Source organism: Vanellus vanellus (genome assembly GCF_965231255.1).
Source record: "Vanellus vanellus genome assembly, chromosome: 1".
NCBI classification, from domain to species: Eukaryota; Metazoa; Chordata; class Aves; order Charadriiformes; family Charadriidae; genus Vanellus; species Vanellus vanellus.
In genome coordinates this window covers 100,364,033-100,508,211 of record NC_138905.1, presented here as the reverse complement: position 1 = coordinate 100,508,211, position 144,179 = coordinate 100,364,033, and the positions used below count along the sequence as shown (strand labels likewise).

Genomic DNA, 144,179 nt, shown 5'->3' with positions numbered 1-144,179 from the left:
AATGCTGTAAGGGCAAGCAGCAGAAATCCTTGGGTCTTTAGGAGACGAAATAAATGAGGGTAATCAGCGGCGTATGCAGAATACGGCATGTTCAATTAATATAAATAGGATAGCAGTCAACTGCAGCGCTCTGCCGGGGCGCAGATGAGCGCTGGTGGGCAGCAGATGTCTTATTATATTGTACAAACACAAGCAGTATGGCAGCCTAAACCACCGAAAACACTCGGGTTTGAGGGACACACAAGAAACAGAACTTGGGGGGGGGGGGTGGGTTAAGAAACCCACGAATTGCCCCAGGAGGAAATTCTGCCGAGCCGAGCGGAGGCGTTGGGAGAACCCAGCACAGACCTGGGGAGGAGATGGAGAAAGGGGAGGAGGCAGCTGCCTGTCACGTTAGAGGAGAGACAGTCGTGGCAGCTCTAACCTTGGCAGCTCGAACACTTGCCACCTGCACACACAGATATTTTGTGGGGGTGGATTATCTGATCCATCCTCCTCCTCCATCTTTTCATCACGTCAATTTAATTGTTACGGTAACGATAGTAAATTGATTTTGCAATTTCAGCTTTCAGACCCTTCTGAAGCGAGAACAACCAACCTTGTCTTTCACTTCAATCTTCTTCTCAATAAGATCAAGGCTGCTGTCCCTCAAATTTCTCTTCTTTTGGAAGAGAGAATAATGATGAGATACCTCTTCAGCATTTGCCTCTGATCTAATCTGTGGCAGAGCATGATTTTTTTTTTTTTTTTTGTCCCCACTAGGCAAGCCCCCTTTTTTAATATTATACTTTGGGACTAAAAGCCTTAGAGATTATACTATTTCTTAGCTCAAAAGTCAAAAAATACATGTGCTTTTTCAAGTTACTGGCTTTTTATGCCATTCCCAATATATTTTTTTGCAATCCCTGAACAGGAATTGTCAATAATTTTTTTATTGTTCTTCAAGTACAAAGCTCAGAGGTTCACATCCCTGCGCAGTCAACACTGAAGTCTACTGTACAAAACCCACCAAATATAAGCAAATTATATGAAAGCTTAGTGAGCTATCACTCACATCCACAGACATCCTGCCTACTTTTCATATTCTGCAAAACAGCAATAAGTTGCATTCTGCAACTATTTATAAAATTACAGTGTCATGATCAAGTCTGCCCTGATCTCGGCTTTCATCATTTAGCATCACTAGATGATGCTCTGGTGACTTAAGCAGTGTACAATACACATGTTTTCAGTCAAAGACTGAGTTTATCTTTTACCAATTCATTAATTTTTGTCTCATTTGATACACACAGGGTTTGGCTGTTTGTTGGGGTTTTGTTTGTTTTTTTTTTTTATTATTATTTGAATTCCAAGATCTCACTTCCCTCCTTATTCTTCCCCAAAAGAAAACAGCTTTCACACTAAAGAAACCCAGGGAAAGAGACAGATGTTAAAGGTCAAAAAGTCTTTTTTTTTTATGAAACTGAAGGTAAACTAGCATTTTTCTTTTGTGCTGCATCGCACGTCTCCTGTCCGAAGACAGCAAATTACACAGGAGCTATCTGTGCAGTATGGCTGCAAAGAAAAAAAATAAAATAGCCAAACATAGAAGATGGTATATCAGGAATGGTTTAGAAGTGAGTCACATAGAGGAGCAAGGAGTTGGAAATAAATATGTATATTAAGTCATGCAAAATTCCTGATGAGCAGCTGAACATTCATACCCATGAGCTGTTAAAATACATTCCAAGTTCCTGAAGTTGGCCTAGACATTTTTCTCTTAGCTCTATTTGTTGGTCCCAGAAATCTATCTATATCGAATCCAAAAAAAAATTTACTGGTACGAAATCAAAAAGCCCTAATCCTGCAAGAAATTTTTGGAAAAGGCTTGAGGCTGTCACCCAAACAATGCTTTAAAGCACCGAGTAGAGGCCAACACATAGACCCTGCTACTGCTAAATAAGTGCATGAAATCCACAGCAAAGAGTTCAGCTGAAAGAATGAATCTAAGTAATCCACTAAATGCTTCACAAGCAGCAATTGCTGGCGTGCTGGCTCTCTCTCTTCCTGATGCTATTTTATTTATTCTGCACCAGTCAAATGGTGCAGAAAACATCAACTGTGCTAAAAGACAGTAACTTTCTCACTGTCCTGTGTGGAGGAAATAGAAGGAGTTATAAGGCAGACTATGCAGATCGCCTGAATTAAGTGAAAGCGCGTGTCTGAGCTGACCAAGGCTGTTGGCAGTGCAGACAGACAAAAGATCAACTCCTTGGATTGCTTACAGACACTGCAGAAGCAGCCTGACTTAGGTTTAAATTATCTTTTCATAGAAAAATGCATTCCAGGGATATTTCCTGGTGAAATATTGGAGAAAAAGAAACAGCTGACTCCAATATCCATGCACTTCTTTTGGTCCTGAAATCAGTAGATTGGCACTAAAACCAAAGGAATTCTTCTCCTTTCTTCCCACAGTGGCTTATGGCAAGGAGAAGCTTGAAGGAAGAATCCACACATCCAAGAGGAAAGTCAGTAATTTTTTAAAAGCTAGAGAAGAATCTGTGAGGATAGGAGGAAAGCCTTACCACTTCTGTGCAATTAAATCCTGGTCCCAATTAAGATAGCAGTGAAACTCTCAAGAAGTCTACAAATTTGTCCCTTCTGCTTTTTCTTGTACTCCCTTCCCCCATTTTTAATTAATTGAGTATGAAAACGGCTAAAAGGAAAAATGTGAAGTATTTCTGTAAAACAAGACCAAAACCCCCCCAAACCACAAACCCACACACATTTTAAATGACGCTTCCCCAAAATGTAAAGCAATGGTTAAAAATGTGCACACTTTCGGTGGACAAACTCTGGTGACTTTTCCATTTTAGAAATTAATCAGGATGAGCATTTCTATTAATAAGTGTATTTTTTGAGATGGAAACGAGGACAATTTTCTAGAAGACTGAAGAACGAACATAAGCCAAAAAGTGTTGTTCCCAGAGACACAGTACCCAAACCACCTCCGAAGTCAAATCTTACAGACTTTGCTATTACCTCAGTATTTCACTTTCACATGAAATAGCGGGAGAAGGGGTAGAAGGACAGTCAGAGGGAATCAGGTGCACATTTTTTCAGCACGTAGCTGACATCTTCCTTTGTAAACACATTATCTTAAAACACCTCAGTTAAGTCCCCACTAGGAGAAGCTTGAAGGAGCTGCTTAAGGTCAGAAGTCAGCCAGACTTCAGCTCCAGGAACCAATACAAGCGACGTGCAAGACCTCAGCACGTCCTTCCCTGGGACCCACAGCAACGCTCTGCTTGGCACCAGCATCCTCAAGCAGGGAGACCAGCCAGAGCTTTGGAGGGAACAGCTAGGAAGAAAGGAGAGGAGATGCAGTAAGCAAAGAGAATTAAACCTTACCAATGGGAACAGAGTGTGTCTTGCTTAAATCTGATCTTAAATCAGTCTGTTTACTGTAACAACGAATGCAATCTGAACTCTCACTTTTTGGTTTTTAAGTTGCTCCTCTAAGAAAAGCAAGATCATCTCCCTTCCTTAAAATAATCTTAGTAAAACAGAGATACTTCAGGTTTTCAGACAAACAGAACTTGTTGAAGGACCTGGTTTCCCACATTATATGTACAAGCGTGTATAATTACCTTGGGTTAGCTTTTACTATATAGGTCATATTATGTAGGGCAAGTAACTTGTGAGCCAGATCACGGTGACACCAGAGGTACTACTAGGCAGTCTACCTGCAGCAATTCATTTTTCCAACAGCGAGCCCATCCCAAAGGTTTATCTGATAGATTGCTTAGGTTAAACTTCTGTCCTCCACCTCATGTTGATGTACATGTTTGAGCTTCAGTGTAGACAGGCTCCCCGTTTCCCTCCAGCCCTGCCCCCTCGGCTTCCTCAATGCCCTATATTGTCTTTGCTATGGTGGCAGAAGAAAATACTATCTTTCAAATACAGTAATAGTGATTTTCAATTAGTGGGCCCTCTTCTATCTCAGGCTTGGATATCAGCCATAAAATCCACCAGTGCTGACCTAGTGACCTTCAGCAGCCTTCCCATCAATACCAGATAGAACAGGGACCTTGTAATTTTTTTTCCTGGAATAAAAAGCCCAAAATACCACTACTAAGCCTTGCACCACTGTATAATAGAAGAATGGTACAGGTATACAGTGTTTGCATTTCTTATTGCCACTTCAATGGGGAAAACCCATCAGTGGCCATCAGTTTCCATTGTACTACAGACAGAGAAACCCAAGCAACTGGACTCTTACCAGTTAAGTTTCACAGCCAAAGGAAATGAAGATACTTAACTCAGCTGATGTTTATTCAACAGACTCACAGCTGAGGGTTCACCTCTGCAGTGCCTAACTAGGCAGATTAGCAAGAGACCAGTGGACGTTTTCCTGCAGATGCTCTGTATTTGCTGGGCAGGAACTGCAGCAGGGCAAGGCTTCCTGGTGTGACGGGCTATCTCAGGCTTTTGGTTTGACTCCTCACATGCCCTTCTTTGCCAGCGAACACGGAGACCCGAGAAGGCTGGGGGAAGAGCACTCCTCCCCAGCGAGGAGGCTTAGGAGACTCCAAGTGTCCTTGTTCTCGTTGTCATTCAGGAGTCCTCCGCCTGATGTTTCCAAAGAGGAATATTTCATTCTCCATCTGCCCTCCCTGGAAATTATGTCAATCATCCACCTTTTCCCCCCAAAGGAAAAACAGCTCTGCCAGTTCCCTTCAGCACTGTGAGTCTGAAAACTGTGTTATCCACAGTTCATTGCTTTGCTTTGACACATTTAGGATTTTCCCCCAGAGAAGTAAGTTTTCTTTAGGGGCAGGGGGAGAACCTCAGTCACCATGATATCCCAAACACACAGCTTTGCTTTCACAAGTCCTTGGAAACACGCAAGGGAACAGTGCTGCTAGCATCACAGGCATTTACAAGCATGAAGAAAGCCTTAATAGAAAGTTCCAGACAGTAGCAAGCGTCATTTATTTTTTTAATCTCATCTTGTTACCAGTGAAGCACTGATGAAGTTGCATGTCATTACCACCTTCCTCTACACTGACTCAGCTACTCTAGTACATCTTCAAACTCAGGTGTCCCAATTACACCCTTACAATGGAACCTGCGTAAATGGCTTTAAATCAGTGTTTGCTACAAACAGAAGACACTATTACCACTTGTATGCCATCCTTGTCCTGATTTCTACCTTACACCACTAAATTCAACTTTCCAGGCTACTAACATGATGTTAGATCAATAAAGCCACCCAGAACCTGGTGAAGACAAAAGAGCCCAAAAATTCTCATGAGCAACTTCTACTCTGATGAACATCTTACAAATTTCAGGCACAAAGAGTTATATTTCATCTATTGTAAAGATAGATGCATTTCAGCCACCGTTTCCACAGCTTGTTCTTTAAACAGAAAAGCAATAGATGAAGGCCAGCATGGTTTCTAACTATCCTGTTCACATGCAAGTTTCAACTCTGAGTTCTCTCACACCAAGAAGTGATCCTCACTCCTTTTTCTGTTTAAAAAGGAGATTGTTTTGATCTTGAGCAATACCACTCATAATTAAAGTTACAAAGAGAGTAGGGAAACTAAGGGATGGGAGTGGGAGAAAGAAAGAGAGAGCCAAGATTCTACAAAGGGACTTATCATAGATGGTACATAAGAGGCATTAAGGTTTTTCAGAAAGGTCAGCAGCTGTGTAAAAGCACTAACACAAACAGAGCCTATATTCATGGCCAAACAAAGCATGTAATCAAAAACACCTCATACTCAGCAACACCACGACAATAGCAGAAAACTCGGCAGCCAGTAGCTAACAAACCCAGAATTTTATTGTGTTCAAGAGCACCACAGCAGCCTTTACTGTCATTACTCCCAGGCAGGTATCTCTCACAGCATGTCCTCAGGTCTCTCAGAGTCAGAGTGCTTTAAACACAATATTGTGTATTTAGAATACACCAGCATTAAGACTTCAAGACCAAGTTTCATTTCTGTAATTTCTGAAAAATTTTAGAATACCTCAGCTCAGTGCCACTAGCCACTGTTCAATTCCTTTTTTATTTTTTTTTTTTTTCAGCTAGAGGGAGAATTAAAGCTACTGCAGGTGCTGATTGTCAGCCCTCTTCCCTTCAGAAAGAACCTGAACTATGACAATGAAGACCAGGTCAGCAAGGAGTAAGTTCATCGCTCCACCCACTATGGTCACCAGCTTGTTGAGCTACTCCTACAAGTTTTACTCCCATAGCTCATCACAAACAAGCTCTAACTAGACTTTATTTCTACCTCTAAAAACGACCAAATGGTCTCTCTCTAGCCATAATCACTTCCTCTGGCCATGGGACAGGGTTGTTTCAAAGTTCAGGTAATGGTTGTTCTTTACCCTGTTGTTTTAATCTGTGCTGTCAGACATCGGTATAAAACATTACAGAAATAACCCTTCCACCCCTCTTCGTGAGGGGTTCTCACCCACTTTCACCCACCTTCTCTGTGCCAGACGGGGGGCATGCCAGGGGACCCTTCTGCTGGGGGAAGAGCTCGCTCCACTCAAACAGGGCACCGTCTAAAAAATTCAAAAGAAGCCTCAAGAGAATCCCCTTCTGCTCTGGAAGAAAGAGCTTGACCTTAATTGCCGTTTAATTTTTGTACTACACTCCCATCATTCATTGCTATTGACAAGTCAGCTGCAATTAATCATAGATGATTGCATAAACCAAGACACTCCACAAAATAGTAATTAGTAGATTAGCATATACATATAACTTTGCTCTCTCAGAAACACTTTACAAACATTCACTAATCAGCGTTTCTTAAACTCCTTTCACCTGTCTCTCACCTAGCTCCCTCCTTTTTTGCCCAGCTCTTGCTTCCTTGCAGGGAAGCTCCTTCCTCTCCCAGCTGTAAAAAGTCTGTGTTCTGCCCTTTGAAACCACACCTTTCTCCCCCACTCGATCCCTCCTCTTCTCTTTTCTTCTTTTCGCCCTCAGGCATCCTTGTTCCACTTACAACACCCAGCTGCAGCCCCTAGAAGAGGCCTAAATACCCTAATGAACAGGGAGATGTAGCAAAAGAGGTATTTACAGCTTTGCGACGAGGTGAGAGACACAGAGGAAAGGAAATAAGAATGAGAGAAAATAGGGCACGTATGCCTAAAAGTGAGGACAGCAGAGATCTATGGAAAAGAAAGAATTAGGAGAAAAGAGGGAAAAATACTGTGCCCATTAACATTTGCCTTTTCTTATCAAGAAGGTTTCAGGTGTGGAGCGCTCTCTTGTTGCGAGCTGCCCGTGGAGACCCAGCACCGTGTGAGCCCGTAGCAAAGACCAGAAGCTGACGCTGACAGACATTTAAAATGCACGCAAATTCAATAGCTCAGGTTTCATTCTCTATCAATTTCCAGACACCCACAGAATTGAAATGAGATGTGGATGAAATTCACTTTTTGTTCAAAAAGGAAGAAAAGGAAATTGTAAAATAAATACTGAGGATTCAAAATAAGGCTCTTTTTTTGGTTCAGTATGACTTTTTTAGAAAATTACAAGAATAGAAATTTCAGGGAGAGAGAAGAATCCTTTAATTTGAAGGCATTACGTGCACAAAATCAGATTGTCATAACTTATTTATGAATAAATTTTAAAGTAACCATTTGAAAGTTTATACGAATCAGAAAAGCCAAGTTCTCAAAAAGCCTGTCAAGAAAGATGATAAGCTGGTACAGCAGAGGTTCCTTAAGTTTGATAACCCGATGGAAGTGATTGTACAACAAAACAAAGGGATCGATAGAGAAAGTTCAGCTGTGACACCCCACCCCCCCCCAGTATCTCCAAGGAGGTTCAGAATAAGAGGGATCACTCTTAGTTTCCCCCCTTGTTCATGCTGCAATGGTTCCACACTTCCAGGCGTGCTGTGGTCATACACAGGGTCCAGCACGGACCATATTTCTTCCCTTGATACACAACTTGGTTTTTTCAAGAAAATTTCAGGGTTCCTGTGCGGTATTGAAGACTGACCAGACACCTAAGGTGGGAATTTGCTTGTGCTCGTACAACGTGCTTTTGCTGCTCAGTGCCCGATTGTCAGGTTTGAGGTAAGGAGTCTTCCCAAAGGTGAGACTGAGTGCGGCCATTTGGTTTTTACCCTTCTTTCAGAAATTACACTACGATTTGATTTCCTAGGATCACCTGGGAATTTGACATAGGAAACCTCCCATTTTCCCAGGGACCCACAATATTAGTTGATGACATCCCCCGCCTCTGCTCTCATCCTGTGGCAAAAGGCAGCTGTAGCTGTTGGTCCTTCCTATGAGGCTTTGCATGCATTACAGCATTTTGGAAAACACCTTGGAGCTCGTGGAGAAGACATTCTGCAGACACAGACAGAACAGGGAGAAAAAAAAAAAAAAAAGAAGAAGAAGAAGAAAAAAAAAGGGGGGGGGGGGCTAATATTTGTAAAGGGAAAAAAGAAAGTTTGCAAATCCCTCGCTATCCGTTCTTTCCATGCAGCAGGGCGATGTGCTTTGAGGTTCCACTGTACTCAACTCCTCATTCAAACCCCGCTTGCTTGTTGCTTTTTTTGAAGAGCTCTCCTGGTGACACTGGAAATCCTCAGCTTACTGCGCCGTTCTCGTTCTCGTCCCCTGCCTTTCCGGGCGGCTCCTGCGACGGCACTTGCCGCAGCTGCCTGGCTCTGCTGCCATGGTGCAGACCCCATCCAGCCACCCAGAGGTCCACAGCCAGGGATCGGGGCAGCACGTCTGAGACCTTCCTGCTCACGTCTTCTGGCTGGAGAACATCTCCAAAGACGCGCAGAGTGCAGGCAGGGACTATACCACCGAGCAGCAGCTGCCTTGTCTGCACAGTGTAACGCTGATTAAAAACCAACGTGTGGATGGTCACGCTAGGAACGACTTCTGTTTTGCTGGTGATGGGAAACAAAAAAAGTATTGCAGTGAAACTGGTTCGATGAATTACACACAGTGGAGTTAATGCAGGTGTGCTTTTTTGGCCAGGGGCTTTACGTGGAGCAGGCAAGGGACTCAAGTAGTGACTCTGAGGCAGGGAAATTTGAGATCGGTGGTTCTGCCTTCAGCTGAAAACTGATTATTCGGAATTAATGTTAATAAATCTAGCTTTCTTTTCCTATTCTTCCTCCCCCTTCCCCCACCCCTTCCACAGGCTCCCTGCACGCTGCTGGCTGATTACAGTAGCCAGCATAAAACAAACCTCTCTCCTTTTCTTTGTGTCACGTATATCCAATGATACAAAACCTTTGTGTCTCTTCCATGGCTGACATGCCAGCCAGAGCCAGCAATCTTCACTTGGCAGGAATTTCCATGTGAAAGGAATATTTTGAAGAAAGCCTGTGGGCCAGAGCCAAGGTAAAAGCTCCTCGCTCCCTCCAGCAAATGCTGCTTTTCCAGTGTGAAAGCGCGAGCCGCTGCCCTCCGAACCGCTGTTCCCATGGATTTGCCCCAGGTTGGAGCCTGTCATCTTCACAGCAGGAGCGGGACGAGGGTTTTACAGTGGGATGGGGATCACCAACAGCACAAACATTGTTTCCTCATGAAGAAAAACAAACTTCCGTCCAAGGTTTTGGCCAGCAAGTTCTCTGTAACGCAAATAGTCCTCAGTCACTTTGCTCTACAGTGTATAAAGAGCCTTCAAGGGGAGGAAATGCCAGGTAGCGAAGGGTGGCTGAGCCTAGCAGGGAGAGCTATAATCACAGGCAGTGGCTGGAAGCTAAATCCAGGTGATTTAAAATGAGAAGCAAGCTACACATTTTTAACAGCTACCCTTTGAAATGAACTGCCAGGGGGTGAAGCTGGGCGTTTTTTGGTTTGCTTTGCTTAAATTTCTCAGATCAAGACTAGATGCCCTTCCTTGCGTCCGAAGTTATTGCGCTTGGAAGAAAAGCAGATCTGAGCGAGACTTGTTGAGTTGCAAATATTGCACGGGGTGAGCACTGTGAAAGAATGAAGCTTTGTGGAGCCAGGGTTTCAGCAGGAATATTAGAAATGACCGGTATTGGTACTGCTACTCTTTCAATTTGAGCCATTAGTTGGATTTGGAGTCTTGCCAACAACATCCCTCAGGAGGGAAAGCAGGTGATGGAGTCAGGAAAGTCTTCACACAGCTTGTCCCCAAACGCAGGAAGAATTGCACAAGAGCAGGCAGTGACTTTACTGGTGAGCCAAAGCCCGTCCCAGTTACCTCAGCAACAAAAATCCTCTCTTGGCTTCCACTGTGGAGCGTGCCACAAACATCACCGTCAGCTTTTCTGCCACCTCTTCAGTGCATCTGATACCTGTTGCTCAAATAATCACTCAGCTAAACCCCAGGCAACTCTCATCCCTAAGTTTGCCTCCAGGTTCTAGGGCAAAACTGCCTGGTTTTGGGCTCAGTAATTCTTATTGTTTCAGCCACCCGTTCCTTGAAGGATCGCGGTGGCTTCCTACTTTTCCGTGGAGTGAGGAAGGGAAAGAGTGAATGACACTCATCACCTCCCGCAGGCTTCACCCACTGCAGCCGAGCCACGCGCACAGGGCTGATTGACAAGCTGGGGCGATGGCAGGCAGCAGTGGGTGGACAGTTGCTAAAAAAGCCCAGCACATTTGTTGAACTATGCGGGCAGGAGCAAACGCCACTAAATGCCAACCAGCTCTCTTCTAACGTCCCCGGAGGTGAGCTGTGCACACATTGGCATCGCCGCACGGAAGATGTCCATCGTGAGGACGATCCCGTGTGACGGGATCCATCCTGGGCAGGAGGATGTCAGCACGCTGCTCTGTGTACCGTGGTTATCTCTCGGTGGCACACGTTGTCCGGGAAACTTCTTCCCTCTTACTGGGAGCCGTCCTGGCATGGGTGGGAAGCATGGGGGCTGTGGTGGGCTCGGCCGATGGTGCTCGCAGCGGGGATGGGACGAGCCACCGCCGCACACGCCTTCCAGTGCTTTCTGCCATAACTGGGTCAAGCAGCACCGCCAGAAGCGGCTTTAAAAGCAACTGCCCTTACATGGGGATTTAAAACACACGTTACCCCTTCTTGCCCTTCTTATTTACGGCAGAGAAGTCGGTTTAATCAATAAGCATAGGTGGCAGATGCTCTAAATGTCCAGCAGATGAGATTTATCTATCATTCCGTACGTTAATTGCCGTAAATACTCCTTTTTTTTCCGCAGAACCCGGTGTGTGTGGGGGGGTGATCCTCGCTGCCTGCCCGCTGCCCCACCGCGCCCCTCCGCCTCCGCCCGCACCTCGGGGCTCGGCTCTGCCCGGTTCAACCCTGCGGGGCTGCAGGGCACGGGCAGCTGGACACCCCCCCGCACCCCCCTCCGCGGCAGGCAGCGGGAAGGGAAAAGCCGGGGCACCCCCTGCCCGCCCGCTGCCGCCACCGCGGGGCAACAGCGCCGCGCCGCGCCCGCTGCCCGCACTGCGCCGGCACGGATTGGGGGGGGGGGGGGGGGGGGGGTGTACAGCTCTCTCCTCCTCCGGAAGCCTTCCTCCCCCAGCCTTTTTTTTTTGGGGGGGGGGGGGGGGGGGTTAGGGATGGCTGCGGGCACTGCCACCGGGGAGGGGAGGGGGGGGCCGAGATGGGGGAAAGCGGAGGGGAGCGCTGGCTGCTGCTCCTCAGCGCCTGGCGCTGCCCCGCTGCTTCTCGCCGGGTCCTCTTCCCGGCTCTTCCTCTGGTTCTCGCCTCTTCGCTGGCTGCGGCCGTGCCGAAGATGCGGTTTTGTCAAGGGTTCCCAGCTCTGACTGCAGCTTAACTGCTGCAGCCTCCGGTTTTACAGTAAACTCCAATAAATCGCGAACAGCAACCAGCAAGGAAGGGTGAACTTTCCTTTTTCTAACTCACTGCCGGTTGAAAATGGGTCTCCGAGTCACCCCTTGCTGCAAGGGGCATTTCTTTTCCTAACTTTAATGTTTCCATTGCAGTTTTGTAGTCCCGCTTGTTTTATGGCAAATTACAGCTGAAAGGCTGTTTTCTGGAGATGCCTTCCCATAGAGGAAATTTGGTTATTGCAAGCTTTCTGTGGGCTGTTAACTTGGCCCGTCCTCAAAGTGAACTTCTGCTGGATGGGATGACGTTGTTCTCTGCTGGTGGTTATGGACTATGGATGTTGGCTTGCTGGCCCTGAAAGAGATTATAGATTACCTTTAATACGTATAATCACTTGTATCAAGACTTTCATGCTGTCTCCTACCACTTGTGCTAAGGGACTCTTGCTTGTAGGGTTTTTTCTTACTTACACTGTAGCACAGAAGAAGCGTCCCCTACAGAAATACTGCTAGTACGTCACACACTCTGTGGTTTCTGTCTTCCTGAACTTTGCCAGACAGAAGGCTATCCCGTACAAATACACATCCCCCACTTGGGTATAACCCATTACATGTACAAAGGCAAATTTCCCCCCTGCAGCCCCTAGAAGCCCATGCCCTGTGCCTATTGCCGTCAGCATCCAGCCCAGCTGGGCATGGTACCTACTTCCACCCTCCCCCCAAGTTAGCAGATAACCAGATACTCCTCACCCTTCTACTTCTTCTGCACCTGGTTCCCTTCACCCTATCAGCCAGGGTAATCACCAGAGAGCTCCTTATCTCTGCGGCGACCTCTTGAATTGCCTTTTGTCTCCAACAGCTAATCGCCCTGCCCCTCACCTGCTGAGATCAGCTGCTTTCCTACTGGGGAAAAGGATAAAAAATGAACTCTGGGAATAATAAAGAGTTCAGAAAGCTTTCAAGTTCAAAAATAAATAAATAAAGGGAAGGAGAATTGCATGCTCCTTTTGATTAATTCCCTTTCTTCCCACCCCCAAAGACCGCGCGGTAAATAAAATGAAGTACAGTCCTGACAGACACAAACCTTGACTGTCTGTTTATAGACGGCGTGAGTGCCAATATTCCAGCGGGACTGTGCAAAACGAATCTGTCAGTGAATCAGAGCACATGTTACAGAGTGTGAAGGTACATGCTTCACATTAAAAACAAATCCTTCAGAATGTGCAGAATACCCTAAATCTACATCTGCCACACTAGTTATTTCTATTACGTTCTTAAAATTCATCCTGAATTTTATTTTCCACATCTTGGAAGTGTTAGGTCTGTAAAACAGTATTATAACTGCAGCTGTTGTGAAGTTCAGCTCTGAATAAGTATGTAGATGAATGTTGGCAGGAATTCTGATTTCTACCCCTGAATATTTTTCCAACCATCTTTTGGAAGCTGCCCAGTTTGAGAAAACCATCACTTCCACTATCACTGATACCTACCACGTTTCGGGATGATCAGAAAATGCCATTTTTTTCATGCCTGACTCTCCCCAGCTCCATTATTATCTTTTCCTACTCTCTTCCTTCCAGTCCCTCACTACCAATCCCCAGCGCTGCTGCTGCTTCTACGCCTCCATTACTTTGGCCCAAAGAGCCACATTCAGTGCCATTGACGCCACAGCCATTAGAATGGATTTCAAGGAGCAGAAAGAAGCCTGACATTGCCAGGCAAATGACTAAATTATTTTTTGATACCCTTTGTCACCACTACAACCTCCTGACAAAGGAAGCAGAGTCGAGGAGCCTTTATGCTGTACAGCAATTTACAGTGTAAATTTTGAGTCAGGTCTTTGATCATACCAGAATGCAGTCATCTGCATTATTAGGCAAATACAACACAAGAGAAATGTGTCCAATTATGAGATAGGGTTTAGTATCAGCTAATAACTCTATTGAATGATTATTTTTTTTTTTAATAATGAGTTACAGCTACGTTATTTACAGTCACTTGAACTGGATTGCAGTTTGGTGTTCAAAGTGTCATTTTTCAGGCATGTGAGATTTTTATAAAAGCTTTCCTCACAACCAAAGCCACAGACTTTCTATCATCCTAATAGGATAGTGTCGCAAGTTTGTACCTACAATCCAACAACAAATTAAAACATTCTAAATTATTTTTTTTTATCTGCACAAACAAAAATGCAGGTTGGAGCACAACAAAAGCCAAACCCTTTTGCTGTTAAGAGCTACAGAACAAACCAGTTTTGCTCCTTCTGACCCCGTTTTTACTTGGAGGTGGAGAAGGCGGCAGCATTTCTTCTCTGCTCCTACACATCAACGGAGCTGGAAGCGATCACCTTCCTCTGGTTGGACTTCGCCAATTGAAACAGAACAAAACATTTTAGCCCAGCACTCCTGTTTTAGCTCAGCACTCCTAACTCACAGCTCCTCCTACAGGGCTTTGTCTGAAAAATCTGTTTCCTCGGAAAACAGTTCAGCCCTTTCCCACCCTCTGGCTGGAGCTAACAGAACCCGCCAAAGGCATCAGCACAACTTTGTCAGGTCTGAGCTGTGTCTCTGCAGAGTGTTCAAAGTCCTGACATGAAACAAAGCCTAAATGAAGAAAAAAAAAAAAAAAGAAGAATAAGAAAAACAAAACCCAAACTTACCCATCCCTACTTGTTGCTATGGATTCCAAATCTTGGGTCACATATCAATTAGAAAGTATGAAAAAAGCCACGCAGGAGGAAGTGCTAGAAAATATTCTTTTCCCTGACTTCTCAAAATCAAGGTCCCTTAGTTCTTACTGAAGTTCTATTTATTATGTTTTTATATTATTGCATTTTCTCCTCAGGTGCGTGTCACAAGCAGACAGACCTCCCTGGCCCCCCCGCATCCTCAGAGCTCGGAGCAGAGGGGACCACTCCCTCACCCTCAGGGCCATGGTGGGTCGTGGTCCCCTCACAATTACGCTGCCAACTTTGCTTCCTTCAAGACTTTAGGATGAGCAACACCTTGACCAAGCAGCCTGCTCCCGGGCAAAGCCTCGGTTTCCTTTGTACGCCAGCATCAGCAGGATAGCACACATGCACTGCTCTGACGTGGCTGCCTTCTCCTGCTCTGGCAGCCGGGGAAGGTGGACTCCCTGCAGCAGCTGCTGACAGCATGAGGGTACTGTGTCAAAGCCTGTTTATGCTTTTGGGACAGCCTCTAGCAGTTAGTTCTCTCCTACACCCCCACCAGGGACTTGAAGGAAAGCCACCTAGTTCACGCTGAAAAGTTGCTTTCCTGCCCTCGCCTCCCTGCACCACGGCATTATCTGCACGCACAGCAATAGCGTTAGATGAATATTACAATTACAGGCATATAAACTTCTCTGTACCGCCCAGGTCACATAAAGTCAGGTTCACTCCAGCATTCAAACCGGTAACCGGTGTTTTTCAGATCCACAGACATCTTCCGCAAACCAGCTTCACCTTAGAGAGAAAGATCTTGCAGGATTTTTAGGAATGCTGTGGGAATGCTTCCTGCCCTGGGTGCCTACAGAAGACATACCTAACTCACATGCTGCTGAAGGACAAGACCAGAGGTTTTTGTTTGCTCTCAAACCCACCCAGCAAGGAAATACAGAGGTAACAGTGCTGTCAGAGGTGTATCGCCGACCCCGACAAAAAGGTCAGGCAAGGAGTTGTGTGAATAACTCTTCAGGGATAGTGTGAAATTAGAAAAAGACAGCGACTTGGTCAATGTGAAATATTATTTCGGTTGAGAAGAAGAAGGGTCACTTCTGTCTGTACATTAAATATGAGAACAAATGCATTCAGACACCACATCTGACTTAACAACCAAGACAGCAATCACCGGTGCTAATGGAAGAGACAACTCACTTCCCCTTCTGCTCACCTCAGGTTTCTGATACACCTCTGGATTTAAAATGAGAAAAAAACAAAACAAAACAAAACAAAACCAAACCCAAAAACCACTAATGAGCTTGCAATATTCAATCTGGCCCTCTTCCTCGAGGACATTAGGATATTAGGAAAAAGTTATTTACAGGAGGGGTTCTTAAGCATTGGAACAGGCTGCCCAGGGAAGTGTTGGAGTCGCCATCCCTGGAGGTATTTAAAAGATGGGTAGATGTGGTGCTTAGGGACATGGTTTAGTGGTGTTTTTGGCAGTGTTAGCTTGATGATTGGATTGGATGATCTTAGAGGTCTCTTCCAACCTAGACAATTCTATGATTCTATGACATTGCCTGGTGTGCACTCAGCAGCTGAGATATTCTACAGAGCACCGACGCTAGAGGGTAGGAGAGGGGGCAATATGCAAGTCAATAAGAAAACATATGCATCCAAAGAAAAGAATGAACGTAAGAAAATGAGAATTTGAAATTAAAACATACTAAATATCATACACTCAGGAGCACAAAGTTCATGTGATAACTTCCACCTGCAGAGATCAAACTACGCCACAAAAAAGTAGTTACAAATAGAAATCCAATCTAGCAGCCCTCCACTTTTGGCCTGCGATCTGAAGTTGTACTTTTCTGGCCCAATTTTACTTGCATTCAAAAACTGTAATGCTAGAAAAAACATCTCTCTACAGACAGTAGTACATATAGTACTCACTTTTGTACCCAGCAAGTCTACCTAACCTAGTTAGGATTTGCCAGATCAAAAACAGACAATGAAGATTTGAAGTGTGGCAGGTGACTCAAGCAACCACTGTTTCCCACAAAAAAGAATACTCCCTTTAGGTGATGGGATTTTTTTTTCAGATGAATCCAGGACAGATGCGTAAGCCATTTTCTTACTGGACTGAAGCAGTCCAGTGTGCAGCAGAGGACTCTCCATATCAATGATGCTGCACTAAGCACCCCGCGGGAGGATGTGCAGAGCCATCTTCCCTCTTGAGGAAACAGAAAATTAGCTCAGAGAAGCAGAAACTTTCTTTAAACAACCACTGGGACTGGGAAAAGGGGAACAACCTTCCAGGACTACCATTTCCCTTTTGCACACTGAAAATGTCAGGGATTTGTCAATGAGGAGTGTATTACTAGCTTGTGCGGACACTGGGAGCAGAAGGAATCTGTAAGTGAAGCAAGGAGCTCAGAATTTCAAGGTGAAAGGGTTAATCTGTCCTCCTTTAGTAGCTAAATCTTTCTCTTGTGTTGAGGAGAAAAAAAAAAAAGCAAACAACAAAATAAAAACCTTGTGAGGGAAACAACCTGGAAATGTGTCCAGTATGCAAGTTAAAGGGGTGAGTACTAGAAGATGATGGAAGTCAAAATAATTTTCTTTTAAGCCTATTCCCTAATTTTTAATGCTTTAGTTATTGTAAACAGATAGGGAAATACAAGGCCACTAATTCCCTTTGGCTTTCCACAGGGTGCATGAGGCCGAGGGAAGCACACGGTGGGATAGAACATGTGCTTTCTGATACAAAGCCCAGATTTAGGCCCAGATTCAGATACAAAGCCCAGATTTAGGGCACTCAGTGTACAAGTGAATTAGGCACACGTAGCTGTCCCAAAACACTGCCTAGGTAACTGCACCGTCTACGTGCAATTACAACACGGCGTAGTTACTAATTAAACTTCCAAAGGTATAGAATGCTTCTGCCTTCCAGGACATGAGAAATCACAGCTTATTTCTTTGTGCAGAAGGAACCAGTACATTACCAGCAAGCTGCAGGACGCCTTTGCTCAGCAACTTTCTACCTGTGGAGCCGCACATCCAAGAAACATGTTTCAGGATAACCAGACACTCTTACCTCTGCCGGGGGGGGGCTGCTGGAGGACCGGGTCGGCGGTCTTTTTCAAAGGAACCGCAGAGCTGTCTCTGGGGTCACAGGAGCACCTAAAGGAGTCATCTACAGACCAGTTTCTCCCTGTGGAGCCTTTGATTATTTGGAGCCCACAGCCAGATATTTCCTATGACGGGGTTTAAAAACCGTTATATGCATCATACTTAGCAGTGTCAGCTGGCTGCCAAAGTCTGTCAGTTATAGCTGCGAGCATCCAGCTTTCTTCAGGCTTAAATCAAAGCCCTCCGTTACGTATGTTAAAAGCATTAGGGCAAACGCGGTGTTCGCACTCCCAGTGCAAAACTGCTTGTGGTTGGTTTTCCCTGATGCAAAAACCTCTAACCATGTTTTAATTAGGATGCTTTAACAGAATATTTTTATGATCTGATTGTTTTATTGTCACCGCTCAGAATACCAGAGACACCGTTTATACGCACGGATCCTTGTTTACCAGCCAGCTGTGAATGGGTGGCACGCTGGGCTGAAGCAAGCGCTGTTTTCTCAGTCACTTTCTCCTCACTCGTGCCGCGAGCTCACGAGCCGGGCATCCTGGGCTCCGCTATAAAACCTGACAGATTCATAAGAAAATCCCAGTTTGGGCCAATAATACGGAAGACTGACTAGCACTGAAATTCAGCTCACCTGGAGAAGAATTTGCTCTTCTGTTCCTTCAAAAGCTCTTGTCCTCACTATTAACCTTTCACTGACATCAAAGTAAATTGTATATTATTCTCCTGCCCCCGGCAGAGTCCCTTCCCTTTATGTCTGGGGAAAGCAGTTGTTGTAGACAGCTGGAAAGAGACTTTTATGATTATTATAGTAGCTGCAAAGCCATCTGTCCCATGGTAGCACTCAGTTAGGTATTTATCAGTTTCTATCGCAGGGCCACCAGCACCAACACCAGTTTTAATGTAGAAATAGGTCCAGAGGCAGCCAGAGGAACCCATGGCACCCCAGCTCAGACAGTGGCAGCTGCAAGGGGCTGGCAACACCCTAGAAGACACAGGAGACCCATGGAAGGAGACACAGCTGGAGACATGCTTGGAAGGAGGTGCTCCATGCCAAGGAGGGGCACAGCTGAGGGACTCTTGCTGGGGCAGGGACAACCCTGAGGCACCGCAGCCAGCCCACACTGGGTTGGAGACATCCTTGAGGGACCGTGGCTTGCTGGCCACCCACATCAGGGCAGGGGCACCCCTGAGGGTGACACATGGCAAAACCAAGGGAAGGGGAGACCAGGAAGGTGTTTGACTGAAGTTGACCCTGGGGAAGGGAGAGGAATGGGGTTTCCCTAAGTGTTTTTTTGTTTGTTTTCTTTCTTTTCAACCCTCAAATCAGCAATTAAAACTTTGTGTTACTTGGCAGTAAATTCAGCCATGTAAAAATCCCTCAAGTCAAGACAGTTTTACCCATGACACATAATCCCAAATTTGCCCTTACCTTAGAAGGCTTCCATCTTATTTTTTCCTATTGTATACAAATCCTTTACAGCAGTGCAAATCTAACAAACACAACATACTAAACAAGAACATCAAACATCAACAAGGCAGGTGTGTAGAGTACTTCAACTTCACATTCCTTTACATTTCCCTAGTAGTCAGTGGCTAAGGTGCAACAGGTAAATTCAGTCCTTATAAACCCTCTAGCTGAGGCATAAAGGGTGCATACATTTTGCGGTCTTTGCCGAAACAGTAGTGGATGAGGATGCATACAGCACTACCTCCCCTTGCGACAGGCGAGTACAGGGAGCTCATGGTTCGGTCACTGTCAGTCTGTCCCAGATGCAATAATGCATGCCACAGACGAAACTGAAAATTGAACTGTAAATTGAGAATATGGAGATCCTTTTAGTGCCATAAGAACTATTTCTAATAGCAGTGTTTAAAGCGTTTGCATGTCATAAGCTGAAGTTTCTAATTTCAGAAAAAAAATGGCTATTCATCTGAGCATTTCAGGTGCACATCAGCTAGCAAGTAATTGAAGACAAAGTGTTTTGCTGGAATAAACCTCCATAATGAAAACACCAGAGTAAAATCCTAAAGTTCAACTCAATACATCACACTAATCTTCAGAATGGGATTTTCTCGTCACTAATCTTGTTAGAGTGAGGGCACTGTGCAAATATATCTAAACTCGTAATTACTGAAGAGATAATAAAAGGATCAATTTATTTCAATAAAAAATGCAAACTTTGAGGAGAATTCATTAATACTCAAAATCCAGCCGTGCAATAAATAATACTAATGAACTGAGAAAAAGGAATAGATGAACAAGCACTGACATGATGTCTTATGCTTATTGCTGTTAAAGAGGAACTGACAATTACTCCATTTGAAATGTAACTCCAGTAAGGGAAATGCTAGAAAGTGAGAGAAAGACTTGTTAAAAATAGGTATGTACGTATATGCACACATTTAAAAAATGTATTATGATGAAAACTAATTTAATTTAGTCCTAAGGAGGCTATAACACCATTTTCAACACCCTGAAGCTGTGTTTACATTAGCAAACAGTGCTGTGCAACAGGAGCATGAAACAGCTGTTGCTGAGACGCTGCCAGCACACAAACTATACGTATGTTGGGGGGAGTTGCTGCCAGCTAGCTCCAGGCTGGTCCCGTGGACTGACAGCCTCGCAGGGAGCAGGGTACCTCAGCTGCAGGGCTGGAGGATCTCTCTCGTTTGGTTTTGTCCGAAGGGAACTCAAGAGCGCGTGCTCCAAGGGTGCTCTGTAATGCGAATCAAAACACATTGATCGGGTGTGTGGTAGCAAACATGAAACTCGCTTCAAAGAAGGCCTCCTGACTTGCACTAAAACGCTTTCTACAGTGGAAGCACTCAGAACGCCGTAGATGGTTCACTCTAGGACAAAACCAGCTAGACACAGCATAAATCTAAGTGCAACACTCACCCACGTTACCTACATGATCCAATGACAATGAGGGGTATCTAAAATAGCGTTTTTCATACCAATGGGCTGTGATAGCTGTCAAGACAGAATGCAAAAACATGTGTTTCCATATGCTCGTGAGCTTCTGCAATTTGCTAAGAGGAAAAATCAAACGCTTGGTTTGGTGGTTTGGAATTATAACATGGCTATTCAAATAGCGCACTCGGGAGTTAGCCAGGCTGCTTCAATGAGCACTTGCAACAATTTCCTACAGGCTTCTAATGCAGACTGAGACAAATTCCACCAATACCTGTATGTTCACTGCTCCTTAATTCCACTGGCATTTAACTGAAGGGAGTTCCTGGTGCCTCAGTTGTGATACAAAGAGCACATTCATGTCACGATGGGATCTGCACTGGCCATAGAACGTGCTTCTTTGCCGGAGATTAAAGCTTTGTACATAACAAAAGAAGACCGGGTCACACCCTATTATCTTTGAGGAGTAACTTGGGAGAGAGGAAGAAGCTTGAAATGCCAACATGCAAAAGACAGTTGTCAAAAATAGGCTAATTATCTACTATTATTTTTACCACAGGACCTGCTTCCCCCACAACCCCACATTTGTTTGTGTAGTCAGAAGGATGAAGAGTACCTAGGTCTCCTCAAACAAGTCACTATACACCTGAAGACTGAAAACGCCCGTCTGAGCTGAGACACTGCCACCTGGGTAGATATGAGAGGCAAAGAAAACAAGCAGCAAAAGTCTCGAAGATACATTAAAAGCAAAGGAAATATACAAAGACTGAAAACTCTTCCCTGACACTCGGGGAAAGGGAAGAAGCATCTCTTCATTGCTTTCTACCTGCCACCTGCAAGTTTTACTCAGTTCCCCAGTTCTTACAGTGGAGGAGGTGGGGAGTTACTATTCCCTGCTGTCACCTCTCCTGGTGGAGGAGCCCCAGTCTATTCACTCATTCCTTGTCTGAAAGCTGCTCCCACCCATTATTAGGGACAGTAACTACTCTTTTTCTTCTTTTGAGGTTCTCAGACACAAGTCACCAGGCTTGTGGCAGACTTCAGCAGCTCAGGAGGGAGAAAGCTCTGAGATAAAAGATGAGCCTCTCTTTTGTTAAATCACGGTCAAGTTATTAAAAATCACCATTTCCTTTCTGTCAGTAGTCTCATGTGAGAAAATGCTGGCAAGGCACCAAAACCTCATCTAGATATGAGAAGCTTTGGCTTTTACTGGTTTTAAAAATGAGTGATTTGTGGCAGCATGTACACCATGATGTTATTCCCCTTGCCAGTATGCTCTCGGAGTGCAGAGAAGAGGCGGCTGGGCGCCAATTACAGGTCTCTTTTTCCATCCAGCAGATGCCTGCCTCTTCCAGAGCAGGGCCAAACCAGACCAAAGGGCAGAATGGAGGAACTGTCAGGCTGCGTGCCGTTCCCACTCTCCTTTCTAACTGCATAAACCTGCCCAGCAAGCTCCGCAGCTACCTATATGAAAAACAACTACAGCTGCTTTAACAGCTAATGACTGTCAGTGGCTTTCTGGATGCGTTTTACTGCAATTTTGTAACTGAAACCAGCACAGCTTGAACCATTGCCTCTCTGCACAAATAAGACTGCTGCAAAAACTTCTGCTTTGGTCTGATCCATGTCTCTAAAAAACCCCTGTAAGGGCAATTACTACTGGCAACAAGGCTAAATAAATTTCATATTTATTATTATATTATGATTGTATTTATTATTTCATTGTCAAAGCAAGACAGGGAGTTTCTTACCTGTCATTCTACTCTATGCAAAATGTAATGGGCTAGGCATGTCTACCATCTCTGCTCAAATATAATTTCCAGTATATTTAATCTGGCTGTTTCCTTGGCATTTTTAATAAGGACTGGGGAATCTGAAAAAAAAACAAAACAAAACAAAACCAAACCAAAAAAACCCCCAAAACCAGATAGAACACTGTTTGATCTCAGCATGACACAGAGGGCTACAGAATACCTCTGACTAAGGGCAATATTCCTCATTGGGCCCGAGAGGGGATTAAGATTTGCAGTTACAAGCAATATTGAGAAACAGCAACTGCGCTGCCTTTAGGATCCCAGCCACTCAAGCAAGGCATTCTGGAAAAAAAAAAAAAAAAAAACAAACAAGAAACAAAAAACAAAAAACAAACAGGGAAACAGATGCCAAAAGAAATGCATTTGTTAACAAGTCAGCTGAAATTTTATTGCCAGGAAGCTGCCTTATCACCATAACGTTTCCCCCCTCTACAACCCTAGAACAACAGGTTTCCCTGAATATCACAGCTTGACATCACTGGTGGGCTGAAATCTTCAAAACACCCTTCAGATCCTTATCAAGGGCTGATGGATTGCCTTCAAGCCTTCCTTTTGATCAAGGCAAAGGAGCCACTGGCAATGTCAGGCCATTTCACGGCCAGCAAGGAAAGGGATGAAGCAGGCACTTCCTCCCCTGTCTCCAGAGCAAGCCCCCAGCGCTTGTGTCTGCATCAGTGCAAGCCTTAAACAAGTGTACGGCTAGAGGCAAGCCACGAATCTGCCACCAGATGTCACCAAAAGGCCATTATGCCTGCTGAGACTAAACTCAGCCTCTGGATTTCTTGCAGACAGGGCAGGGATGATCAAAGCACTGTTATTACCCTTACAGTTACACAAGGTCGCTCCTTTCTACTACTAACAGCTGAAAATGAGTTTAGAAAAGAGGATTCCTTGCAATCGACTGGCATCACTCTGCATTCCAGGTTTACTTACATGGCATACAGGCTAATTAACTTTTCCAGAGAGATGCTCAACTTAACTGAAACCCAAAATCTCAGATTAAGGATTTTAATGCCGGTGGAAATGTTGTCAGTATACATAAAATTCTGCTCTTTAATGTCTTCTCTTCCTCAATTAGCGAGGCACTCCAACAACCACTGCTGTGGTCACAGCTACCACTTCCAGCTGCTTGTCCTCCAACGTTCCTGCGCATGGGCCCCCATAAATTGCCACCTTACCACCCACTTATCCATCTTTTATCAGTCTTTAGTGACGGGCAGACTAAATGAGTCTCTCTCTTTCCTGTCTCTGGCTACTGTCTATTGCTGCCAGTACTAGTGTTTGAATTGCCAAGTGCACTGTAAGCATGTCAGCGTTGTACAGAAGGGAGGAGAGCCCTATGTTTTGTGTTAGTGAATACGTCAAACTCTAAATCAGAGCCTGAGGGCTTATAATGAAACACATACGGAAAGATAGTTGTTGACACCAGCTCCTGTTAATTCCAAGCTGTGGGAGAAACATTACATTTAATTTAGGATTTCTACTTTGTTTCCTGAAAAAAGAAACTTTCAATCTGCAGTAAGTCTTCAAAAACAAAATTCTTTGAATGCTGAAGTACATTGCATGAACTTAAGGCCAAATCCTATGGTTTCTGCTCTCTTTACGGATGGCCTGTATTTCTCTTTTTACAGAACTTTATCACCTTGCAGAATTTACCCTTCTCGAACACTTAAGGGAAAAAGAACAAGCTATCAAGATAGATAAGGGATTGCAAGAACCAGCAAGCAATGCAAAAAGAAGCAGAAGTGTCTCATGAAAAAGGAATGTGGAAAATTTCGTGCCCTAATGAAAACAATTAGAACAGGAAACAAATAAAAACAGGACAATAAAGAAATTATAAAGTTAATCACCTGGAATGCCTTATTTAGCTGCTTATGTCATTCACGGTCTTGGAAGTTCATTAACGCTGAATTTCAAATACAAGCATGCATTAGAGGAAACAACTAACAAGAACGTGGCATTACTTATCCATCTTTAGACTCCACTCTAATACATACCTGTGACTCTTTAAAACCAATTTGTCAAAAGTATGTGACATTTATCCAAAGTAACTGGGAATTAGAGAAAAACCAGTATTTCAAGCAAACATTCTTCTCCTCCACTTCTTCACACATAACAGTTAAACCTGTCGAGTTCTCTCAGTTTGGTTTGAAGAGATTAAGAAATCAGTCACAAGCTAAAAAAAATATTGCAGCAGGTGACGCTTGAAGACTGATACAAGAAAATACTGCAGTTCCTAGTAACGTAATACTGGCAAAGTAGCTGTAATTGCACATTTAATGTAGTATTAGATCTTCACATTTGATAAAATACACAGAGAGGGTAAAGATAAAGTACTCTGCAATGATACAATCTTGCTGCTGCAATCATCTTTCACATTTTCTAACACTAGGATTTCTTCTGCCACCAGTTACTGCATGGCATCACTCTCTAGGATGAACTTACTCTACATCTTTAGATTTGATGCTCTCTTTAAACGATCATATAATTCATAATAGAATCATGGAATCATAGAATAGTTTGGGTCGGAAGGAAACTTGAAAATCATCTAGTTCCAACCCCCCCTGCCATGGCCAGGGACACCTCCCAGGTTGCACAAAGCCCCATCCAGCCTGGCCTTGAACACCTCCAGGGATGGGGCATTCACAAGTTCTCTGGGAAACCTGTTCCAGTGTTTCACCACCCTCAGAGTAAAGAATTTCTTCCTAATATCTAAATCTACCCTCTCTCAGTTTAAAATCATTACCCCTCGTCCTACCACTACAATCCCTAATAAAGAGTCCCTCCCCATCTTTCCCGTAGCCCCCCTTTAGGTACTGGAAGGCCGCTATAAGGTCTCCCCGGAGCCTTCTGTTCTCCAGGCTGAAAAACCCCAGCTCTCTCAGCCTGTCCTCATAGCAGAGGTGCTCCAACCCTCTGATCAGCTTCCTGGGCCTCCTTTGGACTCACTCCAACAGGTCCACATGCTTCTTACATTGGGGGCCCCAGAGCTGGATGCAGTACTCCAGGTGGGGTCTCATGAGAGTGGAGTAGAGGGGGAGGATCACCTCTCTTAACCTGCTGGTCATGCTTTGTTTGATGCAGCCCATGATACAGTTGGCTTTCTGGTAATAAATCAGTTCTCAGCTACAGGCCACAAGAAGCATTTGACTTATGCAAATTATTTCAACTGCCAAAAAAAATTAGTAAAGATATTACAAATAAAGTCAAATTTATACTATTTGAAAAGCATGAAATCCATGCTTATGAGGTGTACCACATTAAGATATTTTCCTACAGCCTGTTCTGAAGAAACACAGCACAAGCATCTGTTCAAACAACAGAGCAGAGGATGGGTTAGCACAGCTGATTCTCCTGCAGACATCTGCCTGCCCCCACCTCCTACAGCAGGCTTTACTTCTGATCTGCAAAGCCTTAGCTCAAAGACGAGTCCTTAGCAGCATTTAGTGTCTGACATACTGTTAGCTTCCAATTCCAAAATAACTACTAATTAAGAGATCTATATGCTGTTGAAGGCTCCCAGACCCCCCAGAGAATTAAGAGCCTGCACCTTCATAGAGTCCTTAGCAGGGAAACGTTGTCATTTCTATCCTGCCTAATTTCTATTGACAGGTGAAGAGGACTGTAGGTACTCTGCAGCCAGTGTGAGACACACTATTGCTTGTAAACATTTCAGGTGAGAAAACTATCATGATTGTAAACAAATTGTCTTCCCCAATCCAATGGTTTAACAGCTGAGCTAATTCTGCAGCCACCAGCAGAGTATATTACAATAAATTTGTGACCTAATAAACTGGAGCTAATCTGAGATGTGAAGTAGTGCCTGAAATAAGCTTTGGGGTTTTTAAGTTCAGGGAACTGGATGTAGGAAACAGAGTCAAACTGACAGCTTGCTTAATGGTACATGCATTATGGAATGCTTAAGAAAAAGACTCACTGAAGTGTGCAAAGGCAACGTTCATCTACCTTTGCAATTTATGAGGGGGAAAAAAATACAAGCTGGCAAGTATTTTGATGACGTCAAGTCATCAACCTTATAATTTCCTCCTCAGATTATTAAGCAAGCAGGACATACATGAAGAATATTAGACACCTTTTACAAATTACTAAATACACTGAAAAAGCATCCAAAAGAAAACACATTTCTTTCATTGCTATTACAAGCTTGATAAAATAACATGCAATTGAGCACTGCTGGATATTTAGACCACAGACACAAGTCAGAACATATCTAATGCTCTGTGTGAAGTCTTCTTGCAATTACTTTTCTTCTTCTGCGTAAGGCGAGTAAGCACAGCCAAAGCAATACAGTATAACCTGTAGTAAGTTAGCTGGCCTGCATGATCACAGAAGTTCCACTCATATATTGCTTTAAGACATTAAAACTTCCTACTTCAGAGACAAAACACCTAACTATGTCTGGTGTGGCTGATTAGAACAGAGGGTCACAATTCCACTGTTTAACATTTATATAATTCAGCAGGTTCCGCCTGCTTTGTTGCAAGTCAGCATTTTGCTTACTATCAAATTACTTTCCAGAGACAGATCTAGAAAGTATAAATTTAGCATTTCAGCTTAAGTAGTAGTGATATACCTAAGTAATTGTTAGTCAAAGCTCAAGACAAATATTTTCAGTAAATAGTGCTACAAAGGAAAACTGATGAAAATAGTTTTAAAGGAGTTTCATTTAATTTTTCTGAATCTCCTAAATGCAACAAAAATGGCCACTGTTTCCAAAGGTAAATCAACTAGGAGTTACTTCAGCACTGAATAGCAGCATCTAGAGGGAGTGATGAAATCACTTCCATAAATATTTCAAGTAAGGTGTTTTGGCTGTAGTCCATTTAAAAAGTCCTAACATTTTCATTAGAGTCAAAGTTAAATTAAAAGTACCTTCTCAAATTTACCCTGCAGTTAGTGTTTTCCTACTCTTAAAAAAAATAAATAAATCTGAATGTGACAATGATTTGAAAATTAGAATTCTGACCTCCCAGTAAGGATGCATATTATATACAATAATCAGAACACCATAAAAACACCTGCAACATCCTGTGGTGTAGTGCTGCAAGTATGACCACACAACTCTCATGTGGCACAAAATAGGCACGCTTCTGCATACATTAAGTGTCAAAGAGCAAAGGCATCACCATCTCTCTGCCTCTCCTACAACTGACTGGAAACAGGCAGGCAGCAGCTTTCAAAACCCAGTTCTGCCATTCTGCAAGACGGAGAGCCTGAAGAACCATTATAAAACTAGAATCCTTTTTTTTCCAAGCGGAGATAAAATGCATTTAGAAGGGATGAGTATGCTTTTGAAAGAGGGAATGTCTGCCTTGGAGAAAAAGAGGAAGGTGTTATCACAAGACAAAAAGTCATACCAGTTAATAACTGCACATACCAGTTAATAACTGCAAAACCACAGTTACTCAGCATTAGTTGAGTGTCAGTGCCTACCAAATATTCAGGTGGCGAGACTGTAAAGAGCAGGTACTGTACCGTTTCATGCATTTTGCAGCAGCAGCCATCATCTGCTTGTCAACTGCCAATACCAGCTGCTCCTTGGCAACTACAATTTAGAGTAACCCATAATTAGCTGCTGCTGCAGCAAAACTGCAAAATTAGCTGCTGCAAAAATCAGTTATCATTCAGCAGCTAATGAGCACAGACTAATGTATGCAGATTTTTTACAGCCTGATCAACAGTACAAGAGAAGCAACTGCAACAGGTCATCAGTAAATCATACAGCGCCTACTCCACTCTGCAACAGAACAGGGATTTACACAGAGGTCATAAGGCTGTGACAATTTAACATTTCCTTGCAAACTTTGTGTAGGAGAACTGAAGGAGTTAGAACAAGTTCATTAGCTACCAGCCTTAGTAAAAAGCTCATTTACCACAATGCTCCTTGCATTCAGTATTTTGAAGTGATCAAGAATAAGCTTTTGAAGGTAAGAATTGATCACTTGCTTAATCCCACAGAAATTCAGGTTGTCACCAAAAAAATCAAAGTCTCATCTCCGTTCCTCAAGCTGACGTGAGCACTTGTGCGGCCAGCCTTCTTACAGAGCTCATCAGCCTGAAGGGTTTCTGACAATGAGTTAGTTTTCACTGGGATCTGTCCCCACTCCCTCTTGTTCAGAGTTAGCGCAAGTATCACTGCTGACACAAGAAGGAAGCAAGGACATGTACCTGAGTGGATGAAGGGGACCTCCCGCACCACATCAGTGTAAAGCAGTAATGAAAACCATACCTTTAGTCATGTTCATATTTAACACACTAAAGTAATAGTTATGCTGCCAGTTACAAAGTACAGCTCTGCAAACAACAAAATATTTAGTTGAATCACAGACTGTTACAATGAAAGTTGAAAAGGTATCCATTTAGGCCTGGAGGTAGGCTTTTGTCCTCACCTGAACAGGAAAGCAACTCTCAACACATACAAGGAAACTGCTTCTTCTGAATTTTAAATTCAGATTGGTTTTTACTTATCATACATCAGTAGCTGAAGAAGCCACAACCCAACTGTTTAATGGGAAAGAAGATTCCAACACAGTACTTGAACTTTTCCTTGGAAAACAAATTACTGTAGAAATTTTTAAAGTGAACTCAAGATTCAGACTTCTTGATAAAAATCAGTTCTGTGCAAACCTGAATCTTGTTGTTTTTCCTTACCCACCCATAATTTCATGATTTGCCATCTTCAACAAACATATCAAAACCAAAAGAATTGTTCCCATGCCATGGGAAATGTTTCCATTTTCACAACTTGTATTGGTGAAGCTATGAACTTAAAACAAAACTCGCAAAAAATCCAAGCAAGCTGCAGAAAAAGAAGTTTCCCTCTTGTTTCACCTCTTATCACTTATAAATAATAAAAGTAAAAAACCCTCAAGTTCTACAATGGCAATAATTTCAGTTATTAAGTAGTAATTAGATTATTTATTTAATATCACTTATCATTGTAACTGCCCAGTGTTAACAAATGCGATAAAGCAGCTCAGAGTAGACAAAATTCTTATTTTGAGACAACATACAAAAATCGTAAGTTTTATATTAAAAACTCTGTTGCAAGTATATACAAAATAATTATCAAAGCATTTGGTTCACACAGCGCTGCTGTAAGCCATTAAATCAACTACTTGATCCAAGAGTCAGTGCTAGAAAAGAAAGCTTGGGCAACCATTTCAAATTTGTCTGCTTGGGGACACAGAGAGAACAACAGAGAGTTTGTCTGTATTCATCACAAGGTTGGAACCATAAGGTAAAAGGAAAGGAAGCTATCAACCCAAAGAGAAAAAGACTTCAATGATGCTAAGTTCCCTGCATTGTCCCATTAAACTACTTCTATTGTTCAGTGACAGAACCACATTTAGAACATAAGTGGCAGCAGTGTCCATTCACATTATTTTGTCTGTTCTCTCTAAAAACTCCTAAAGCACAGATGGTTTTCTTGGGACTTAGAAGTCCATTTAGACACCCACCAATCCCAATTCCAAAAAGCCAGAAACAACGACTTCCTGTTACAACTCAGGTAAGAGTTTAAACTGGTGACCTGAAGAAAAGCAACCTGCAGTTTGTGAACCCCAAGTCATCTAAGCTCATTATATACTGCTGCCAACCCATATTTAAATGTAACCATGTTTTTTAACGAAGAATAACCAAACTAACTCCATTCCTAACTACAGTACAAAAACTGAAGTAATACTATGAAATATTTGTTAGCTCTTGGAAAGGTGCCCAAAAGCATGACCTTTATTAATAGTTTAGACTCTGTATCCCACTCAGTTCATCATCCAGCAAATCCGACCCAAAAGAGAGACAACATCACGTGGCTGCAACCATTTCAATATTCAACTGTGCACGACAAGTGGTGTATGTTCTCCTCCTCACCCAGTCACTCAGTTGTGAAAGAATTGCTCAGAATTTCTGAGGTTCAAACACAGTCAGTTCTTTCCCATCAAACAACTCTTGCAGTTGGTTTGACTCGTATTTTAGGGAGGGTTTTTCAATTTGCATCCCAGGCTCCAGAGCATTCTGTCCAACTATTTTAAGGTTCACAGCTTTTATTTTCCAGGTGTTCTCCCTAACAGGACAGCTAATGAGTCCAAAAATTTGTTCAAAGATGCCCAAACAAGTGTTGTCTCTATGTACCGTGCCAGCCACTGCTACCAGTACTAACCCATGTCGAGACATGGCACATTTCAGTCCACTGGCATGCAAATTAGGGTTGAACAGAAGATATTCTTCTTTAACCAACGAAAGGAGACGAAGGCTCACCATTTCTGCACCAATGTATTCTTCCATGTTTTTTTCTAATGTGTTGTAACAGAACTTCATTTTGACATCCTCCCAAAAATGCTGTGGTCCCCATCTTTCTTCAGATTTTACTCCCAAGGGATGCTGAGAATTCAGGAGTTCAAAGAACCATTGACAGAATTCTTCTCCTAGATCACGAATGGCATCTTGTGGTGACTTTTGTCTCCCTCCATGACTCTGCAATCAAGCACATTTTTTTCTTAGAACCACTTAGCCTTAACATGCAAGATTACCACTTAGAACAACACAAAATCATGTAAATACTTATTTTAAACGTTCTAAGTCTTCTTCAAGTGTTCCAAGGCAGAGTGCATGAAGAAAAACAATAAAGTAAAACCTCTTTTTTTTTTTTTTAAGATCATGATTATCTTATCTAGAGAAACAGAGTAAGTTATTTGAATTACAGTTAGAATAGTCCTTCAGTTTTGTCTTGGTCTACAATTTATAAACAAAGAGGGAAATCCTGGCTCTACTGAAAAAGGGCAGGGAAGGATTTTTGAACAACTTGCATGAGACCATGATTCTCACACTGACAAAACTTCTGCTGAGCAAAAAGCAGCTGGGTTAGTAACTTTTCACTGGCCTTTACATTTCCAAATGTTACAGAAAAACAAGAAAGATACAGACTCAACCTGAAAAGCTAATTTCATATTAAGGCATAGCGATTTCCAAAAAAGTGCTTGTAAATAAGCAATTATGTTGACATGTTTTTCCTGTTTCATGTTGCCTTCAGTCTCTTTTAATTTGGTGAATTGTGTTGGTCTCTGCATCTTTGTAAGCTGATAAGAACCAACAGGACTTATCAGGAAGTCGCCTTTTGAATATGCATATCCTAATACCCAAAGCTGACAGAATACTTCTGATTTATCGGGTTATTTTACCTATGTCAGTGGAATACGCCAACAAAATGCACAACTAATCCAGGGAGAGCTGAAACTCAAAGAATTAATGTATTCCAGAACTTTTTCTCCATCAGATCACGTGCCTGAATTTAGCCCTGTTTGGCAGTAAGACTGCCAAAAATCATCCAAAAGATGCTTGGTGACTTTCATGAGTGATGTTTGTATTCCTCACCATATTCCTAATAGGAAAAGAGCCCAAATCAAAGAAAACTATAACTTATGTTACCTTTGCTCCTCCAAAATAGACAATAGTCTTGAGGAATCTCAGTTACTTTTCTAATTGTACAACTGATCACTTAAAACAGACTGACAAAATATGACATTGGGATAGGAGGGCTGCAGGGATTTTCACACAGCAGCACAGGCTTACTCTGGAAATAAAGGCAACTCCATTCAGCCTGTCATAAAATCCTTCCTTTAGACTGTCATAAAATCCTTTGTTCAACAGTGAATCTGATGAGAAAGTATTTTTAAGTAGTGAGACAAAGTAAACATTGCTAGCAAACAGCCAAACCTTCAAAGAATAATTTGAAAAGGCTCAGTAAAAGATTCTTATCTCGTCTAGAAGCTTTAGAGAAGAATGAGTCAGTGAAGGAAAGCATGCAACTACGGAAAATACATTTTCCACTAGTTCCTCATAGGTTATGGACAAGTCACTTGTGCCCTTTTTTTCCTTGTTTTACAGAAAATGACACGCAGCCCCCCCTAAAATACACCTAAGATGTAGAGGGATAAAAAATACTTCAAAAAATATGTAGGTTTAATGATGGGTTGCCGAGACTGACAACAGAGTGGTGGGTATAAAGTTTTGAAGCCAAATTCACAGTAAGTAGCAAAAGTATCGGTGAGGAACCAATGGTCATGTTATTAAAACTGTATCAGAAGAGGGTGACAAACTGCTCCATGTGTTGTATCACTAAATATGTACTGCAACAAAGTAAGTAGTAAAAACAGTAATATTTTTTTTTTAGACACTATTATGGGTCAAACTAAGGAAAAAAAAAATCTATTCCTTGCAGTTGAATTCTTGGTATGTCTACAACTGTGTAATAGAATAGCAAAATTTAAGGACAAACACTAAGTAAACAGGTTGCTTAGCAATTAGATATTTAAGACAGGTTTTTCAGTTGATTATAAAAACACATTTGGTTTAGAGGACGCTTCTTTCTAAAGTAAGCATCACTGTAAAAGGCAACAATTGGTCGCTCAAGTAGCAGTCCTGTGAGTCTATTTAATTTGTACATATGTAGTTTGTTTATCCTCTGCCTTCTCTTACTATAGGTAAGATTATTTTAAGTACAAAAAATCACCCAAACTTTCCAACGTAAAGATACATGACCTCCAACTGTAAGGTGACATGGTTTTTGAACAAGAACTAAATGTACACTTATTTTGTAGGGCAGTATTTGCAACTTGACAGCAAGACTTCTAGATGTAAATCAAATGTCAAGTTTGCTAACATCCAAGTCTAGTAAGTATTATATTATGTTTTAAGTAAGTATTAAGTAATAATGTATGAAAATTTTGGGGACTTCTATATAGTAATGCCATATTTGTTTCACAATAAACTGTAATTAATTTCTAATTTTGTTATGTAGAACTGTTACCTATTTCTTCAAAATGGCCACAAGAATTAAGGGAAAATAAAGGCAAAGAAAGATGTATGTGCTAAATAAACCAGTTGACTTTGTGGTTCTTTGTGAATGTGTTTGAAGTACTTTGGAGAATTACATTTTCTTACCTTCAATTATAAAACTTCACTGTGGGGTAACAACTGGGAAGCAATCTTGCAAGAGTAAAATTTTTTTTTTCCAAAATATGCACACAAAAAATTGTTTTGAAAACAATTCTCAGCTAAATCATAATTCACATCAGTTAATCCCTGACAGAAAGCTCAACGTAATACGTTATCAACAACTAGAGAGCTCTAACAGTCCAGCTGGTGGGGCTGTTGCCCATTAGGTCTCAGAAGTACAACACTTGAAAAAGCAAGGTGGCTATTTAGAACTACATGGTAAAGATCCAAGACAAACAAAACACTGGAGCCACGGGGATTTGCTAAATGGCAAAATTTTGAAGTTCAAAATAACCTGTAATTGCCAAAACACATTTAGTTACACTGTATTAAATGTTACTAATATCAACAGGGAAAAATGACACAGACCTGGCATTGCTACAAATTTTACACTTCAATGAAATAAAAATTTGCTAAATCCATTCTGCACTCTAATTGCAAGAGGTAAGAAGGAAAACAGCTTACAGACAGTGCTATTTTGACTGCACTGTCTCTACAAGTAGATCAAGGCCACTTACCAAAAGGCAGTTTTCTCTCCATTCCCTCCCTCGCCTGCAACATTTTAGACGACAGTCTGACAGATGTTTTTGCCCTATGATCCACTATCAACAGCATCTCTTTTCTCTGCTCCAGGATGTGCCCTAACAATGGTATTGCTAGTGCCTGGTGTGGCTGGAGGATGACTGGAAATCCCAGATCTATACCAAAAGTTTATCCATCACAGTAAAAAATTAAAAGGGGCTATGCAAGATTTCTATACCATTAATTCTGGTTTCAATTGTCCTTGAATCCACAGAATTATTTGTGAATACCCTCTATTTTAGCTTACAGTACAACTTCAAAAATTAAAAGCATAAAGAAGACCTCACACGGAGTTCAAATGCACTAATATACTTTGCAAGACAGAGCAGAAGACTGCTCTGCAAGTGATATGTTGGCACAGACACCTTTAAATGATGTGATTTAAAAAAAAAACAACAGACAACTAAACCAAAATCAAACAAGCCAAGAGTTAAAGAGGTTCAGTACCTTCTTAAACACAGGTGAATAGCCACATTTTGGGTGTACATTAGAACATTTACACTGGTTATCCTCCAAAACCAATGCTAAGCATCCTCAGGTCTTTCTGAAAGCAGCACTCACCTCTGCATGTGGTTTTCTTTCCCCTGACTCTGAGGGACGTGTTGCAAGCTGCCCACTCCAGTACTGCTTTACACGATCAATAAGTAGCTGTTTCTCAGAGGAAGGAGGCACTGGAATTCCTTGTGCTGCCAAATACTTAAAAATAATTTCTCGATAGACTTTTCTGCGTTTCAAAAGTTCTTCTACGCTTTGGCTGTAAACCAAAATGGCACGAATGGCTTCTGCAAGTAAAGAAATTTAAGTTAGCCGTTGCTTCACTCATAATTGAAACCCAAACCTAAGCCATTTCTTAAATTCCTGACCAGCACCTCCAAATGCAATACAAGACAAGCCCAAATGAAATGCAAAGACTTAAAAGTTTGTTTGCAAACTGAAATCTGAACTAATCATATTAGACACAGAAGATATCCAAAGACTTGGGAACATGTTCAAAAAACAGTGCTGTTTTTCCTGAAGACCTTGCTACCTTGTAATGCTTACTTCCAGTATCGACGACTGCTTGTAACTTGTTATTATTTGAGCTTGATTAAAAGGATGCAGATTTTTCTTCCAAAATTACCAATATTCTTCAAGTATCTTCTAGCTGTTCAGAAACTTCAAGTACTTCAAGAAGTATAAAGATTCTTGCACACAATGCATTTGACCTATACTTCCTGAGATGCAGCTAGCCTTAACTTCAAAATAAGTTCATTCAACAGGAAATCATTTAGGGCTTCCTGCTTTGTGTCACCATACAGCACCTTCACTTAGCAAAAGCTGAGCTTGGTTTCATTCTCCATTTGAAAAGCTCTGGGATATTTCAAAATAAGCCATGCACCTCTCTTCTTGGAAGCAAGATTACACAGAGAAAGAACCAGACAAATCTTTTATCATTCTTATGAATATGGAATGTGAATCTTAATTTCTGCATCAAATGGATAGTTCACGTGATCTCCGAACGTGTCAGAGAACACATTGTTATTTTGAAGAATAGGCAAGTTTTCAAATGTTTCCCATGAATACAAAATTGACAGAAATGCAGACAGAGAGATAACTAAGGTAATCTGATTCCTCATATGCTGAACAAGAATTCTAGTACCAGAAGTTTCTAGTTTTTCAAACAACACACAGTAGTTTGCAAAAGTGAGGTTCCATCTCGGTTCCCGATGACTGATGGAAATGGAATTAGATCTGTTTTATTTCCATGCTAATAAAATTATTACTCCCTGGTACATAAATAAACGCCATGCATTGTAGCACAATGACAGTGCACTGGAGTGTAACATTAAAAAAAATCCAGCTACAAGGCTCTGTGGCAAAATTAGGAAACACGACAAACTGAAATTCACTTTTAAAGTAGTTGTAGTAGCCAGTTCTCACCTGAACTGGGGCTGGGTACATGTTACCTATAAAAACTGTAAGTTTTAAACTAGAAGAGACTAATAGCTGATGTAAAAAAAAAAACCCAAACAAAACTCACACCTTTTAATTTAACTGACAACCACTGCAAAAAGTAGATGAAAAAAGGCAAGAAGAAAGACTAAAGGCATAAGAACTTTTTAAGAAATGTGTTTGGCAAATCTTACAGGTCTGAGTTACATCACATGAAACATATTCAAGGGTTTTGGATAAGCGTATTTCAGGGCAATATGCTGAATGGCCTCAGGTCACATACAAAATTACGTTTTACGAAACAAATCTCAACATCTACAGAGTGATGGAGAATGGTGACACCTGAAAGTGCTCCATTCTCTAAAGAAATAAGTTCAATATTTGATTTGTGTTTTACCCTTTCAAAACCTGAAAGCAAATGTCATTAACGCAAATAGCAGGAGACACTTGAGCTTTAAACACTTTTTTAAACACTAACAGGGCATAGCAGGGGCACAGCAGTGCACGAAGCACACCGGGGGAGGGGGGGAGGGGCGTCTAAAAGAGTAAAAGAAGCGCTCGAGATCCGAAAATCTGCTGCAAGCCCCTAGCAGCCGTAAGCTCCTTGGCCAAAATAAACCCCAGACTCCCCGCAGCCAAATCCCGGTGCCGTTCAGATGTAAGCGGGCCCAGCACACCGGCCTAGCTCGCCTTCCCCTCCCCGGCCCGCCCCGAAGCCAGCGGCGGCGGAGCAGGGACGCGCCCGCAGCCCTCGGCCTCGCCTCCACGTCCGGCCCGGCTGCCTCTAGGCCCGCGGCCCGCCGGGGAAGGGCAGCCCAGGGGCCGGCTATAGCATCCCGGCCGCGGAGGCCGCCGCAGGAGTTAGCGGTCCCGTCACCGGCTCCGCGCACCTTGTCGGCCCTCCGGGTGCACCAGGCGGTTGGTGACGGTGTCCGTCAGCGCCATCAGCTCCTCGGTCTCGAGAAATTCCAGGAGCTGGCGGCAGCCGGCCTGCTCCCGCTCGCTCAGCCCCAGCGACGCCATCGCCCGGCCCGGCCCGCCGGAGCGGGAAGCGCCGCCGCTTCCCCAAGCTGCAGCCCCTAGCAACGGCAGCTTCCCGTACGGCGCTCTAAGCAGTTCCCCCCCGCCTCTCCCCGTGCCGCCGCCGATCGGCGCCGGGTGGAAATAGGGGCTGACACTAAGGTTCCGCCTGGGAGCCGGCGACAAGAGAGACGAGACCGGGCCGCAAGCTTCCTCCCCGCAGCGGGAGAAACCGTCCTCAGGTGGCGGGCCCAGGCCCCGGACGGGTACGACCTCGGCCGACCGTGGAGAGCAAGAGCCAGGCAGGGGAAGGACCCGATGGCTGCAGTCCAGCCCAGCCCCTGGGCAGGGGAAAGTCACAAGAGAGTGAACTTAATTATAAACCCTTCACATAAATGATATATACATTTTAGTATCACACTTCGCTTCCATCAGATGGTGAATTTGTCATGCTAATTTTCTTCCCCTATCCCTTGAGCCAGTGCAGTATTGCTACAAAGTGCTGTGACCCCACCTGCCCCGCGGTAGCTAGCTGGTGGCTTCCACTCCTCACCCACAAGCCCAGGCGAGAACGAAAAGGAGAATGGAACATGACCCTCCCCCAGCTGTTTAACAACAGGTTTTCATCGTTGAGGCAGAGCCAAGGCATGTGGTCTCAGTATTTCCAAGCAACTCTCCAGGGCGACGGCCCCCCTGGAGAGGGAGGCCTGGCACAAGCCAGGCTCCCCATGGGACGCAGCTGTTGGGAATGGCTCAGTGCAGATGCCCTTGAGTGTTAACAGCCTTTGGAAGTCAAGCTGTGGTAAGGTCTACGGCGGTGACTTCAGCTGGACTGACCCATCTGTGGATATCGGAGATGCAGCCAGTGTGGTATGGAGGAAGTCTTCCACTCGTGAACGATGGAGCTCTTGGAGAGCTGGGGAACTAACCCCAAGCAAGTTGCATGCGTCCGCAAGACTAGGAAACCTGACAGCACAGCACCCACCTGAGAAAATGAATTTCTGTAAGCCAAAGCTGCTTGTCTTGAACCTTGGGAGTATTGAACCTCGTGCTGCCCCTCCACGCAGCAGTATTTTCTCAGTCAAGGGCAGAAAAAACTTTATGGATTAGGGAGAGAAAAGAAAAAGGAGGAAAAATATGAACAAAAAAGAAAAGAGACAACAGCAGAAGCATCAGTTAAGCTAAGGACCATAAGCTAACACAAGGGCTGGTGCTGAGAAAAACACAGGTGCAATGAGTACTTGACCTCACTGAGGTGGAAAAAGCAGGCACTTTTATCAAACCCATGCTTTAATATGGGTAGCATAAGGAGGCCGCCTTTCGGTGCTAAAGCTGCCTGTGGTTTCAAAACCAGGAAGACCTAGATTCTGTACGGATACACAGACCATCGCTTGAAGACAGGAGTTAAAACTACTGGTGATGCTTTTGTGCCAAGAGGTGACAAAACAACTGAACACTTCTTTATGGTAGGCCCTGTTCAGACCTGTGGTAATGAATGCCTGCCCTCAAGATCTCATAAACCTAAGACAGATCACCTACATGAACACAGAACACACCCCTACCCATCGCGTTACATATACATTTGTTTTAGGTGATTGTTTCCTCTTTGAGGAAGAAAATCCTGTCCATGAAGTTCTCCCTGGTTCATCAGAAGGAAAACCAACACACACACAGAGCTAGAGTAATAGCTATTCTCTTGAGCTATAGCAATGAACGCAAAATAAACCAGAAACAGCTGAACCAATATTGCTCATGAATTTTAAGTCTAACTTTCAGATAAAAATTCAGTCCTGTAGCATCTGGAAAGATTCAATACAATAATGCTTACTGTCTGCTGTGCCAAATTTCCCCTCACGTGTATATTGATTTAATATTCTTTACACAGTTAAGAATGTAACAGCTTCTATTGACAAGATCAGCCTCACATATAATATACATGTCATTGCCATACAGCTATTACACATTCTGTAAGACCAGTTACTTGTGCGCTCTTCATGTAAAAGACACACCTCCCACCATAATATGCAGTGCAGAATTCTGCATATCCATATTAGAGTTTACAAAGCAAAATTGGTTCATGAAAAATGGGACAACCTCCGTGCCACCAAGGTAATTTTGCTGCTGAAATATTGAATTTCTTAAAATTAATCCTACAAGCTTAAAGTTATAAAATGCATCCAAGAAATATAAATGACCTTTCACTTCATTTCGCTTACATTTAAATAAACCTATTTAGATTTGCAGCCTTCAGGGGAATAATAGCTAACTGAATATTCTAGAATTCAGAGGAAAAAAATCAAGATGCCTTTTTAAAAATTAGATTATTTTGACACGTTTGATGTGTTTTCAGTGATTTTTTTTTTTTTTGGCACTTTCCCATTAATCCTGAGAAGAAAAGTGCATTGTCATGACAGAGATTGGAAAGCCTCTTTCATGTTCAGAACTGATTTTTTTTCCCCTCTCCTTTCTTATTTTAAATGAAGGTCAGCACTTTTAGTGGATTTACTCCTATACCTTGTAAGTGCTTCCCCTCTGGAGGTAGGGGGGGGGGAAAGGGGAAAGCCTCTGAAATTGATTTTATTGTCTTTGCCATCACTCAGAATTCACTATAGACTTTTCATTCAAACTTTCAAAATTGACTTTGATCATTGACAAGGAACGTAAACTGGCATTTTTAGAGGGGAAGAAACAGGAAAATTATTAGCCTATATAAACAAAAGGTGAATAGAACACTTTAACATTAAACTGCAGTTGTAACTCAAGAAGTCACTACAAGTGAACCTCTCCCCCGATTACACCCCCCCTGCCCTATTCAGAATTTTATTTACAGCAAATTATATCCCTAAAAAGTCAACTGTCCTCTTGTTTCTATGAGCCCAGTGCAGAAGTCAGGCACTGAGACAGAAAATACTGGATTTAATGATACTGATACACAGGAATATAGCTTCAGACAGCGCTAGATGCTTTAGGTCACATAGGCACTGCTCTGACACCAACAAAACAGCACAAAATTTAGCCAAGGTTATTTGAATGGCAGGAACTGAACTTAACCAAAATACCAGTTACAGACTTTTTTCTCCTTCCTTTGAAAGCTCAGCTAAATAAATGAGAAATTGCTGACTACAACAGCAAACAGATAAATTTTACAGTAATCTGTAGAAGTAGCTGTTTTATATGTGGGGCCAGTCTTAAACTATAATAATTTAAAGATATTTACACACATACTTAAATGACACTGGCCATTGCATTAACTCATTTTACCACTGCTATCCTACACTAAATTTTCCAACAAGTTAACTTATGTAGTGTAGATTATGCTAGTTACCATATAAAGTCTAGTCAGTTTAACTGTACCTCTCATTCAATTTCATTTCATAACCTTGAACTGGTATTTTATACCTTCTACCTGCCATCATTGACAGTTACTTTTTTTCTTACATAATTCTAAGAATCAGAAAAAAATTGTTCCCAATATGACCCTTTCAGCACACAAAATTCAAGTACTTAAAAGTCACCTGTATACTAAACAACCTCAGATTGGCATTTGCCTTAAACTTATATAGAATATTTCAAGCACACTTGGGCACCTCTTTGCTCTATCCAGTCGCTTCTAATTGTTAGGTGCTTCATTCATCCAGGCACCCCAACCTCCCCTTCGGCTCAAGGCTCAATATTTAGTCCTCACAACCCAGATGTTTACCAGCCACAATAAGCTGCTGTGAAGTGGGCCACTGATGAGAAAACTTGCAATGCTGCATTCGGTTACCCACTTTGGGTACTGTTCCACTGAAAAATTGTTACTTCTGCCTGTAATGTTAGCATGTCAAAGGAACTGAACCAATACCCAGGGCATAAAAGTCTACATTTGGTATGTTAATATATTTAGCAATGAATTTATCAAATGGCTTATATATACATTGCCATTTTAATAAATACTTTGCCTGCAAAATAGGTACTATGCCATAGGACCAGAGATTTGAGAACCCTTACACTTATGTCCAAACTTTGTAATTTTCTTAGGCAAGGACCTTGTCAAAATTATACAAAGTAGAAAATGAAGATAAACTTTAAGTGAAAAGTTACACAAAAAAATCACCATTAAAAGTTTTGCAAAGATAGTATAAATCCGTGATCAAAGAACATTAAGAATTTACAGGACTGTGAATAATAAATCTAAATGATCCGGAATTTTCAGATGACAGCATCGAACTTTTTGAAGCAAAAGACAAAAGGAATTACACTGTTTTTATCACTGGACTCCAGCAATAAATCAAGGGGGACTAAACAAAGCAATGGAAAGAAGTGTATCAGACTAGAGGTTACTATCTCTATTAGCAGCACAATCAGAAACAAACATAAGCTCATACAGTGCAACAATGGAGGCTCAGCTCTGTGTGTTAGTGCCAACCAATGTTCCTTGGAGGTTCAGGCCAGCATTCGATACTCAAAATGCAGGGCCGCTGCAGAGCTTCAACAATTTTATGCTGGAGAAAGACAAACAAGTAGAAGCAGAGGGATCTTACAGCTGCTGCACCCAGACCTGTTTGTGGTGCCAAGTTTGGCTTCCCAGCCTGACGCAATAGCTTCAGAGGGGTCAACAGCCACCATATTTTCAAGTCATTCTCCTCCAGGGGTAAACACCATACGAGCCACTAATGAACATGGGTCCATAGGGTGGTGTTTTTTTTTTTTTTAAACACCACATACAACTTCCTCTTGCAAGCTTTCATAGTCCTTCCAACCACTACCACATCCAGCTCTGCACTGCCAGCCTTAGGCCATTCTCCATCTGCATGCTAAAAACCACTACACGAGCCCTGCGTTACCAGGTCAGAGACCTCACAGGCATGTCCTGCCCTGAGATCTGGGTTGATCACTGAGCAGATCCCCCTTTCCGCATGGGTTCTGATTGTTTCCCTTTATGGGGGAGTATATCATCTAAAAAATACATGATGCTTGTAAATTACATAGGCATATGTGCTAATTACAAAGCCTGGTTCCCAGTGCACCTGGCTGACTATTTAAATAAATGATCTTAAAGCTGCCAGTGTTTTGAAGATGGTTAGCGCTAGTCAAACCTGAGGATGGACTGCTGGGTGTCTAAGCTTCAAACGCTGATGGAAGCTTTTTCTGCAGTAGGCGTGTTCTTCGCGTGACTCACACCGGTGACCAGAAAAGCTATTCGTCTCCCTCACACACAGACATGCTTCTCTCTTCAGCAGTTATCTATTTGTAAAGAATCTGTAATAATACTAAGACTTTTTGAATACTTATTTAACTAAAAGGTCCCAAATTTACCACAGCAGGTAAGTTAATTAACTAAAAGGAAGGAAAGGGAGGGAAGGGGCTGTGTGTGTGGGGTGTGTGGAGACAGCAGTTCTGTGTTAATGACCCTGGTATAATCCTGGGTATTCTTGGATATAATTGAACAGATTTAGTCCATTCAAATCCAAATATCCACACACCTGGAACATCAAGACCTAGCAGCTGTGCAACAATCATACACCAAACATAACATGGTAACTATAAACATTACAGCAGTATTTTCAGAGTGGTTCCCCAAAAGACAAGATCAATTTCTACCAACAACAAAGACAATGTTTTATTGAACAAATCTATGTACAGTACAAAAAAGTTTTTAAAATGAAACACTACTGTTGATTTATTGCAGTTTGATGGCTCAGTTTTAATTTGTACTCTTATATAAAATGCAAAGTAAAATAATTTAACATTCAACAAGGAAGCACAAATTTCCTTTCTTGCTGAACCTGTAACAGCTTTTACAAATTAACAGAGTCCCAAAATGCATACACTGCATTTAATCAGAAAGGTGTTATACAGTACCAAATAAATTAAGAAAATAGTAACACTACCACCCCCCTTTGTCTTTTGTCCATACCACTGGTGTTAAACAATGAAAGAAATGAGTACAGCTGAACCTTCAATGTGATATCAAAATCACAAAATTTTATGTTATAAATTATCCAAACTATACAATTTATATAGTTTTAATGAATATGGCTAAATAACCAAAGTACCAGTGACCTTTCCCCACAGATATGACCACTTTCAACCTACTTTCAGTATTTTATTGGTTTGTTTTTTTTTTTTTTTTTGTGAAAGGTGCCTACCAAGCGGCAACTCTTTGAAAATTAGAACTTACATGACCTTTGCAGCGAACTGTGATCGGGTTAGACAGTCTAAAAGGAAAGTCTAAATCCAAGTTATAGCCACCTGAAGGAATGTTACTAGAATATGATCATCAGCAATGAAATGCACAAACTTTGATCCAACAAAGCTCCTCAGCTCATGTATAACTTCAGGCAGCTAGAAGGTATTTGCATGCTTGCATTACACATGTACTTCAGTATTTATTGAATCAAACTGATACATCTTGAAGAAGTATTTCCAATTATATCATACAATGCTTAATGCCTGGGGAAAAAAAAACCACAACACTTTCAGTTCTAGATTTGGAATCTTTTTCAGCCCTAGAAGTTGCAGGCTTAGTATAGGGTAATACTCAATATAGTAAAGAATGTTTAAAAAGCATGTAGAATTATTCCCCATACATTACAAGTATCTTTTTGCTCCTAATTAAAGTTGCTTGATACTGCAACTATCTGAGAATACCAACAGGTATCAGACAGTAGTTTAAAGAAAATGCAATGTCTTTTGAAGTAAAAATCATTATTAAAACAAAAATGTTACCACCCACTTGCTACTTCAAGTCAATTTAGCATATTTCTGACAGGTGTTGGGTGATGCTAATGTTCACCTACGTAAGAATTCAGTTTTCCAGTTCTCCAAAGTGTATATACTGAACACACGGTATAAACAAATGGTGGTGTCCAAGAAAACCATCTTTGAACAAAAATTATTTTAATGCAGGTACAAAAAATTATGGTCACAGTTTATGCATGTACATAGATGCATTTATCTACACACTTAAACCAAAGAAAATACAAGTCTCAATCATGTTTTCAAAGCACCTTCAAACACATGGAGCTCCAGGAAAAGGCAAAAAAGCACCAAAGATTAAAGGTACATTTAAAAGACTTTACACAAACATTTTTGTCATATCTACTGACTGAGTTTTCAGATTTTTAAAACTGTAATACTTTTAAATAAACCTTTTTTTTCCCCCAAATATATTTCAGCAAATTTAACTAGATTAACAATGTTAAGCAAAGAAAGGGGAGCCTGGGAACATTCAAGATGATATCTGGGTCCTTAAAAATTAGTTGGTAACTTGAAAGCAAAAAATGTGAAAGTGCATTTGGCTGGTAAGGTCCCCATTAAATTTACGTTTAAAAACTTCTAATGTATTTATATATGTAAATATATATAGTGTGTGTATACATGTATATATAATGAATGATGCATTTAAATCATTTTTTGCAACAGCAAAAAAAATTCTTTGGTGCCTCAAATGTCATACAAAGCTCTGAAAGTGGGCCACTTATCTGTAATAATGTAATGCACACATACCTGTGATCATAATTTTATAACCTTTTACGTTAATCCAACTCAAAGTTAAGGCAAAAAATTTCTAGACTTCAAAAGAGTATGATTTTGAATTTGTGTCGTTTTTACCTCCTGGGAGGTGAAAAGGAAGCAGAATTAATGCAAATAACTGTTTAATTTCACAGAGGATTATTAGCAGAGGCATTACTGAACTATTAAATTTAAGTTCCAGAACTACGTAACAGCCTATTTTACAATAAAACCCTTAGGTTTGCAAGTGTAAGCCATTGCTACAATGAACAGATTTAATGTACCTCTTGATTTTTTTACTCATTAGTCTTTACATATCTGTTGATTTAACCAAGTTGATAATCTTATTATTCCATACACGCATTGTGATGAACTATTCAGCAAGCGAACTAGCTGAGCAGGAACAGTGGTCCTACATTTCTGTGATGACTCCATCTGTATACACTGATTTTCACCCCTATACCTTCAGTGCCTGCAATCACATTAAAATTTTCAGCTACCCACGGAGAACCGGATCCCAAATAAAAGATTTTTAGGTGGCAAGACAGTGTAAGATAAATTAACATAGTAATTAGACAATGTACATGTTTGCCACACTTCTGTTTGGGGTGGAAAGATCAAAAACCACAACAGCATCTTTTTGGTTTCCAAGCGTCCTGTATTTTAATGTTACATATAGAGCTGAATGACTCAAATTTCCTGTCTTCACATTCTGATTGTTTCTATGAACAGTGAATTTTGGATAAAGTGCTTAATATTTAAGTCTAACTCCTTCACTAACTTCTGGGAAAGGCTATCTTTTCAAGAGATGCTACAAGATAGGGTTGTAATGTGTCCTAAGGTTGAGTCAATTGATGTTTTCTCCCTTTCTCTAGACAGTAAATAAGTAGTTACAGTACTGAGTTGTGACCTACCACCATTAAGCAACATCACATATGTAAATCAGGCTCTTTCTGATCTCCCCCCCCCCCCAACTTGACATGCGCTCTTTTTTTGTCTGCCCCTTTTTTTTTTTAACTTTTTTTTTTAAACTGGAAGCCATCTCAAGTTTTTTAGTCATACCAATAGCCGAAGGACCTCTGTATTGCCAGAAAATTAGTTTAACCCTGCCCTGTAACGCAAGCTTAACCCCCTTCACATTCTGCATTTATTTCAATCTGCTTCTGTTAATATCCACACAATCTGTGCATGTACTGCTTGTATTAGTCTTCCCGCACGTACAACAGATGTTTCACAGGACACTCTTAAAGTACACATTTTACCATAACCTAGAAAAGGGCTTCTCTTGCACACCTCTGATTTCCACTGTGCATAACTTTCACACTTAGTATCACATCAACTCACTTTTCCTTGCATGCTCTGTACTTCAAGTTTTTGGCTATTCGAGCATTCCATCCACCTTAGATTTCTTTCTACATTCCTCTTTTTGGATTCTGAGTATAAGTTTATTAAATGAGCTCGCTCTGTGCTTTTGAGCAGATAATGGAATCACATATGCAAACTTTGAAAAACAAATGCATGTTCCTCTATGCATTTCTTATCCATATTATAATAACGTAACACCTTCCTGAATGATTCCTTCCCAGCTGTGTGGATGGATAGCCTTTAACCACACATTTTCCAATGAAAGCAGCTTTCAGAATCGGCTGGTTTTGTTTCCATAATGCAATTAACACCTCTGCTTTCTCCACCTGCTCAACTGTGCGCCTTATTTCCCTTAAACCTTCATGCTAGAAAGACTGTGCTGCTAAGCTTCAGTCACACATTTGGAATGAACGTGGCTTTTCGGATAACTGGTACTTCGGGGATTTTGTAGCAACCTTTCTGGACTCAAGACCTGCAGAGCTCCTATTATTCCTCTGTGAGTTTTGTCTAGAAAATGTGCTTTGTCTTTATCAAGGTCATGTTTTTCTTTAGTAATTTGAGACTGCTTTATGATTAAGGCCAACTGGGGAACAAACTGATGCTTCTTCATGTAGTGTTCTTACACCACTCCTCATTTGATACATTTTCCCACAACATTGAATCAGGCACCTGTAAAAGAAAATGCACTGGGATCAAATTGAAGACTAACCAACATAAACCATTCTTTAATCTGGTTACTGCTCATGTTTTTCAACATGTTTAATTTCAAACATGCAAGGAAAGACAGATTGAATTACCCCCTTCTGTTCTATAGGAAGTTTTTTCTATTAGAGTTGCCTATCAATTCTGACAACCTTTCTTATTCTAAACGGCATGTCCAATTTAGCACAGTATTGTGATTTAATTGTCTAAGTTCTAGCACACAACAATTGCTTAGAAGTTGTGTCTGTCTTATCTATTCCATCAGATTATGTTTGCGAAGACCATATTCTGATTAATATTTACCTCTAAACAAATGAACTCAGAAGGACTTTAAGACTTACTTTCATCATCTGAATCGAATCCAAAGAGCGTCTGACACTTCTTTTGTGCAAGGTGAGCCTCAAGTGCTTCTGAATTACAGTAGATGGTCAAGCAGTTGCCACATCTAAATCTTTCTGTTGATTTGCTACAAAGTTTATCTTGTTCAGAATGAGCATCTACTTCATCAGTCAAAAGTTTTCTACGTTTTGGCATGCTAATGTATCGTTCATCAAGATAACTTGGAGGCAGTGGTCTAACATATGGTTTTGTTAAAATGACACCATATGAAGTATTCTCTGTTGTCTGATTTGGTTTAGAAGGTAATTGCGAGGCAGCAGCATTATTTTGTGGTATATCATGACAATTCTGTAAAACTGGTAACACTGACCCATTTTCTGTCCTTGTTTCATCTGCCACTCTGTCCAAAGGTATTTCTGATGACTTTGATGATGTCTGATCTAGGTCACTGTGCCCATTGACTAGTTGGTCACTAACAACATTACAGTTTTCAGAATTTGGCTGTACCACAGGTGTCTTTTGGTCTATCAAACTTAACACTGTAGCGTTACCCTCAGATGAGCTTTCATTTCCATTGTGAATTACATTATTTGCTTTCTTCTCAACACTTTGAATATATGTCTTTGGTTCTGTAGAATCCTTCCTTGACTTCCAAGTTGGAATTGGTAAATCTACAGTTTCTTTTTCATTAATAGATTCATCATCATCTTGGTAACTACAAAGTTCTGAAGGATCATCTGAAGAATCTTTTTCACTTGCATCTTCTGAACATTCTAGTGTTTTATTTAAATAATGCTGAGCCTCATGTTCATACAGCAAAGGGAGCTCCTCAAACAGCTCACAGCACTCTGCAAAATTGCATCGAGCTTTAAAAACACTATGACTTTTTGTATGTTCTGCAAGCTCAGTTGACAGCTTAAATCTCTGATTACAATTAAAGTGTAAACAAAAGTAAACATTTGGATACACATGTCTCTTCAGGTGGTCTATAAAATGTTGGGAATCAGCAAATTTTCTCTGGCAGAACCGACATTTTCCTTTATTCCATTTCATTATATGCTGCTGCACCTTCAAATCAGTTGGATGAGCTTTTCTTGCATGTTTATTGAGGAATCTTATCTTTTTAAACACTCTAGCACAACCATTAGCAGGGCACTTAAAGCTTCCTTCCTCATCCATCGCATCAATGTCTTTTTGAGGGCAAAAGGCTCCATTCACTTTATGCAGAATAGGTGACTCTTTACTGGAGCTCTCATCATCTTCAGGCAAACTTTCTGTACTTAAAGCATCAGGAACATTGTTAAAACAGCTGTCACTACTATTTTCAGTAGCATCATCCTGGTCACTTAGATGGTTTTCCACTGCATCAAATACCTGTTCTGCGTTGTCCTCCTCCACTTGGACCACCTGGTCAGCACTGGGAACTATTGCAGTCTCTGGTTCATTATCTTTGGAACCATCAGAATTCCCGTTTTCAAGAGACGGAGAAACATCAGAACATTCTAGTTCATTAAGAGCAGGAGCTCGCTGACCAGCCTCAAGAACTGCAGCAAGATGTTGCCTTTCTATCTTCCTGACATGATTCTTTAAGTGCTTCAGCATAAGTCCTCTTTGCCTGAACTTTCTGGTGCAAAGTACACAGGAAAAACTGCCCTTTTTTTGGTGAGCTTGTGCATGTTTCACGATGTGACCACCAAGAAATTCCTTGTTGCATATCACACAGCGGTGCCTTGGTTCAGTTTGATCTAACATTTTAGATGCCTCAAGAGCTTCATGGTTCTTTTTGGCATTACCTTTGGACTGGGATTCAGATAGGTCTTCAGGGTCAAGCTCTCCATTGCTTACATCTGTTAAACAGACACGTTCCTCACTCAGAGCCCTATACTCCGCTATCTTCTCTGTATTTGCAGTAGAGTTTTCCAGTGTACTTTCACTTAAGCCAACGAAAGCTTTATCCCCCAATAACGCTAAACAGTTCTGCTTGATCATCAAGAAATTCCAAAACTCAGGATCAAAAAACAAACCTTTTTTCAAAATTGGAAGCAATTCAAAACGGACACGGTTTTGAACAGAACTAGTGCACTCATTGTATTCTTCATCTGCACATTTATATAAATGTTCAACAGTGTAGTAAGATTCCAAGGTGCGCTCAAGGAAAAAGATTGAAAGAGCACAAATTCTGAGGATCTCTAAGTCATTTGGCAGAAAATGAGCAATTGCTTTATAAATAAGACTTTTCATGTTGGGATCTTCACGGAGGTCCAACTGTAGAGCACATCCACATATCTCCACACATATCTGAAGACCATCTTCACCAACCTGCAGAAAGGAAAGTACAACATACATAATTATAGAGTATACATAATGGTATTTTCCTTACAGGCTTACAGAAGTCTACAGCTTGAAAGTAAAATAAAAAAACAACAGACCCTCAGAAAAAAAACCAAAACCAAAACCCAACAACAAACCCACAACTAGTATAAACAACGGCCAAACATCAATATGCCATGTATTTTTATTAATCTACTTGCACAATAGTTAGGAGTTCAGAAAGCACCCTGCTAGTAAGCTTTGTCTAAAGGCACGTAGATTTTAAAATAATGCTCAAACAAGACTATAAAAGACAGATACAAAAATGCTCAAAAATAACATCTAGTTTGCACTGACAACTATACAGCTACTGTCAACAAAGCTTCAGATACTTTTGCCATGTGCAGTCCTATAGTAAAAGACCATTAAATATTTGGGGATATAAAACAAGACTGGAGCAAATCATACCTGATCTAGCAGTATCTTGTGTCTGCATCTTCATTACCTAGGCTGCTTCATATTATAATTGCATAGTTTCTCTATTTTATCCCTGATTTAATTCATTTAACTTGCATTGCATAAGAATACAAACCATAAAACATTGCCTTCAATTTTGAACAACGACCACCAGGGAAACCATAATAACCCATGGCCAAGTATTCCAAAAGGCTTGACTTTCACAATTGACAAACTATCCTTCCAACAAGCAGAATTCCTATTCCACACTTCATGCTGGGAGCCCTGCCATGAATATGTAATTCTGAGGGATGATCAGGAACATACAGCCCGACTTGTAGCAGATGAGCGTAAAAAAGATTTCAGGAAGTTTAAAAATAATTAATACCTACGTATATTTAAGTGTGTGTTAACAAATACATACAATGCTCCATATGTAGTGGGATATTAAAAAATAAGATCATTCAGATGCAAATACAAATAAAACTTATTCATGTCACCACAAGTATTTTAGAATATATACTGAGATTAAAATCTTGAACAGCAGCAAATCATTGCATTTAGAACTGTACAGCAGCACCCATGACAAAATAATTTATAATTCATTTAGGGCACAGAATATGAAGGAGCTTTGTTCAGTCAAGGTTAAAGATAAAAAAATCAATATTCGTCTGGAAACAACTTGCACTCCTGTGTGTGAAACATCTTTTGCAGATGTTTGTATGGAAAAGTATAAGACTAACATCTGAAGCATGAAACAGCACACTTTTCTGAAGCAAAATTATGTCTTCTATTTTAGTCTAGCTTTTCCTTTATGTTACATTAAGCAGTTCTTCAGATTTGATTAGGACTGGTGAAAGGATTCAGAACTTAACAAGGGTTAAAGGTGGATACAATGGCATTAAACAGGTCATATTTCCTTAAGGAGCCAGGCTAAAAAAACCAAAACCACCAATGCATCTTTCACATTACTTCATGTATTTATTATTAATTTTCCCATTCATTTATGGAGGATGACATTCCTCAAACTTACTGCAGACAGAAAGAAAAACTGAGAATTCAGTCAAAAAACAAATCTTAAATACACACAACAGATCAAGGGCAATCATAATATTGAAACACATTCTGGAACCTGACAAAATTTTTACGTTAATACTGTGTAATTCCCTACCCTTTCTTAACTTTCCTCAAAAAGTAGCCATGACACAATATAAACATTACTTCTCTTTAACTAGTTACAAAAAGATTGGGGGTGGGGTAAAACAAACAAAACTTACTTCATCTTTAATGACTTTCATGAAAGGGAAAATTACTCTGATATTTGTAGCTATTCTTAAAAGCTGGTAGCACTGGTCAACAAATACTTGTTTTGACGGGTTAGATTTAAGCTGCAGTTTACTCCAAATGAAGATCAGGTCCCTATAAGAATAGAACAAAACACTTCAGTTAGACTGAGTTTGAAAGATCTATCACTAAACATGATGTGTTATTAAGAACAACTATTTGCATATTCTGCAACTAAAATCATATTTGAGGGCATAATACCAATCTAATTAACGCTACAACTGTACACAAAGGACACTGCAACTTAATAACTTTGTTAAAGCATTCAGGGTATCTCCTATCACTGAGCCAATTAAATATTCAACAAAATATTAATGTATTCAGCTTAGTATCAGAGAACTGCATAATAAAATCAGATGTTACAGCATCTAGCCCTTAACACCACAGGCAATAAACGTCAGGCTGAACAGCAAGCTCTGTGTGCTCTTGGAATTGTAACTTTCAGTGCAAGGATAAGGAGTCCTTCAGGAAAAGAAGTGTTTGAATGTGGAAAATTGAAGCGTTGTAGAAATCTAGCTTCTGGTATGGTCCATTGACAGGAAATACCGATGTTTTCTAGTTATGCATATTACAGCACAATTTTCTGGTTTTACTGCTGTCCTCACTGGTCTTTCTAGCCAATATGCAGTTACATCAAAGTATCAGGCTCTACAGCTATTCATACATCTCTCTGATCTTCAGTCAAATAACATTTGACTGATACAAGGAAACATAAGAATAGATTGCTAGAGTCTGCAGCAGATGTCCTACTTGGAAAGGCAACTGGACTCAACTTTTAGTTATAAGAAACACAATTCACTCTCTGCTTTGTCTCATTCTATTTCAGAGCAAGCTATTTCAATGCTAATGCCAGAGAATTTGAGAAAAAAAAATATTCTTCTGAGAGATTAGTGGTTAAAGTGGCTTGCCATGTGTTCAGACAAGTGTGACAGCTGACACAAGGAAAGAACTGAAAAGGGAATGGAGAAAAAGTAGCAGGAACAGCTCCATGGTTGAAAAGCAAGCTGTTAAATCAGTTTAACCACCATTTGACTAGACCCTGATGTGAAATAGTATTTTAGTCTTATTCCATGTAGACATGGAGGCTTCTCCTCAAGCACATTTCTGACTTTGATAATAGTTAAGGATTAAAGCATTCTTGAAGAGCTGGCTGGACTCTTATTTCAACCACTTAAATGCTTTGGATACCAACTTTAATGCTGAAGTTAACAGCACTTGAGATGTTTCTGTGTCACTGACCACAACACAGATGACAAACTTGAGATAACATAGACAGGGGTAGTTTTTTTATTTGCTCAGTTATTATGGCATAGTGGTATAGTACTTAATGACACTTACTTCTTGGATAGTATAACTTAGTTCACACTGAAGCCTGTGCCTAAATGATTACAGACGTGTGTTGGGGCAAATCAGACTGTTACCATGAGATCACAGAACTCGCTACCTCTTGACCAGAGGCAAACAGGTATTCCAGCTTGTTAATACCCCACAAAATACCAAAATCATTGCGTGCCTCAATCAGCAACATAAGACAATGGTTAAGCCCACCCTACATTAGCTAGATCTAAAACCTTTGCTATTGTTGATAAGTAGAAAGTCTATCTTTCCTTGGGTATAGATAGCACACTTTACCAAAATGTTATGCAATTCATAAAAATTACCTAAAGGCCAAAGACTGATTGAACATGTGGGAAAAAAACCTTGACTCACTGAATTTACTGCACAGGAACTGCTTGAAAACAGCCAAACCAGCATTTAAAAATTGCCTGGCAGAGAGCCAAGCCATTCTGCTACACCTGTTCCATCAAAATTTTGGCTGTCTTCCTGAAGAGACATCACTTTTCAATACTAGGTCAGTAATCACATCATTATGGACTGATCTCTTACCAATACCTTGTACACAAATATTTCTAGTAAGACCAAGCACAGCTTCCTTTGTGATTAATTTGTAAGTGAGCTTTCACTTCAGAAAAATAATTTAGATCATCTGAATCTAGAATTTATTCCTAACTTCAATGAAAACCATAAGAGTTTTGCAACACGAGCTGCCAAAAGTCCATCTTCCTCTGAGATAATATAAGAACTAATGGTTCTCTTCAATGGCTTGAAGATTTCATATAGGTTGCTTCACATGAAGCAGTAGCAAGTATCTGGTATTTACAGCTTTCTAATCTATTTTGATATCTTTGTTGGTAGTGTTTGCTGCTAAATCCCTGCTAGATCTGCAAGGTCCTCAATTCCAAACAAGGCAAGAGGATTTATGTTGTGCTGAAAAAGTTAAAATCTTCTCTAGGGAAAAACACATGATGTATGGGTTAATTTAACCCAGCTCCTATGTCTTCAAAAATTCAGATTACAGTATAGTTATGCCTTCACAAGCTTTGTTCCAGTGTACACTTTCTATTATGCATTATGCAGATTTCTCTTCTTGGGTACACAATTGTTAAGGCTCAGGATCTGTAAAGAACGAAACAGCTATTCTAGATGTACAGACATAACTGCTCTGAACTCTTTCAAAGATCCTCAAGCTGTATATTCTGAACAGAAGATTAAAATACTAAGAGTTGCCAAAATGGTTTCCTTGATAAACAGATATCAAACTGTACTTTAGTCTCTCCTGGAATTTCATGTTTGACATCCACTTTGCCAGAACATAAGGACAGACATCTTGTTTTGAATAGCAATTTTCAAAATGGATGATGTAAAACTTAATGATCAACTGGGTAAGAGCAAGGTTAACATGTTACTACAGCAAAAGGTATAAAAAGTAGGTTTAATTCCAAATATTTAAAATGCATTTCTTAAAGACTGAATCCCTGGAACAGAAAGCATGAACCATGCAACTAATACGTGTAGGTTACATCTGCAAATTTCCTGATAAGTAAGAAGTCAGAAAATGCAGCATTTGGGCAGGAATCAGCAAAGTTGGATTCCATTCCAAAGCTGGTCACTGGTCTCACACAAGCTCTGTACCTTTTTGGTTGAATTTCTTCATCTGTCCTATGGGGACAGTCATGCCCACCTTTACCTGGACAGACTGAATGAAAAATGCCACTATGTATTGCCAATACATTGTATTATAAACATACATCATAATCATAATTCCAGAGGTTTGGATTCAATGCAATCAATTACTCACCCAATAGTTAAGAAAAAATTTCATTAACAAACTAAGTATTATGTCTACCCTTCATTACTTCCTCAAGAAAAAAAAGACACATCTTACATTTCAACTCCCTGAAATCTGGCAACAGGGAAATCCTATATAGATTCTGAACTCCATATTGAAGTTAGTTACGCAGGTTAATAATTTGATCTCTATTGATTGAACAAAAAAACCCAAACCCAATCAAATTCTTGCTGACTAAGCCTTTTTGCTTCAACTACATAATCTAACCAATTAAGCATACTTTACTAAGGAATGTAGATGCTACTTTAGGTACAGAAATTATACAGGCTAAATGGAAGGATTATTTTCCTTAACTATCTTTCAGTTCTCAGAATGACAAAATTTGTTTTGATAACTCTAGAAAATGCTTCTTAGCCATAAAAATGTCCAACTATCAAGCTGACTCAGTGTGTACGAAAACATTCTTTCTTAAATGTTTTCTAGAGGACCACCAATTATGTTGTGGCTCTGTTTATGGAGTAACAGTTTGTATAACTCATAGCACATTTTCAGCACCATATATTCTCTTTTTAGACACATTTGTGACATAATGCAGTTTAGTTATTATAAGCAGTGCCATTTAACTAGCAGGACAGCAAAATATCTGCATTGCCAGAGAGTCTACAGACTGCATATTGTTACAAATTGCAAATAATAAATGCTATATTTATAGGTATTTACAGCCTAAGGTATGTAAAGGCTCACCCTTCTATTTCTTTCAATCACTTAATAAGTGTTATGTACTACGTAGGCTACCACTCTACACGATTGCGTGTAAAAAGGCAACAGGCATAACAGATGTACTAGGAACGTTTAACAGTCATGTTAAATTTTTTTTTTCTGATATTTTAAACTTCAGCTATATCTCAAATTTAGATGAGTTTCATTTTGGCAATAAGCATTTATTATCTGCTAAGCTGCTTCACCAGAAATAAAGTATTTACCATATACAATACATGTCCCCATTTTGAAGCTGTGGGACTAGGAACGATTCACATAGCTGTAAGGCTAAGGTAGTCTTCCCTTCTTTTTCAGTGTTGCAGATGATCTCAATTCCACTCTTGCAATCAGTCCTCAACAAGTGCTATACAATTAAAATAAAATCAATTTAGATAAATTTGCTAACATGAAATAAAAACCTATCAAACCTTGCTATATTAAAGACACTACTGAAAACTTCAGGAATTGCTATTAACATAGGATTTCTTCGGAACAGCTTTTGTGTAGGTCTGTAAACAGAGATTTTGGAGATATTCAGAGCTCATTCATATTTCTTAAAGTAATTACAACCATAATAATTGTCTGAGAGAGTAAAAGACTACACAAAAGCACTTTTTTTTTGCATGACAGTAGCTTGTTCTTAAAACTAGATTAAGAAAAGCATTATTATCTAGTAAGTGCTATCAGTGGTAAAAGTAGGGACACATGCAGCTAGAGTGTCATTTTACATACTAGGCCATCATTAAAAAAAACTTTAAGGCTAACAAAACTATAGAATGTAAAAAACTCTGGACTGACATCGATTAGGGTCAAGTGGTTTTGCTAAAATAATAGTCAATAGTAAAACAGTCAATACACTGAAGTTACAAAATATTAATGACTCAACTTATTTAGGGAACATATCTACAAGGGAACTTGACCAAAAAATTGCATTTAGGTCAACAAGATTTAGAGGCACTTAACAATTAACTTTTCAAAGCTTAAGCCAGCACCAAGTTAAGCAACACGGGTGCAGCTGCCTGATTTCATGACATTTGGTTCTACAAAAAACAGAGCTCCATATGCTCCTCTTGACAACTTGTACACAGTAAGTATAATGTACCACTTCATTAAAAAAAAGTATACTGACAAACAATACCTCCTGGAATAGCTGATCTTCTAATGGTGACATATAAAGACAGGTGAAAAGAGCTTGATGGAAATACAGATCTTTACTGATATCTGGATGATTTATGCAAGATTTGATAAGAGCCATTGCCTCAGGGATGCGTTCACAGGCAATAAGGTATCTGGCACGTAGTTCAAAGAACAGTGGATTTTCAGAGCTTAAATATTTGTTAACTGTACAGAAAAGAAAGATTTAAAGGCAATTAGAATATGAAGTCCAAACAACAAATATATCTAAATGTAATGTTGTTTTCACTAGTGCAAGGCCAACAAATAATTTATATATATATAAAAAAGGTTCTGCTAAAGAAGCTATCAAATATGAATTTAAATACCATCAAGAATCTGTCCTTCTGCTTGGAAACAGAAATTGTTATTTTTCTTATACCAGTAATCTAATTCAGTATTTTGTTCCTAACAGATTAACATAAGGTGCTGCAAAGGATTAGTAAAATATACACTATATAGAAGCAGATATGAGCATTTCTGAGAAAGAAAAATCCCTCCTTTCTCATCACTGGAATCTGAGTGATTGTCAGAAGTATATATCAACATCACTTCCAACACTATAACTGTTAATATTTAAAACAACTCAGGATGCTCATCCATTAAAATGGAAGAGCTCAGAGTGGTGAAAAAGTTAACTACAATTCACAAGCTGTTGCTTTAGGTAGCTTTGAACACCTTGATTTTGCTTGGATAAGTGGAAAATATACTTTTTCTTCCTCTAGAAGTGCTACTGAACACAATTCTTACATCTAAATTCCTAAATACCTTTAAATTCTAGCCCCGGATTTCTGGAAATCTGTTTTTCAGATCTTAAAGCTAACATTTGAATGAAATAATTTCAACTAAGATACTCAAAATACTTAAGTAATTGGGAAATTATGAACTACATAGAAGACGTGCTTTAGATCACTATTATAAAAGATCATACAGATTCCAGTATCTTTTAGGATTATAAGTTAAAATATCACTTAATACTACAAAATACAATAATGCTGCTTTTATTTGAGGAATTGTTTGCATCTTGTCAAGTAAGTGCATACTCTGAGGTGTTAATGGTGTGCTAACATTTATGTAATATATTGGACAACACAGCCTGATCTTCCTTTTATATTATTAACAGCTACCTTAAGAGTAAAAACCCCACAATTTCTAGTGCATACCCTGTAGTACTGTACAGTTTTTCACATTTTAGGAAAAGAAAAAAGAAAAGAGATTGTAAATTAAAGTCAATGAAGGCTAGAAGCGAGCATGGGAATTTTATACCTTAGAAGGAACCTCTATTGAAAAAGTTACAAGCAACTTAAAGTGACACTTAAAAGGATTAGAAAAAAATTGAGGTGGTTACTGAAAACCAGTCTGAATAGCCAAGGGAATTTTCTCCCCCTATACAAAAAGATTACTTGTATAACAAGCTTTCACTTAAACTTCTTTTTTAAAAGGACACCTGGTTTGAAAGTCTTTCCTTATGCTCAGAAACAGAATTTCTCTAGCATCTTTATTTTTACGTAACCTAATGGTATTATATGCTAATGAACACTTAAGTAATATTATTCAAGGTGATATAAGGTTTTATATGAGATTTGCTAATAGATGTACAGTAAGGTCCACCATAAGAAAAGATCTCATTCTCACTGTCCATTAGCACTTCTGGGTACAAACTTAGTAAAGATAACGACTGAAAGAAAAGTGAGTGTCTAATAGTGGTCATTAACTGTGAAAAAAGTGATCATACACAACAATCCTTAAAGCCAAGTAAAGGCCTCTCCTTTTGGGAATTAACATACTTAGGATAATAAACCTCATCATCGGTTTCATATACAAATATAACCCAGCAGATTACTGAATATTCACATTGAAAAATTAGGCCAGAAATACTTAGCTTTTGTTATGTGCTAATGGTAAGAAAATGCTGCATGTCTTACAACTAGTTGTAACATTCTTTTCCCTCAAATGAGCAAAAATCGCAGCCCACAATACAAGTTAACTTATTATCATAGAATCATAAAATGTTTTGGGTTGGAAGCTCATCGAGTTCCAACCCCACTGCCATGGGCAGGGACACCTCCCACTAGATAGACCAGGTTGCTCAAAGCCCCATCCAGCCTGGCCTTAAATACCTCCAGGGATGGGGCATCCACAACTTCTCCGGGCAACAGTTATATCATTCCCGGTTTCTGTGTGGGGAACTCTTAGGTCAGTATGCCCCTCTGCTCTATAAATGAGAATCCCACCTCTGACAGCACGAACTCCCAGGGAAGGGGGGGGTTGAGGGCAGGTGTCTCCTACATCCTCCAATGCTGTTTTTAAACAGTCTGCGAGTTCCAGCTACACCACTGGCATGATTGTGCTCCCTCCCTGCAGTGGAACACCCTCCTTTCCCAAGGCAGCATTTAAAGCTCTTCTAACCCCTCAAGCAAAACACAACTGCTAACTATAGTAGCATTTAGCCAAGTCTGTGATACATTAAAAATGGCTTGGGAAAAACATCATCTATTCTTGTCCAGGCAGCACGTGCGGTGCTTTGCTTTAGAGCGATAGATGCCAACCATCAACTTAGAAACTAATTAACTGCTTACATCTGAGTGTACCTCTGCCTGCAATATTCTCTTCTAGATGTTCACAGTAGGCTGCCTTATTCTCCCTAATCTATTACAAGTTTATTGCTCCTATGTTTCAACCCTGCTATTTTTCTTTAAATCCAAAGACTGCCCTCCTTTTCAGTCATCTCAAAATAGACATCTCAAATTATACTACAATTCAGGTAAAGCAAGGTTTGTCTTGGCTTAAGTTTCTCCATGTAATTAATGAATCCAAGACAGGATTATGTTTTTCACACAATACATATTTATCTAACTGACTTTTGCAAGTAATGGTTGGTGAATCAGCAATTATAGGCAGTTTTCCTCATTTAAAATAGTGATCCCTGAGGGAACTATATGGCCAAGTTTCAAAATATATACCGAATACTGCCAGCCTATGAAGCAGCACAGAATGTTTGCTTTGTGTAAGACTCCACAAGAATCAGATTTTAGAGGAAGTGAGACAAGAAAGAAAAAGCTTCAAAAGATATTATCTAAAATAAAATGTTTGTCATCACAAATGAGATATGTCAAGGGAGCATGTGGGGCTATCAGAAGGTAAAAGGAGGAAGAAGAATACCTCAGAGGGGAAGGAGATGTGGCCTGCAACAAAAGGAAACAAAATGATGACCTAGTGACAAGAGGCAGCCCTGGTTCCTACTCTACGAAGTTAAAACTAAGTAAAAATCTTGAAACTGTTACCCATCATATAGAGGCTTCATGATGATCAGGGCTATCATTAAGGCAAAGGACTAAACTAGTGCTTTGCTGGAGAGATGGAGACCTAACTTCAGATCATGACCATCAAAACCTCTAGAGTTCATCACATGATACAGAACAAAACAAGGATAATCTTTGTTTTCACTTTGTTTCTGTAGATATTTGACTAGAAGTTTATCGGATATATAATAAAATCATGAGTAAACTATGTTGCTCAAGTGCTTGCTTCACAAGAGAGACACAACAACAAAGACTACCCACCTAATCATGTCAATTTGCTATCAAAATGCTTTCTCTGATTAAGGAGGCAGCTCACTGAGCTGTTTTGACTTTATAGTCCTCTTCCTCCCTCTACAGAACGAACACATTGTCATAAACACAGTAATGAATTTGGATCATGCATTACACATAGTAACTAGAGAAGAACTAGTATTTTCTATAACTATCAAATAGAAACAACTTTTAAGAGGTCCTCTACGACCACTGCTAGCACATATGTCACATAAGATGATAGTAAAGACCTTACTGTAGATTGGATATTTTCCCCTTATGAACTTTCATTAACAGTCTGGTAATGTTTCTTTCCACGTACTATTAAAAAATGCTGGTTTACTTTGCAGCCTGAACAGAAATCTTCCTCCTACTCCCAACATAAGGAATTACAGATACATAAACAGAAAGCAGCTATCAGGTGTAGTCACAGGCCTCATTCTACACAGAACGAAGAAATACCACAAGCCCAAGTACTTACAATTTAAAAGAAAAATTGAATGAGTCAGAGAACCATGAGACAGAACTATACATCAGGCTCTGCCCTCATCATGTTACTTCAGTAGCCTAACTGAAGTCAAGTCACTCTCCATGCTCTTTCAGGGGCTTAACACCTAAATTTTACAAGTAACTGCTCAATAGCCTCTTGTATCTGAATAATCTGATCTCTACACTATAAAAGTGTACTCCTAGCAACTACTAGCAAATAAATTTAGTTTTCTTTCAAATAAAAAAAGGGACTGGCACATTTTACTACAGAAAAAGTAAATTGCATGCAAGGCCAGCTGACAACACCTGAGCCTAATTTCAAAAAAGCATATAATTCAACACATTTTTCAGTAGTCTAAAAAATTAACATGATAAATGAAGTACCTAAGTCCTGTGATACAGGCTTTGCTTTAAGAATTGCTTGTAATACAGGATCTTCCCATGGTCCACCATCTCGAATGATGCGAGTCACTAGTTCCAGGTTCATATTTCTGTACTTATTTAGAAGGTTCTGACATTCCTACACATAAAAAGAAAAACAATTAGAAAGAAGAAAAAAATGTTGACTAAAAATAAAGTTAGGCCATCCAAAAGATACAAAATCAAGCAAACCCACACATGTCTAAGTATTTCCTCAGTCTACAGTTCAAGCTACAAATTCTTTCATTGACTAGGCCTACACAAAGCCCTAAAGCAACAACTTATATTCTCTAAAAACAGTAATACACAACTGTGGAAGCCAGAATGCTCATGCCTTCTATAGGCACACAGCGAGAGCCTGTCATTTGCATAACAATGCAAAAATGCCTTTCCTTGAATTAGAGATATTATTGCCATATGCTGTGGGAGAAGCCTTCATGCTACTCTGCACAGATTTAGACATGTCAACACTGGATTTGTGATCCAGTCATGGTGTCTGAATTCTAAGAGGGTAAAACTGAATTAAGCCATGTGAGTCACCAGCCCTCAAGCAACCATTTTTTGCCAAATCTCTACATAACAGAAATTATGCTTGCCTAAAATAATCTGGAATGGTTTAGCCACCCATGATTTTCACATATGCCAAGTTCCCTGCCCCTCCCTTGTTATTTGCTGGTAAAAGTGTCAACATTAATATTCATCAACAGTAGAATTTTAATCACAAGAAAAAGGCATCTAATTTTGAAACAAAAAAATGCAGCTGAAGAATGGCTTCTACACACATATAATTAACTTCTTCACGTATTTTTTTTCCTGTAAATTCTTTTAGTTTCAACTTAACTTTTTCCTTTTATATTCAGATTAATATAGTTGATGGTAAAAACTGTTTAAGTAACTGAAACAATGGTTTTCACTACCAATTCGATTACACAACTGATTCAGAAATTCTTTATCTAGAAAATTATGTAAAGATATCTTGTAATACATTCATTGCTTAAAAGTCAAGGCAATTGAGAATTGTAATACAACAGCACAGAGAATAAAGTATTACACATCCCACTTTTTCCTAAATTCTTTCTGTTCATGGACTGTTTTAGAAAAGTATTTATTGCAGGACTGCCAAAATGTCCTATTACTCTTATACAAGAGACCATACCCATTCCTGAGGCTCCTTGACCCCTTTCTTCCACCAATTCTATTCAAGCATGGAATTGCTGCTGATGTGATAATTAAGGTAAGTAGTGCTGACACATGAATTTGTAGCAGCAGTAACAAACAGGTATCAACATAAAAATAACACAGGGATAACTATTTCTCAAATTCCAGTTCCACGATCAGTATTAACAGAAGAAACAACCCTGGTTTTCATCCTTTCTTTCCCTGAAACAAAGTCTTCTCTCATGGTGGCACAAGTGCTTGTGTTCCCATGCAGTGAACTCAACTCGCCAAATCAGTTCAGGTCAAAAAGACTTATCTGGCAAAAAAAGGCAAATTCTTAAATCCAGGATTTATCTTACACAGTTGTATAAACCTTGCCCCAGTCTCAGCAACAGTACAACAGTTTTAAACAACACAAGTTTATGCTGACCTGAAGAGTTCATTGAGATAGAGCTTCAACTTCAAATTTACTGTTTAAAACCACAGGGGGAAACTTGAGGTTTCATGTCATAAACTGGTACACAACACTGGATGACATTAAATTCTAATTAGATATAAACAAGCAAAGCTTCGGTCTTCTATACGGGAAATGCACAAAGTACATCTTTAACAAGATTGGTATTACAACCAATGAGAAATAAAAATGTACTAACAAATCAAATGGCTTTTCCTTCAAATATTTTTTTTTCCTTTGGGTAGAAATGTAAGCAGAGCAGCTACCTCCTTTCACTATAATGGCATGTTTCCTCCAGGTTAAATATCCACAAAAACGGTCTTTATATGTATTAAAATAATATTAAAAGTTTATATGAAAGTAGGCAACACTACCTGGATTGAACCTAAAATATCTTTCAAAGGATCTTCATAGAACTCATCCTTTCCAAAGAACAGCAGCAATTCAAAAAAACTCCTAAAAAACAGAAGTAGTGACAAGTCAACCAAACTAAAAATGTTCATTCAAAAAATGAAACTACTGTTAAGTCTATTACTTTTCACAGCACTAAAACCAAAATTAGGAGTTTCATAAGTTTAGACCCACGCCCATGCCAGAGTCACTCTAAAAAGTTTGGCTAATGCCCACGCTCTCTAAACACAAGTCTTATTTCAAAACCTTTATGTTGGTCTGATATTTTGTGCTGGATTTGCGCAGTTACACTTACACACACACCCCCCAAATGCATTTTTCATCAGGCATCAAGTCACAAATATAACACAGATATAGATAAGCTAACAAGACCAAATCAGCAATAAAACAGATTATACTTAAGCACAACTTAAAATCCCTTCTGCCACACCTTCTTCATAAATTCAGGACACAGACTCACAGTACCTGCCTGATCTCCCTCAAGAACACTTATGTCCTCCGTACTGCTGCTCCCCATTCACCATTACAAAAGTGAATCTTCCTCAAAAGCCAAAGCATTTGTCAGATATGCAGCAAATTTGAGGAAGAAAGCGGACAACTGTAAAATTACTATAGTGTACAAGGAGTTACATTCAAGGAATAGTAATTTCACAGGAATGCAGATTCCCAACAATTCATATTTTCAAGTATGGTAAGCACTTTATACTAACACATTTTATTCCATTTCAGTCTGTCTTGCCATAACACCCACTGAAGTCTTTCTATGAAGATGCAGGTTTAAAGGTAATATTAACTTCATATTTCAAATAAAAGCCTGTTGCTATTAATTTCATATTTCCTAAAAAGGCTTTGAAGATTATTTTCAAAGAGAGCACTTTTGTGCAATTATGCAAATGGCAGTACATTGATTTTCTGTGTGGCATTCAAATGAATAGATAAAGCTTCAATTTTACCACCAAGTTTTTAAGCAAATCAGGCCTATGTGCAACAACATGAATTCACAAGCGTAACCTCAAAAGAAGTAGCAGATAAGGGGAAAAGCAGTACTAATCCTTTCAACAGCAGCCTAGATTCAGACTGACCTGTGGCTTCCATGTTTTCCATCATCTTAAAATACCCCATCTAGCACTTTATTTATTTTTAATACAGTGACTGAGACAAACAATCCTGATAACAGAATCTGAGAGGTTGGTAAAAAGTAGCTTTCAAGAGCTCAAGTCAATTTAGGTCTTCGCTTACAGAAGCATACTTCCAGATAATCCCTCCAACTCAATTCAATCAGAAACTACATAGTTGGTTCTCATGGATCTGCAGACAGCTCCAGTGCACCTGCTATTGCTCTGCCCTAAGATTTTGAGAAATTGAATTTCTATTTGGGAAAAGTAACTACCGATTACTGCACTAACACAATCTGCAATTGCTGGCTGAGAAAGTCATGAGCAGCAGGCAATAACTGAACGACTCAGAGGGAAAGATAGTACTGAAAGAACAACAGTGCATCTAGGGCGTCTTAGAAACAGGACTGAACAGCAAAGGCTTTGGTCTTGTAACAGAAGAAAATATGAATAACTATTTGAGATTATTCGAGATTTTTTCCCAAATGAACAGGGAGAATAAGAAGGCAGAAAGTGAGAAGGCAGAAGATGACTCCTGAAAGAGGTTCCCGCACTCTTCCAACCTACAGGTTTTTGACTCAAGATTTTGCTGACGGCAATTTCTTTCCTGACTACAGCATTTAGTCTTTTGTTGCAACAGCTCTTAAAACAAGAGGCAGACTTTCATGAACAGCTGGACATGGAACTCTTCTGCAGAACAATTAAATTCACTGCAGTTATCCCCAAATTTAAAGTCAATCTTCAATACGTTTGCAGTTAACACTTAAAGTATTCCTACAATATGTTTTGTTTTTAATAAAGCCCATTCAAAAGAAGTTAAAGAGCAGACTTAAAGCAATTTTCCCTCTCAGTAACATTTTCAGAAATACTGTGCATTAAAAGATCTTAATATTCACATAAACAAAATGAAGTTTTGTAGGGGAATAATGCAAAAGTATCATAAAATTAGGTTTCCTTTAGATTATGATGCAGTAATTTTTTTCCTAACCAGTGATAAGCCATGCCAAAAACAGACCTAGAAAATTTAAGATACACATTCGCTATGTTCAATGATATAATTTTTCTCCAGGTTAGGTCCTTGAATCTCAACTCAAATATGGAATGAAAAAACAACCAGTACCCAAATAAGTACTTTGTTCTGAAAAACATTATCTCATTTCAAGTTGATAAACAAAACTTTGCAGCCTATTTGACTCTCAGGAAAGGTCAGGCATGAGTCATGTCAAGATCTGGAAAGCAGCCAAACTAGAACTTAAATAATAAGACAAAACTAGTTATAGAAAATGATGCATGCACCCATTTTTTATTTGCTTTGACTGATTTAAAAAGAATAGTATCTTAAAAAAAAAACCAAACACACCTGGAAATGAATAGTGGACAGGTGTAAATTACAGTTTTCTTCCCTATCAATGCACCTGCTCCACGCTCTTATCAAACTAATAAAGGAAGCTATCAAAATATTTGTATTTCCTCATCACCAGTCTCCATTCAGTTAAAATTACTATAGTCAATTCCAGCTTGGCCCTGTTACCTTAAAACAGTCTGCAGCATTGCACATCTACATTTACATCCATCCATTTGTAACAACGGTGCTTCTAGATTTATCATATCACTGTTTTGATATTATTGGCATCAGAAGATTGCCTAAGAACACTAGTATGCTGGCACCATTATTAAAACTCCCCGATATTAATGGTAGTACAGATGCTGCTTCATTAGTGATGAACAGCAAGGCCAGTAAATATAAGAAATGCAAACAGCCCCTACTGTTAATAGTTTATTGTCTGGTTACCAAGGAAATGTTACTTGAGTATGACAATACAGTCAGGCAGATTTTTGCTCTCCAAGAATGAAGACCTAATATACAGCAAATATTCAAAAAGAGATTTGAGCAAGGTTTCCCAGGAAACTGCGACTACTATTTCCCAAGATCCCTTTATGGTATCATGTACAAAACTATCCCAGTCAAGCAGAGTCAGAAGAAAAAAATAAGCTGGCATTCTAGAACAGAAGAAAATCTCAGTGAGTAAACCCAACTCCAAAACCTAAGATAGACAAGGGTGACAGGAACTCAGCAATCAATTCACTTTTAGGTTATCAGGAAGTGACCACCCTATATATAACAAACACCTGATTTTCTACCTTTTTCCTCACAAGCTTTGATATTTAAAAATATATGAAGCACGGTTTGAACTTAATGAGGTGTTTTTTTCTAGAAACTAGTAGAAAAAAAAAAAAAAAAAAGAGGTCACCATGTTTTCATGTTTTGATGTAACTGCTACTCATTCTCTGATCCCTGAATATTCCAGTTTTAAAAATCGTGATCTTCTGATTCCATAAATAGTCTCACATCAAATAGTTTCACACACACACACAAAACAGTAAGTCTGTTTGGTGAAGTTTCACCAACAGATAATCTGTAATTGTACAGATAAAGCCTTGACTCCTACATAATTAGTACTAATAGCTCAAGAACTGTAGAAAGGATAAGCAAGTCGGTCCTCCTGACAAAGTAAATTGAGAGGAAGACTAGGAGACCATTCACTTCAGATGACTAGATGAGGTGGGAGCGAGACATTTCCACACAAAATTCTGGACTGAGAAATCGAGCTGTATTTGAAAGTACCGTTCAACAAGAAAGCAGTTTAACCAGCTGCACAAATAAACCTGATTTACTCAAACCGAACTTGCAATAAAGCCAGCTTTTAGGTTTTTGTCTCATCTTCCGAGAGAAGATCAAGTACATTACATCTCACCTAAGTATATGTAACTCAAAGATACTTTTTTTTTTTTTTTTGCTTCCATTCAACATTGAGGTTTTGAAACCTGAAAAGTAGGTTTTTAGAGCAAGAAAAAAAATGGGACTTTTACTTACTACTGATCATTACCCTGACACTTTCAGCCTTCATGTGGGAAAACCACCAATGTATCAAGAAAATAAAGATCATAGCAAGATTTATGACCTAACATTCTGCATTTCTTTGTTAAGTTGAATATGGCTTTTGGTCAGTTAACTGTATAGCAAGTCATTCCCATAAGCATTTTGATGACTCAAACATAAAAATCAATTTTAAAATGGACTCATTTATTAAACACTACACAAAATTTATCTTTATGAACACTTAGCTTTTTACATCACTAGAAGTAGAACAGTAAAAACTTTAGATAACTTTTATTTATAATTTTGTGCCATCAAAGGTTGGTCTTTAAATACTCCAAAATAAGGTTTTTCTAAAAAGAAGTTTGTATGGTGATCACTTACTGCTTTGGACTATTCATTTTGCCAGAAAATCCTTATGACACAACATTGTAATATCAAATACTCAACAAGGATATTAAAAGACCAAATTAAGTTCTTATTTTTGTATCCTCACGTAGTAATTCTTGGTTCCACGTAGCTAAGTCACCTGGTAAAACCACTCTTAAAAGCTCTGAGGATCTTTGAGACCCTATCGCTATTATAAAAGTAACACAGAGTCTATACTGTAAAGAAAGTAATAAAAAAAAAAAAAGATGTACTTACAAAGCTAGGCTACTCAATACATATTGTACGTGCTCACATTCAGCTGGGAATGATACGCAGGCAGACGTGAAACAACACAGTGCCGTCTGAAGCACCTGAAGCTGAGGCAAAGGAACCTGCCATCTTCCAGCATAGTCTTCAACAACCTAATGACAAAAACATTGAAATACAAGTTACGCTGGAAAACATCTCTTCAGTCAGAAATAAGTAGTTAATACTGTACCTGCTTTATCTCCCCTCCTTCTCCCTCAGAATTAGGGTTTATAACCAAGAACCTGACCATTTTGCATCATCAAACCAAAAAAAAAATAGAAGCTTTACGTCCTACATTATAAAAGATATACCACAAAGGACCTTCAACTATTGTTTTCATAGGGTAAGGCAGGAAATACTTCCTTCTTACATAGTATCACTGAAGACATCACACTCTACATTTAAACACAATTTTTATACTGCAAGAGGATACAAATTACAGAGTCTGTAACAATATGCAGACATTCCATTCTAAAACTTTCAAAGAGGGGAATGACTAGCCTGTGCTCTTCTAGTCTTTATGTGAGCAGAGAAAGGCATGAACATACAGTCACTCTTTCTCATCTGATCAAAAAAGTACATTTGGCCTTTTTTATCTATATGATGGAACTAAGGCTAATTATGCCCTGATCTATAGTTACAGAACTGCATCACTATTTACAGAGAAACATGAAGGTGAAATATAGGTGTTTTATTGGAGAAAATGGAGAAAAATCCTTGCCTGGTTATCTAGCCAATCTTGTTTGTATTAATAGATGTAAATTTCTGGCACTGCCTTTGCCCACGTTGGGAGGCTCAATAACCCAGCACCATCTGATATTTCCACATAGGTATACCTTCAGTGAAGCCCTCAGAAAGGCCCAGTCCATTTAGAGCACTCCATGTAGAAAATACCCAGCACCAAGTGCAGCACAAAGCACAGCAATAAAACAGATGTCTGTAAGGGCACCCACCAATTCTGTGACAGACTTGTCATTATGCTGCAGTCCCCCAGCAAGCAGAAGGCCAAGAGCTTTGGGTCATCTCTCCTCTAATCAACAGCTAAAGTGTGACTCATAGGCAGTACTCTAAGCAGACACTGAAAACCGTATTTCTTCCATTCTCTGGCACATAGCTTATCTCATTACACTACAGTCAGGCTCCCTGTGCTCACTTACTCTTTCCTTATTGCTTCCATCATAATGGCACAGCTTCAATATAAGCATAAGAGTGGACTTGCTGCAGTTCAGAGCCTGGGGCCCTCTTCTCCAGCTGAGGAAACCTAACTGAGATCTCCTACATCCTGAGAAAGTGAGAAGCTGATGGGGAAACATAACGCCATCAGCCATGCTGTAGACAGAAAGGTAAAGCACTCCACAGCATACAAAAGGAACAAGTAAATGGCTTCAAGAAAGCTACGAAGTGCCAATCCTAGTTACACCTAGGCACCTATCTCAAGAGCCAGGCTGGCCAACAAAGCATAGATTCAAACAAAAATCAGATATTTCCCTCTTTAGGATTTCTTTTTGACTTAAAAGTCTGCGAATCCCACTTAGATTTGTATAATTCCCCATGAACTAAATAAAGGACTTACAAGTCAGGATAAGTGGCCTACATTTTTAGTTCCAAAGCTGTGTGCCTAACTTTGTTTAAGGCTCTGCAACACGAACAGCCCTGTGTCCCACTTCTGATAGTTTGGTTATAGCTCCTCCAAAGCAAAGCAGTTACTGATAATGGGACTGGCAATTTTTTTCTCCTCATGAACAACAGCTAAGGCTGATTTATATTTTGGAAGTAGATTTTGCCTTCCCACCAAATTTATTTCAATAATTCCTGCTTGAAAATCTGTTAGCTTAATGCAGCAGATATCTAGGTCAACTGGAAGAAAATTAGCAAACTTGTAGATAAATACTCTTTTACAAGGAAGAATAAACACTATAAAATAATACTGCATCACACATCTATTATAAGTTCTCTGAAATACTTTTAACAAGGTCCCTTGCATCGGAAATCACAAAAGCCTGAAGAGAAACAAAGCAGACAGAGAAAGAATGTCCTTTAGTGGTTTTAGCCTCCAAATAGCCCAACAAAGGTAGAACTAAAACATCACTTCCCACCATGGTGTTTTGCAACACTTTGACCTGAGACAGACAATATAGATATGTTCATAAATGATTTCAAGCAATGAGACAATAACACTGTGTTATGGTACTAATTTTTTTTTTCCTTGGTGGCATAAAGTACTAACTGTCAAGAACTGTAGAAAGGATTTATGACAGTGACTGATGAAATTCAGCATACACAAGCGTGCAGCGGTACTTTGGGAACAAAACAATCCAAACATTTTATATGATGGCCTTCAAACTGACAATTACCACCCAAGAGCAAGCCTGTGTTACTATGGTAGATGTTTTAATTAAAAATCACCTCAATGGTCATCACAATGGCCAAGAAAGCAAATTAAATATTAGGAGAGTAATAAGATAAAACAAAGCAGAGTGTTAACTGCTCAAAACCACAGCATATCCCCACATCTATACAACTGCATGCTATTTTGCTATCTACCCATTCCTATCTCAAAAGAGAATACAGAAGGCCTAAGAAAAAGCTTCAAAGGAAGGCAAGAAATGCTAAATAGCGAAATAAATTTCACATAAGGATCAATGCAGCTAACTAGGACACTTTAGGATGTAAAGAAATGACAAATGCAGGGGGGGACACTAAACAAGGTTGGCAAGTAGGATCGAAATAAATTACAGGAGGTAGCTCTTCACACAGTGAGCAATTAAGCTGTGCAGCTCTTTACTGAAGGGATGCTGTGGATGCTGAATGGCTACATGAGTTGAAAAGAGGCCGCATGAGCTGAAACAGATATCCACCGAAAATTATTAACTATTTTCAGTTCAGCTAGTTTACTGTAGTTAGAGAGGGGAAAGTTACTATATTTGCTCGTCTCGTTCTTTGGTTAGGCATACGTGAACTTTTGATAAGTCTCTGGTCCTAATGTCAGTGTACTGCTTTTGCAAATAATTAGCATTCAAAAGACTCACGCTGAGGATAATAGTTAGACATTGTAGTCTCTGAAAGGTGCAGTCCTACTGCCCACATTTGATAAAGGCCTATACAGTCCTACCAGTTGCCCTTGTTGCACCTACATTCTATATAAGGGGGGAGGGGAGGAAGCATGTTTGTTTTACAATTCTGTGTATACTTCAATATCTGTTTGTAAGTGCTCTCATGGAATAGCTTTTTCTATAATAGAAACTAACAGCTTTTTTTTGTTCAAAATACTCAACATGCCATGCTTTGAAACATGACTGTAAACCAGAACATAGGTAAAGGTTTACACCAGAAAGAACCCCCAAAGCAAACAAAAAAAGTCCCACAAAACATTATGACTTCTGATATTTTATTTTACAAGGAAAACAGAAGCCAAAGGGACATGCATATGCCCAACCTCATGTTGCCAAGTTGTGTCATCAGAGCACTACAGAAAATCAGATAGATAATGCTGCTTGAGTCCTAAATGCTTTACTTAAAGTTTATGTTTATCAGCACATTTTTAACAAGCACATTAATTTCAACATAATGAAGTCAGCCAAACAAGAAGCACAAAACAGTGTCAAAACAAAAGTGGCCTCTTCCTTGTCCAATAGAGTGCAGAAAACCAGAAGGGAGGTGACATTTTTATGTGACTTCCTGCAACAATTACCCTTCAAGAATTCTGTTAGGATGAAATTTTTATATACTTAAAGACTCTCCATGCACCATTCCCCCATCTGTCTTTACCTTTTAAATTAACTACCATCCATGAAGAGATTGTGGGGCCTTTTGTCTTCCCTTCCTCATTCAGTACAGATACTAAAAGGGACTGAAGAATCTTCCTGACACCGTCCCCATTCAACTCCACCTTTCTCCCACACCAATACACTGTTTCCCGTTCTTTAATATGTTTGAGTAACTCAAGAGGAAAATCCATGATTCAGATGTGTCCTATTGAGTGCAAAATCAAGACCAGATTGATCAGTCTCCTATAAGCAGTTTCTAAGCATGCAGCTAAAGCAGCTAACCCCCAAAATAACAAGGTAGTAATTAAAGGCCTGAACCACTGTAAAAACTAATTTTCCCTGGAATGTTAAGTTTTAACTGATTAATTATACACATTTATTTTAAGTAACTAAATATACATATATAAAGTGATTTGACTACATTCCAAACACTCAAGAGAAATAACATTGTAAATAGCTAGATTTGCAAATACATAGGACACAAGAAACAAATGTTTATGCAGTGGTAGGCCTGAAGTTGCTATGGCTTTTCTTGTCCCTCCACACAACAAAAAAACTGAAAAGCAAAAGCAGCACATCCCACCAATTTTAAATATTTGTCATGGCTAGGATTTTAAATGAAGTTACTTCCATAACTTTTTGTGAGATTTAACAGTAAAGGATTAAAACCACAACAGTTTTGCGAGTACTGCTGTTTATAGTCTTCAGAAAAAGAAAGCTAGTTGGCAAATATAGTGGTTGTCATTTGTTATAATAAGCAAATACAGTGGTTGTCGCAGAAGAGAACACACCAAAAAGGATTTAAAATGCCATGCAAAAAAGGGCCTCTTAAAAAAAAAAAAAAAAAAAAAAAAAAAAAAAAAAGAGTTCCCCGAAAATTAAAAACCATAATTAAAAGCAACCTCCACCATGGTTGCCTGTCCAGCATAAGTACCAGAGAAGCTCGAACCAAAGTTCAGTTCAAGAATAGAACTCGAGTAACACTGAATTTACCCTACCTGGAAACATCAGAAGAAATAATCACACCTTCTTTACTGTCTTTTTAACCTATTTAGTGGATGATAAGCATTTTATTCTGTTTCCGCATACAATGAAGCTACCCGTGTCCTTACAAAAAAGGATTCCATTATCCAATTAGAGAGTAGAAGAGGCCTTAAGATTTTAAGATAAAAATCAAACATTTAACAGATACAAGTTTAAAATGGTTTTATATGGTGTAACTAAAAAAAAAAAAATAATGTTGTAAGCAATCGCTTTACTGCAATTCACATGTGAATATTGCATAAGGAGTAACCAAACATAATCACACTTCTAGCAAAAGAAAAAACATCACCCAGCAACAGCATGACACATCCTTGAGACAAGTTTCTGCCAAAGCTCTACCCTTAAAGCTAAATGATTCCCCCCACCCTTAATCATCAAAGTCTCATCCTCAGCCTGCTTGGGGCATGAAAAATATCTAAAGCTGGGTTCCATATACTCATTACATTCAGCTACTCAAAGAGCCAGTTTCCATACATATTTATAGCCTGTCACTTGCACAACAGTGAAAACTATGTATTAATCCTAGAAAAGCAGTTTTGTCTACTTGTAGCACTGTAGTAAATGTGCCTGTGTAAGGTTTTACAACTGAAAGATCATATTTATATTTAATAAATATAAATATTTAATAAAGATAAATATTTATATTTAAGAAAAGTAATATTCCTCTTCACCTTTTGATTAGCACCTCCTAGAGTGAAAGTCAACTAACTTAAGGAATTGTTTTGATTATATATGGGAGAGAGAAAGGACAATCTTGTGAACACACACATGAATGCATACAACCAGGTCACCAGTGGTATTAGTAAAACACAAGATGCGTTTCAAGTAAAAAGTACAATTGATTCTTTCCCTCATCTGAACAACTGCTACTCAAAAGGACTTAACTTTTTGATTTTCGCATTAACTAGTGCAGTAAGTTTGCCTTTTCTAACTTGAAAAAACCTGTGTAGCAAGGCTATCAGACAGACTATGCTACAGAAGCATCATTCACTGAAGATCCTTCTTTTTAGGTATAAAAACCTGCATCTCCTTTATAAGTTACAGTCGATGTATTTTTCCAAGCAAAATTCAAAAGCTTATTTTCATACAAAAGTTAAACTTTGTGACAATGCATTAAAAAATGGAGAAGTAGCAATAAGTTTGAGAGTGCAGAACGGAAAAGTTGCAAAGAACTGGAAGGAGAAAAACATTACAAAGATCAAGAAAAGTATAAAATGTTTTTGAACTTGTGTGCAATGCTTCCTTTTTTTTTTTAAACATTAACTCCTTAATTCCACTTTTAAAACAGGGAGATTATTCCTCAGGGTAAAGCTAAAAGGACAGCAGGCACAAAAGCTGACAAGAAGCCAGTACAAAGAAAGAACTGAGTATGTGAATAAGAAAGACTTTATAATGTTAATGACAAGACAAGAGCACTGAAGACTGACTCTTTCAGCCTTCATTCTGCAAATAAAGAGGTTGCGAATCACCTACTATTGTGAATTCTCCCAAGAAGGTAACTGAAAACAGTCAAATGCACCACATACACCACAACCTAGTCTTGCATGATAGTGGCTTATCAGGTTTCCCATCAACTGTCAAAGGAAAGAGTGCCACCACCTAACGCAGGACACCCTTCTGTGCAGACAGGTAAACCCTCACCAAAACTGAATGCTCACACTTGGCATTCAGCTTGGGAGTAAACGCGACCTGGTGCTTGCCACAGCTATTTCCCAAGGATCTCCTTTTAAACCTGAACTTCACCGGAATCTCAAGTAGCACAATACGAAACTGCTAACAAATTGAATACGCTTGTTCTCACCAGCCAAGCATGGGAAAAAGACCCAGTAAATATGGAACACAACGACAAGTTAATTTTAAAATTTAAACTGTTTCAAGTAGTCATAGGATTCTTTGATACACAAGTAAATTTAGTTACTGCAATTTATGATTTGTCCTTTGCAAGCTTTCACGTAACGAGCAATGTCACACATTTAAAAACCCGAAAAATATCAGTCACGAGTAAAACACGTGACTTTTAACAGTGCTCTCAAAATTTGAGCCATTAACAAGTATAAAGCATATTTATTCAGGAAACTACAAAAAAAAAAAACAAACAACAAACCCTAGAACACCACAAATCATTACAAAAGAAAATAGGGGGTTAAAAATGACAAATTATACCTTCTCAGAGAAATAAGCTTCAAAGAAATTGAAGAGATCGCTTTCCACTACTAGTACTCATGTGAGCAAGATTTCCGTAGCAAAACTTTAAAATGGTGTATGGAGATTAAATATGGATCCCAAAGGTCCAAAAAGTAGTAGAATAAAAGTCTGGCATAACCTAAAGAGCTGGTGTTTTTATTGGTATAAACTATAAAAGCAACTTAATAACTATTGTCTTGAAGTTCAAAGTAAGAGTCAAAAGCAACTACTTTCAAGTTTAAGCACATCACAAAAGGTGTGAAAACGTATCAATCCCAAAACCAGAAGAACAAACATTCCAAGAGATGCACATTTTTCTACCTTAATCCCCACAAAGCAAGACAGGCAACAGTTGAGTCATACACCCCTGTATTATTTTTGTCTAGTAAAATAAATCCAGGAAACACTATCTTCTCTAGTGTGTTACTAAATTTTACTTCTTAGCTTTCAAGTTTATAAACCCAAGAACTATTTTTCTAGCAGTGACTCAAGATACCACCAACTAATGTAAGCAAACCAGGTAATCTTTATTTCAGGAAGTCAGAACATACTGGAAGGCCACAGTAAGAGCAGATCAAGTAGTGTTTAGCCCTCACTGCAGAGATTCACCTTGTGTTTATTTCAGCCAGTACCAAACAACGTAAAATAACATCTAGTACAGTTATGCAGCCATGTGGACAACTACAGAAATGCTGGAAGTAACTTGTAATAGTTTGATAGTACTTAATGTCATGAGAAAAATTCTGAAGAGAAAATGCAATTTCAAGCTAGTTGACAAAACTATACTCACTTCAAGTGCAATGAAGTAAGCTCGCTGTTAAGGTCTGTTTTCAAATCAAGTAAATTTGGAAATTCATCCTTCTAATTATAAAAGTATTACCTCCACCCTCATAGCAAAAAGCAACCATCTACACTATCTTCTCTGCCCTTCATCATTTGTATTTCACTCCCACACAAACCTCTCAATGGCTCTGGTCCCTGAGAAACCTCATGAAAGAATTTCAAGTTCTACATATAACAAAAGTTGACATTCATGAAGCTCTTCCAAATGTTTAGACTGAGGGGGTTTCTGCCAGGTACAACGTTTCAAATTTCAAGGTGTAGTTACAGACACCTTGTTCTTTTGCTTGTCAAAGTTGGGAACAGTAGACTTGGTTTTCCCAGTGCGTAAGTGGTTTCAATACATGGCAAACTTCACAAACAGGAAGAAACGCCAGATCAGCAATTTTTAGAAAGTAACATAGGAACAGCTGGTGAGATGCATAAGCTGGGTACTTATCTTCCAACTGTCTCTTTTCAATCCCAACCACAGAAATCTTGATTTATTTTTTTTTCCCCCTATGTCATCAGCCTCAAATAACAATCTAATAAAACATATTATCCACTTTGCCTTGGAAGATTCAGGCTGTAATGACTCTGTATCACCACGCATACCTACAATACAAAAACAGATCCCAGAAACTACACATGGGTTTAGAGATTCCACATTCTAACTTCATCTCATATCATTAAATTGTGATTACACATATATTTAAGGTGCCCCGATAAACCGTTCATCTTTTGTAACTGTTACTTTATCTACTGTCTGAAAGCGAAGTCCAGCTGCAATACTCCAGACCCCAAGAGTACTGAATCTGGCTGTTTACAGCAATGTTTTTACCTTTCTAACATATTTCAAGGATGAAAGACGTGCATGCCAATGCTTTTCAAGGCCTAAGTCTAAGCCACTCTCTTACTCTTTAAAAATCAGTCAAGAGGTCTTTGCTTCTATCTACAGAAAATGACTTTATACCCTGCTTCATTTTTCCTGTAGCTCTTACTGAGAGACAAGGATGTGCACATTCTTTGCACAGTAGCACAATTATAAGCAATCTAAACAATATTCTTCTCAGCTGACACCAAGCTTCATCACTATGATCGAAGCACAACCATACATTTCAATAGGTTGTTATTCTGAAAATAAAAATGGTTCTTTTTGGTAGTTCAAACTCATGGTATTATCACTAAGCAACTATTTCTACAACTGCTGTTCAACTTTCAACACAAAACCCAGGAACACATGAGGCAAACTAGGACACTTAGAAGTGCCAAATTACCATTAAGACAAGCAAAATTGTGTTATCAGTGCAGAGTGGGATGAGGTGGAGAGGCGTGATCTGCACAACAGTCAAACATGACCTTCGGAAGATCTAGACAGAAAAGCATAAAGCAACAGGCTCTGACAAAAACTAGAGCCAAAGGGAAAAATTGCACTAAAAAATACATATAGGTAGGTGGGAGGTGTAAATCTAATAAAGCAACACAGTACTTAATACAGAAGTTTTGTTTTGCCAAAAATGTTATAAGAGGTGACCTAAACTTCATGATGCTTTCTGAAGAAGAAATATAAATATGCTTCATCACTTATTAAATAGGCGGAGGGCCTATCAGCCCTCTGTATGTACAGGTATATATAAACCAGTATAATATAATTCTGTGATTCTGTGATTCTGTAATTAAACCACTGTCAATCTCATGAGGGTAAATGAGCTAATTTGGAGCACGCGCAACTTAATTTGTTGTCAAACCACAAATGTCACACAGCTACTAGCTTTTCATACCAGTACGCTACACCAGTTAAGATCTTGTGTTTATATCATTAAATAACTAGAAGAATCCATTACTAAAAAACATGCTTAAACAAAACATGGAAGATTTTGAGTAAGCACATGACTGCTGATCACACAAGGCCAATTTAAACAAAAATAAACCCAAATCCCTGGAGACAAAGTGTTAATATATTAACCCACTTTCATCAGGATTATTTAAACTATGCATTGTTAGAAAGAAAATATAAGAGAAAAGAAACAGAGCCCTTTATGTACTCAGAACATTGGCTTCCCATGTGGGCAGTTCATAAACTCAAAGAAAAATAAAGTAGGGGAGAGAGCTTGGCAATCTTTCTACACAAAAGAAACTGCAAGAGAAGTCAAGGTCAAATGACTTAGTTCTCTACTCTATCATTAATAGCTATGATACAATTATTTCATAGGAAAATTCCTTCCCTGGTCTTGTCGTCTTCTGTTCCCAACTAATTCCTAGCTTTGTCTGGGGAAATGGGATTGGCATTAGTACATGGTGCTATCACTCTGCCTGCACTTCCTCCTTAACAAATTAATTCAAAACACAGTAAACGTAGCTAGAAAAATTTATTATAAAACTCTCAGTGTTTAGCAGAAACCAATGTCTTTCCAACCTGCTAACTTAATCAAATATGCTTGTGATTTCTTACAATTGTAGTTTACGCCATACTTGCAAAAATACTCACTTCTCCTTTTACTGGATTCACAACTTTTTTCACGCATGCTAAGCTTAGAGAAACCACTAAAGAGAAAAAATATAAAAGGATCGATAAGCTCAAAAGGCAACCTGTGGACTTACTTAGTAGTATGCTACCTGTGATGATTTTAAACACATCCTACACAGTAAATATTATTTTACATAGATGTTTTACTGAATATTAAAACAGGAAGAACAAAATAAGAACACAGAAACACATTTATTTAAATAGAAGAAAACAATCACAGTGGTGAGGTAAGCAGCCAAGAAGTCGATGAAATGAAGTAATTCCATACAAAGAAACCTCTAGACTGTGTTTCTGAAAACAACAAGTAGTGTGGCTGAAATATACCCAGCATAACTAATGTTTCATCAACACCTGCTGACGAAAGTAACTAGGAAAAGCAACCTGTTGTTGCTTGCTACTTTGCAAGTAAAGAGATTGCAAAGAGCACAAGAATTCCGGGCCCGCACGAAGAAACGCTGCTTTCCAAAGGAAAAAAAAAAAACAACCCTGATCTAATTTAGCCACCCTTATGGGAACGGTTTCCGAGGCCCTTCTTCCCTCCCTCCCTCCGCCACCCGCCCCACTCCCCAGCCCAGGCAAAGCCACCCGGAATTGTTTTGCCCGCAGCACCGCCACCGCCGCACGTGCCCCGGGTGGCCGGGCCCAGAGGAAGCGACAGCTCCCAGCAGCGGCGGGGTACCGCCGCCCACCGCCGCCCCCGGCTCTCCCCCGCCCGCTGCCCCCCCCCTCCCCCCCAGGAGGCGCCGTCCCTCCCCTCCCCCACGCCAGCCTCACCACCGGCCCCGGCCCGCACCCTCCCCCCGGGCCGGGCCAGGGCACTCAGCGCCACCACCCCGGCTGCCTCCCGCGGCCCTGCAGAAAGGCAGCCGTCCCCTCAAGACCCAGGACCAGAGCAGGGCCAAGCGGGCCCCTTTCCTCGTTAACCCCCGTCCCTGCCCCAGGACTGACCCCAGGCCGCCGGGGAACGGCCCACCCCCGCGGAAAGCTGAAAGGCAGCGACCCCAGCCCAGCAGCGTCCGCCGTCCCCCACACCCCCCAGGGTCCCCGAGCCCTGCCGCGCCCTACCCCCACCCCCAGGGAAGGTGGGGGGAGGGGCAAGGAGCGGGCCGAGGAGGGGAGGGGGGGGGCCGGCGCTCACCTGACAGAAGCGGCGACAGTAATACTGGCTGTTAAGGAGGGCCGGCAGGCCGGCGGGGGGGCCCGGCGTCACCAGCGCCTCCAGCTCCTCACTGAGCCGCTCCGACTCCTGATCGCTCTCGTCTTCCGCCATGCTGCTCCGGCCGCCCTGCGCGTACCGAACACCCCCCCTTGCCCCCGCCCCGCCACGCCGGAAGGGGAGACCCCCTCCTCGCTGCCTCACGTCCGGCCACGCCCATCCGCCGCCCCCCTATTGGGCCAGCCGCCGTGCCGATCAACGGCAGACGACGAGCGGGCTCGCTGATGACCTCTGACCTCTGGCTCCTCCCTTCCATCCGGCGCCGCCAAAACGTCCTTCGATTGGAGCAAAAGTCTCTTCGTTACTTTGTCCCCGCCTTGCCATTGGCTGCTCATCCCGTCTGTTACACCTCTCTCCGCGGCCTCCTGCCGGCGACTGGCCAAAGCCCCCGTCCGCTAGACGCCACCGTCGCCCTCGCGCACTCTGACTGGCCTGAGCACACCTCCATCATGGCACTTACACCCGCCCCCCATCTCCAATTGGGCAATACTGCCGTCCATCTCCGCGCGCCGGGGCCAGGGGGAGCCAATCACCGACAGGTTTGTCCCGTTCGGCCGCTCTGTGGCGGCGGGCAAGAGGCGGGCGGGCGCGGCGGTTGCTAGGCGGGTTGCTAGGTCCCGCCTACCGCGGCCGCCAGGGTGGGTAGGTCCGTCTGGCTGCGGCGCGGCGGCCCTCGGCGGAGCGGCGCGTCCGGCCCGCGGCCCAGCGGCGGCGCGGAGGAGCGGCGGCAGCGGCAGCGCGGGGAGGCCGCGCAGCCGGAGCGGGTAACGGCGCCCGGCAGGGGGCGGGCGCGGCAGGGCGGGCGGCGCGGCCGCCTCGGCGGGGCCCACCCGGGGCCGCACTCCGCCGCCCGTGGAGTCCCGGGGCCGGTCGGCGAAGGGGCGGAGGCGCCTCCCGGCTCTGCCGTATAAACACCCGCCGTGCCGGGCAGGGAGGAAGGAGCGGGGCGGAGCGGCGGGGCCGGGGCGGGAGGGGTCGCACCTGTCTGCCGCCGCGGAGGCGGGGGTCGGCGAGGCCTGGGTGCTGGGCCGGGCCCTCACCTTCGCGGGGCGGGGGTGGAGAGGAGGGAGGCAGGCGGCGGACCCTTAAGAGGCCTTGACGGGTTAAACGGCGCTATCAATCCGGTGAGCAAAGCCCCCGGGAACAAACGCGTGGAGTGCTGGCTCCCGCTCCCAGCGGAACCCGTTTGGCGGTTGGGGCGGCGGGCCCGTCGTCCTCCTCACCTCAGACGCCCCCGGGGCTCGCCGCGAGGTGCCCCGCGCGCGCAGAGGGGCCGTCTCCGGGGACACTTCGTAGCCAAGGCGTCCTCAGTGTCTCCCCCCCCCCCCCCCCCAACCTCCACCCCCGCCTCCCCCTCCCCCGGGGCTACCACCTCTTCGGGAAAGCTCGCCACTTGGGAACGCTCGGGCGTCTGCCCCGCACGGCCCCGTCTGCCCACACACCTTCCCCTGCGCTTGAGAACCCAGGGGTGCCTCCTTAGTAGGCATCAAAGAACCCACGCCAAAACTTAAGGCAGAAAATCCCACCAAAAAATCCTGTGTTTTCAGCAGCGGGGCTGCTCACAGCATTCCTGCGGATTCTGATAAAGCATAAGCGTAAACACCTAGTTTGGTAGGGGATTTGTTTTGACATTTCAGAAGCCTAAGCAACAAGTTTATGTTAGGTTAAGACCTGTTTTCTGCTTGATTTCAGGAAACAGTTACTGAGGAAACTCACGGGGATAAATAGCATAAAGCAACAAAAAGAATGAAAAAATTGTTTATCTTAGTCTGTAGTGTGCAGTATCAGTGAAGACTTACCGTTCTGGAAAGTTGCAGATAGTGCAAAAAATTAACTAGAAATTAACTAACAGCAAGATCGTTGTCTTCTTTTTTTTCAAAAGGTTTCCATCTTTTACTGTAGCAATGGTTTAAGAAAAAAGACGACAATTCTCTGTTCCTTTACTCCTTACTTATTCCAGAGTAAGCAGGCATCTGGACAGCAGAAACTCAGTTCAGTCCTTAGAGCTGGACAAGCTCAACTTACAGTTAGCTTGGAAATGCTCGTCTTCTAAAGGCAGATCTTTTAAAATGTTGCAACAGCAAACTCTGTATGTCTAACAAAATAAGTACAGAGAATAATACATCTAGAGGTATTCTGATCTCTCAGTCTGCCTTTTAAGCACAGGCAATATAAAATTTTTCAAAGCCATTCATACCCATAAGTAAATTCCCAGGCAACCTATTATATTCCCACAAAGTATGTGTCAAAATATATTTTTTTAATAAACACCTGTTGTCACTTTTTGATAAAGAGGTAGTTAATGTAACGAATGGTCATTTTTCTCAAAGAACCTCAAACCTGAACAGAGCTTTTCCTGGGCTTTAACTTTACTTTGAAAAGGACTTAAATTATCTTGGCTGAGATTTACACCAGCTACTGTATTTCTCAACAACAAAAAAAGGGGATAGGTCTTGTTTGATTTTAGTACACTTGACTAGGTTAGTGCCTCCTTTGGTAACAGCGTAATTTAGAGTGATGTTATTAAGTGTCCAGCTCTCTTAGTTATCAGTTACCTTACTCAAAGAAGTTGTTGTCTTTGAAAATACAGGTTCTTGTTTTGCATTGAAATGTATGAAATTTTCTGTTCACATTGGGCTGTTTCGCCAGTTTCTAGTTGCAATGACAAAATTATTTGCTTTTGACTCTGAGTTAAGGTTCAATCTAATTGTTGTAATTTGAGCTGGAGCAAAAGTGAGCGGTGTTCCCAAATGAGTGCTGACAAAGCTCAGGTTTGGTTGTTTTGGTTTGTTTTTCTGTTTGTTTGGTTTTGGTTTTTTTTTTTTTTTTTTTTTTTTGCTGGCTTTTGCAAGTGACAGTAAAGGCCTTCTGGCCTAGATATTTGGACAACTGAGTTTTTGCTAACAGAACTAGTACATATTTTCAGGAAGTACACATAAAAACTCAAGAGAACTAAGAAACTGTAAAATATGTTGAAAATAATAATAAGAAAGCACCCTTTACCCTAAAGGCTAAAGGATAAAAACTCTTCAAGAAAAAGCAAAAAACCTTTCTATTTGACTTTCAGTGACAAAAAGATTGAGTTTCGAGGGTTCTGTTGAGTGTTGTAGAAAATAAGAAGTATTTTACTCTGATCCATGAGGAACTTCAGTCTCCTAAGTTCCTTGGACTTCAAGATGAATAACCTTTCAATAATAGTTTCACACGTGTCTTACATGTCATTATCTTTTAGATGCCAATTGGATATTGAATTGACTGCAACTAGAAGTATTTGGTTGAAATCATTAGCACACTTTCACAGTTTTGGTTTTTTTTTTTTTTTTTTTTTTCCCAGCTTTCAGGTAAAGTTTGTTGAAGGCAACAATGGAACGATTTGGAGTAAAGTCCGCTCCGTCACGTAACCGCTCGAAGACTGCTTTGTATGTAACTCCTCAGGATCGTGTAACTGAGTTTGGCAGTGAGCTACACGAAGATGGAGGAAAACTCTTCTGTACTTCCTGCAATGTGGTTCTGAATCACGTTCGCAAGTCTGCAATCAATGACCACCTCAAATCTAAAACACACACAAAGCGAAAGGCAGAGTTTGAAGAACAGAATGTCAGGAAGAAGCAAAGGACTCTGACTGCCTCCCTTCAGTGCAACAGTACTGCCCAGACAGAGAAAACCAGTGTCATCCAGGACTTTGTGAAAATGTGCCTGGAAGCTAATATTCCACTTGAGAAGGCTGATCATCCATCTGTGCGAGCCTTCCTGTCCCGTTACGTCAAGAATGGCAGTTCGATACCTAAGTCAGACCAGCTAAGGAAAGCATATCTGCCTGATGGGTATGACAATGAGAACCAACTCATCAATACTGAAGACCGCTGAGAAGAAAACAGTTTTCATCATCGTTGTGAAGTTTTACATATTGATGGTGTGGTTTATTTTTATATTCATGCATATATACAGTGTTACATATTGGTTTTACAAGCTATTTTGTATTCTTGTAGAAATGACAATCTATTTGTGAACTTAGTGGTATGCCACAGACTGTTGCTAACCCTGCTGTAGACTTCAGAGCTACATTGATGTAGAACTCATGATGAATGTGGGGAACGTACCTGGCATACACTTTATCTACATTCAGTCCAGCTGTAACTGATGCTAAGAAAAAGGCACTTGGATGGAGGACTTCACTTACTTAAACTGTGCATCTAAATATACGAGGAAGATGATGCAATAGGGATTGTTAATCATGTCAGTGGATTGCTTTGTCCAGTATCCTGTCCATGAGTGACCAAGAAGAAGTGCTGCACATTTGAAATGCAAGAAGCTGTAGAATGGTTAGTTAAAATATAACTGCTCAGTTGGGGGAAGGATTGTTGCAAATTCCTGTTCAGGTTTGGTTTACATTCTAAAATGCAAAATATTTTTCTTCTAGAATACTCTCTTATCCTGTTTGATGCAACTATGGATGTATTCATTATCTAGCTTAATTAGCCGGTCTTTTGCATTGACCTCTGGACTCTACTATTCTCACAAAGCTAGGTTCTGCAGGTTTACCATGCCCACTTTTTTTAAAATTGCTATTTCGTTGTCTCAGTTTAACATGCCCCCTCCAGTTTCAGTGCCAATCTTTGAAAATTGAGTAGGCAAATGAGTAACTGAGTGTGGTTTGCAGTGCAGCTGCTGGCAAGTGAAACCTATACTGGGCCAAGATCTTAGCAGAGAGGATTAATGCCTTTTTCTTACTAGCAGGACAAAGGATGCTACATCTAAATTGGGTGTGGGGGAGGCACTAAGTTGCAGAGTTGAGAAAGCCGTTTTACAGTGCACAGGAGAAGAGGCTCCTCCATCTTTCCCTGAAGGTCCTCTACATCTCCGACCTTGTCCTCAGCCTTTTAGTCAAAGGAGGTAAAGCGATTAAAATAGTTTTCAAAATAGTTACTGCAAAGGCTATTCAATACCTGTAAGTGCAAGTAAGAAAGCATGTATACTTTGAAGCTGTACTGGAATTACAGACCTGGGCTGTATTTCTTACTCTGTGCCAAGGCCATATATACTGGACTGGCAAAAAGTAAAATGAGAAATTGCAGAATTTCAATAACTTTACCCTCTCCGAGATCACTAAACTATCACTGAGCTATTGCAAATTATTATGCCAAATAGTCCCCTTAATGTAAATGCTCTATAAAGTTTTTGAATGGAATGAGGGAGCATAATGCAAAGTGCTGGAATACAACCAACTTCTGCTTGCTCTATATTTCCTTGAGATGCTCTGGGTTCAGGGAGGTGCCAAGGATCTTCTAGCAGCACAGAAATCCTCCATTCCGTAGATGCAATGGTGTAAGCATGCTTTAACTCCCTCAGGTGGAGCCAGTTGTTCTGTTCAGCTTCCTTTCCCCTGTAGAGTTTCACAGTATCTGTTTCCTCAGTATTTCTTTAATTCCAGATATTTACAGCAATACTAAGTAATTGCTAAAAAAGAGACAAAATAACCTGCTTATTTTGGTTATGTAGCTATTTCCCTAGCTATTTCTAGAGCAGTCTCTTGCTGGATTGAGACAGACTTACACACGTAGTAACAACTGGTTTGTGTGCAATTAGCTTTTACAGAAATGCACTTGGGTTACATTATAACCTTGTCTTGTAGCTTTCTGCTATGAGACCTGTTTTAATAAATGGACAAAACTAAAATGTAGAAGGCTGCCTATCTGTGTGTACCAGTACGTGGGTACTCGGTACACTGCTGCACCTTTGGTCCCTGTTGAAGCTAGCGGGACTCCATGCAGTCATAGCAATCCTGTCAACGATGTTAGTTGCTGGTTTAGAACTTCAGACAGAAATAACAGTAGTAGTTTTTTTCTCTAATTCTAGATATCAAAATATGCCTTCCAAAATATCATTTGCTATTGCACAAGCTTGGGTTTAGCTTAAGATCATGAACTGCCTTGGACTAGAACTGTTCTATAAATCTTCTTAAGCCAAGTGAAAGGTACACTGCCAATAGCCTTTTCTGTCCTGATAATAATTGAAAGTGTTCTTTTACAGCTGCTGTTTCATGACAGTGAAACAACATCCTTGCTTTAATTTTTTTTCTTTTTACCTTGTGAATGCTTTTAGAATTGAAGCAAATAGAAAACAATGGAGTATCAAGAAAACAGGCTTCCGTTAAAAAGCATCTAGAGAAGATGGTATGATTAAAAGGTATGAATTTGGACTAGTTAGCTCAGTTCTTGCTAACATGGGATTTCACAGGCTGCACCCCATAACCATTTTATATAGGATTCAGTGCTGTATGTTTTTCTCTTGACTGGCAAACTGACAGACATTTTTAAAAGCTTAACGGTAACATTAAATATGCTCTTGCACAACTGAAAAAAAAAATCAAGTTACTTTTACTTATACAGTTTTACATAAAAATAAAAGCTACCAACACAAACAGCTTTTGTTAAAAAAAGAAAACCATCCATTTTCAATAAGGCAAAGCAATATTAGAACACTTAGTTTCTCAAAAGCTTACTCTACTTATAAAGCAGTCTGTGTACAGAGCCTCAATTTACAGAATTAATACAATTCTGGATGTATTTTCAGTAATTATTCTAGTACTGATTTGGTTTTTAAGCGGAATTACTGCAGAGGGTACAAGCCTGGTGAGGAACCTTATCAGTGCAGCCATAGACTACCACTTCATAACACTTTGGAAGCAGAAATTGGTCATCAGGATTTTGAATGAAACTGACTTAATTCCAAAGCACAGCAGTTTGTAGGACACTGGTGTCTTAATAAAAGGAGATTTTTGTTAAAAGGAGAAGCCACAACTTTTTTCAAGCTTTTTGAAAAAAATCAAGATACTGATCCATTGCAACAAACATTCATAATGGAATAAAACAATGAAAAATAAAGCACTTCCAGGTAATCTAGAAAGACTAATGAATAAGTAAGTTTATATTCATGGACATAACCCAGATCATCAACAAGACACACTTATTTTCTTTAAAAGTAAAAGTGGTTCCACTCAGTCTTGGAACAGAGTCCTGCAAACACTCAAGTTGAGAGCATAATTTTGCCAGTGTGGCTATAGCTGGATAAAGCATAAGCTTGGTTTAATTGCTATTAGGGAAGATTTACAGCAGAAGTTTTCTGGTATACCTAAACCTAAGTAATAACTAATCCCTAGAACAGAGGCTGTGGCTAAGTTGTTTAACAGTCTCCATGGGGGTTTCCTTTTCTCTGCAAGAACACTGCATTATTTTTCCATGTATTTCCTGTAAAGAGTACTCTCAGAAGTAAAGGGAGGATTGTAGCAACGTCTGCTTTTCATTTTACATACATATGTAGGGACAAGCTATAAGGGATACTTTTTGCTAGGTGGTTTTATTAATATATTTGAAGCTCTAAATGTAATATAAAAAAAAAGAAAAATAAGAAATATTTTCTTCTCTGACCATGTACCTATATTAGTTTAGCCAACTCACAGCTAAAATTACTCCAAAGTGCTTTTCTTGGAACAACACTGTTAAAGAGTAAAATACAAACAGGAACATTCTCTGTTTTGTGACTACTTACACGTATGCACCATGTTAGTTTCAGCTTGCATGTTCTTGAAAAAACGTGAGCAAGTTCTAATATTTTTAAGCATTTTGAAGCCTGTAATTTGGCAGGTCCCTAGAAGTGAAACATTTGCCATAATGAAAGGGAAAGCTGTTTTTCAATTGAGAGAGAAACTTGGTTCTGCAAAGTATGGGATATTCTCATGATAGAAGGACTATTTTTAGCCAGAGCCCCTTTTAGCAATTCTGTTGAACTGAACAGTGAAATGCTCCCTGCTAGGTTTTGCAGCATAATGAGCTGGTTTTCAGAAAAAAAAAAAAAAAAAAAGCTGGAAGTTTGGCAAGGATAATCTCTATTTATATTTACATATAAAGAGAGGCAAGACTCACTGTTGTTGTGTTCACATTGTACTCACTGCTAACTCTTTGTGTAATTTGAGTGCTTGTTGTCTTTGTACAATTTTAAGGTTGTGTCTAACTTTCAAAATAAATTTTTTTTTTAACAAAGCTGCTCATTGTAATAATGCTATTAGAGTTTAGTCTTTTTTTGGCTAGTGAAGATGCTTTCTTTTTGTTAAGGATGTTTTGCTGATGGTAAGTGGCCACAGAAATGGTTTTAATTAAACAAGTGATTAACTTATGATTAGATATTAGAGTGAGGCTGAAAATACCTGGGTCCTGCGGTGTCACAAGACTTCCTGTTAGAACAGTAAGACCAGAGTAAGTGATTTAAGTTTTTATATTAAAATATTATTGGAAGAGAAATACTTTACTTTGTAAAGTTTTCACTTGGTAATGGAAAAATGGTCCTTTTTTAAAAAAAAATAAAGGAATTCCTTTTTCATAGAATTTATGCATGATCTCTTATTTTGCCAAGAAAGTGGATAAAGAACATATGATAGATCACATATAAGGATAATGTAAGATAGCAGAAATGGATGCTGATAGGTAAAATTAAAGAATGTAGATGCTGCTGTTCTAGCTTAAGGTAATATCAAACCAAGTTGAAGTTGAAGCAGTTTGTTGATGCATTTGTACAATCACACTGAATTCTGTTTCAGGTCTGGTTATACAGAACCCCTCTTTCCTGTCAAGTATATGACTTTGTTTATGGTGACAGAAATTCCCTAATTATGTCTTCTGTTGCAAGTGAACACCAAGTGAATTGTTATGCATTTTGATATTGCAGTAAATGATTTGTAGGTATAGGGATCTTGCAGCTGCCTAGTGCTTCAGGTCTTTTCAGGAAGGGCTTCTGCAAGGTGGAAGAATCAGGTCTTTCCAAACTCTGCAAAATAGTCAGTTTGATCTCTGTGTCCCTTAGGGACTTAATGAAAATTGAGAACATAACATCTGCTCAAAATTACCAAGTGTAGGTTTGACTGTTTACACGTTCCTTTTCCTGAATTCTTACCTGGCTTGACATCTCATGATGGATCAGTGATAAATTCATGCAGCCTCTTGACTCATGAAGTTATTAATCATTACTTTCATTTTCAGTCTTTTTCTGGTCACAGCACATTGAAATCAAGTTGCTTTTTGTTGCCTTTATACCAAATGGAAAAGCAGAATAGAAATAAACAAACCCTTTTGTAAAGTTTTCTTGTGTGGACAATTCCTCTTTGAAACAGCATCTGTATACTTGCAAAATCAACGTATCGGTAAGGATTTATGTGGAAACTGATGCAGAATCAGGTGAATTATATATTTAAAGTTTAGTAATTAGGCCATGCTAAATTCTTACAGTGACATTTTACCTTCCTAAATGAATCACGCTGTTTAACCCATATTCAAGATGCAGTAAAATGAAGTATACATAACTGCTTTTAGGCTACATTTATACTGATAATTAGGTTTGACATTTGTCATTTACATAGGCTGGACAGCAGAGACCGAAGGACAGACAATCTGGCAGTTCTGCTTAAGTCAGGTAAGGATTTATTTTTTTTTTTGCCCATCCCACCACTTTTCTCTTTCTACAAGGGGTTTGGAATTTGTGGGTCTTCTGTGGGTGGCAGAGGCCACCTCTTTTGTATTCAAAAGCAGATAGCACATCTCAAGTAAAAGCACAAGGTGCAGGCTCTGAGATAGGATACAGACTGCTACTGCAACTGTCGCTCAGGCTTGACAGAGGGCAGCCTCAAGACCAGAGTTGCCTCTGAAGCTAAATGTTATATTTTAAGTATACTTAACACAGTTCTACTCTATAAAATAGAAGATTAAGTATAAAATAGAAAAGATAAACAATTGCTGAATAGTTATTTCAGTCCCTTTGTGTTTAGCTTTTGAGTTTCCCCAACTCCGTGCTCACTTAAGGTTTCAGAAGCCAGAAACATTTGAAGATTTATTCTTGCAAAAAACCATCTATTTTGCTAGATTTCTGCTAGACCTGAAGGAAGACACAAGAAAGATTACTGGTTTCAGTTGGTACACAAATCCTGTGTTCAGCCGAGCCAAACAAGCACAAGCAATTTAAATTTATTCATGTTTTAGACATATCTAAGTACTTGGCTCTCTCCGTGTCTTCTCTTGTCTAGTAGTGCACAGGAAGGGGAAGTAGAAGCAGGGGGCTACTTAAATGCAGTGAAGTGACCAATACTCTCATGTTATATACACTCTATGAACACACTAAAATACAAGTACACATTCATTAGGAAGTTTCGGCTGTCCTTCAATGGATACTTTTATTTTTTCCTCCTATCTGATCCTTCTGTTCAGTAAGAACTATTGTGTCCCTGAGGCAAATAAGGAAATCTTCCATTTTGTCCCAAGCAATAGAGTAGCTTACCAGCAATGCAGTGAAAAGAGGGTATCATTCAGCAGTTCTGTTCAAAGCTGGAGCAAAAATAATTAGGAGCTTTAGAGGTTCTTGGGGGGGATTTGTATATTGGTTTGCCTCAAGTGGGTTTTTTTGGGGTTTTTTTTTTTTTTATCTGTCATTCAGTGTACAGAATAGCTTCCCAAATTCAGTATTAGATTTCACTGCAGTAAACGGGACCTCCTTACCTTAATTCTTTTGTAATTAGCTTTAAATTGCTTCCTCCCTCCCCTTATTTCTGAAGCCTGTCATTACCACAAGATGAATCTAATAACTAGAATACCCATGCTTACACTTAGAGAAGTATTTTATATACAGCAAAACCCTGAGTAGGTTCTTAACCAGCTCTGTATTGAATGAACTGACCCCCCTTGTGGGGGTGTCCAGGCCTATGCTCAGCCTGTGCTTTAGAACCTGGTGCAAGATGTGTTTGTTGATTTACCAAAGTTGAGCTCATCTCATTAAACTGAAATTGCTTAGGAAAAAGCAGGGAGATGCAGAGGATCTCATATTGTGGAAAAAGGAAAGAACTTGCATAGAAACGAAGTAACTGAACCCTCCTTTAACAGGAGCCATGGTAGTAAGACTTGAGAACAGGCTGCAGGGGCCAGCCACAGCTCATGCAGCAGCACATACTACTACAGGCTGTGTGATCAGCAGTGACAGGCAAGGAGCAGGATGGGAGACTCCAAATTGTTGTTCCTTGAAGGTACTAAAGCTTTCTCATGTAGTGTTGTGAAGATAATTTTCAGCAGACTTACTGGAGTCCACTATCTAAATGCCGTATCTCCCTTTGTAGTTGGAGGCCAATGCCTAACCACTTGCAAACAGGGAAAATGTCAACCCCAAAACACAACCTTGTCTTGTCAGAAGACAAACTGATGTAGAACAGAGGGAACATTACATAGCTGGGCTTCTTTCTGCTTATGTTCAGCAAAGAAGCAGCAGACATGACAAAGTGGACTGAATCAAGTAAATAAAGTTTCTATTAAGAGCAATCCTCAGGTGTTTAAGACTATCTGGATTTCACTCCATATTTTTTGAGCTTCTTCCTGAAAATAGTATCCAACACACACAGCACTATGCTAATCATTGTGTTTGAATTGCATTGAATTTTCTTAGTTCTTTAAAGACTTGGTATCTGTTAGGATTCAGCTGAGATCTGATTTGCATATAGCAAAGAAGTTACTGAGTTATTGCAGCTAGTGGAAATCAGTGCCACCTAGTGACATCTTCTTCTGCCATTTTCAAATGATATCTCATCTTGAATTAAATGCATATGCTCCTCCCTCTCGTAGTTATGCAGTTTTAGATTAGGACTCTCATTCCTTTGATAAATAGTTATTTTATATTCACTAAGTATTTACTATCCTTTGAAACATGCTTTTAAAGCTAAACTTGAATATTTTAGTATCTCAAATGCAGAGACTGATTTTCTCAAAAAAAAAAAAAAAGAATATAAGTTACCATTTGGAGATCTAAAAGATCTCATTTATAACTTAATAATATCACAAAAATAAAACAGGTCCCAGGAATGTCTGAAGGAAGTAAGAAAGTCTTAACAAGAAAACATGAAAAATTCAGATTCTTTGCCATCTTTCAGCAGATTATCAAAATACCCCCCCCACCAAAAAAAAAAAAAAAAAACAAACCAACCAAACCCAAAACCCAAACCAAACGACCAAACCCACAACCCTACTCTTAAGCAGAAAGGAGAAAAAGGAAATAATGAAGTGTCAGCAGTGGTCGTAGAAGTCACATGTGCCAGAGCCTTTTTAAGAAAAGGGCTCTAAAACCACAGCTGAGTGTCCAAGATAATTACTATTGAAAATACAAAGTAAAGAATATTCACAAGCCGCATACAGGATGCGGTACAGGAAACACATACTCCTTCCTGCCACTCTGACCCACCTCACCACTCCCAAAATACTAATGTATGACAGTACCTGTCTTACAGTTCACAATACTTCCACAAAGTTACCAAAAGGAATTATCCACCTAGAAAACCAATCTCAAAACACTGTAGAGAACAGACAAAACCTTGTCTTATTAAGAAGCTTGGGTCAGTAGCAAAGGACTCAGCCCAAACCAGCTTTAGTAATAGAACAAAGATGAAGTACTAATTAAGTACTGATATTACACTCCTAGCATAAACTTTGGATAACTCAACAGAAGTAGAAATTAACACTGCCAGGAAACACACCCCTTAATGACCAGTTTTACTATCTAAGATAGCTACAGATTCGACCACTAGATGTCTTCACTATATAGAAATGCAATCTACAGTACTAGTATTTTATCTCAAGTGGAAACATGCTGTGTGTGCAGTTATACTCAAGGAGTTTTCTTTCATAAATATTTTCCATTTAGGTTGGATTGTAGTTTTTTTAAGGCTGTTTCAGTTTCTCATAAACATCAGTATGATTCTCCTGATCATCACGTACTTAGCCAGACACTTCCAACCACAACATTTTGGAAAGCTGTTCAATTATTTTCTACAAAATATTACTTTGAAAAAATCCTGATAATTTAGATTTTTGTTAGCACATAATATGCATATATTTTGTCTAGAAAGCTTGAAATATTTAGCAAAGAATAGTTCAGTTGGAAGGCACCTACAACGATCATTGGGTCCAACTGCCTGACCACAAGTTAGAGCACGTTTTTAAAGGCATTGTCCAAATGCCTCTTAAATGCCGACAGGCTTGGGGCATTGACCACTTCTTTAGGAAGCCTGTTCCAGCGTTTGAATACCCTCTTGGTAAAGAATGTTTCCTAATATCAAGTCTGAACCTCTCTATTTTAACATCGGATTTCATAACTGCATTAATTTCTTCCCTAGTTTCTATTTGTGGTTGTATTTGCATTACAAGGAGAAGTGCTTAACTTCTTAATTTGTTAATGTTGAATTGGAGTAATTTGTAAGGACTGAACAAGTTTAAAATACTGTTGTGCATCCCTTCTCTCTGCTATATCGCTGCTTGTAAAACCAAAACCTCAATTGCAGGAGCATCTTTCAAAAAAAGAAAATCTGCAGCTGTGTTTGTTAGACTGTAAGGGGATCCAGAGAAAGGTGAAAGATGTTTTGCCTTGAATCGCACAGGAGTTCTAACGTGATGTGAAATGATGAAGTGCGTTTCAACCACACACACACACACACAAAAAGACAACTCTGTAACCCATGAGATTTTTGTGGATACATTGCTTCCCCACCCCTTTCTGTACTGTCTTGACAGAAGAACTCGAGAAGGGCATCAGCTCAGATATATACACCGGGTAAACCTAACAGGGTGCAAGACACCATCTGAACTGTACTTTTTAAACGCACGGGAACCTCTTCTCTCTACCATGCCCAGACAATGAAGGCTTCTCTAGTCATGTTGATAAAAAGGATATTACTGTACAACCTTCTAATAATGCTGGCTCAGAGCAACTATCAAGTTTATGGTAAGATGTGGTCTTATAATTTAACCTGTCTGTAGTTATTAAACATTGCAGAGGGAGAACAGAAACCAAAGTAGTGCTTAGTGTGCCTTGGATATAATCTATGTTTCATTTTATTACCATATCAGAGACTTCTAATTTGATTAAAGACCATGATACTGACAATAATTGAGAAATATTAGGTAACAGTCTAGACCAGAACTCTGGCACTTGGGGACAAAATACATCTTACTTCGTGGCCAGAGGCTTTGCCTTCAAGGGGTTTGGCAGCATCCAAACCTCAACTTGAAATCCAGGAATACTACTAGCTCATAACTGGATCCAGCAAATTGTCCTTACCAGATAAGTAAGCGTACCTTCAATCATTTAGGTTAACTCCATATAATTTTCATCCCACTTTCAAGTTTGAACCTCCGAAGTTTTTAACTAGAGAGGTTCTCCTAATTTGGACTCACGTGAGAACTAAACTCTTACCAGTATGCCCATAATGTTTTTACTAGTTTATTTTGTTTCATGTTCTTCCCTGCTAATATAATATAGGAGACATAAATTTTAGTATTGAAAGAAAGGCAGTCATACAGAAAGGATAATGGCTACTGTAATGGATGCGCTTAGCTGCTGTTGATACATTTCAGATACATCAATTGATAAATTGATCAAAATAACATTTGTTATAAGGCATCGCTAAAATTACACAAACAAATGGAATTGGCTATGTGAAGCTTAGTTGACATGCATGACTAACTCTGCAAATCTGTTGATACTCCTTGTTTTTATGAATAAACCACATTAATACTAATAGGAAAGGTTAAACAAGCATTCAGTGCATCGGCCTGGGAAGGGAAACGCAAATATTTAGCTTAAAAGACAGAAATTACCAGGTCAGGTGGATGCAGCTGTTTCTTAATCAGGGTGTGATCTGAGTTTAAGGGGTCTACTGAACTGTTTCTCATTTGATTTTCAAATGAATAAACTAACATGCTTCTGAAGGGAGTGTATCCAGAGCTTATAACCTCCTTTGTACCCTAAACAGAAGTATCTTCTTTTCTTGTAAGAGTTAACTACTGTTTGTGTTCTTTAAGTCTGCCTGTGTTATTAGTCCCTCACACAATCACCTCTCTGCATTGTCCTGCACAGCTCATTAATACACAGATGAACCCTCCATACTCATCTGCCAGGTTCCTAGATACCGTTTTTAAAACAGAATGTAATTCCTGGTATGCTGCTTATAGCATGTATCTTGTTTACACAGAATTTATTTTACTAGGTTTTATTTTTTGATCTACATCAAAACTACTCGGGGTCCTCCGAGAACAATGCTATTATTTCCCTCTATACACCTATATTACTACAAATATCAGAATCATGTTTATATGACAGTACAGAAAGAAAAGTTTTGCAAGTCAGTCTCTACAGAACCATGATGTAGATGTTTCTCTAATGTATTTACATTTTTTCTAGAAGTTTTCCAAGCTTGTTTGGTTTTTATTTTGGTTTGAGGTAAGCTGAACCTTGAAGCCCATTTAAGCTTTGCATGTTGCAAATCTATCCAGTGTTTCCTTACTCCTAACAAAGTTGACCACTCAGATTTCATATACAAAGTCAATAACCAGCAAGTCTTTTCTAAATTAGGGAAGAAGTAAGCTTGTTTCTGATAGGTGACAAGCAGAAGGACCTTCTCCCCCCTCACCCCAGGAATTTTAGTGCAGCTAGACCCTGTCTCCTTTGTAACACCAAAGAACAGGCTGTTCCCATCCAGTCTCACGAAGAGTGGTTGTTGCTGTCTGGACAGCATGCACAAAGTAGAGCATTTCATCCCAAAGAAAATAAAACCCGGCAAACCTCCCCTCGCTCCAAGAAGCCCCAGCCGGTAGCTAAGTACGTGCACACATGCCCCACTAATGGTGGGCACAGTTCTCTGCTCAAATAACACCTTGCTCTTAGACCGTCTTGTGGGATAGCCTGCACATGCTAACATTTAGCAAAACAGAAATGTTCCATTTTCAAGTTTCAGTCATCAAAATGTAAAGGCGTGTTTTCTGCACTGACACAGCTTTCATCAGGGAATGGATAAGAAATGCTACAGTTCATCAGCTGCCGAAGCAAGCGGGTCCGCTTTACAAATACTATTATTGCCAGAAAAAAAAAAAAAAAAAAAAAACCACAACAGAAAAACAAGAACCCCAGAAAATCCTTCATTGTACACCAGATAAATAGAAACAGTACATTACCAAATCTTTAAGATGACATGGGAAAAATTAAGTGGAAAGGACTAAAATTAAATTTCTATTACCAAAATGACATTCTTTGAAAAATCTAAATTGTGGTATAAATATGTGAAATGACTAAAGTGAAATTTTACATCATTCCTTGAAAAGCCTTCTCTGAAGCTGGGAGAAGGCTGAAAAAGGCTTATCCAGGAATCACTTAATATGTCTTCTGAAGTACATCTCTTTCTAAATACACTTCACCTAAATTCCAGAAGGGAGCATATTTTTCCATGAGTTCTTGTCACAGCCCATTTCCTTTTTTGTTGTTAGAATTAACAGAGTCATAGAGTTCTCAGTGTTAGATGTGAAACCCCAAGAAATCAATTCACTTTCTGGTGTAGTTTTTGTGTATGGCCCTAATCAGAAAATTTCCAGAACGTTGGACCCAAGTTAAAACTAGTGCTTTGCTGTGTTCAGAGACTGACCCAAACATAGAATTCAAAACTATCATGGGTAGTTGATATTTTATAACTCAGCCATTATCTGCCTGATATACATATGACTTGTATTCTCCCTTGGTGTTTTTTTTTTTTTTGTTTGTTTGTTTGTTTAAGAGGAAGGAGAGAGGGAATAACAAAGTAAAGATAAATCCTTTTGAAAATAAATGCCTTGGAAATTTCAATTGATAAGTCCTATTTTACGGGAGTTGTTCTGAGTTATTAGATGACCACATGCGAATGACACCATTTATAATTCAAATATTAAGAGGCTGAGTTTTTAAGCTATTATTTTCCTAATAATGGGTTAAATTAAGTAAATGGAAAGCCATCTCCACTATACCTCTTTAGTTTGCTTAATGAGTCATGTCATGACTGTGTTTTCTAGAACATAAGAATGAGAAAAACAATTAAAATTGTTTTTTTGATAAAAGAAAGTATTGTCATAGGTATTTCCCTATCATACAAGTTATGGAATACATGCTTTCATTTTAAATCCATGTCCTGGCAGTACACTGTACAGAAGATTTTCCTTACCTGTGCAAATTAATTCTTGGTACAAGAGAGCCTGGCTCGCCACAGCCTGTTCAGGCACACACTCAAGTGACCTAAAAGAAAACACTCTTTTAGTCAGTCTGAATCTTATAGAGGAGTGTAAGTCCGAAGCTAATATATAAAGCTTCTATATGTTATAGATTCTTTTACCTTCTTGAAAACTGCACATTCAGATATTCATCAAGACCACCCACTAAAAACTTAAGACTCAGTATAAGACCTTGTAACTGGTTTAAGGTTTTAGCTCATAGCAGCATTAAAGAGAAGGCAATTAAATTTATCTCAGAAAGTACTTATATTCGTAGAATATAATTGGCAGACAGTGTCTCTATCATTGACTTCTCACAAGCCACAGGAGACAGCAGATAGTGTATCAACTTTGTCACAGGAAAAGGATGCCAAGCTATGTTTGTGCTCATTCATTAATTGAAGTTTATTTCGTGTTTGTCTTTCTAATGACAACCATTGAACAGAAAAGGTTCTTTCTTGTTATCAGGTGTGCCGATTTTTTTCCCTGTTTAAAAAAAAAAAAAAAAAAAGGATATCCCTCAGTCTCTAGGATATTATGGTTTATATTGTTATTTAATCCCAAATCTTCACTGATACCTATTCCTGCCAAATGTCCTTTACAGGAAATCTGTGAAAGATATTTCAAAAGTTTGCCTTAAATATTTTATTCCATATAAAAAGGTCCCAAATATTTTTCTTTTTAAAAGGATTTTCTCCACAGCTTTTTGTCCACTTAAAGTTTCTTGCCAAGTGAGGTGGGACCTGGGAAAGAGGAAAGCATGTTCATTATGAATTCCTTCACTTAATTACTAGAGAAAAAAAAAAGCTGGATTATAGGAAAATGCTTTCTCTAGCCCATATTTTTAGTTATTGAAGTTCAAAATAATTCAAACTAAGAATTTCCCAAAGCCTGAGAAAAACTTTCACCTCTTATTCGCTCATTTCTTCTGCTGATGCTTTTCTAGAAGGTCCCCAAATTGATGGCCAGTAACATTTACCAAGGGCTAGGTTTCTTCCTTGCAAAAAGTTGAAAACCCAAAGCCCAAGTCATTCAGCCACCAGTCGTTAACAAGTCACAGAAACATGCAAAAGCAATTGTAATTATTTTTCAGGCTCCAAGCATTGTCTTGTAACAATAAAAATAAAAATAATTAAAGGTGGCCTAAAGTCCAATTGCTTTAAGCCTCTGAAAGGAACACCCTTTTGCAGGCTCTGAGGACAGTCTACAGATTCTCATACACACTGAAAGGCAAACAGTAGTTTGTATAGCTCCTGTTCACAAAAGATTGCTCTATTTGACTGACAGGAAAAAAAAAATCATTGAATAAAATACTGGTGTTTACCTAGCACTCACAGGCTTCTTCCAAGGGATCCACAAATAATAACTAAGAACACTAAATCAATTTTCAGTGAGCTAAATTTCTCCTACTAAGTCTACAACTATGCTGAAATAATAAAAAAAAAAACAACAAAACAACAAAACAAAAAACCACTATAAACTAGAGGAAATGCAAGAGCAAATGAGCCTCAGAAGTCTCAAAATCTCATCCCTCAGTTGTTTTAAGGGAAAACAGGAAGAGGATTTGTATGCTAGGGTTAATTGACAGCAAGCTGTCAAACACTTTCACCTGCATCAGCAGCCAGAAACGAAGGCTAACAGCCAACAGGTGTGTGTAGACCAGTGTCATGAAAGCTTTTATCTGAAAGTGCCTCTGAGGGTCAGTGGGACTGGATGGCTTTACTGCTTAGAAATCGTGGGCGGGCGGTGACGCTATTGGACTGGGTAGCAAGTGCAGCACAAGTTTTCCCATGAGCAGTTCCCAAAGCTCAGTGCAGTATTCCATAGGTTACCTTTTGGAGAAAACGCGGGTGTTGGAGTCAGGCCCACTCAATGGCATGGAATTTTGCTCTGGAAATATAATTTAACCAGACCTGACTGTATTGGAATTATATTAGTAAGTGAATGATCACCACCAAAAGTGAACGATCACCACCAGAAGATGAAGGAGCAAAACTGGCACATGTTGACATAGCCACTTGGGAAAAAAGCAGGAACGCTTTTCCAGCTCACCTGACTGAGACTTACTAGCAAAAATAATACAAGTAATATCAATGACAGTGGAACTTTTTTTTTTGGAAAAAAAAAAAAAAAAAAGCAAACAACAAACCAACAACAAATTGCAACCAAGTAAATCCCGTGTTAACAGTGGAATAGCTCCTTACAAGTTGATTGGTAGTAGTGCAGGAAGTTGTATGGTGGGAAGTTTCTCGTTGTGGTATCCGTGCAAGCATATAAGACTTGAGCTGCTTATACCTTTCACCTACAGAGCAAGGGCTGCACAAAAACTTCTCTAGAAGTATATCCAGACCTTAGTAAGGCTTCTGCTCAGGAAATGTCTATATTCCCACTCAGGACGTGGCCGGAGGGTAATTCAAATCTTTCTGTGCACCTAGTCTCACCCCTGTTCCCTCTCTCCAGGAAGTTCTGCCAGCGAGTGTTACTCTAGGTTACACTGACCAGTGTGAGACAATCATTTCTTTAGAGCAATATTTAACATTGATAAGATATTTTTCTTTCCAACTACCTACACAACTAATGTTCATCGGAATTCATGAGGATTAGTAACCCTGTCCCAAGTGAATGCTGTTGAATGTACAAAATTTGCTCAGTGCTGATCAGGTGATTCTTCCAGCGGGCAGTGATGTACACTTTGTTGTAAAAGCACCAGATGATTCAAAATCAAGGAAAACATGACATCCCTGCACTGGAAAAAGATAAGAATGAAAGAGGGACAACAATTCCTGCCTCTCTCTCTAGTTGATAATGATGCTGAATGAGAGAGTGTCACTGAAATCAGTTTTAAAACTTTGAGAGAAATTGGACTTTTTGGACCTTCTAGAAAAGTTTTGGGGTTTAAGGTTTTTTTTTTGTTTGTTTGTTTTCCTAAAAGAGAATTTTGAAAAATATAAAACTATATGATAAAATAGTTAGATGAAGGACATCAGAAAATATCTGTTCTGCAGAGGCCTGCATATCCTTCTGGAAATACCTGTTACATCTGATTACATCAGAAAGGCGGCTGCAATCAGGGCACAATCTGAGCTTTATAGATACTTCCTGAAGTGTTATCTTCTATCGTGATCATTGCTTAAATAATTGAAACCTCTACATTTTAATTTGAGCTTTTAGTTTCCATTTTGAGACTACTGATAACCCTGTGCTGCTACTGCAGTATGACCGAAGTAGATATGACCTACTTGCCTGAAACCAAATCATGCTTTCTTTTAATCAGAGATGGAAGAGTCTAAGTGAAAGGTAAGTGATCCTGCTTCGTAACTAAAATATGTCTTTCAGAATGATCCTATTCAGGGGAGCAGAAAAGGGACTAGATCACTGGGCAGGGCATGCAGCCCTAACACCTAAATGCTACCTCGTGAACATGGCCAGCTCTACAAGTTAGAACTGTTGCTATTGCAATATGTTTGCCACGCCTTATACATCACAATAAATATCTATGTAATGTATATTTAATATCATAAATACTAAATTATTTATTCACATTAAATATAACATATTATGTTAAATGTAAATATAATATAATATGTTAAATGTTATATTAAATGTTATATTAAATATATTGCTGTTGCTACTACATCCAGATGGATGGTTCCTGGTTCCTCTTCCTGTACACCATATATTTATTTATAATCGGGAGCTACTATTGAGGCAATGCTGTGGCAGAAAGCGGATCATGAGCATAACTTGTGTATCAGTGGACAACACATAAGAAATGCCATACTGCCTAAGACTCTGTCTCTGCTCTGCTCTGTCTCTGGCAGCAATGGAATGGTTGCATTGGGGCCATCAGCGTTTACATCTTTCCCAAGTCCTTTCAGTATCCATTTATGGACCTGATATCCATGAACTTGTCTACATGACTACATACACTGACAGGTTAGAAGGTAAATTCAGCTATATTATCCTGACAGATGTCAGTGTAGGATAGTCCTCAGGGCCACCAGTGATTCAAACTCCAAGCTTCCACAGAAACTAGTTCCAGTATTACTGTTTTCACAGTTAGAAGTTTTTCAAACTGTATAATCAACCTTCTTTACTTCACTTTTAGCCCACTATTTCTCCCCATACCTAACATAAACATGAAACATCCTTCTCCTTTGTATTTACATCTGATGAGTTCTTATCTCCCAGGTTCCCAAACTTACTAAAGCTTTCTTTGCCAAACCCAACTATTTTTATTCTTCTCTCCTTCCTTCTCTTCTTAGGGATACTGAATGAGTTCAGGCTTCTAGTTCCCCTTGGTTTATATCCAGACTTTTTTCATTAATAAAAATACATTGTTCGTGCCCAGAGCTATTGTCCTCCTTGTTCATGTTCTCATCTTCATCCAAATTATCTGAATTTCCTCTTGCACCTTCCACAAGGACCAATTTTAAAGTCCTTGTCCAAGTTACTTACCTGTGTGCTTTTGCCAGTCTACTCACCCCACTTCAATCCTCATTTAAAACCATCCTGACTAAGGGGAAGTTGGTATACAAGAATGATTTCAGATTTGGACCCTTTAAAGCAGAAACTTCACAGGATGTCAAGTCCTGTGGTTAGATGAGTTTCTCTATGGCACATGCAGAGATACATCAGAGACCACAATTTCTTTGCAGTGGCCGCAAACAGTGGCAGCCTTACAGTGAATAGCCTCTTCCTCAATTTCAAGCAAGACTGGGGCAAAATGAGAACAATATTAAAGATTTAGGTTTAGAGGCAGATGAGTGCCACCTAATTTTTAGACACCCATTCCCAAAGTCACCTTAAAGAGAGTAAACTGAAAAATCAACAGCAGCAAAGCGTTAGCTCTGCTGTAATGAAGGCTATGAACGCACTTCTGCTAAACACTCAGTATTACTGAGTGCTCTACAATGTAATTGTGGTGTGGAGTAGCCTGAGATTTGTAGAGAAAAGGCTTGCAAACTAGAGGTCATAAATGAAAACTCTTGATCTGTCCATCCCAGCTCTTGAATATACCATCCAGGTATTCACAAGGTTTGCTGTATCACATGCAGAAGAAATCCTGGCTGATGGTGGAGGGGAGGCATTTGGTGTCACAGTTATGTGCACTGGCTGTCTGGGGACCCAGAGCCTCCGTCCCTTGAAACAGCACTGGTTGCTGACAGACGGACCCCCCTGTCCCTCACCCCGCTCTTTCCTCCCCTACACATTTCTAGTCCCTACAAAACTTGCCTTCAACACACTTCACCACTTTTTCTTCTCTCCTCTATCAACCAGAAGATACGGATATAGTTAAGATTTCTTTCTCTGGACTTACAAGCAATCACTCTTTTCAGTGCACAAGCACTGTACCATAAGACAGCGTAGGGAAATAGGGAGCACATGGGTATCATATATTTTTTGTTACTTTGACTTAGCCAGAGAAATAAAGCACTACAAGAAACGTGAATCTTTAATAAAAGATCAGGACATTCAATACCAAGAGCCAGAGTTAAGGTGACACACCATAACTTGAACACTGAGTTTTGTTAAACATAACAAAAATTAAAAAAAAATAGAGATAAGGTATATTTCTACTAAATGTAATTCGTTTCAATATTACAATTATAAAAAACTGTACCAAAGAAAAGCCTTTACTTCTGTGTTAACAAGAATTGTGAAGTAAACAATAATCTGAAGCAAATCTAAATGTACTAGAAAAGGTCTGTGAAAAGGACAACACAAATGTGCTATGTATATTTTAAGTATTTCTTTCTAAACTACTAAATTTCTAACTTGACTGAAATATAGAAAAAAAGGGAAAATTCTTACCGGAGGGAGAAAGTGCATTTTACCTAAAAATGAAAGAACCAATAGTCTTGATGTTATCTGCTTTTAGAGATCAGATCTGCTGCAAGTAGACAAGGGAAGTCTTGAGTAATGAGAGAGAAAAGAAACTGTGATTAGTGTTATGGGGAGTATATAGCAGCCCCCACCACCATGATTTTTGTTATGGTTTCCTTCTCTTCCAGGATTTAATGCCACCAGATGTCTAATTGAAATTCAAGTTAAAAGACACTCCCAGTATAAAATTAGTGTTGGGAACTATTTGATTATACACTGTCCAGTTCATTACTGCAAGAAAAAGCCAGTCATGCAGCGGTGCAAGATGGAGGTGGATACATGTGTGCAGCTGAAGGAGGGCAAAGCAGAATGGACGTCCAACGTGTTTACTCTGGAGTTTTTCACAGTTCATCAGAATGATAGCAGATGTTATCGTTGTGAAGCAATAGCGAACAAACTTTCCACTGTGAGCCATGGAATAGAGGGCATTGTTGAAGGTGAGACCTCCATATTATGAAAGAGCCCTTTTAAACAAAAGGATGCTGTGTACAGAAAAGCTCATGCATGGTGGAGGGTGGCTTCTCCCAGTGTCTGACTTGTACTTACCACCTTCACGCTTCTATACTACCTCTTGGTAGGAGAGAAACAGAAGGAAAGAACAAAATAAATAAATAATGGGAGGATCTGGAAGACAAAAGCAAAGCTGCCAACACCAAACAACCATTAGTGGACTATATGATAATAAAAAATATCAACTGGAGCAAAACAAGGTTTTGGAGGACAGCCTGATTATACATCACGTGGATTAGACAGGAAGCAAATGGTCATGTAGTAACAGTCAGTGAGGCCACACAACAGTAAAGAGGACAAAGCACTTCAAGTGTCTTGTTGAGAATGACCTCTCTTGCAACAAATAGAAAGTATAATTTTGTACCTCAAGAAGTTCAAGAGTAGGAAAGATTACAAAAGCCTTAATTGATCTTAAGGGCAAGTGAGGCCTTCAAATTAACTTGGGCAGTTGGCAAGCCAAGTCTAGATTATGAAGAGCCACGTGTGCCGTCCTCAATGTTGCTCTGTAGCTAGAAAGTGATCTGTGTGGCCATAGTGTCCTACTGACCCCAGGCAGCTGAGTTGTAAGATTGTTCTGTTGCCAGTTCCTTTCCTGGTAAGTTACTGAACTTTAAAACCTTGCTTATTGCCACACGAAATGCTGCAACAGAAGGAGCAACAGCAAAATTTATGGCTGTAATGTGCTAGCAGACACGATATATGCCCAGCTCATGACGCAAGGTTCCTTTGAAATATGTTCTGCTGATCTATTTATTTGAATGCCGAAGAGGTCTGGAAGATAGAATTACCCTGTTGGCAGTGGGAGACCAGCCCGTCATTTCCCCTCCCCCCAAAACACGCTAGCCTTTGCTTGTTGCATTTTCATCCCTCTTCCCTCAGCAGATGGAAGAGGAGCCTTGTGAAGACTTCAGTATGTGGTGTAGAGAGCACAACTGCAGTGCAAAATGTCAGGTTGCTGTTTCATTTCCCTGTTTTGCTTTTCTCTTTCAGAAAAGTCTGCAAACATTATCACAGTTTCACCAGAAAGCAAGTTCTGATTCTTATTTCCTCTTTAAGAGAAAGGAGCGAATCTGTATTGCTATGAATTTCTTGTTAGAGCGTTTTGTACAGTCAAGACAAATTGGAACTCATTGCTAAACTACAGTTGCTTTCTTCCCACTTGAACAAAATACCGACTCTCAAAGGCCACAGTTTCCAAGGCTAGAAATGTCCAGCATTCAGCATAAAAGGGACAAAGCCAATCAAATATTCTCCTGATGGTATACTCTGCACTTGTGACGTGCCCAGTGATACAAGGCTTATACTTACAAAGTGTGAGGAAACATGCTATGCCATCACTTCAACATAGCCTGAAGTATGGTTTTTACTCACAGTTGGTTATTGTTCACAATTACAGTTGCAAAAATATATTGGAAGTTCAGAGCAGTGCTCTAATTCTGATCCTTTCTTTGCTTCTGCCAGCCTTCTGCCATGCATCATTCATCGATTACACTTTCCCATGCACTTTTCCTTCCAGTATCTTCATACTTCGTAGAATGCCCATGGAGATAAGGTTGTCTCATGACAAACATTCTGCAACTTTGGTACAGCATAAGTACATTAAGAAGCCAGTTGCATCAGAAAGACCAAATACTAAAAAAACCCCAACAAATAAAACAGTCAAATATTTCTCTATGCTGATACATGCTAATGCAATTTTAGATACCACTAGCATCTCAGAAGAGTCCCGAGAATCTGGAAACTACAAGATATCGCACATTATTTATGCTTCAGCATCCGTGGGTCTATGTTGTCCGTTCATCATCGTATGTGTGTTTTGGTGTCTAAGGAGGTACCATGGTAAGTAGTGTTACCATCTAACCTTTGCCTAGTATGCATTTGATTCCACTCCTTTTCACAGCTTCACAAAAGTTGCATTCAAGCTCTATGAAAATCCCCTAATAATTTACCCCGATTGTTGAGATGTCCTGTTGAGTGTGCCAGTTAGGATACTGAATCTTTAAGAATTTAATTTGCCCCATGTATTGTTCCCTCCCAGAGAGAGTGGGACAGAAGTAAAGTAAGAAGAAATAAAAACCTCAGACTTTATAATAGTTGGAATTTTTTCTCCTGTTTTGCAAATAATCGATTTAGAAATAAATAGGAGTTTTAGCTATGCAAATGCAGTCAAGCTCTATCCAGTTACATTTTATACTCCTAGTTTGCCCTCTAAATTATCAAATAATTAAAGTATTAATCTCTCCCGCTTTGCAGGAACTCTTACACAGCTGCCATGTCCTAAATAAAGAATGGAACTTAGAGTCCCCCATATCTTAATTTAAGTGATCTCGCATTTGCCTATTGTAATCCCATGTTTGTTTGCTTGATTTTTTAGTTTTAGGAAAATTAAATTGTTTCCTCTTCCAATCAAATTTAACATGTTTGCTCATAGGATGGCTTTAGGATTTTCTGTGCCTTATTCTCCCCACCCAGTTCACTGAACACAGAAAACTGGCCACAAGTACACTAGGAGTTTTTCTGCTCCTATTCAGAGGAGCTCTGTGGAACACAGAATCTCATTCTATAAATGTATCGTTCTGGGCTGGTTGGTAGCTTTTGTCAGAATAGCTATACCCAAATCCAGTTTGGAAATAGATTTTTATTCTTTGAGGTCCACTCAACAAGGCAAGGACTCCTATAGTAGTTAATACTCCCTGCGTAAGCAGAAAGGCACCTTCTCAATGCTGATTTATTGCAACATCTTTTTTTTTTCTTTTACCCAGCAAATCGAAAGAGAACTCCATTAACCCAACAGAGACAAAAAAGCCTGGTATGTTTATATTATTCCACCACCAAAATCTGACCGCATCCTGCATAACCATGTACCGAGAACAAATCTGTGTAGTACCAAATGTGGCATAGGATCAGAGACAGATTTAGTGACCCTCTCGGTGCTTGAACAGCGTGGCTTGCCTAGTGTGAGATATCACCATGGCAGAGCTGAGGGAAGGAACTAAGGGTCTCAGCCACAAAGGTACTTTAGGCATTTAAATTCCTGTTAACACGTATTAATTTGTAAGTACCATTCCAGTAAGAGCTTAGGCACCTAAAGCACCTCTGTTGATCTGGTTTAGACTGTCTGCGTAAGACAAAAAGTGACCCACAGAGCGAGGAAAGTGACTGAAAAGAAAGACTTTCATGTGTGGCTAGCATGAATTCACACAGGTTTGGCAACCAGTTCTAGAGAAATTAGATGGGCAGAAAGCAGAATGCAAAAGAGTGGCAGGAGCTGACAGCCATCAGTCACAGAGGTAGTGTTGGCGAGGATCAGAGGGCACCAAAGCGGTTGCAGAGCTCCCAAAAGGCAAGTTGGAGGAAAGAAAATTAAACGCAGTATATTCTAAGTGGATAAAAAATGGATGTCAAAAGAGGACTTCAATAGAGAGAGAGGAATTTACAGAGGAATTTGCAGATTTTGGAGAAGGAGAAAGATTTATCTGGAAGATAATAAGGCAAAGAGGATAAGAAACAAGAGATCAGGAAATGGGGCGAATAGGGAAAGGCAGTCTGGGATTTGGAAGTGAAAATAAAAAAGATTTCATAAACTGAGAAGGGAAAGCCTTGAATGTGTGGCATAGAAGATCTCTCATGAAATGATAAATTAGTTTTGCCTTAAGCTGGCGTCATACAAGAAAAGACATGAGGCTTTGGAAAGGGAAATGGAGAAAGGCAGGAGGTATAAGAATGATTTCTAACTTTATTTCAAAGATCAATATAAAATCCAGTGACCAGGTTAATCCAATTCACCTGTGCTTAAAAGCAGTTTTAAGGGGATAAAGCAACTTGAACAAAGTCTTACATGCCCCTTATTTATCAGGAGCACAGGCAACAACCAGATATGCACAGAGCTGTACCCTGTTCTGTTTTCTGCAGGCCAGAAGTCCAGCAGCTGCTCCATCCCATGCTGCTGGGACACCTCAAGGTTCCGAAGAAAGCTTCTCACTTGACTATTGCTCCATGGCTAGCCCACTGCAGGCCTTGCACGACAACGCAGTTTATGCCAATGATGTCCCGCCCTGGAATGCTCAGAGGACAGCACCTAATGCACCTTGCAATGATCCTGTTATTCCTTCCAACCCAGTTTCACCTGAAAGCTCAGATGTCCTCACATACGCTGTGCTAAATCATTCTGCTTCTGCAGAAAGATGCCAGAGAAGGGAACTAACTATAGAAAATGAATTTACAGAATATGCCTCCATTAATGTAAATAAATAAATGTGGCAAGGACTTCTCCAGACAACCGTTTTGCATCTAGCTTCCCTCTAGGATGTTGTTCCTTTCTTTTCCCGGAAAACTTCCCTTTTGTTAAGAAGAACCTATGGATGCTCCTGTGTAATGCCAGAATTCAAAACACAGCCTTGTGTCGATGGGTGGGTATTTGCACTGCGTGTTTGTCTCTTAAATGGGGAAATAAAAGCATGCAGTCAGCTGAACAGAAAATGGGCTCTGTTTTACTTCAAACCAGAACACCTTTTTTCATAATTCTGCTTCTAGTCTGACTTTTGACTTGGTTACGGTTCGAATATAGATAAAGGGGAGAAGGGGAAGGTTTTCCTAGGATAGAAACACGTAAAATGAGTCTGTGAGGAAGACGATACTGAGTCAGGTTAATTTCTCCTAAGTGAAAGCTGAGAATGTTTGTGGGAGAATTTTTATCTAGGTTTCTGAGAACATCCTTCCAAGGATTCAGTTTTTTGTTCCAGTTTACTTTATCTCCTTTCAAAGTTCTTTGAGCACCATGAATGCCTATGGCTACTATTAACCAAAATCAAGTGAATTCTTGTGTGTGTGTGTTTGTTTTTTGTGGAAGACAGGGAAGGAGACGGTTGTTTTCCTTTTACAAGGAATTGTCACAAATAATGTGTAAGAAAATATTAAAATATAGCATACTCAGTTTTTCTAAGTTGGCTAAGTTATTGCATATTGCTTTTGTCCATGACCAATCAGTGGAAATAACAAATGAACAGCAGTGACTGACCCCAGTCAAAATAAATAAAAAAATTTTGTTTACAAATAACTGTGCATAACTGTGTCATGCTAATCTTTCCTCCCAACACTGGCACACAAAAATGATTATGCTTCATGTTCAGGTTTACAGGAAAGAAGATAAAAGGAGATAAAGACCAAGGTGCCATTTGAAGTTTGAAAAGAACACTCACACCCTTCTTCTGCACCACTTATTCAGCTCTAGCTTGGATACCATGCATCTGCTTTTGCAAAATAGTGTTCTTAAAAATTACTCTTAGCGATATTTGCACCAGAGGTTTACAGCAGCAAGCAGAGAGTCTTTAACTTGGTTAAAAAATGACACCATAGTTGAAAAGGAAGGATGTACCAGGTCTTAGGCTGCACATAACACGCTGGATGATTTGCACTCAAGTTAGTGGAAGAAAGTAAGGCTCTATTATCTTCATATTTCATCTTGGTATCATTCCAGCTAACACCAAAGCTGTTAAGCACATACGCATTCACCCTGCTATTTTGGTAAGTGAGGTGGTTTATTATGCTTATGGTACACTTGTGCTCCACTTCCCCCCTACCTTTGAACTCAGTCACGGTATCTGTGTGGATAAAAATCCACGGTAATTGTTTCTGCCCTAAGTTGTTAGTTCAGGCCATTAGATATGTTGATTTTCTTTTTTAAATATATAAATTACCAATCCAGTAGATCGCTGATAATCCTCATTAAAAAAAGTAGAAGAAAAGTGTCTCTGTCTTCTAGAAAAATTCATTTTGCTTTTTTTTGTTTTAGTGAGTCAATCCTTATATGGCTAAGGACTAATTCTTTTAGGTGAAGGACTGGGAAACTTGAAGCAAGTTAGGTATGAATAGGCCCAGAAATAGACCTTTAATTGCATTTATTGCTCAGCTGACAAAGGTACAATTATTTTCATAGACTACAAGTAGCTTTCAGAATAAGGAAAAAATGTTTCTCTGAAATAGAATCTACCTCAGTGGTCTGAAACGGAAAAATAAGGACAGCCATTCAGTGGAGACCCTAAATGGATTTGAACAAAAGGCACGAAACTTCTCTAATTGCTTTCCATGACCTGGATACAGGCCTTGCAGGCAGAAGGGAAAGAACAAAAAGGCCATCCTTCCAGAGAACAGGTACGTGAGAAACATTATGGTTCTCGAAGATGCTTGGCAATACTCTGCCCATACCATAATGCATATAGGGAAGAGTCCAAAGGCCCTCAGGAAGGTGAGGAGGGGTTCTGGGGACAGGTAGGTTACCTGTTTGAGTTTCCAACCAGCTCTGCACTGCATTCATCTGGGTGCATACAGCTTTCCCTCTGCCACCCCAGCCAGCTGAAAGCACCAGCAGGTCTGTTCAGAGCAGCCCCAGAATGACGATTGGCAACTGGGACCTAAAAAGAGACCAAACACATGTGGAAGAAGTATTGCACCATCAAGAGATGCAAAGGCTAATGAAATCTTAACGTGGTTTGTTTCACCCTTATGGCAAGGCTGAACCTTGGCTTAATGAGATCCCCAGAGAGCCAAGTTTGATTTGGAAGATGAACTTTTTGTAGATAAACAGGAAGTACCTCACCACCTTACCATGAAACATGCTAGCATAGAAAAGCAAAGCACAGGAGCCTGCAGTAGGTTCATCTTTGTTTTTTTTAAAGCAATTGAAAGACTGTGCCTTTTGAAGCAGGGAAACAAAAGGCGCTGACTGAAACCATCTGCTTTTTAAGGTGCAGATAATCCAGTAAGATAAAGTACAGCATCAGTCAGTTTTCACAGCCTTTTGAAAGAAAAGAAAAAAGTTGTTATTTCCACCGTCAGTTGGCTGTACAACTGGGCAGTGAACAGAAGGACCACAGTATGTCTCTTAAGGTGCTACATATCTGTCTCAATCATCTCGTGCACCTCTCAATAACATAGTCACACTTAAGACATCACACCCAACAACAATTGTGTTAAGGTTCAGTGGATGGCCTCCAGATTTTACAGAGTAGCATCCTACCGGAGGGGCAGGACACCAGTGGGAACACAGCAGTCTCATGATTCACCCTGTACGCTCAGCGCGTAACTGAGAGGAGCCAGTACTGGGTTGAACTATGCAGTGAAACAACACAATCATGACAGTGCACTAAAGGAAACAACTAGGTTCTGTGGCGACTGAAAGACATGGACTCCGATATGCAGGATCGGAATCAGCTTTATTAAGCAAGCGTGCTCTTTATATACTTTTCTACCAAGGCCAGTAATTTTCTACTTTACTGTTTACACCATTGCGTACTCTAAAAGATCACGTTCCCAAGGAAAAGGGAATCTCTCTTCCCTGTGAGCAGCACCTCCTTATCTAGGGAGTAGCTTCACACAACTTCATCATCTGCCAAAACAGTGCTGCAGCTGCTTATTCCTCCCCATTAGTTCTACCCCACTTAACCCTTCTTTTGCCTCAGTCCCCACATCTCCCCCTTTTTTGTTTTGTTGAACAATTAGCACTGTTTTTTTTTTATTTTTCCACCATTCTCTGCGTACATTGTAAAAGGCACAGTATAAAGCATGGTTCTGCAAAGTAGCATGTCTAACCAAATCTACATCCATTAATAAGCTAGCATCATATAGTTTTTTTGCATGTTCACGTGACTTTTACAGTCCTGCTTTGCCTTCTGATAGGCTTCGCTTGTTCTTCCACGCGCCCTTATTATCAGTCTAATTGGTGTCTTTGTTGCAATTTCGGATCTTCTTCAGTCAACTTCCTTAAACCTTCTGCCTACTCCCTCAATGTTGTTTACCACTTATTGTTCAAAGACAGAGCATCAGATCTTCAAGGTTAAAGCAGCAAAAACCTCTCCCACAGCTCCCCCTTTTTGTTTTTCAATTAAAAAGAGTTTATCATCTTCTGCAGGGCCATTTGCAGACAAGAGTATAAACACGGAACAATTAATGCTATAACAAAAATTACGATCACTATCATTAATCCTGTCTTAACAATTGCAGCTATCCATCCTGTAATTCCCCAACAAGATAACAAATCCTTCAACTAATTCCATTCATTGTCTACTTGCAACTTTCTTACCCCCTCCGTTAACATTTGAATGCTTTTATGCACAGATTCTGAACGATCTGACAGATTCATGCTCTGAACTTTATTATCATTTATTGAGATGTCAGAGGCTGTGGTGACATCCACCCCGGGACTCCCTCTTGTTCTTGTTCGTAATTGGCCTCATATGTCTGAAATTAATTGTTGGGAGACAACATTCTGCTCGGCGGTGTTGCGACTTGTGTCATTGCGCGCCCACCTCGTGCGCTCTATTTCCCATTTGTCCCCGAGGTGGAAGCACATTCCCTTGTACACTATATTTAGAATGACATTGATTTGCATAATGCTTTCCTTTTCCACATCGGGGGCAAACATTAGGAGCTACGTTACTGTCCATCTGTGCGTTAGCTTCTGGAAAACCTCCCCTTTTTGGACAATCTTTTTTGAAATGACCTGATTTCCCACACAAAAAACAACTTCCTCGTACTTTCACCGCTGCAGCAAAAGTTGTCGCCAACATCTCCATGTTATGATAGTTAGAACCAATTCTTTGACGTGCCTCAATCATTTGGGCTATCGTTGGATTTTGTAATGAATGCAAAATACGTTGACAATCATAATTAGCATTTTCCACAGCAAGCTGCATGCTCTTTCACAGCATCGTTCACTACTCGCTTATCAAGCGGTCCCTTCAATCTGTTGACAAACCGCGTATAAGACTCTTGAGGCTCTTGTTTTATTTTCACACAAGATGCGACAACTTTCCCGGTATCAGGGACTTTCAGAAGGGCTTGATAAGCTAGTGTAGTTGTTTGCTGTAATATTTGTGGAGCCAAACGCGCTTGCAACTGTGGTGTATTTATAGGCGGCTCCCTCATTAATTGTGGCAAGCCTGCTCCACGCAAAGGATCCCCGTCGTCCTTCTCCAAATTTGCAAGGGCTGCCACTTTGCAAGCAGATTTCCACATTGACTCAAATAACATCATTTGTGTAGGAGTAAGTATTAAATGAGTAATTTGCCATATATCATACGTTGTTAACTCATTCCCCAAAAATATTGCTTGTAACAAACTTTGAGTATGCGGCGAACTTAACCCATTTTGCATAACAGTTTGTCTCAAGTCTTTACTTACTTCATAAGGAAAAGGTGAATGCTCATTAGGCTGATTCGCTCGTCATAAGACGGGACATGCTATTGCATTTCCACATTCTGTATCTCCCCTGACTAGTGCCTTTTGCTTTATTTGCCTCCGTTTTTCAACTGGATCATATAGAAAGGGGACATCTTCATTAAAGTCTACTAACGTAGTACCTTCCCCTGTGAAACTTGGGGTATTAGACTTCTTCATAGGTGATTCATAAAATCCTGGCAAATCAGAGTGAGGCTGTCGCTTAATTTTTGAAGCATCCACATTAGATTTTGTTGGATCAGGGCAATCTCGTAACTCTGAACTACTTTCCTCAACCACAAACTCAGTCTGAGATGCCCAATCTCCTGGACCCTCTTGTGCAGTTAATGCTGTCTTAGCAGGTTCCGCTATGGAATGGTCTGATCTGATTTGTTTTAAAGTCTCAAACACTAGGCGCCACAAGGTTAACAGTTCTGCTGCCGTCTGATCTCCTTTTGATGCAACATCGAATAACCTCTGCCCTGCTTCATCCCAGACAGGGACACTAAACACCGATTGCACATCCGCAGAACAACCATGAATTTTAAGCCAAACTAAAAGCATTCGTAACGCATGTTCTTCAAACTTAACTCCCCTCTTTCGAAAAAAAGCCATCAAAATAGACACAATAGATTTTTCCTCTGTAGACATAGAGGAACCTATTGTTAGTTCTCAGCTGCTCACCTCACTTGCTTGAGGAGATTTTTTTTGTCCGGACTTGTAGGCTCTCTCCTGGCTCCCCAGATTCCACCTTCTTCATTCAGCTGAGCGTTGCCACGGCTGCTCTATTCTGCAGTAATCGCCCCTTTGAATCACGTCGTGGTCACCATTTGTGGCGATTGAACGACATGGATGCCGATATGCAGGATCGAAATCAGCTTTATTAAGCAAGCGTGCTCTTTATATACTTTTCTACCAAGGCCAGTAATTTTCTACTTGTTTACACCATAGCGTACTCTAAAGCTCATGTTCCCACTGAAAAGGGAATCTCTCTTCCCTGTGAGCAGCACCTCCTTATCTAGGGAGTAGCTTCACACAACTTCATCATCTGCCAAAACAGTGCTGCAGCTGTTTATTCCTCCCTATTAGTTCTACCACACTTAACCCTTCTTTTGCCTCAGTCCTCACAAGGTTCAGGACCTGTTCTGTGGGAAACGTATAGCACTTGTGCAGCTTCCTTAAGGCATGGTCCGAGGGCCATTTATATTTAATATTTTTCTACTTGTTGTCTTTCTTTTGCTATTTTTGCACCAAGTATGCTGTACAGGTATAGTACTCGGGAAGCCCAAAGGACAGAAACAAAGCTGTACAGCTCTCCGTTACACCCACAAACCCATGTGGAAGGAAAATAGCAAAGTCTGGAGCTGAAGGCTTGTTAATGCCAGCAAAGCGTGTTATTGCTCTTCATTGCGCTCTCTCCTTGCAAGAGAGGGACATGCAACTGGTTACTCCCTCCTGAGCAACCCACACAGCAGACAAGCCTCTTAGAAGATTAGATGAGATGAGCGGGCTCTTAGATAGTAAAACACATTCAACCATCCTACTTTCACTTTATCCAGGTATTCCCCCACCACCAAAATTGTGCTTCCTTATAAAGACATAAAAATATTAGAATAGCATGAGGTTTATTTGTTTGCCAACTCTAGGGCCCCAAATGTCTATCAGACAGGATACTGCTGCTGGCAAAACACAAACTTTTTCATATTGCTCGATCAAGCAATGGCTTGCCGAGCCTTGCTTTTCCACCTACCTGTTTTGCAATACTTTCCCCCACGTCTCCCCAATAGCCCAAGACCCGTTTTAGCTCGTAAGGCTAAGTAAGGCACAGAAGGGAGTGCGACAGGTAAAAGCACGTGAGAAGTGGAGCTCGCATCTCCAAGAGAAAGGCATCATCTTACGTTGCTAGGTTTCCTGCTGCTTTCCCCCTAAGAGAGCGGCCAGGACTGCAAATTGTAGGAGTGCCACCAAAACGCAAAGAAATAAGGTGTACAGACACTGTTTGTTCCTCAGTTTGCCTGAGCTGCTCCACCTAGGTCCTGCTGTACCTGCATTACCTGCAGTGTTCAGGCAGTGGACTCAGGAAGAAAAAGGGGCAGCATAGACAGATGGAAACACAGGATGGTTTTGGACTCGGCAGCCAAGCTCCAGACCAAAGCCTTGCTCCCTGCACCCCAGCCATTGCCCGTGCTGCCAGCTCAGATCTTTCCAAACTCCAGGCGAGTGGTGCCATTCCCTGGGTCTCCCTGCATCCCATGCCCTGAACATGGGACAAAGGACACAAGCCCAGAGCTGAGCACGGGGATGAGACCACAGCACCAGCCTGGGTGCACAGGCAGGTTGAAGGAAGAGGCAAACATCCATGTCCCTGACTGGGCTGTTCCCTGTCCTGCTCCTTGCACGTGGCTCCTCATCCTGCGGTCTCCATGGTTCTGCTTTCCTACCCCATTTTGTATCAACAAACAACAGCTCAGGCAAATGGGTACCAAGGCAGGAACAGACACACAGACGGTGGCCAGGAAGAGAGAGGAGCAGATTTCAAGGGCAGAGAGAGAGCAGGAAAGGGAGACCTGAAGGGGCGCCCAGAAAAGGATCCCCAAGGAAGACCAGCAGAGCCTAGAGGACAGCAGAGTTAGCTACAAAGGTTGAGATGAAAACTACCCCATGTTTCTCAATGCAGGCAAAGTGAATAAATCTCATTTTTCTCTGAGTTTTAAGTGGCGACTACTATTTTCCATTAAAAAAGCCTACACTGGGCCAGGCCTGCTCATGCACAATTCCTGCTCACCTAATGAAAAGGAGAATGCCTACGAACCACGGAAGCCCGCATTTCCATCCACACAGGTCAGTGGCATATGTCAGCCCCATGAATCCACTGCACTCATACTTTCTCAGTTTCACACAGGTGATCTTACCATGCCCTTTACATTCCTAACTACTGCAATTACGTATCTAGCCTAAACACAATCTTCAAACCCCTGTTCCCCTTTCTGCCTTCTCATACTTACATATGCACCTCTGAGGACCCATGGATGGAACACCACTGCCATAGTTACTGCAATGTAACTAAAGCAACAGGGGTAATCAGTATTGGAAACACTGTGCAGAGGTCGAGCTTCTACCTACTGTGAATCTTGGCCTGTGAGACAGAGGAGTTCATGTTATAATGGACACAATGTTATCATGTTATAATATTTTAATTCTGCATCTTGTATAATTGATGCAGTTGGATGCAGTCCTGAGTAATGTGCTCTAGGCAATCCTGCTTTAGCAGGAGAGTTGGACTAGATGATCTCTAGAGGTCCCTTCCAACTCTGATAATTCTGTGATTCTGTGATTCTGTGATTTAGTCAGGAGACATGCTCAATCAACTGAAGTTTGGAGTAAAGACTATGCTTGGCATGAGATGTCACCAGACTTAGCTGAGAACGTGGGAGTGATCATTTTACACAATTGAAGAGTAAAACTTTGTTGGCTTTGAGCTAGTGATGTGACAGCTGAGTTATCATCCAAGTGGCATTTGTTTCCAGGTAAATCAACTCAAATTCTCTTCTCAGATGAGATTTTCGAGATGAGCTAGTGCATATGCATTACTTTCTAGTTATCGCACGCCTGCACATGGCGTTACCAAGACTCCACTGAAGAGCAGTGCTGTGGTGTTTGTTGCAGCTCAGCCACCTCTGCTGCTGAGACACAAACCTGTCATCTGGCAGTGAATCATATACACTCAGTCTTCACACTGCAGCTTTGGAAAGCAGAAAGGCATTCAGAGCCAGACATATTCAACAAGCACACTAACAGTGTACAAAAAGAAACTTTATGGTACAGCGGTTAGAAACCAACAGTAACTTACAGGCAATCTCTCCAGTCCATCCCGGCAAGATGCATGTGCTGGGACTCAAGCCTTCCTAAAATCAAGCTGCCTTGGCTAATAAGGATCTCTTAAACTTTTATATAATAATGATCTATCTATGTCTTTCCATCTGAAATTGTGGCTAATAATATTTTCGGTGGAGGACTTGCCCCTCAGTTGGGGTAGTATCTAGAACAAGGCACACCTACTGCATACGCAGCATTTCTGCACATAGTCAGATGCACCGACGCATGTCTGTTAGGACTGAGACCTGGAACTGAGACCACGTCTCTTCAGGTCTCAGCACTGTTCACTTTGTTGTCACAAAAAGCCAGCTTTTCACCTAACACAAAGGGATTCAACATCATCGAATTCTACAGAGCTACTTCACCTCACACCAGCTGGTGTGTAGCTGTTTAAGTTTTACAGACGACAGTTCCTCAAACAGAGCTCAAGGTAATCCATAAAGTCACTATTCACAGATTTCTGGCTGCAGTCTCAGAGGCTACATTTATTTTCTCTTGTGCAACCTGTTCTAAAACAATGTCTGTCTCAGTAAAAAAGATGGGATTGTTGACTTTTAGTGCACCTAAGAAACTTGCCTACTTTGTAGTTTTTCTGGATTATGGAAGGGATGGTTAAGCAAGGGTGGCTTCTGCTAAATTTCTTTCTTCCTGGGTATTAACAACTTAAAGAAAGAAGTCTACTACCTAAGCTTTACATCAGGGATTTAGCCTCATTTTGCTGCATTTTCACAAATTCTGCAGAGGCACAGAACCTTTTGGAAATGTTTTTTCAATTGCATTTAATAAAAAGAATTAATTAAATAATTTGCAACTTCCTTTGACTATTCATTAGTCATTGACAGTCGTGGTTTTCTGGAAGAAGTGGTAGCTTCAGTAGACCCTCTATTTTCTCAGGAAAGTCATATGTAAAAGGTTAACTACAGTGGCGATCTCTGTCATGGTAGGAAAGCAAGGCACACAAACTCACCTTATGTAATTCGTGGTCATAGTATCGCTCCCAGCTCCCCAGCTGGGGACCTTACACATGCACACGATGCTCTACTGCCTCACTCAGAGGCTGAAAACCCCTGTGATCTATCAGCTTCCTCTGCTCTGCAGTCTGGGAACAGACTTCACTAAGACAGTGGTCTCACATTATAAACAAGTGATGGGCAGTAATAAGCGTGCTTTGATTTTGGACACCAACTCATCATGATGAAACAAAGGTTGAGCAGAAACGGCTTTCAATAGCCATTCGATGCTCTCGTCTTCCGGTGTGGTTTCTTTTCTTTCTTGAAGGAGTTTCAGAGCTCTAAACCTACAAAAGAGAAATGAAAGTCAAACCAGAGACAAATCAGAAGTGTTCAAGTACGCTGGCTGACCTCAAATTAGGGGAGTGGGTGCCAGGAAGCAAGCTCAGAGTATAAGTGAACAAAACAAGAGCACAAACTCTCCCAGGGATCCCAGAGAACCTCATGTTTCTTTGCAACACTCCTCCAGGGGTGTAGCTCTTGCTGAAGTGCAGATTTCCACTGAGATGTGCAAGCTGACAAATGCTCAGAGAGAAATTTTAACGTCTTTTAAAAAGTTTTTCTCGTCTCCTGAAGGTTTGCAGCACCTGCCTGTTGGCAAGAAGATATCTGGTATAAGAATTAGCACTGCATCATCTGTCACCAGCACAGAAGGCCCTGAGAACTTTTTTCTGTAGTAAAAAAAGAGAAGAAATGTAAGCCATCCCTGAAGGAGCCTTTTTAACACGTTTCTCAACGTGTTTTGCAGAAACGCACCCATTTCACATCTAGGAAATGTGAGTGCTAACTGCTTGGAAATCAGAAAATTTCTGGCTATCAGGTCCAGTAATGAAATGGAATTGTCTTCCTGAAAGCCATATGCACATGTTTTTGGCGAGATATGATGCATCTGCTTTTGGTAAAGCCACCTAGGGCTATGCTTAATATCACAGATGTCACTTGGATGAGTCACTCTGGCCTTCCCTTCATTCAACCTGACCCTACTTTAACTAGGGTCAAATTTGAAGGTACACTAGGTTGCTCAAGGCTGGGTGCTTTTCAACAGTCCACCTTTCCTATCTGTACAAGGAATGAAATGACATTAAGATTACAGAGCAAAAGGTAAGAGAAAGAAGGTTGGGAAGGACAATATCATCCAGGACAAGGTGACAATACTGAAGCCATCACAAACAGGCCTTTCTCTAACTGGTTTCTAAAGACCTTTAGTGATACTCTTGGTCACTCAAGACCATCTATTCCAGCATCTTATAATCACTACCAATAGAGGCTTTTCCTAATGTTTAGGAAAACTTAAAGCCATTATTTCTTATTCTATTTGAAGTAGACGTGGAGATTGTTTACTCTTACCTTCTTTACAAGTATGCATTTGTATATTTGAAGACATCACATCTCACAGTAGGCTAAACCACCCCAAGTCTTTCAGCCCTTCCTCAGACTACGGTCTTGCTGCTGTTCTCTCTGCTCTCTCAAATTGGTTGACATCTTTCTTGAAGGAAAATACCTACAAAATCACACTCGCTACCTTCTAAGATCCTATTTTTCTGAACCAGTAAATACAGCTCTCAAATAATCCCTGAGTTGCTTTAGAGGGGAGATCAATCAAGCAGTGCCCCGTGCTAGATAAAAAATTGTGAATTTGTACATCTGGAAGCACCATTCTTGTTCCAGAAAACAGACAGGTACTACCTCATAAGCTTTCACCCTAATATTATAAAAACAATATTGAGGACATAATACCAAGGAAAACATGGATTGTGAAAAGTCTTTATACAGCTAAAAATGAATTTTCAAATTATATGCATTTATTTTGCCAGGAGTTGTGACAATCCTGAGCCTGGACATACCTGCCAACACCTACTGCGAAAACTGTGGAAAGAGGAACTAGGAACATAACTTCTTCCTTTCTTTCCCTGCAGAGATGACGTAATATCCTTTTACCTTAGAAACCAGAGAAATGCATACTGATTAGGCCAAATATGTAACTGAGCTCTTTCGGTGGTGAGTTGGCACGCAAATAGCTCATATCATTGCTCTGTGGTTGGGGCCCACAAGAATTCCTTGCAAACCCCACCCTGACCAAAGGTGGTGGACTTACATGCTTTGACGTCTCACTTACATGGGATGGAGCCTGAAGAGAGACCAGAAAGAGAAGTTAGCTTAGATCTTTTGAAAACTTATCTAAGATCTGTAAAAGCTATCTGGCAAACATGCTCCTAGATATACAGGGTGAGCACCCTCACCGCAGAAGCATAGTTAGGAGAGGGTCACGCATGTTGGGGGGGCTGCACCACCTGGCTGGACATGGCAGCAGCCACAGCCACCGTGGCCACTTTTAGGTGAGAGGAAGATGGCTTTTGTCCCCTTGGTCCAAAATGACCACTGTCAGCACAAAGAGCACCTCTCTGCAAAAAAGGAGACCCATCAAGACCACTCACTGCTGGGACCACAGCCAAGAAGCCCTCTTTCTGGCCACAATAATGCACATCCTCTCTGTGTCCTGGAAGGCATGTCAATCACCTGTGGCTTGAACAGTTAGGTAGCAGACCCCACCTGAGGGCTGATCCCCGTTACCAGGGGGGTGCCCAATGCTCAGGGCTGGGGCTGCCCCCCATGTCCCCTGGCTGCCCTACTCCTGGCTGGGTGGTGGGACAGGTCCTGGCTGCCAGACCCTGCACTGCTGCTCCAGCAACCCCCCAGCCCCACTGCACCCCGACACAGGCGGGAAATCACTTGCCATCCTGCTCCACTGCTGTTAGATATGCTCTAATTTCTCTGGGGTGGGGGGTGGAAAAGGATATAAATAAAAAAGACAAAGCAATCTCCTGTTTTTACTTTATCTCATTATCATGAAGGGTAAGGTGGAAAGTCCCAGACTGGTAAAGCACACTATTGTCTTTCATTTTCTACATGCTTGGAAATTTTGGACGAATGTGTCAAGGCAGCTTACTTCCTCTGGGAACTGTTTTTACTAAACCCCTGATAATCTGAACCTGCTTGAAAAACAATAGCCTGAAGGTTGGATCTGATCAGAATTAATTCCTGTATATAAAGTGTGTACTGAGCCACAAGTGCAGGGCCACTGCCTGTATAAAAAGCTGAATGCAACTCAAAGTCCTTCCAGGAAAAAAATGATGCACTTGAAATCTATTTAACATACCAAAAGCGTACACAGAGAATAACTTTTATAGTTCCTGGGAGTGGGCAAATAAGAGTGACCGAACTGTCAGCCCAGCCCGCTCACCTGCATTTGCAAGTCAAATCTCTGAGTTCACCATCCTAATCTAATAGTTATTCCCAAATACTTAAGTGAGGGTAAAGTCTCACAAAAAGAGTGGATACTACTGAGGGAATACATGTCAAATATCAAGAAAGGCCTCGGGGGGGGGGGTTGCCTACACCAGGGATTATTTTTTTCCCCAGTGTTTGCCAGTATTTTAGCTGTCTGTTGCTATAAGGGAATGGCTGATAGCTATGCTGGGAGCACACCTGTGGCCAGACTGACCACACCAGGGTCTTCAAGCCTGGAGGATTCTGCTCCACTCAAACCAGTAACACCAAGAAGCAAAAAACCTGTGCTGTGATACCACCATCCTCCACTTCTGTGCTGGCAAAACCCTGGCTTAGTTATTCTGTAAACACGAAAGGTAAAACTTTGAATCTCTTTCCAGCCTAGGCAAGGTCAGAATGTGTGACAAGAATCTCTGCCACCTGGCCATCTTCTGCAGAGAGGAAAGAGGAAAGGGCAGAGGGGAGCGGATGGGAGGGCGCAGGAGCGCTATGGACGCTTGGTTGTGCAGGGGCAGAACCCCTACCGCCTCTCACGCTTCTCTCCCCTGAGCATACAGCATCCTCCCTCTCTTCTGGTCATGTTTCTACCGCCGTAAAATGATAGGCAGGTTACTGGTTTGGTAGACCACTAGATGGCAGGAAAAGGCAGGGATTGAGCACCAGCTGCGTCTTCCTCCCCTGCGAGCAGGACCATTTGTTTCCATCACCCCCACCTGCGAGCCAAGCCTGCAGAGCGGCCCTCCTGAATTCAAGGAGTACGTCAGAGTAAAGCACAAACCCTCTACACCCAACAAACCTCAAATTAATTTCCTCTCGCCCCCCCTTCTTCTTTTTTTGGGTGATATTTTGGGGATTCTTTGGTTTTGCTTTGTCTTCTTGCAGTGCTGAAAGAAGACATGGCACCTCTTTTGAGATGCCATTGAACTGTGCGGCACGGTGGTGGTGCGTGAACAGAACCTGTTCTTTTTAAGGAAGGGAAGGTGCTTTTGTGCAGTTCTTTGGAAGACAGGATGACATGTCACCAGCCAAAAGTGGTTTTCATTGATTAAGAACAAAACAAACCCTTGCACCTTAAATTATATCCTTAATTGATCACCCTTTTGCTCCTTCTTCTGAAGTGTTATGTGTCCAGAGACAAAATCCCACAAGACTGCTGAAATTTCAGGGCTAAAGGGGTTTATGCTGAGCAGTTTTCAGCACTATCAACTGGGGTATCATTTCTATTTGCGTTTTTGGGCAGGACAACTCTCATTTGCTTAACCAAAGAACACCAAATCCATTTTATAATATTTATTCAATTTCAAGTCTTTTGTCTAAGTCTCTGCTTTTTAATTATTCTGGTGTCATTGAAAGAATGTATCATCCAAAAAGTTATATTCCAAACAGAAACAGAGCAAGTTTCTTCTTAACAATATCTCTGCTACCTCCTGTCTTTCTTGACCCAGAGAAATCCCCTACAAGGACGACAGTTGTCCCCTGTCCCATCCCTGCCTTGAGCCCCAGCTCTGCTTGGCCACATGAAGCCAAGGCAGGAAGGTGAACACCTTTCATTTCTGTGACTCTCTGATTGCCACAGGTCCCAATCCCCACCCCCAACCTGCCAACAGGCTGCCATATCTGCAGGGCTTGCTTCTACTTGGCTGTCCCAAATTAACTGCTAAAATAATTGACTTTCCTAAAATGAAATGTTTCTTTTGAATTGAATTTCTCTAAAGCCATAAAAAGGCTGATTCACTTCTTGATCCCGAAGAAAACCTTCCTATCCACAGCATAGGGACCCAGTGACTTCACTATTAGCTTCACCAAGGAGAACGTGACTTCCTTTGGTCTGCAGTCATACACTAATTTTCCATCATCTGAAAGCCTCCTGTCCAACTGCAGTAAAATACATCCACCTGGATCAATTAAGGCAGGTCTAAGAATGAGATCTGCTCACCTGATGATCTGTATGCTGGGTCCGAGTTTGATCCACCGGGTCTAGATCCAGGACTGAAGATCCTCAAATCCATGTTGATTTGTGGGCACCCTCCTACAGCAATGGATAAAAACTGAGCAGGAAGCAAAGCTACTTCGAGCCACGGCAGAAAGTACTTGTTGTTTCAGCCCTTCAGACTCAAAGGAGTGGAAGTAACTGAATCTACAGGGTTGTTCCCAGGAGTTCAGAGCAGTGAGCATGATGGACAATACAAGGAAGGTCTCGGTGAGAGACCTGAAACGCATCCCTCTGCAATGCAGGAGAGGAGAGTTGCTTTCTTCCCTCTTAATTGAAGGTGGCAGCAAAGGGAAGTCAAAGATTTGTATGAGTAAAAAACTTCAGGCCAGCCCGTATGTTTCCTCTGATCTCTGTAGCACCTGAAGCGAGATTACAGACTTTTGGGTAAACACGGAAAAGTAGAGTGGCTCTGGCATTACAGTTTTTGTATCAGATAAAGTGAGTCAAACGCTAGTGGTGGTGGGAGATTGAATCCCAGCTTTCTCCTCTGCCACGCAGAAAAACAATTTGGTTACAGCTTGTTGCAACCATATTCTGGGATAAACACTGTCTGAGGGATCTTGGTAGATGAATCAGAAAGAAGAAAACTAATAATAAAAGACTGTTTTTATAGGTTCGTATTTGTCTAAGCAGAGAGCATTTGAGGCCAGCAGACATAGCACACAAGCTGTTGCAGCTACAGTTAACCTCTGTCCATCAAGGAAGAGGACAAGGGGCAGGGATGTTAAATTCCCTGGTGTGATTTACTATTAGAGCAGCTCTATTAAAATAATTGAAAGATAACCATTAGAAACACTCATCAAGCATCACTGTGGAGAGTAAAGGAAAATGAAAGACTAAATCCCGAACTACAGCTTCTCCCCTTCTTAGCCAAAGACTGAAGAACCATCAGGGAGCAACATCCGTGAAGTCAGGAGAACACCAGGCCAGGCATTTAGCATAACCCCTCTTTCATGAATTACAGAAAGGGGGGGGGGGGGGGGGGGGGGGGGGGGGAGAGGGGAGGTCCCCTCAAGGTCCACCCAGCAGATCAGCGCAAGCATGGGAAGAGCAACCAAGCCTGTGGTTGACAGTGTGCACTTGGGATCAGTAGCAGAGCTGAGGAGGACTGTAGCCTGAAAATTTCCTCCTCCCTGCATTTACTATTCTGATCCTCGTAAAATGCCTTACCCAAAGGACTGTCCCAGCAAGGCAGACAAAGTACAGGTTTCCATAGCCTAAAAAATAGTTATTGCTCTTAACTATCACTTATCTCCCAAAGAATAGCAAACAAACATAACCTATAACAGGGCCCCAGGCAACTCTAATTTGCCCAGATATGGGGGAGGGTGGCTATTCATTCAATCTTGAAAATTTTAACAAGATGTCTAAAATTCATCTCCTAGCATTTTCACAGTTCTTTTTCTATAAATAAATACCCTTTTGCTAGCTACTGTTTTTCCAGAATAAAGGCTATATTATCAACATGTGTACCTTCGATTACTAGATGCACAGGATTAGATTATCTTTAAGTTTTAATCACTCTTGCCTTGCTTTGACATTCTAAAGTGCTAGATACAGTCTCTAGTGGGTTAGTCTATTACTTCAACGCAGATAGATGTGGTTTAAAAATTGTGTATTATTCCAGGCAGTGTTTTGAGACAGCTCTACTTTTGAAGTACACAAAATGTAAATTCCCACCGTTGCTTCAACACCACTATTACAGCAACATTTCCATTATAGGAACCATAATGTTCTTTTCTAGGGCAAGAGAAAATGGCGTCAAGTTGTGCCAGGGGAGGTTTAGGTTAGACATTAGGAAAAACTTCTACACGGAAAAGGTTATCAAAGACTGGAACAGGCTGCCCAGGGAAGTGGTTGAATTGCCATCCTTGGATGTGTTTAAAAGCCGTCTAGATATAGTGCTCAGGTACATTGTTTAGAAGTGGTCCTGCTAGAGTTGGATAACAGTTAGCGCTTGGTGATATTAAAGGTCTTTTTCAGCCATAACGATTCTATGATTCTACGGTTTGATGCCATGGAGAAAATTACACATACTGAGAGGATACTGTGACCTTTGAATATTTATCTTTCTTATAGAGCTTCAGTCACTGGTGAGAGCAACTGAGACATCCCCATCTCCAAAGAAAAAGGGTGGCAGACAGCCAGAAAAATGCAGGTAGAGATGACTTTTGCAATCAACCAAACTAAAAAGACTTGTCTCCCCATCCACGTGTGCAAGATTTGGGCTGCACTAGCTGAGGCCTGCTGGCTGTTAGAAAGCAGAAGCAGCAGCGTTTTGTGTGGCAGTGCCCCTGGGGCTAAGGACAAGTAAAGCTCTCAGGAAGACTCAAGACCTCTCATTAGGTTATCTGATCCAGCACACAGCTCTGGTGGAAGTTTCGGTTTCCTCCAAACTCACTCAGGGGTCATGAAACACACAGCAAGAAGTGAAGCTGCCTACATTGGCAACACGCAGCAGGCAGCGTCAGAGCGGACCATGGGTGATGGGAACAGTGGGGTCTTGGCAGGTCTTCCAAGGGAAACAGATCTGGCTGATGAAGTTCTGGTTTTCCTCTGACAAATGGTGACTGCACTGTGGCCCTCCCCAGAGCGGAAAGACTACGATAAGGAGAAATAAACATCATTAGTTTCTTCTGAGACTGTCCAGAGCTTGCAAAGGTTTTCAGAATAATGAGCAGGCACAGCACAGCTTTTCAGGTGCCAGAAAGAGGTTTTAATGTACCTCGTTTCCAAAAAACATTTTTTTTTCCTACCACCTCATCTTTGTTTTCCCTGAATTTATTGCAAATATAATTTTGTTCCCTGCAGGAAGGTGATGCATGTAGCGGATGAAGGACTGTATTCAGGGTGTGGTGCAGACAGAGCGATACCCCATAATTTTCACAGACACAGAGGTGTCTGTGTCACCTCGTGGCTAAACCACAGGCTCGGTCTCTGTCAACAGACACAGAAAGAGGAGGCGGGTGCAGAAGGGCAACTGGCCCCAGCAGGGCAGGCAGGGGCTGAACTGGGCACAACCAGGGCACAGCCACATGCCACTCCCTGGGATTAAATACTTCGTCTTGGGCTGACAAGGCGCCAAACTGGGTCCCACTGCTTTAGGGAAGGGAAAAATAAATAAAGTTTGAAAACCTCTCCAGGAGGTGTATGAAAACAATATTTTTGTCTAAACAAACACAAAAGGTATTTGGCAGCTGTGTCTAGAAAATTGTGCCCCCTGGCATAGCCCAGAGGAGGGGGCTGTTTATGCTGATGCTTAGGTCAGTGGTACATGCCTGTAATGTTTAATGCAGTTGTCATAAATGATTCCTTGACTTTTTCCCACGAGAAAGCTTTTCAGAGGTTGTCTTCCCTTAAGGTTTCCTAAAAGGGAAACCTTTTCCTATAACTTCCTGAACGAGGTCTCCTTTAGAGGGCATAAGTACAGTTAACCCTCCCCTGGTGCAGGGACCCTCTGTCACTTTAGCTGGGATATAGGCGAAGGCTTCATGACCACATAACAAAAAACACCCCAGAGGTAACTTAGTATGTGCCTTTCCATAAGGCTTTTGGTCCTTAAAGTTACAGGTGATATGAGGGTAGGAATGAGTTTTCACAGTTTTTTTGGTCGGTCTGTAAATGTGACACACCTTTCTGCTGGGAAAGTACCTCTGACTTAAGTGTATTGTCTCTTTATCTTTTCTGAGAGTTATATTTCCCCAATTATACAGTGTATTGTCTCTTTATCTTTTCTGAGAGTTATATTTCCCCAATTATACATACTCCGATAAACGTTAGTTAAATCAATGTGGGCTAGGAACGTGTAATTCTTTAGCACCTGTAAGGACATAGGTATGCCTATGGTACAAGATGTAAATACATCTTCAACTAATTCTTAATTCTCCCCCCCTCCCCTTAAATGAAAGTCAGTAGTATTTACCACATTTCTGGTGAAATTTTTCCAAATGTTTTCTCTGCTATCCCGTTCATGACTCATGAGTGAATACAAGTTACTCTGACTGGTCATTAGGAACAGTGTAATTAGCAGGAGCCAAAAATTCTTCGTTTCTGCCTTTTGGACCACAACCATAGATCACATAATGGTTCAATTTGTCCCGATTCCTTCATTGCACCTGCCTCTGCTTCAGGTGCAGCTTTTATCTGGGTGTCGTCAATCCAGGGTTTAATTCCCTCTACCTTAACTGCTGTGTGTGTGGTTAGAACTTTTATGGTCCTTTCCACTCTTCCTTTATGGGGTCATCTTTCCAAGTCCAGATGAGCACTCGATCTCCAGGTCAGAAAGGGTGTACTAGAACATCCAGAGGCAACGACAACCATTCTTGAACATAGCTGTGGAGAGAAGATAAGGCATCAGGCAAAGACAACAAATGCTCTCTTACCAATTTTCACCTTTTACATGCATTTGGCTCCCTTCAATCCCCAGTATGTTCATGTGGTGTGGCCTACCATATAACAGTTCAAAGGGGCGAACACTCTCCCTGGCCCTAAGGGCTACTCTAATCCTCAACATTGCCATCAGCAGTAGCTCTGACCATTTTAGGTGAGTTTCCTGACAAATCTTAGCGAATTGTTTCTTTGATGTTTGGTTCATCGTTTCCACCTGACCTAGACCAGCCTTCAATTCGTATGTAGTTCCCATTTAAAATGTAAAGCTTTTGCCACTCCTTGGACTATTTCCAACACAAAAGAGGACCACTGTCTGAGGAAAGTCCCTCCATATCCTGAATTGGGGGGACTATTTCTTTCAAAAGGATCTTTACAACTTCTCTGTCTTTGTTGTTTCAACAAGGAAAGGCCTCTGGCGATCTGGTGAAAGTATCCATCATCACCAACAGATATCGATGGAATCCTTTTCTGGGTACTTCTGAAAAGTCTATTTGCCAGTATCCTCTGGGGCTTCATTCCTCTCTTTGTTTCTCCTGGTGGTGGTTTCAGTTGGATTTTTGGGTTATTTGCACAGCACGAAAGGCACCTTCACACTATTCGATCCTGGCTTCCTGGACTAGTAATGCTGTTGCTGCCACCACTCACAGGCACGCTGCCCATCCTTTATTGGTTTTGTCACGCTGTTTGGCTACTGGTCTTTTCCAACTCCTTGACACCGGAGTCATTACCCCTACAGTCACCCCTCTTTGCTCATGCATGAAAAGTTGGAAGGGTTTTTCCATATTTAGCAGTCCTAGAGCCAGGGCTGACATCAGGGCCTTTTTGATGTAATCAAGTGCTTTATGACACTCAGCAGTCTATTCTAATACATTCTCCAGCCCTTTTGTACCTTCATAAAGGGGTTTTGCCATTAGTCCAAAATTTGGAATCCAGATCTGGCAGAACCCCACCATTCTTAGAAATCCTTGCAGTTGTTTCTTCATTCTGGGGACAGCTAGTTGGCACGTGGCTACTTTCCACTCAGGACCCAACGCTCTCTGGGCTTGGGAAATATCAAATCCCAACTACTGAAATTCCTGTTAGGCTATTTCCTGTTGGGCTATTTGAAGCTTTTTTTCTGAGACACACGGTATCTAGCCATTGCTAAATAATTTAACAGATCAATAGTTAATTTGGTACACTTTTCTTTTGCTGCTCCCCCCCCCCCCCCCAGCAATAAGTCATCAGGTTCCTTCATTTAAATTTGGCTGGTTATTTAAGTCTGCAGCTAGTGCAGTTCCAAATATCATGAGGCTGTTTTTAAATCCTTGTTGTTCAGAACTTTTGTTGAAGAAAGGGCCGCAGAGTTCAGTGGCCTGTAATTCCCTCGATCAGGGCATTAGTCTTACTAAGGGGTCCTTTGCAAGTAGTTACCACTGTGCCACTTTAATAGAAAATCTATTGTCTCTTTCCCCAGCGTCATTGGAACCAGAGGATCTGCTGGGGAGATTGGAATAGTGTCCCCTGGTCCCCATCAGTCTAAATATGAGTTACCTAGTCATAATCAAGTCATTCTGTCCTCTTTTTCCCTCAACACTTTCACTAATTTTCAACAGGCATGCATTTTTCCAGTGACCCATCCTCTTACATTTCGCACACTGGTTGGGCCTGAGGGGTATCTTTCCTTCCCCACCTCATCCCCTTTCTCACATTTCTCTGTTCCCTAAACCTCCATTCTTCCCTCAGCCTCGTTCTCTTTCCCCTGTTTGCTGCTGCTAGAAGTGAGGCTTGCAGCTTCAACTTCCCTTGTTCTTTTTTCTCTTTTCTTTCTGCCCTATTGTTATAGGCCTTATGAGCTATTTCAAATAACTGGGAGATTGGCATCCCCCAGTCCCCTCTATTCTCTGCAACTTCTTCCTGATATCGGGAGCTGACTGTCCTATAAACAACATATTGAACATCTTTTGGTTAGGCTCATCATCGGGATCCAGATCTGTAATTGGCAGAATCGTTCATAGGAGATGATGAGACTCCTGAAACCCCTGAACTCTCTCTTTGCCCTGCAGGTGCTCTGGACCTGCTTCCCTGTCCTGGTGACTGCTGGTTTACAAAGGTTATATGGGGTGGGGCAGAGGGCACTAATAATTGAACATCATTGGCATCTGGGCTAGGGCAGGGCTTTGAAACATCAGACTCCCCCTTTTCTTTAGCTGTAATACATGGCATAATGTGATCTTCTTTGATTTCACATTTCATCTGGGTATCTGAATCTCAATACAGCGTCATAAGAGCATCCACATATGTCGTCTTTGATTTTACATTTCATCACACTTCCCTGATCACTTACAAAACAACATCAATTGTAAAATAGTGTTAAAATTCAAAAGACCCACTTTCCAGCCACTTTTCCTCACTATCCAACGTGTATTGCGGCCACCACTTATTGCAGTATTGATTCATTTTATCTTTTGTCATTGGATCAACTCCAAATTTAGACCAATTTTTAAGTATACAACCCAGAGGAGAACAGGGTTGGGATTCGGGACTGGCTACCCCTCAATTATACCAGTGGCTGCTCACAATCGGCCTTGACCATACCTGAGGCAGCTCATGGATGATCAGCCCGCTCTTGCTGTTTCTTAAGGTGGCTCATGGGTATTTAGCCCGGTCTTGCCGTACCAGAGCTTCCACATGTGAGACTGACAATCCGCTCCTGACCAACCATGTGAGCAATTAAATGTCACTTACCCATCTGTTTGGTCCCTCCCTGCCTCCAAGTTTCAAACAGGAATCTCTAAGAGCATTGCGCCATTGTGCCACTCGCTGATTCAGACCACCGGAAGGTTGAAGCCAGCCCACTGATAACTTGGTCTCAGGCATTCCATCTCTCCGTCGCCAACGCTGACGAGCTGGGCTGGGCAAGGCCTTTCGTGGCAGTTCCACCTGGGTCACCAAAAACTTGCAGCAGCACACACCCAGATTTGAGATTCCATGTTTGAAACTTTATTCAGTTCCCTGCAGAAAAAAGTGCTGGGCGATTGTTCACAAATCTAGCACACACACACAAGGCACAACTGAATTTTATACATTTAGCTTATAAAAAAAAAAGTTTATTGATTAATTACCTATTGTTCAAGACACCGCAAACTACAGTGAATGTGCTAATTAATTCCAGCTCATTATAAAAAGGCGGTCTAACATTAGCATATAAAATCTCCTCCCAGGGGCGTGATTTTTACCATGCTAATTAGACCTAGGTTACTTTAGGTTGCCAGAGACAGGTAAAGTTGGCATTCACTCCCTTCCAGTCTATTTTCTATTCTTAAAATCAATTGTTCTGTCTGCTTTCTAATCTTGTAGTTAAATGCTCTGTTTTCTGTTCTGGTTGATTACTCTGTGACCCCACATCCATCAATCCTCCCATGTACTCGTCTATCCATAGAGATACTCATCCATCCATCCATGGACTTATCCACCCATGCAACTGCATGGCTTTCTTTTATATCAACTAACTAATCAGTTTACCTGTTACCATACCAGCTGCGGTTTTAGAAGGGGTTGCCCTGGTTAAGAAATGAATGAGACTTTGAAAGGATAGGGCAAATAGATCTTTTAGGATAGGGAAATAAATCTTCTGCCGTCTTTAAGTCTGTAACATGGTAAAATTGTTCTTACTCCATGATGATTCATGTTCCTTAAAGAAAGAGAAGACAAAGGTAGGAAGCCCTTGCAACCTGATTGCACATTACTCATTTCCTGAGCCCTTAGTCTTTGACCCTCAACCCTCACACAAGGAAAAAATTCCACGCCCCCAGGCACCCCTGCAACTCCTGAGGGCTCTGCACACCCATGCCCTCCTCCTCCTCAAGAGGGAGGAGGAAAAGGAGGAGGGGACAGGAAGCTATGGGCCTCTGAAGCACTCAGAACAGGGAAAAATCACTGAAAACCACATCTCGAACAGACGAAATAGATGAGCGCTGTCTGTTCCAGTCACCAAATGAAAGAGAGTCCCGGGGGGGAAATGTCCGTTGAGACTATGCTCATTCACACACCCGGGGGGGCCAAATTATGATTACATACATAATAAGCTTTTCATCCTATTATTTCATAACTTCCATTTACACAGGAGTATAATGTTGTTTTTCCTATTATTCATCCTGTTATCTGGGTAAGCTACTTCTTTTAGGATCTCCTTTCCACTTTTTAATTTCAGGGGCAGATTGTGGTATCTCTGGCCATGCCTTGGTCTTTTCCATTCTTCATGCAATTAACTTCAGACTCTCAAAACACAGGAGGTGTTCACACACCCTTTTCCTGTGCATTACCTACCACCCATTCACGGGTGGGATCCTTGTTGCCCATTCCCATTAGTCTCACCAATAAGACAACTGAAATCATGGTTCATCCATTTAGGACAAACCCTGTCTTTCCTGTTGCCTTCTGTGAACTGCTTTGTAGCAGCGTTCTGAGGGCAGCGGGCTTCCCCTTCAGCTTCCAAAACCATATTTTGGGCCTCACTGAGTATTTTGTGGCACCACCAGACAAATTCCACGCCAAGCAAGCCCAGGAAACTAAATAAGTTGCAGCCAAATGTGAACGCAGTTACTTGCTAGATAGCACCCGGGCTTGAACATTTTGAGTACAGCTTTCAGAAAGTCCCCCCTTCCCAGGTAATTTTACTACTTAAACAGTTTTAAGAATACAAGGGTTTTTTTGCCTTTAAAACACCCACAGCTTTAAATAGGGTATAGAAGAGGGGATCTCCTTGCTGACTTCATTCAACTTTAGATTACGTCAGCCAGGAAATGCCACCCATGCAATGCATTATTTTTGGCCTTAAAGTGACACCAACTGGCAAACTAGGAGCTAGGGAGAACTAGGAGGGGTTTTGCTGAAACGTTAAAGTAAACAGAAATGAGCAATTTCTTCCTGGACTCTAATAATTCATCAAAGAAAAGGACATAAAGTCTTGCAGGACAGTTCAGAAAGTGTTGATACATAAGTTTAATTTAGTTTTAGTGGGGTTTTTCTGTTAACATGAAGAGTATTGCAGCTCAGTTCTCACACGCTCTGACAGTCATCTTTACTAGGGACATGACCTCTATAAGATTGGATGGCCTCTTACCATGTCAGTGTAGTGGGTTTTGCATGAGGCAGCCCAAGTATTCATTCCCATACAAAAAAGATGTTCTTTGTGGCCTTTTAAGACTGAGCATACCACCAATCCCAACTGAATATCACGCAAATAATATTTTAATACCATAAATGTCTCAGGTGAACATATTTCTAGCTAACAGACAAGAAAACTCTTCTTCTGGGTAGCTGAGTTGAAGCAAGGATGAAGAAATAGGTGTTACTTACATCTTCACATTAAATTACAGAAAGAGCTTGTGCTCCATCTCAGTAGGCACACATGCTTTTTTTTTTCCCCACACAGGATTCTTAAAAATTTCCACAGTTTGCCAAGAGATTACGTAATGGCTGTAATGTTCTGTGCTGCTTGGGGCTTGTAACTTAAGTGGATGTTCAAATTTAGATTAAACAGAAGCCAAGACTATATACGAGTCCCATAACTTAAAAGGAGTTAACTTTTTCACGCTTTTCCCTCCCATGTGTTAGATTAATATCCCAACTTTCAACTTCAGCAGTAAGTTAGTAACACAGTAAACAAATTCCATGCAAGTAATTTTGAACAATTACTATTCCAGGAAACTGGAGGCTGCTGGTTTGCCAGCTACGTAAAAAGAAATAAGTTTACATTTTGTCTAAATAAATATTTGATGACAACACACAGTAACAGGAAAACAGTTACCAGCTTTAGAGACAGGTATAGCCTTGTAGTTAACTTTGACAAAACATTGGGATTCATGGATCTGTCTCCTCTTTGGTACTTACTTAAATGACTTTCTCTGGAGTTTCCTGTAATCCATCAATTTGACAATCTTTCCTGGAATATCAGTTTAATAATATCAGCCTGATATTTATGCAGGTCATCATTTTTACTGGAGGAGAATTGAATGCAACTGCCCAAATTAGATGCTGACCTCCTTTGGGAATATGGATGTGGAATAACTTCCCGGACAGAAAAGAATAGAACAGAACAGAATAGTTCAGTTAGTTAGAAGACACCTACAATGATCAACTGCCTGACCACTTCAGGGCTGACCAGAAGTTAAAGCGTGTTATTAAGGGCATTGTCCAAATGCCTCTTAAACATTTGAGGCAGGCTTGGGGCATCGACTAGGAAGCCTGTTCCAGTGTTTGACCGCCCTCTCGGTAAAGAAATGCTTCCTAATGTCCAGTTTAAACTTCTCCTGGTGCAGCTTTGAACCATTCTCACACATCCTATCACTGGATACCAGGGAGAAGAGATCAGCCCCTCCCTTTCCACTTCCCCTCCTGAGGAAGCTGTAGAGAGCAACGAGGTCGCCCCTCAGCCTCCTCTTCTCCAAACTGGACAAGCCCAAAGTCCTTAGCTGCTCCTCATAAGACATTCCTTCTAGCCTTTCCACCAGCTTTGTTGCCCTTCTCTGGATGCGTTCAAGCACCTGAACAATCTTTTTCAATGGTGGAGCTCAAAACTGCACACTGTACCGCAGCACCAGAACTGAATACAGTGGAACAATTACCTCTTTTGACTGGCTGGTTGTGCTGTGTTTGATGCCCCCCGGGATGCGGTTTGCCCTCTTGGCTGCCAGGGACACTGCTGACTCGTATTGAGGCTGCTGTCGACCAACACCCTGGATCCCTTTCTGCAAGGCTGCTCTCCAGCCACTCCTCTCCCAATCTATACTTGTGCCTGGTGTTACTCCATCCCAGGTGCAGAATCCATCATTTAGACTTGTTAATTTCATTCCATTAATCATTGCCCAATGCTCCAATCTACCTAGATCCCTCTGCAAGGCCTCTCATCCCTCGAGAGAGTCAACAGCACATGCCAGTTTGGTATCATCAGCAAACTTGCTAATTGTGGATTCAGCTCCTGCATCTAGATTATTGATAAATATATTAAAACAGAACTGGCCCTAGAACTGAGCCCTGAGGAACACCGCTGGTGACTGGTCGCCAGCCAAATGTAGCCCCATTCACTACAACCCTTTGAGCCCTGCTGTTCAGCCAGATCTTCACCCAGCTCACCATGTACCTGCTCATCTCACAGTTGGACAGCTTGTCCAGAAGGGTGCTATGAGGAACAGTATCAAATTACGGCTTTATTAAAGTCCAGAAAAACTACATCCACCACCTTCCCTTCATCTACTAGGCAAGTGACCTTATCATAGAACGATATCAAATTAGTTCAGCAGGACTTTCCCTTTGTGAACCCATGTTTACTGTGCCTGGTAATTGCATTGTTCTTAACGTGTCTTTCAATAGAATCCAGTATGGTCTTCTCCATAATTTTTCCAGGTACTGAGGTTAGACTAAGGTTAGTTTCCTGGGTCTTTCTGCATGCCCTTCTTGTAAATTGGAATAACACTGGCTAGCTTCCAGTTAGCAAGGACCTCCACAGACCTCCCTTTGGTAGATGATTGAGAGGGATCCTGCCGTAACATCTGCTAGCTCCTTCAGTGTTCTGGGACGAATCCCACCAGGCCCCATGGATTTATGAACATTCAGCTGCTGCAACTGATCTCCTTATAATTTCAGTGTCAACAAATGGAAAGTCACTGTTCCTGCAGTCATGGTCCTCCAGCTCAGAGGACTGGGCAACCCAAGGTCTATCAGTATTATCAAAGACTGAGGCAAATAAAAAGTATTGAATACCTACACTTTTTCTTCATCTCTATTTGTCAGCCAACCACCTTCAACAAGTAGCGGTCCAATGTTTTCCTTAGACCTCCTCTTTCTATCAATGTACTTAAAGAAGCCCTTCTTGTTGTCTGATGCAACACTGACCAGTTTCAACTCTAGATCAGCTTTGGCCTTACATGTCTTTCCCTGCATATGGGAACCACAGCTCTGTAATCTTCCTGTGAAGTTTGACCTTGCTTCCAGAGATCGTACAATTTTGTTTTCTTCCTGAGCTCCACGAGGAGTTCCCTGTTAAACCAAGCTGCTCTCCTGCCCCGCTTGCTTGACTTACGATACACTTGCTTGTCACAGCAGTATGGTATTCCCAGTTGATGTCTGGGAAGCTGCAATCTCCCATTAGAACGTGGTCTACCAATCCAGAGATTTCTCCTGATTGCCTATAGAATAACTCATCAGTGCTGTCATCCTGGCTGGGCTATCAATAGTAGACACCCACTACAACATCTCTGTTGTTTTCCACCCCCCTAATCCTCACCCAGAAGCTCTCAAACACATGATCCCTAACTGTAAGGTCTGTACAGTCAAACCTCTCCCTTACATACAGTGCAACTCCTTCACCTCACCAGCCCTGACTGTCCTTCCTGAACAGCCTGTAGCCCTCCATCCCAGCACTCCAATCATGGGAGTCACCCCACCGCATCTCACTAATGCTGGTGACATCAGAGCTGTGGGAACCGACCAGCACTTCCAGTTCATCCTGTTCTTTTCTTATACTGCACGTGTTGGTGTAGAAGCATTTCAGATGAATAAAACAAGTCTTTTGGTGAACAGGAGCACAAAACCTAGGGACTGATGTTTTAATCAACTATTGTAAAAAAAGAACTCCCTATAGGCTGGCAGGGCAGGATTCAAACCTCATAATGTGACCTCAAATAATATGATAAGTGTTTAATATAAATGCATAAAACGTATTTCATACTGACAAGTAAAGGTGAGCAGTGTGCTTAGTTCAGTGCTAGCTCTCATTAAAAATGCGCCAGGAGTGTACCACCAGCCTAGGTGGATGACCATCTAGCCTTGACTGGCAACTAAAGGTTATCATGACATAGTCACCATATACATAGCCCTCCCTTTTTGCATCTCTCCCTCCTTGTGGGTCCTAACAACCTGCTGTCAAACTTACCCTTCAAAAGACTTTCCAAAAGTCTAAGAATATGTCAGCCTGCCTCTGTGCAGGGGCTTCGTATAAGGGTAAGGAAGGGATTAACGCTTATCAGACTCATAATCCCTGGAAAGAGGGGTTTGCCACTGGTTTCTAACATACAGTCACTGTTCAGGGGCAGCCCAGGATGTACAAAAACTGATATAAGTTACGGAGTACACACTGCATCACTGCTGCTCCAGGACTTCAGCATAGTTGCATTTACACAAGCAAAAGCAGAACATGATACTATACTAGATCTCTGATCTTCTGTTATTTTTCCAAAAATTAGATGGTTTTCTATAATTAATTATTTCCCAGAATGAACCTCAATGAGTACTGTTGCAAAATGTTTCCTGCTCTTCACAGTTTTTCAATTTTTCTCAGTTAAAAAAGAAAATGAAAAAACACGTACATACAACCAAAAAAAAAAAAACCCCAACAAGCCACTGGAAAAAATAACAGGGAAAGTTACAGTTTATGACATTTAATCAGAGCTTCTCAGATCTGGAAGTGGAATACTTTAAGATACTAACAGTGGAAAGAATAAGCAGTACCATGTTTTTTTTCTCTGATGGGGTGTGAGTCATCCAGATAAAAGTCACCAGTGAAATACCAGGATGTACAGTCTGTACTAGATTCCTTTATAATTAACTTTTCATTGTGTTTACAGTAGCAGGTTCTGGAAAAATGAGACTCTCGCACTTTCGGGCCTTCAAATTGTAAAAATATTATTCAGCCTTTTTTTTTTTTTTTTAGTAAAGCCTCATCTAAAAGATAACAAAATCAGTGGCGCATAGTGGACTAACCACGCCCTCACAGCATGTTTTTCCATGGCTGAAAATAAACGATATGAGACCTGTGCCTCTACACCCTTCTTCAGCCCAAAGCAAACCTTTCCACTCACAACCACACCAGTATGAAGTCTGCACATAAAAGAAAGATCTACGGGCATCCCAGCAGGACTGCCAAAATGTACCAAATCAACTAGGAACCAAAATATGCATCATTAGTTGTTTCCACTGCACTATGTATAACATTTGGGCATGACAGGTTACAAAGGCAATGGCAAGTGAACAGCCAAAAGGGCAAACAAAATATGAGGTGTGGAAAATAAAATAAAAAAAAAGAGCACGTGGGTAGTAAGAGAAGTTAAGACACAAGAAGAGGAGATACAAGATGGCGAAGATAGAGACAACTTGTCTGTGAACAGGTCTGCATTAAGATCGTCATAGATGTTCCTATCCTACCTATACCAGCAACCCAGTGTCGCTCTCAGTCCCCTTCCCCTCCTAATCACTTCTTGTGAGTAACATTCTGTTCCTCCCTGGCAATTTTCAGACACATTCCCTGGCTTCAAGCAGTGAAGGCTACGAAATAAGAAAGTAACTCAACAACCAACCCACCCCCACACGTACGTCTTTCGTCCTCCCTTCTGCAGCGCTCTGCTTGTAGGAAATTAGTGGTAGCCACCAGAAACCTTCAGCAAAAACAAAGGATGGGAGTTAACCATTTAGAAAGTTTTGCTACAAGAGTGAAAGAGTTCAGGCCTCCTTCTTCCCCTCTGGACTCGGTCATTATATCAACAGCATCGCTCACACCAAGGCAAAGCTGGCGGGTCTCGCCTCTTCCTGCACAACTGCTTCGGAAGGGAAAAAGACACGCTGTGAAGAAAGTAGTCTAAACTTTCTCAGGATGTGGGAAAGTTGAGGGACTGCTGGCAGCTCATTCTCTAGGGATTATGGAGCAGAAAGAAAACACACACTTAAAATTAGGATTCAGTGAAAAATTTTAATTCTACCCTCATGGGACAAAACAATTATTCTTCCAAGTTAGGGCAGAGAAGCGTCGTTCTTAGTACTTTTTCTTTTCTGCACTACACTGCTTCAATCATAAATAGCACAAATACGATGGGAAAGAAGAGCTAGATCTCCACATTAATACCTAAAGATTTTTTTTCGGCCTAAACCAGCTGGGTTTACACACCTGAGTAACGTCATTTCTCCCTCTTTTACAGGGAGACTGACAGTACTTTTGGTATTGCATCTTCTACATTCAAATATATTCCTCCCAGAAGAATCGGTAGCCTGAGAATTTCTCTGCTGCCTGTGAGGAAAGATTAAAATCTCTGGTATGTATCAAACCCAGACATTTTGATAATGTCTAGAAGATAAGATAACCTGGACAGCCTGGACTTGCTGCACACACACAGAGCTGCTGTGTGGCACAGGGGTAGTTGTACTCCAGTAGTTACTTACTGGGAGTCCTTTAAGATGGTCCGGGACCATGCAGATGCATCTCCCACTGGGTCTAAATGTTTGGCTTCTTAGAGAAGTGAAGTTCCTGATGTGCATTTTTGGGGGTTTGGGCCTTCCTTTTTTTTCAATTTGGGCAGCGTGTGTCTTTAGAAAGGGAGTGATTTCTTCAAGTTAACACTTGGGAAGGAGGAGGGAAGTCCTTTTTTTCTTGGAAGTAACTACATCTGTTCTAGAAAAGAAAGCTCCAGCCTGGAAGTTAGTACGCAGGAGAGTCCCAGTGAGGAGCCCAGGACCTGCATACCCTAAAGAAAGCACCATGGGGAGCTGAGAGCAGACAAGGAGCTGCTAGAAGGTACTGCGCAAGATCTGATGCAATGCAGAGAAACGTGGAGTTGTCTGAAATCAAACCTGGAAGCACAGGCCTGCCTGCAAGCACACCATGAGGTGGGAATAAGATGTACACAGGCCCTTTATTTCTGTCTCTCACCTCAGTTTTCTCTTTCTAGAAGCTGAAGACTCCTTGTTCAGATACTAACCAACAGCTACCTTTTTGAATTTAAAAGTCATTCTGTTTTTCAGTGGAAGAACTTGTCTAGGGAAAAAGGCTGCTCTGAGTAACCTCAAAGCTGAATTCATCTCAGGATCATGTCACAGAAGCCAGCAAATAGCATAGAAAGTTAAGTACTAGTACTTATCTTAAAACAGGTGATAAACAAAGAATCACACAAAGAAGTGGCCTCCTTAGGTTCCTCTTCATGAAATTAAACTCTCCCCTGTAATCCTCCATAGTTCTTTTAATCACGTCTGCTACTCACCATAGTTCCTTTTCTGTCCTATAGCCCAGTGTTGATGGCATCCCCATGTCATACAGGGCAGATTCAGGATCTCCTCCTTGCCCTGGGGGATCGGCTCCACCGTCGCCTCTCTCTGTGCTCTGAAGACAAGGATGCAGCGTAGTGTGGAGGTTATTCTCAGCTTTTCCTTTAAGACAACTCCTCTTCATGTAAGGTAAGAGAAACTGAGGCACCTGCATTTCCAAATAGTTACTGGTTTGGAAATGCCACCGAGAAAGAAGATTTATAAAAAATCCAACCTCTACCTAAAGTCTCAGCACAGGTTATTTGGTTTGCTGTACATCCCAATCACCGCTCTCTTTTTTTCCCCTCTACTGTAGTCTCTTACCTTCAAACAGAGTAGCAAATCAGAGTCAGAAGATGTAGAATTTTACATTATTTAATGTTGTTCACAAGCTATCTATTCCTTAACATAAACAATTTTCACAGTAATATATAAAGGTAAAATAAAACACTGTGGAACACGTCAAGTTAAAGACTTATTAAAGTTTGAAATACTTCTCTCACAAAATATTTATTTATTCCACTGAAGGCACCTTCCATCACTTCAGTGGGAAAGGCAAAAAAAGGCAATTTTTTATATTTATCTTATTTTTGGAAGCAAAACTTCTGGCAGTAAAGACGATGAAGTAATATTTCCTTTTTTGACTTAACATTATTTACACTGTGACAAGATGAATAAAAACTCTTTATTTTTAAAACAGAGTAAACCATATATGCGTATGCTGGCAGATAAGAGCGATTTGTAAACATCTAAATCATACCATATCTGAACTAAGACAGTTTTTTGGGATGGGGCTGTATCAACAGCCCCACTTCTCCTAAATGTCCATTCATGGGCATTTCATGTTTGAGAAACAGCCCAAAACTAATTATTTTCTCAAAAGGATATCAATGCCTGTAAATTCTAAACACAGATCAAACCTCTCTCCCCAAAATTTCAGCCGGAACGGCTAACAAATGCGTACCGATACAATCAGCTACACATACAAAACACATAACTACATGAAAACTGTACCTGCCAAACCCAACTCTGTAACGGAGTGGATTATACACACATCATCAAAACAGCCATTCTGCACACAGTGCAAGTAAACAAAGCAAGGGCGTTAAATTTAGTCTGCTTGCCCTGTCCCAAGAGTGGTGTAAGTGCACTTAGCAGAGGATTTATAACTTGTATTTGTCATATTATCCACATAATAGAAACTACGCTGATAGCAAAGAAGTTCACGTCTATTGTTTATCACTTATCGCCTCAAATTTTCAGACTTATGAAAAGGTCATAAAGACCAGAAGAAACAGCTGTGCATTTTCTGGGAATATGTCCCCTCGTAGATTAAAATACCAACCTTTCCGCTAATATAGAAAAGCTTGAGGAAGGCAGATTTTGCAGCAGAAACCTCAGTTTAAACAAAAGGGGAAAATGTCCTGAGGAGTGCCTGCAGGAAAGCAGAAATCTGTTCTAGTTGGTCCAGTTAGCTGCTTATACCATTTGAGGTTCCCACATCCGATCTTTCGCAATGGCTCTGTCTTCCCCGCTTGTAGCATAACAATTGTTCTAGACGCTGGGGTGCCCACACCGCTTTCCAGGGCTAATTTTACCCCTCGGTTCTTTACATTGGCAAGAGTAGTAGGCAAAGCCGTGTCAGAAGGGAGAGGGAAAATATCTGAGTTGGCTAGTAAAGACACAGTTCCTGCTCCTGGGGGAATGGAGAGATTTTTCCATAGATGGGAGTACTGCTTGCGTGCCAAAAAATAAAGGCATAACGAGGCTCTTGATATCAACTGTTAGGCACCGCATTTGTCCCATAGAAGAGAGTTTTATCTTTCCCAAATCCCACATCAGATTAAACTTTCTCACCCAAATCTGGCCTGCACAGCATTAACAGAAATGTGTCTGAAGATTCCAAGTCCAGATCCCATGTGAACCTAAGCAACTAAGGCCAGCGGAGCACTCAAAAAATTGATTCTTCAGAGTCCCAAAAAGCACTTCACAGGAAACACAACTGGGACATCACAGCAAAAGCCTCAACCTGGGCTGTTAAACAAGGCCATGCTGAGTAAATTCTGCAACCCTGTCTGTCACAGGGCTTCACACCACCTCCGCTCCCTTACCGATTTGGAGATGACAGGACCAGAAGGGGGCAGGGGAAGAGAGATGTTCACTACAGAAGAACCCTGGTCAACAACACTCCTACCTTATCAACGATAATATTGCAACAAACCCCCTAAAGTCCTAAAATTAAAGTATCAATCTCAGATCCCTGTAAAGACTACGCAGCTCTGCAAAAATATCCCTGAATAGTTCATCTGAGATCCCACCATCACTCCAGATCAAGCAGGATGAATTTAACTGAATTCCAATCCCGTTCTTCCACATAGACTGGAAAATATTTCATATACCTCTTCTCACATCTTCCTATCTGTAGAGAAACATAGTGGTTTAAGGGAGAATTCGGAACACAAGGGGAGGGCACTGGGCTTGCCTAGCAGTGGAAGGGCAGAGCATCTGCTGCAGCAGCACGGTGGCCATCAGGCAGTCCTCTGGGCTGCTGCCCAACACACTTGCAGGTTTGCACCCATGGCAGTCAGGACAGGAGGAAAGCACAGCTGTGCATGCAAAAGCAGCTGCTTGACTCCAGGCACGTGATTTGGAGGCAGACCAGGACACACAAGCTCTCTTTCATCTCTCCCAGCGCAACCACTCTCGTGCAGCTTCCTGCCAGGACGCTCAGGGATGGCAGGGAAACAAGCCAGGTTTCTCTCACCCTGAGACTTCCCATCTCTCATTCCCATCACTATACTTTCCTTGCTGTCCAAGAAAATATTCTCCTGTGTTTCCATCAAAGCCTTGTGCATTTTCCTAGTGCTGCTCTCATCACCACAGAGTGCTCGCTCCCAGGCTGGTTGGTCCAGCAAGGAAACAAGCCTTACCAAGTGGATTTCATAGGTACCTTTTGATTTCTTATCCCAGATTGTGCCATGATAAAGAAGGCAGAACAGTGCCAATATTTGTCACCCCTATGCAAAGATCAGTTTGCTGAAATCCCCAGCTGCCTAATATAAATTAAACTTAACGTTAGTGCAACAGTGGTGAGAGTACGCTTCCCTTTTTCTCCACAGTGAAACACAGATCACGTTACTCAATCAGGCCCACAGCTGCACATTGTCTTTTTCCGTGCACCTTGATGGGACACTCACGCAGCTCAGCAAGGGAGAAGACATGTCAGCGGGCTCCGCACGAGCTCCAGGCCGTGCGTGCCCAGCGCACCAGCAAGGATCTGGGCTCTGAGGAGCTCACGCAGTCACCTCTATTTTTTCCAGGTCTCTCTACTGGTATCCAGGTTATTTGCCTTTCCTAGTGGGTCTGCCTTCTGGTTTGGAAATGAGGACGAGCTTTCGCCGCAGCTTTTCACTGTGTAGTTACTGTGACCCGGGGAGATAACACGTTCACATGATGGAGCGACCGCTGTGAACTCACGGGTATCAGAGAGGGAAAGGGAGAGGGAGAGTGTGTTCAGATAAGCAAGAAAATAGCATTCTTCAGCCAAAATCTGTTGCAAAGAACAAAAAAGCAATCAGGAAGGAAGAGACTTGTCCAGGACTGAGAAGAACAAGGGATCAGGGGAACCCTGAACAGGGAAGGACATAATCAAGAAGAAAGGAGCTGAAATCAGAAACACTAAGACTGGGTGAACTCAAACATAGTGAGATCAGTCACTCACCGTATGTTTCCCTACTACAATACATTAACTAATAGTTGTTAACCTACTGCTGCCAGAACAGGCAATCTGTCTGATACACGCTTCATCTGCCAAGGAGAGACCTGCTTGAACCCCGCTTCGAGTAAGTGGCAGGAAACACCCAGCTTCCTTTTGTCAGCCTACTACAATCAGCTACATTGTTCTCCAGAAGTGACTTCCTAGGCTGCAACTAGTAAGGAAATCCATCTCCTCCGTTTGCTTAAGGAAACCCAGATTAGCAAGGCCAGTCCTGCAACCCAAATCTTTACTGCCCAGGTCCGTCCGTCCGGGCGACCACACTTCCCTCTCTCAGGCAGAGTGACTCAAAGCACCCAGCTCCCGCCGTTCCCACCTCCTTCGAGCTACCCTTACGTATCCCATTGCAGAAAGACCCTCGGTCCCTGGGGGAGATACTGTTACTTTCGTCAGCACACGGAAGCTGCAGATTGCCTCTCCCTCTTCAGCGCGAGGGCTTCAGGAGTTGAGGGGATGACTGAAAAACTCGCTAGCCACACATTTTCCTACTAAGACAGGGCAGACAGCCTGCCTTGGGCTCTGTCCAGGCACTTTTTTTTTTTTTTTTAAATGTAACACATGAAAGTTGTTGAATGTCAGAAGGCACGTCTGCTACCCCAGCACCAGCACTGGTGAGCTTTCGGATCTGCTGGAAACACCATGAAGTAAGTTTCTTCTGGCACACAAAGTGATCAGCACACCATTAGGCAGCTGGCTGTACAGAAATAGACCTGCAGAAGGCTGCGGAGGTTTCCATTTGATTGTCGTGACATTAGGGCCGTGGAAATAGGAACACCCTCTTCAAAATGAAACACGGCACGAGGTCCCAGAGAGGAGGCAGCAGGTGATACCTATATACAGAAAGTGAATGTTGCTCACTGCTCATGATCTCAGGAAAACAAACAGTTTTAATTCCTTTCAACTTGAAATTGAAAGCTCTTTAAGCCTTTCTAGGTGATAAATACTGGTCATCAGCATGCAAATTCTTTTCCAGTGTGGAATCCGCCACTAACTTCAGCCCATCTTAAGGAAAAAAAATAATTCCAAACAAAAAAACCCATACATCCTCTTAGCTTCTAAAGTTATCCTGCACTTCCTTCCTTGACATCTTGTTATGCAGCAGACTTGGAGAATAGCTGCAACCAAGCTTTCAAAGCAAACAGCATTTTGGTTGGCAGGGCAGCAGCTGGGCAACACAGGAGAGAAGCAGGCAGGCACATGGGGTGACAGGAAAGACAGGGTAGAAATCACCTGGAAGCATCCAAAAAGTCTACTTTTCAGACTTGAAAAATGGAACTATGTTGTGCACAAATAAAAGTGATGGATCTGTGAAAGCTAAGGTAAGGACAGAGGAAAAAAACCTCAAGCATTGATTTGCCACTTCTTCAGAGGCAGCTAGAGCAGCTGCCCTGACCTTGGGTTGGGTGGTCAGCGTGGCCAGGCAATGAGAAAACACCCGAGGCAAAAAGAAAAGTCATCCTCATACTGCCATCAGAAGTGATGCTTTTTTTGCAAACTCCCTCTTTCCTAGAAACCCAGCCCTGCCTGCTGTGGCTTTGAAGACCCTCTTTTTCCACCACCAGGGCCATGCATGGAAATTGTTATCTCGGCAGACACTTCACCTTCCTGCCCTGTATGTCAGCACAACTCAAGACTAAGAATAATAGCATCCTTGAACACGCCTGGGACAAAAAGCACCCAAACAGAGGACACAGCTGTAGGAACTAAACAATTCACTGCGATACAAAAACAAAAGCAAACTTCTTGACGGGTTCTGAGGAGCAGGCTGTCAGCCAAAAAAGCAGCCTTTTAGAGAGAACCTTGAGGTTTCCCCGAGGAAACCTGCTATTCTGCATTTGTTTACCTTTTATGAAGTTAAGAGTGGCCAATCTACTTTCTCTAAGGTCATTCAACCCTGCTACCATACCTCAGCCCCAGCCTGAACCACCCCAGCCCTCACTGTTTTGTTCCTGCCCTGCTCTGCCAGCACAACTCACCTCATGACTGGTGGGCCAAGCAATGCTTGACCCAGCTCTGCCAGGAGCTCCTAGGCCACGGCAAGCAGCCCTTTTTCTCTCCTGCATGGTAAAAACTGCTCTTCTGCCTGGGAAAACCACAGTTTGCCCCACACCATGCTCAGGGCAGGAGTGCTGCTGGCTTGCTGCCTTCCCTTTGTGCATGGAGTGGTGACCTAGCTGAGCCCAGAGCACCAAATTCCCAGGAGAAGAAACCACTAACTCCCATCACTCAGGGTGAGGTACATCAGCGACGAGACTTGCACTTCTGGCCAGCGTCTGGTAGGAAGTTCTTCACAAACCATCAGTAGCAACCACTTGTTTCCCTGAAAAATCAAGAGTGGGAGTTTATGTTGCAATCTCAAAAACCTCTGGAAATCACTGCCCGTTGCATTCCACGCCACTTCACCAACTGCTAGAGCTCAGACAGGCAATAAACTGCTGACGTTCACT

The 144,179-nt window shown here is 40.9% G+C and overlaps 5 protein-coding genes across 6 annotated transcripts in view; 2 read left to right on the top strand and 3 right to left on the bottom strand.

Moving 5' to 3' along the window:
- Positions 1–29,238: 29,238 nt before the first annotated feature.
- Positions 29,239–36,863, bottom strand: LOC309683448 (uncharacterized protein C3orf38 homolog). Its single transcript, XM_082497735.1, has 3 exons — positions 36,724–36,863; positions 34,463–34,683; positions 29,239–30,799 (listed from the first exon to the last, which is right to left on the bottom strand). The coding sequence occupies exons 1-3, from the start codon at positions 36,854–36,856 to the stop codon at positions 30,224–30,226; spliced, it is 930 nt and encodes a 309-aa protein (XP_082353861.1). The 5' UTR covers positions 36,857–36,863; the 3' UTR covers positions 29,239–30,223.
- Positions 36,864–42,439: 5,576 nt separating this feature from the next.
- On the bottom strand, positions 42,440–78,735 carry ZNF654 (zinc finger protein 654). The gene is made up of 9 exons (XM_082498493.1): positions 78,583–78,735; positions 67,071–67,216; positions 62,396–62,477; positions 60,374–60,509; positions 55,894–56,096; positions 54,980–55,119; positions 50,800–50,941; positions 46,759–49,075; positions 42,440–46,384 (listed from the first exon to the last, which is right to left on the bottom strand). Exons 1-9 carry the CDS (start codon positions 78,712–78,714, stop codon positions 46,377–46,379), a joined length of 3,306 nt encoding a protein of 1,101 aa, XP_082354619.1. The 5' UTR covers positions 78,715–78,735; the 3' UTR covers positions 42,440–46,376.
- Positions 78,736–79,331: 596 nt separating this feature from the next.
- Positions 79,332–82,645, top strand: CGGBP1 (CGG triplet repeat binding protein 1). 2 transcript variants are annotated; one of them, XM_082498516.1, is made up of 2 exons: positions 79,332–79,424; positions 81,995–82,645. In XM_082498516.1, exon 2 carries the CDS (start codon positions 82,024–82,026, stop codon positions 82,525–82,527), a length of 504 nt encoding a protein of 167 aa, XP_082354642.1. In that variant the 5' UTR covers positions 79,332–79,424; positions 81,995–82,023; the 3' UTR covers positions 82,528–82,645. The 2 variants fall into 2 exon arrangements, with proteins under 2 accessions (XP_082354642.1, XP_082354641.1); XM_082498515.1 differs by lacking the exon at positions 79,332–79,424 and adding an exon at positions 79,761–79,784.
- Positions 82,646–101,736: 19,091 nt separating this feature from the next.
- Positions 101,737–107,104, top strand: LOC309676832 (B- and T-lymphocyte attenuator-like). Its single transcript, XM_082489480.1, has 4 exons — positions 101,737–102,067; positions 103,842–103,979; positions 104,903–104,949; positions 106,053–107,104. Exons 1-4 carry the CDS (start codon positions 101,881–101,883, stop codon positions 106,392–106,394), a joined length of 714 nt encoding a protein of 237 aa, XP_082345606.1. The 5' UTR covers positions 101,737–101,880; the 3' UTR covers positions 106,395–107,104.
- Positions 107,105–143,981: 36,877 nt separating this feature from the next.
- Positions 143,982–144,179, bottom strand: part of CD200 (CD200 molecule) — a 14,488-nt gene continuing 14,290 nt past the window's right edge. Inside the window, exon 6 of the transcript XR_014269153.1 lies at positions 143,982–144,052. The gene's annotated coding sequence lies outside the window, so the exon portion shown is untranslated. The remainder of the gene's footprint in view (positions 144,053–144,179) is intronic.

What these genes read in the sequence shown, in the direction of transcription:
- LOC309683448 (XM_082497735.1), bottom strand. Translation starts at nt 36,856, where the DNA reads ATGGCGTCGCTGGGGCTGAGCGAGCGGGAGCAGGCCGGCTGCCGCCAG. An exon ending in GCACCCGGAGGGCCGACAAG is followed by an intron (nt 34,684 to 36,723) that starts GTGCGCGGAGCC and finishes CTTTACTTGCAG; the next exon opens with AAGCCATTCGTGCCATTTTG. An exon ending in AAAGAAAACCACATGCAGAG is followed by an intron (nt 30,800 to 34,462) that starts GTGAGTGCTGCT and finishes GCTTGATTGCAG; the next exon opens with AGTCATGGAGGGAGACAAAA.
- ZNF654 (XM_082498493.1), bottom strand. Translation starts at nt 78,714, where the DNA reads ATGGCGGAAGACGAGAGCGATCAGGAGTCGGAGCGGCTCAGTGAGGAG. An exon ending in GCCTGTATCACAGGACTTAG is followed by an intron (nt 56,097 to 60,373) that starts GTACTTCATTTA and finishes TTTTCTGTACAG; the next exon opens with TTAACAAATATTTAAGCTCT. An exon ending in GGGGACATGTATTGTATATG is followed by an intron (nt 50,942 to 54,979) that starts GTAAATACTTTA and finishes CTATTCTTATAG; the next exon opens with GGACCTGATCTTCATTTGGA.
- CGGBP1 (XM_082498516.1), top strand. Translation starts at nt 82,024, where the DNA reads ATGGAACGATTTGGAGTAAAGTCCGCTCCGTCACGTAACCGCTCGAAG.
- LOC309676832 (XM_082489480.1), top strand. Translation starts at nt 101,881, where the DNA reads ATGCAGCGGTGCAAGATGGAGGTGGATACATGTGTGCAGCTGAAGGAG. An exon ending in AATAGAGGGCATTGTTGAAG is followed by an intron (nt 102,068 to 103,841) that starts GTGAGACCTCCA and finishes ATGCAATTTTAG; the next exon opens with ATACCACTAGCATCTCAGAA. An exon ending in AACAGAGACAAAAAAGCCTG is followed by an intron (nt 104,950 to 106,052) that starts GTATGTTTATAT and finishes TGTTTTCTGCAG; the next exon opens with GCCAGAAGTCCAGCAGCTGC.